Here is a 144,179-nt window from a genome sequence, read left to right on the forward strand (position 1 = left end):
TTTGTTGAAGAACCTATAGATTCTTCTTCTCTTAGTGATACATGTATTATTTGCTTATAAGGGAAAATTGATCACCATCAAAGATATAGTTATATTTTTTCATCTTTGAGAATGAATAGATGAAGATATGACATGAGTTATAAATCTCCCATTATTGAACAGTGACATATCTTGTGAAAAATATACGAAGTTATTACCAACTTGCATCCTGAAGTATGCAAGATTCGTTGTTTGGAATATATATACTTATAATGCTGGTGAATCTCACATTGAGTATTATCTCGTCCATAAAAATTGTTGAGTATTTTGTATCACATATTTATCAATTCGCATCATATAAACAAATTTTCATAATCTCTCCCCATCATAAATAAATTATTTGGTCATCACAGATTTTCCACCACGTTAGTAAGATCGATTCCTCAATTGGAAATATATTACATATGAGTGCATTTGGAATCATCAATATGTATTTGTTATGACTTGATTTAATGAGTTTGTTTTCTCAAAATCAGGGGGAGAAAATAAATATCTGGTGAAATTAGAAATATAAGAATGAATTATCATTGCCTCATCTTGATCCTCAAAATAAAGAATATGAACTAGAAGTTCATAAGATAATTCATCTTGATGACCAAAAATAGTGACTATGACACAAACACTGGCTACATATGCTCTGAAAGGATATCTTCGATATTGATTTATTTTGGTATTTATTAAATAAACGTAAAATTTAAATCACCTAGATCCTCCCAATAGGACATTTAATTTAAATGATTATTTCTAAGTGAAAGGTAAATTTTAGCAAGTGATTTGAAAAATAATTTCCGTATCAAAATGTTTTCAAAAGATTTTCTGTGCAATATACATGCTGAGGAATATCGCCATTCTACGATTTTCTCTCTCTTACTATTGCAAAATCAAATTGACATGAAGATGGGAAAAGTATTTTCACATGTTGATATTCTTTAAAAGCTTCATGTAACATTATTTTCAAAATCTAGTATTTAAAGTGATTTATTCCCTATTTTATCAATTTCTTACTTTCCGGGATAAATTAACTTTAATTACTCAAAAATAAATCTTTCTTTCCAAAAATCATTTTCTATCCAAAAGAAAGATTTACCCTCTCATCTCATTAATATTTGGCCTTACAAATATTAATATCAGTTTTTATAACCTAGCGAAATATTTTCTCCTCGGTCTCTCAAATACCCATTTTTCGGAGAAAAATATTTTAATACTTAGAGTGCTTTCCAAAATTATCAAAATCATGATTTATCATGAATTTCAATATTCTAAGTATTTTGGTTTCAAAAATTAGTCAAGGGTCGACTCGTTTTGACCAAATACTAATTTTTCCGGTTTTCACTTATTTCCTTATTTATCGAAGGAAATTAATTTAAATACTCAAATATACTTCCCAACACTCCAAACTATTTTATCTTTAATGGAATATATTTATAGTATTTATACAAGTCAAAAATTTTGTCCAAATCCTTTTACAAATTGCCAAAAGAATTTTCGTATTTTATCGTATTCCGAAAAGCGGTTTTGATCATTTTAATTCCGGATAAAATACTTCCACTTGCTAAAATGACTTGAAACTTTGGGGATGTCATTTTTATATGTATAGGCATGTTAGGTAAAAGTTTCGTAATTTTTCGAGAACTTTCATTTCGTAGCGTTTTTCTATTTGTCGTCTAGAACTCTGAGTGAGCGTTTGACCAAGTTAGGGTTGACCAAAAATCACCAAACTTCACAGAATTTCATTTTCCAATATTTGGAGATTTATCATATTTTTGGTTGAATTTATTGGAGACTTTCGGAAATTCGTCATATTTATTAAACGATACGTAATACGCATTTAATCGCTAAATCCGAAGCGTTTCTATTGTTTAATATATATTCAAATCTGATGAGAATAGTGGCACATGCTTGAATTCCCCACCAACCAACAAACTTGGCTCACAATTGGCCACATCTCTCTCAATCTCACCATACACTTACATTTAATCCCAACCCTCCATTCTACCTAACCCCTCCTATAAATAAACCCCCACCCCCACCCATTTTTCTTAAGCTAAAAGCCATAGAAGTGCTGAGATTTTTGAAGTATACACTCTCTCTTTCATCTACAAACACTCTCTACAAATACTTCTTCTCTAAAACCTCCATTCTTATATATATATATATACATATATACACAAGGTTTTAGTTATACAAGCTTTTGTTCATCCAACCAAGCTTTGTCTCACCACTTTAGCTCTTTAACCACTACCATCTTACCTCCCGAAGGGCTGCCCAAATTCGTCCGTGTGCTTATAGTCCTATCGAACCTCCGGCGAATTTTTCCGGCGAACTTTCCGATCGTTCTCGTAAGTGGTTATATTTTTAGCTTCATTTATCCGTGTCTTAACCGACCATTTTATTTATACAAGAGCTCGTTATTATCATCGATCTACTCTTTACAAAAGCTCTTCATCTCATATCTCTAACAAAAGAGATTTCTTGTTTCGAATAAATTAAATACACGAACTAAAGATTCGTGTTATTCGAAATATACCAACACGAACTAAAGTTTCGTGAAATATTCTAACGAACTAAAGATTCGTTATATTTGAGTTTTATTATATAAGAATAACCTTTATATCATACGATCTAATATTCTCAAATATATATTACACAAACGAACATCGATTCGTATTATTTTGTATACGAACTAAAAGTCGTATACATCTCGAAAAAGAGATTTATATTTGACGACGGTCAAATCAATTATATAAAGCTTGATCAAATTCCCTACTAGCACCTTGTGTTCCGTTGGGAAGGAAACGATCTAAAAGCTATTTATTTTCTTTAACGTTTATTTAGCACTTTAACTCGCCTTATCTAACTTTCCGCGATTAACTTGTTTCGTTATTTTTCTTACTTGGTTTAAGTCCCGCTAGTACCATTCGAGCTTCGTGGGATTAATAATCAAATAAGCCTACTATACGTATTTATATACTCTTTGCACTTTATAGTTGTTATCATTATAAGTGTATAAATATTGTATTGTTGGATTTGCGGAATTTATATTGGCTTGTGCTAAAGTTAAAGAAAATCTCAACTCTCTCTCTACGAACTTCATTGATTTAATTTAGTCTCCAAAGACTATATAAAAGAGAAGAGTTATATTGAAAAGAAGCAAAGACTTCTCAATTATATTACTTCGAAAATAGACGTATTTTCACATAAAGAAGTAATTATATAAGTCTTGTGCCGTAGAGCCTAAAATAGACTTAAAACTCCGAATATAATTTATTCGATCTACACGGAGTTTATAAATACAAGTATTCTTTGATTCTTTAAGATCGTATATTTATCAAAGAAAGAATACTTTTACTCCACTCATATATTATTTATTTGGAGTAAAGATATAACGTATACTTCGATTTAATATTAATCATTCGAAAAGTATACAAGTTATAAATATTCTTTATTGAATATTATTACACTCGGCCTAGACATTTCTAGTCCAAAACTCTTTTTTCATAAAACCCAAGTTATTTTTCGTAGATATTGTTTTCTAGAATTTTGTAGTGAGGAAAAGTGAAGTGAGGTGATCTTCGTTTCAAGACCCAAGTCCTAAACGGGTAACGGGGAGTTATTCGTTTTCGCACCGTGAGGAAGAGGAAAGACCCAAGACCTAAGACCTTTGTCCAAGACCCACAAAAGTTTAGAAGTTCAAAGACTACACCCGGGGTACAACGACTTTGAGGAGGTGACGGGGAGTTACGCTCCAAGACGAGTCTTGTAAGTTTACATTTATAGTGAGGAGGTAACGGGAAGTTACGCTCCAAGATATATATTTGTAAAGGCTTCTCCGCCTACTGTAAAGGAGTATCTTTATAGTAGAGAAAATCTCGAGTCCGGGGAGGAGCTCGGGGACTGGAGTAGGGGTGAGTGGACTCCATCGGTTGAGTTAGCCACCGCGAACCAGGATAAATCCTTGTGTGTGTGGTACTTTACTTTCTTTGCTCCTTGCTTCCGCACATATATACTGCTCATCTCTCGATACAAGTTTTAAAAAGGGGATAAACTTTTTATTACACCGCATAAATTTTTAAATTGGTGATTAAGCTATTCAACCCCCCCTTCTAGCTTAATTAACCTCGTATTGGACCTAATAATTGGTATCAGAGCAGTTACTTTTAAACGTGCTATTTGAAATTACAAGCACAAGAAAAAGTAGATCCGGTATGGCTTATATAAATGCCATCGGATGTAGTGAAGGTCTCTCAAATTCTAGACCTCCTCTATTTGATGGTACAAACTTTGCTACTTGGAAAACGAGATTTAGAATATATGCAAGATCTCAATGAGTCAAAGTTTGGATGGCCATAGAAGATGGTACAATTATTCCGACTAAAATTGTCGACGATGTTACTATCGAAAAGAAAGTAAGTGAGTATACTCATGAAGAAGAAGATAGAATGAATATCGCCGCTAAAGCGGAAATGGTTCTCACAAGTGCACTTGCAGAAAAAGAATATAAACGAGTACACAATTGCAAGTCGGCACAAGAAATGTGGAACAAATTAGTGGTAACCTATGAAGGTACTACGGATATAAAAGATTCTCGAATGGATACTTTGATCCAAGAATACGAGAACTTTAAACTCCAAGATGGAGAAAATATCATCGATATGAAAACAAGATTTACTCGTATAATCGATGAATTATCTCAACTCGGGAAGAACTATACTCAAAATGAAAAGAATCGTCGGGTTCTTAAATCTCTCCCTCCGAGTTGGAAAGTTAAAGTCACTACTATTAAAGAGATGCACAATCTCAATGACTATCACATCGATAATCTATTCGGAAACCTTCGTGCTTACGAGGAAGATAATGTTCCGGATATTGTCGTTCCCAAGGTGGAAGACAAGAAGAAAAATATGGCATTAAAATCCATATTAATCGATGAAGATGAAAACGACGAAGATTTAAACGAAGAAATTCAAAATCTTGATGAAAGCGAAATTGCTTTACTAACAAGACAACTTCGTCGTGTGCTTCAAAGCAAAGCTCAAAGGTACGGAAAAGGCTTCCTTAAATCAAATAATCGACAAAGAGTTTTTAACTCTAATGGAAGGCTTAATTACTCTCAAAATTATTCTCCTAACTATAAGAGTAATTTTCCTACCAACTCGGGCTATAAAGGTAAAAATAATCAAAGTCCGAATGGCTATAATAATGCCAACACGAGCAACAATAATATTTACACTCCTCCAAAACCAAAAGAACAAAATCCGGAGGAAACACAAGATGTGTGCTTTGAGTGTAAACAACCGGGTCACTATAAACGAGAATGTCCTAAACTATCTAAGGGTTGAATTCTCGTGGCCGAAAACGGTTGGGATTTAAGTGAAGATGAGGAATCTCCCGAAGCAAGTGAAGAAGTGGTTAATCTATGTTTGATGGCAATCGAGGATGCTTCTACATCAACGGATATCTCCACTACTAACCAAGAGGTAAGTTCTTCTTCACCAACTTTAGTTGATATTCCTTTTCTTAAACTCTCTAGTTTGAATTTATTAAATATGGAAAAAGGTGAGTTGATCAAGCTATTAGTGGAAGTAAATACTCGTTATGATTATCTTGATCAATTGTTCCTCACTACTTGGTCCGAGAAAGAAAAGCTTGAAGATATATATCAAACTCAACAAAAAGAGTTTTCTCGGATAAAGGAATCAAAAATTAAACTTGAAGAAGAAATGGTAAACCTTCAAGATTCCTTTATAAAATCCAAGGATGCAATTACAAAATTGGAAATTGAGAACGTTTCCTTGATATTAGAAACGGAAGAAATAAAAGATGAGAAGCTTCAATTAAATGAAAATATTCAAAAGCTTCATGTTGATCTATTAAATTTGAAAATCCAAAATGAGTCGCTAACTCAAGAAAGATCAACTACGAGTTATCTAAAAGATAGTCTCAATACTGAAATTGCTCGAATCCTTGAAGAAAAGGAAAAAGAGTTCAAAATAGAAACTCGCAAAATCAATGATGAACATTCCAACATCTTAGCACAATGCAAAGATCAAGAAAGAATTTTAAATGCTAAGATTAATGCCTTAATCAATGATAAAAATGATCTTGAACGAACGATTCAACGATTTACAAAAGGCAATGAAATGTTGGATAAGATGGTACATTCTAAAATATCCTATAATCATGAAGGATTGGGATATGATAAAAATGCTCAAAGAAAGAGCAATGTTCAACCAATGGAACGAATCTTTCAAAAGGCTTCTAGTTCACCTACACTAAAATGTTCATATTGCAATAAAAATGGACATGACATTCAAAGTTGCAAATTCAAGAATGGTGAATTTAAGGGGAAGCGTATATGGGTTCGTAAAGGAACGAAACAAAATCCTAAGGTTGAAAAATATGTACCATACAAAAATGTTCCTAATGAGCAAAGGCAACCAAGATTTAATTATCATCAAAAGCCTATACCGTTTCAATATAGAAATACAAGGAATAACATATTTACAAATGGTCAATCATCTAGGAATTATCATGTACCAAGTTATGATTTCTATTCTCAAAATACAATGCGTTATCCAAATAATAGAAATCATGTGTATCAATATGCAAATTCTCATAAATATGATTCGAGAGATACACGGTACTATGATAACTCAAGATATCAAGGTAGGAGCAATGCACCTAGAAATGAATATGCTACAAGAAATGTTCTTCCTACTTCAAACCCTTATCTTTATTATGAAGTACTAACCCCAGGACCCTCAAGACAAAAGGGTACCTATAAATTTAATTGATTTATTTTGTAGGAATGCCTTGTTGCTAAGCAAAACATGTGGTACCTCGATAGTGGTTGTTCAAGGCACATGACGGGAAATAAATCTCTTTTGAACGACATTAAAAAGGTAACCGCTGGAGTTGTCACGTTTGGAGATAGCAGCAAAGGAAATATTATTGGCATCGGGGATATTGGAAATGAACATTTTAAGATTGCCAATGTGCAATTAGTTACGGGACTCAAGTATAACCTACTTTCGATAAGTCAATTATGCAATAATGGTTATAAGGTAATTTTCTATCCATCTCATTGTTTAATTCTTAATAAGGATGGAAAATTAGTCCTTACTTGTCCTCGTAGTAAGAATGTGTATACTTGTGATATAAGCAAGCACAATAACGTATGTCTAATCACTACTCAAGATGACCCATGGTTATGGCATCGAAGATTAGGACATGCTAATATGAAGTTGATTAAGAATATATCAACAAATGATCATGTTCGAGGTATACCAAAATTGAATTATCAAAAAGATCATACTTGTGAGGCTTGTGAAATTGGCAAGCAAATAAGGGCATCTCACAAATCAAAATTCATGGTATCTACCTCTAGACCTCTCGAGCTATTACATATGGACTTGGTTGGTCCGGTACCCGTACAAAGTCTCGGAGGATGTTCTTATACTTTGGTTATTGTTGATGATTTTTCACGATATACGTGGACAGAATTTCTCAAAGCCAAAAGTGATGCTTTCGAGTCTTTCTCGTCTTTATGCAAAAAGATTCAAAATCAACAAAACAATACCATAGTCTATATAAGAACTGATCATGGTAAAGAATTTGAAAATTCCAGCTTCACTGAATTTTGTGAAGAAAATGGAATTACTCATAATTTTTCTGCTCCATATACTCCTCAATCAAATGGAGTTGTTGAAAGGAAAAATAGAACATTACAAGAAATGGCAAGTACTATGCTTAATGAATACCGTCGTCCTAAATATTTTTGGGCCGAAGCTATGTCTACTGCTTGTCATATACTAAATAGAGTTTTGTTACGCCCTATAACTCAAAAGACTCCATACGAGCTTTATTTTGGCAAAACTCCTAAACTTAGTTATTTTAGAGTTTTTGGATGTAAATGCTTTATTCTAAACTCTAAAGATTACCTTACAAAGTTTGATCCTAAATCAAGCGAAGGTATATTTCTCGGTTATTCAACTAATAGTAAAGCATACCGAGTATTTAATCTCAAAACTCTTGTGGTGGAAGAATCTATGAATGTTGCTTTCAATGAAGCAAAACCACCCTCGAAGTATATTGATCTTGTTGATAAAGAAGATGCACAACAAGATGGGATTGAAGATGTTATTCGACAATTCGAAAATTTGGACGTTGGGATTTCCCCTCCTAATAATCCATTAGAATTGTTGAATCAAGATGAAGAACTCCCTAAAGAAATTCCTATTATAAGGAGTCATCCATTAGATAATGTTTTGGGTGATTTAAGTAAAGGAGTTCAAACGCGTTCACAAGTCCAAAACGTTGTGAATCATCTTAGTTTTCTATCTCAAATAGAACCTAAGACTGCTAAAGAGGCTTTACTTGACGAGGATTGGATTTCTGCAATGCAAGATGAATTAAATCAATTTACTCGAAGTAAAGTGTGGGAACTCGTTCCAAAACCCGAAGATACTTCCATAATTGGAACAAAATGGGTTTTTAGAAATAAATTAGATTAAAATGGAACGGTAGTTCGTAATAAAGCGAGATTAGTCGCTCAAGGATATACTCAAATGGAAGGTATAGACTTCGATGAAACCTATGCCCCAGTGGCACGAATAGAATCAATTCGAATGCTCTTAGCATTTGCATGTCATAAAGGTTTCAAAGTATATCAAATGGATGTTAAATCCGCCTTCTTAAACGGGATTCTTGAAGAAGAAGTTTATGTAAAACAACCTCCCGGTTTTGAAGATTCTGTTAATCCAGAGTATGTATATAAATTATACAAGGCTCTATATGGATTAAAACAAGCTCCAAGAGCTTGGTATGAAAGGTTAAGCAAATTCCTATTAGATAATAATTTTAAGATGGGAACTGCCGATAAAACCTTATTTACGAGACAAGAAAAAGATGATATATTACTTGTCCAAATATACGTAGACGATATCATTTTTGGATCAACAAATGATAATCTCTGCAAGGAATTCTCTGAAAATATGAGTAAGGAATTCGAAATGAGTATGATGGGAGAATTAAATTTCTTTTTGGGTTTGCAAATAAAGCAATCCAATGAGGGCATTCATATTTCACAATCAAAGTATTGTAAAGAAATGCTCAAGAAATTTGAAATGGAAAATGCTAAACTCATTTCTACTCCCTATGTCTTTATTGGATAAATTAACGGAAGATCCCAAAGGAATACCCGTTGACACTAAGAAATATCGTGGAATGATCGGAAGTTTATTATATATAACTGCTAGTCGACCCGATATTCAATATAGTGTTTGTAAATGTGCAAGATTCCAAGTTGCCCCTAAGGAATCTCATTTATCCGCCGTAAAAAGAATTTTGCGATATTTAAAAGGCATTGTTGACCTTGGCCTTTGGTATCCAAAAGGTGTACCATTTAACCTAGTATGTTTTTCTGATTCGGATTATGCCGGACATTTGGTAGACAGAAAAAGTACTAGTGGTACGTGTCAGTTCCTTGGTGGATGTTTAGTTTCGTGGTTTTCAAAGAAACAAAATTCTGTATCAATATCCACTACGGAAGCTGAATATATTGCTGCTGCAAAGTGTTGTGCTCAAATATCATGGATGAAACAAACTTTGGCAGATTATAATATTAAATTTGATGTTGTGTCAATTCTATGTGACAATACAAGTGCTATTGATTTAAGTAAAAATCCTGTACTTCACTCAAGGTCAAAGCACATAGATATCCGACATCACTTTTTGCGTGATCATGTCAATAAAGGCGACATAAAAATGACTCATGTTGAAACTGAGTTTAATATCGCTGACATTTTCACTAAGCCACTTAGTTCCGAAAGATTCGCTAAACTACGATTGGATTTAGGAATGTTGGAACCGGCTAAATAATATTTTTGGCAAATTCATTATTAAATGATAAATGAGTGATACTCATTATTTCAGTTATCTCATGTACTTTAAATATGATTATTAATTCGGATCTTTCAAGTATACTCTAAAAGTTCAAATTTGTCAATAAAGAAATTTATTGATCGGATTTTTCTGAGTCAAAATTTGGGAGTTCATAATTATAATTATATTCATTGTACAAGCAAATATTAATATTTGTGAGATATCTAAATATGAGAATTATTCATTAAATATTAGGCCAAAATAATTATATAAATCTTTTGTCCATTGAAATTAAAGTAAGTATTAATATGGACAAGATCTCTTTAAAAGAGAATATAATATTATATTAATATATCTTTGTCCCTACAAAATTTCAAGAATATTTTATCAATGGACAAATTTATATTAAAACTTATATCCATATCTAATTCAAGATATTGCTATTTGAGATTATTTCTCAAGTGAATATTAATTATAGTTTGTCCAAATCAAATATTCAAGAAATCAATCTACAAGGATAAATTATAATATTTTGATCCTTTTCGAATATTAAATTCGAAAGTAAACCTTCTTAGTCACTTTGAATATTTATATTCAAGACTAAAATAGAATAAGTACAAAAAGGTGTCCAATTGAGCCATTATATTTAATATTCAATTTATTGGACAAATTAAAAAGCATTTATTCAAATAATTGTATTTATTCGAATTAAATTCGAATTATTTATATTTATGCAAATTTAGTCCAAAGTATTGTTAGAAATTTATTTTCGAATTTTGGACAAAATTATTTGCTATTTAAAATATTTTACGAATATTTTACTAACATTTTACAAATATTTTATATATTTTATACATTAAAAACCTGTTTTTATTTTAAAACTCGGGTTCAAACCCTTTTCAATTCGGGTCAAACCCGACCCAGTGCTCCAGTTTTAATCTCGTCCGTAGATCTAACTGAGTGGGAGAATCTGAGCCGTTCAAACGATTAAATATATAAGCGAAATATCAGCTGCTTACATCATTCTCACAGCCCTCTCGCCTCAGTCTCTCCTTCGTCTCTCTCGAACCCTCTCGCCACCGACCTCAAAACCCTAACCCTAAACAGCTTCTTTCACCGATCTTTCTCACCTAAAAAGCTCAGATACTACACTCTCATGGATTCTCTCTTCGTTTTTGAGGTGTATTCATGCTGCATGTCGGGTTTGATAGAAGAAATCGATTTCGATCCACATTCTTGGCATCGATTAATTGATGTCAAGGCAATGGGAGAAATCTACATCGTTTTTAAAGCTAAAATCGTTTTTAAAACTCTCGATTTCGTTCAAAAATCTCGAAGTCGATTCGATTTTTTTTAAAAACCCTAGTTTCAAATTTGCTTGTTTTGATGATGAATCGACTCTATTATGCTTGAAATGCGTTTGTTGTTGATTCGGAGTTGATTTATTTCGAAACCCCCAAATTTGATTTGAAACCCTAGTTTCGAATGGTTGTGTGTTGAATCGATCTGATGGTTTCTCGAGTGTTTATTGCAGGAAAATGGCGAAAGCAGTTCGATTGTGGTTGGTTTGAGTTGACTCGTCGTAGTCAGTCGACGATGGTGATATGGTGATTCGGTGCGTGGTTCATATATGGTGTGTTTCGAGCCCCGATCTATAAGTTATGGTAAGTCTCGAGTGTATATCGACCTCGAGCGAAGGTGATTTCTAAACCCTATTTTTGAAGTTAGTTCTCTTTCATAAACTAACATGTATTTCGAGTGTTTTTGCAGGTGCAAGGATGCTTATGGCTATTTGTGGCAAGAAAAAGATGAAGAACTTGGTGTTCGAATTAAGTTTCAGAAGCTCTGTTTTGCGAGAGTTTGTGTTTTTTTTAAGTTTTGTGTGGATTTATGGTAAGTCCCAAGAAGACTACGATGCCTTGGGCTCGGGTATTCTCTAAAATCCCTCGTTTTTCAATTCGAATTTGTGAGTTGTTGGGATTTTTGGTTGATGTTTGGCTGCACTGTTTGGATGATATATATATGTGTTTGTACTGATTTGATGATATATGTATACGCATGCTTGTATGTGTGTTTGATAGTTTGGGATTGGTTGGTTCAATATTATATTGTTATATGATTACTTGACTGAACTGGCTACTGTTTTAGTTGAGTTGTTGCTTTGTGTATGCTACATGGTGGTGACGTGGCCTTTTCTAAAGTGAATTGCATGTGATTATTATATTATTTTCACTACACACACCAGCCCCCATAGTAAGACCTGGCCCGGGAGTCATTTAAGAGCTCCTTGGTATCTGGATCACTGCTATGTCACGGCCACAGTAGAAAATTAGGAGATTGTGTGAATTTTGAACTTGATTTTGGTGTTGTGTGACTGATGTGGTGGTATTTGTCTAGGAAATAATATTTTAAGTGGTAAATTGTGTCTTATGTGCTTGACTGGATAGGTGAATAGTAACTTGTCTCCCTTATATTTAGTAATTTACTGGACTTTAGTCAGCCCCTCATTTAATGGAAAAGACTAGTACCTTGACTTTAGGTATATACTTTTAAGTAAGAGACCATATGTGTGCTGGTTGTTCCCCATCTTTTTGAGGCTTGCATCACATGTTGCTGACAGAGTGCAAATTTTTGAAAATCCCCCTCCACTTGTTTTAAAAATTGATTTTATTCTCAAGGGACTTTGTTACTTTTCCAAACTACTTGCTATAAATACATACTTTGAGTTTTAAAGGCACTGCACACACCTTCTATTCTCTGCACTGTTTCTATTTGCATGGACTTTACACCACTTTCTCCAAAATCAAACCCTAACCCTCCTGAACTCTTACCTCTTTTAGAAAACATGGAAAGAAAATATTTCCATCCTTTTCAAAACCAAAACAGCCAACCCTTAAAGGTTTATCACAAGAAACAAAAGTTCCATCACTTTAACAACACTTCTCAAAACAATAACCCTAGGCAGCCTCATGTTAGAAACCCTAACACTTCTCAAAATACACAAAATGCACCCACTGGTCCTTTTCAAAATGTTTATTATGGTGTTCCAATGGCCAAACCTTCTGTCACTGCACCTAAATGCACTCTGGTTGATGTTTCTAACATTGGCAAGCTTGATAAGATGTTGAACCAAGTGCAACCTGGTATGATGGTTTGTGTGCCTCAAAAGGGTACTATACATGGTGTGCTTATGGCTGCTAAATGGGATAACATGATTTTCTATAGGGGTCAGAACTTCTTTGTCCATCTGTTGGGTGAGTTTTATGCTAATCTAGTGATACAAAAGGGTTTGGATGATGTCTTTCTTTTACACACTGTTGTGCACGGCAAGAATATGTTGATAGACACCAACACCTTCACTAGGGCACTAAAACTAGGTATTAAAACCCCTTATCAACCTTGTGTCAACATTTATGAGAAATTTGTTTTTAACACAAAAGAAATGGAGTTGTTTTTAGGCTTCTTTTGTGACTGTGATGTGCCAAAAGGTTTATGTGATCAGAACATTGGGATTGACTATAGGCATTTTACTACCCTTTACCAACAACTGGCCATTATCATTAGGGCCAATATAATGCCTAAATCCAAAGATGTTCACATATTTGATTTTGTTGATTTGAAGGTGATGTTTCAAGTGGTTACAAATCAGATTGAGTTTAATGTGAACTATGTGATTATTTTGAATATGATCATTGCTTTTCAAGAAAACTACATGCCATATGGGTTGCTTCTTACTTCTGTGTTTGAGCTTTACCACATTCCTATGCCTAGAATCCTCTCTGATAAGGTTGATTACTGCAATCTTATGAATATAGTTAGGCCCCAGATTCCCTTAAAAGATTGTACTGCTATGCTTGTTAAGCCTGTTGTGATTGCTGCCCCTGCTGTGGTTCTAATTGATAAACCCTCTAATAATATGGATGTTAAAACTGAGATAGAGGAGTTAAAAAGTGAGCTTAAAGACTTAAAGGATTCACATGAAAAGTTGCTTGCTAGAATAGAACTTTTAGAGGCTAAGGGCAACAATGATTCAACTGCTGGGAATTTAGAAGGGGAAGATGATAGGATTGCTAGTTTGTTTGAGGATGGTATGGTTCATGAGATGGTGGTTGTTGAAGCCAGTGGTAAGGATGTGGATTCTCTTCCTGATATAAATGTTTTATCTGATGATCTTGGTTTTGTTGCTGTTGAGGGACCAACTGAGAAGTGATGACTCAGTTTGTCTATTGATCATGCTGGTTTGATGCTTCTGTGAAGGTTCTGTGCTGGTTTGATGGTTTGTTTGTTGGCTGCATTGCTGGTTTGCTGGTCTGGTAGTTTGTTTGTTGTTTTTTTCTTGTATGGTACTGCTGCTGTTGGTCTATTTCGAACTTGGAAGAAGCTTGTTAGCTTCTGTTGTATAAAAATAATTTGCAGGATTTGCCCAGTTCATATCAATCATTGAACCACATTGATTGAAATGAACTCATTTTGCTTGTAATATACTAAATCCTGTTATGAATGCAGTTCGAATTATCTATGTTTTTGTTTTAAAACTTGGTGTTTGCAGGTTTATGATTGCAGCTTGAATATGAATATGTTGAAAAGTTTGAAAGAAAACTCTCTTCTATTTACTAAAGTTTCTTTGTGTGTTTATTAGTTTGCAGGACATAAACTTAGTTCGAGTTAGTGCTTGTACTGCTGAGACAAAAAAAATTCCAGTTCGGCATATAATTTGTACTAATGAGTTGTTTTGCATGATTCCAAGTTATATAATCTTCTAGTTAGAAAATTTGCATTCATATTATATCACAGGTTTATTAAAACTTTTATTCGGTTTGTCATAAGTCTTATTTTGCGTTTGTATAAATTATTGTGACTTTGCAAGAAAATTTTCAATTTATAAGTTATGAAAATTTTCGTTAATAGCAAAGATTTGTATTTTTTTTGCAAAGAGCCAATGAATGCCAAGCAAAAACCTATTCTAGCACCTATAAGGGCTATGAATCTATATTCTACTTTTCGAAATTAAAGAAAAGTACAAGAAAATCTAAAATTCTCACTTCGATTACTAAAGAAATGAAAAATCAAATGAAGTGAGTTATTGGAAACAACAAGAAAATCTATTAATGTTTCCTTAAATCATTTTGACTCAAAAAGTCATAAAATTGACAAGCTTTGAGAAATAAAAGAAAAACTACTCAAGTTTTCATATTAAAATCGATTAAAGCAAACAAGAAGCTGAAAACGAAATTCCAAAGCTTCGAATCGTTTAGTTCAAAATGAACCAAGTACAAGAATTTGCAAGGCAGTTATGTGTACTAACTAGCCAACTTAAAAAAAAAAGTCTTATATAAATCAAAACCACTCAATATATAATTGAGTTGGATCATCAAAAGACAATAACCCCTTATAATAAAATTATACTCCTTTCTCCTATAAAAAGGATGCACTGTTACTATGACAATATATAAAGTCTCTCAAAGAGAATATTAGTGCAAAATCAAGGGGAAGCCAACCTCCTTTAAATTATTTTTGGTTTTTATCAACCAAAAGGGGAAGAAGACGTGCAAGTACCAAATTTAAAATTCTTTTTGCACGATCCAAAATTAAAATTTTCCTATATAAAAGGGAAAGAGATGTGCATATCAAAAATTAAAAATTTCGATGCACAATCCAAATCGAATATTAAATTCTACTAATCATTTTGTTTCAGGAAATAATCAAAGGACTTCTTGATACGCTTATTGCGAGGATTACAAGTATACTTCCTAAACTCTTTATGTGCTATGTGAAAATTATTTTTTTCAAAAATTCATGCATACATCAAGGGGAAGCACACACGTGAAAAATTTAAATTTTAGGTTTGTTTGATAAATACCAAAAAGGGGAAGATTGAAAGGATATCTTCGATATTGATTTATTTTGATATTTATTAAATAAACGTAAAATTTAAATCACCTAGATCCTCCCAATAGGACATTTAATTTAAATGATTATTTCTAAGTGAAAGGTAAATTTTAGCAAGTGATTTCAAAAATAATTTCCGTATCAAAATGTTTTCAAAAGATTTTCTGTGCAATATACATGCTGAGGAATATCGCCATTCTACGATTTTCTCTCTCTTACTATTGCAAAATCAAATTGACATGAAGATGGGAAAAGGATTTTCACATGTTGATATTCTTTAAAAGCTTCATGTAACATTATTTTCAAAATCTAGTATTTAAAGTGATTTATTCCCTATTTTATCAATTTCTTACTTTCCGGGATAAATTAACTTTAATTACTCAAAAATAAATCTTTCTTTCCAAAAATCATTTTCTATCCAAAAGAAAGATTTACCCTCTCATCTCATTAATATTTGGCCTTACAAATATTAATATCAGTTTTTATAACCTTGCGAAATATTTTCTCCTCGGTCTCTCAAATTACCCATTTTTCGGAGAAAAATATTTTAATACTTAGAGTGCTTTCCAAAATTATCAAAATCATGATTTATCATGAATTTCAATATTCTAAGTATTTTGGTTTCAAAAATTAGTCAAGGGTCTACTCGTTTTGACCAAATACTAATTTTTCCGGTTTTCACTTATTTCCTTATTTATCGAAGGAAATTAATTTAAATACTCAAATATACTTCCCAACACTCCAAACTATTTTATCTTTAAGGGAATATATTTATAGTATTTATACAAGTCAAAAATTTTGTCCAAATCCTTTTACAAATTGCCAAAAGAATTTTCGTATTTTATCGTATTCCGAAAAGCGGTTTTGATCATTTTAATTCCGGATAAAATACTTCCACTTGCTAAAATGACTTGAAACTTTGGGGATGTCATTTTTATATGTATAGGCATGTTAGGTAAAAGTTTCGTAATTTTTCGAGAACTTTCATTTCGTAGCGTTTTTCTGTCTGTCGTCTAGAACTCTGAGTGAGCGTTTGGCCAAGTTAGGGTTGACCAAAAATCACCAAACTTCACAGAATTTCATTTTCCAATATTTGGAGATTTATCATATTTTTGGTTGAATTTATTGGAGACTTTCGGAAATTCGTCATATTTATTAAACGATACGTGATACGCATTTAATCGCTAAATCCGAAGCGTTTCTATTGTTTAATATATATTCAAATCTGATGAGAATAGTGGCACATGCTTGAATTCCCCACCAACCAACAAACTTGGCTCACAATTGGCCACATCTCTCTCAATCTCACCATACACTTACATTTAATCCTAACCCTCCATTCTACCTAACCCCTCCTATAAATAAACCCCCACCCCCACCCATTTTTCTTAAGCTAAAAGCCATAGAAGTGCTGAGATTTTTGAAGTATACACTCTCTCTTTCATCTACAAACACTCTCTACAAATACTTCTTCTCTAAAACCTCCATTCTTATATATATATATATATATATATATATATATATATATATATATATATATACATATATACACAAGGTTTTAGTTATACAAGCTTTTGTTCATCCAACCAAGCTTTGTCTCACCACTTTAGCTCTTTAACCACTACCATCTTACCTCCCGAAGGGCTGTCCAAATTCGTCCGTGTGCTTATAGTCCTATCGAACCTCCGGCGAATTTTTCCGGCGAACTTTCCGATCGTTCTCGTAAGTGGTTATATTTTTAGCTTCATTTATCCGTGTCTTAACCGACCATTTTATTTATACAAGAGCTCGTTATTATCATCGATCTACTCTCTACAAAAGCTCTTCATCTCATATCTCTAACAAAAGAGATTTCTTGTTTCGAATAAATTAAATACACGAACTAAAGATTCGTGTTATTCGAAATATACCAACACGAACTAAAGTTTCGTGAAATATTCTAACGAACTAAAGATTCGTTATATTTGAGTTTTATTATATAAGAATAACCTTTATATCATACGATCTAATATTCTCAAATATATATTACACAAACGAACATCGATTCGTATTATTTTGTATACGAACTAAAAGTCGTATACATCTCGAAAAAGAGATTTATATTTGACGACGGTCAAATCAATTATATAAAGCTTGATCAAATTCCCTACTAGCACCTTGTGTTCCGTTGGGAAGGAAACGATCTAAAAGCTATTTATTTTATTTAACGTTTATTTAGCACTTTAACTCGCCTTATCTAACTTTCCGCGATTAACTTGTTTCGTTATTTTTCTTACTTGGTTTAAGTCCCGCTAGTACCATTCGAGCTTCGTAGGATTAATAATCAAATAAGCCTACTATACGTATTTATATACTCTCTGCACTTTATAGTTGTTATCATTATAAGTGTATAAATATTGTATTGTTGGATTTGCGGAATTTATATTGGCTTGTGCTAAAGTTAAAGAAAATCTCAACTCTCTCTCTACGAACTTCATTGATTTAATTTAGTCTCCAAAGACTATATAAAAGAGAAGAGTTATATTGAAAAGAAGCAAAGACTTCTCAATTATATTATTTCGAAAATAGACGTATTTTCACATAAAGAAGTAATTATATAAGTCTTGTGCCGTAGAGCCTAAAATAGACTTAAAACTCCGAATATAATTTATTCGATCGACACGGAGTTTATAAATACAAGTATTCTTTGATTCTTTAAGATCGTATATTTATCAAAGAAAGAATACTTTTACTCCACTCATATATTATTTATTTGGAGTAAAGATATAACGTATACTTCGATTTAATATTAATCATTCGAAAAGTATACAAGTTATAAATATTCTTTATTGAATATTATTACACTCGGCCTAGACATTTCTAGTCCAAAACTCTTTTTTCATAAAACCCAAGTTATTTGTCGTAGATATTGTTTTCTGAATTTTGTAGTGAGGAAAAGTGAAGTGAGGTGATCTTCGTTTCAAGACCCAAGTCCTAAACGGGTAACGGGGAGTTATTCGTTTTCGCACCATGAGGAAGAGGAAAGACCCAAGACCTAAGACCTTTGTCCAAGACCCACAAAAGTTTAGAAGTTCAAAGACTACACCCGGGGTACAACGACTTTGAGGAGGTGACGGGGAGTTACGCTCCAAGACGAGTCTTGTAAGTTTACATTTATAGTGAGGAGGTAACGGGAAGTTACGCTCCAAGATATATATTTGTAAAGGCTTCTCCGCCTACTGTAAAGGAGTATCTTTATAGTAGAGAAAATCTCGAGTCCGGGGAGGAGCTCGGGGACTGGAGTAGGGGTGAGTGGACTCCATCGGTTGAGTTAGCCACCGCGAACCAGGATAAATCCTTGTGTGTGTGGTACTTTACTTTCTTTGCTCCTTGCTTCCGCACATATATACTGCTCATCTCTCGATACAAGTTTTAAAAAGGGGATAAACTTTTTATTACACCGCATAAATTTTTAAATTGGTGATTAAGCTATTCAACCCCCCCCCCCTTCTAGCTTAATTAACCTCGTATCGGACCTAACATGCTCCTATGATATTAATGTCGCAGAAGGACAACCTCAAGATATTACTATGTCTAAAGAACGCCTGAAGCGTGATAGGCAAATTGGTTTCATATATACCAAAAAAAGTGAAAAGGAGCAATAATTGATGATGGCTAGATTGAGAAATCAATAATTTCTTAAGGATCTCTGGAAGAGATTATAGACATGACATTGAAAGATCTCCGGAAGAGATTATAGACATGACAGATTAGAGAAAATAAAAATAATGAAAACTATTGAGATCTCGATATATTATGTCTTGTCCAGAATAAAGTGGAACCATAAATCGAATCGACGTCAATGATATTTATTGTACTTGAGGTTATTGATAACAATGAGGATCATGAAGCAGAATCTGTTAGAAAATATTGATAAAATTGACCAAAGAATAAAGGATATAATTGAGGCAAATATAAAGAAAAATTATTTGGATCAGTAGTCCTCTCAGACCTGAAGTTGTGAAAGTAGTGCACCCTACGAATCATTATCTCTTAAAAATAGAAAAATATTTGAAACTGTAGTTAACACACCTGAAGGTGTCAAGTCAGTGGGATATGAATAACTTTTGTGCGAAAACAAAAAAGTTTCAAAAAAAATTATGAATGTGAAACTCAGATAATTGTATGATGACCTTGTACTGGTCATGAAGAGTAATAGTATTTGTGGTGGAAATGATTATTTGATTGCGAAATAGTCCCCAATATGTGAAGGTTCAGTTTTAGTTTTATACGACCCACTTGACAATAATCATCCTAGACGGATCTTAACTGTCAGAAGCAGTATAGCAAACTCTCGAGAACTACACCCTCTCAAATGGAACAGGGATTCGGACCAGCAGTCTAACACAAAATTATTTTGACAAATACAATAATACATGTTATCATTATATATCCAATTATAAGTGACAACTCAAAAAGTCTCTGGCCAGAGCAGATGGAAACTAGAATGTGTTTCTAGTTAACATTGAATTGAGTTGCACTTGATTAAAATACTATATGTTATATTATGTAATAAAGTGTTTTTTTGGTGTATATATTGAAAGAAGAATTGCTCTTGGATGAATGATATATTGTCATATGTGAATCCCAGAAGGATTATAAATACACGATAGTACACTAACTTTTGTGAACACTTGAAAGAAATTCTCGGTCCTAAAGTACCATATCTAAGTAAACTACAACATGTTTTATCATACACGTTTTGACATAATTATAAATTTATCAAAGCAGGTTTCCCTCTTTTTGATTAGTGTTCATTGCTAAGTAATTGTTCGCTCCAAAGGCGTGTGAATCCTGAAATCTTATTCATACTCCACTAATCTATCTCATAAGGGTTTTAAGTTAATTTTGCAGGAGCAAAGTCCTCATTTCAATTAAGATAATGGTGGATCAAAATTGGATAAATTATATTAGAGTTTTTCTTTTGGTATAGAATGAGTTGTTGCAGGAACTTCTTCCACAATATTTTGACTTGGGCAATCTAAGATGGCTAAAGCTAGGGGTGTAAACGAGCCGAGCCGAGTCGAACACTGCCAGGCTCGGCTCGAGCTCGACTGAAAAGTTCGGGGCTCGGGTTCGAGTTCGAGTTCGAGTTCGACCGAGCCTTTAATTTCAAGTTCGAAACTCGGCTCGTATATAGTTCGATAAGCTCGAGTTCGGCTCGTAAGCTCGAATCGAGTTACCAAATATTTACAAAAACTCGAAATATGATCGGTTCGACTCGAGTTCGATTCGATTAAATATATAAATTATAAATAAAATATTGAATATATTTGTAAAAATATATCTATAATAAAAAAATTAAAAAATAATAGAGGCTCGATAAGGCTCGCGAACCTTACGAGCCAAGTAATTTGATGCTCGAGCTCGGCTCGGTAAAACATTCGAATAGCTCGAGCTCGAGCTCGAGCTCGGCTCGATTATTACCGAATCAAATTCAAATATTTTCCGAGCCGAACTCGAGTAGCTCACGAATAGTTTGGTTTGTTTACGCCCCTAGCTAAAGCTGGAGAAACAGTGTAGCATGACAAGGATGAGAACCCCATCAACTATATATATGAAAGATCCACTGATTGCTTATGATAGCTACACAACTCAATGAGGGTACTTTTAACATATATTTGAGAAGTTTTGGAACAAAGGAGCTCATCAACTCAAAGATATTATTTGATATAATCATGAGGGGGAGCAAATGCACGCTGCACTCTTTTTTCCTTATCCATGGTTTTTCCCACTGGGTTTTCCTGGAAAGATTTTTAACGAGGCAGCATCACGTGCACATTATGAAATAAATATTTTTGTTCATTCGCTTGGTTTTTCGCCCACAGGGTTTTTCCAGGAAGGCTATAACGAGACATTATTTCGTTTGACGGACATCCAAGGAGGAGTGTTATAAATAATATATTTATGTGGATGTCCTTTGGCTTTTCACTAGCCAGACCTTTGACTTTTCACTGGCTAGTCCTTTGGTTACTTGTAACTTATATTTTTAATCTTATATAAAGGACATTGTGTAACCGTATGAAGGACAATGAAATCTACTCCCTTCTCTCTTGTCTAGCTCTCTCAATTATTTTCTCTCTTGTCTAACTCTCTCAATTATCTTTCTACATATCTTATTTCATAACACTCTCTTATTTTTTGTCTGGATAGAAGATTTATTAATTACCGTCAATAGACATAAATGTTTTAGAAAAAAATGTCCTATACGAGTAAAGAGAAGTATGGGAAAATATCATAAAATTAAAGTGAATAACTCTAAATATTACATTCTGAAAGAATATTCCAAATATTATATTAAAACACTACTTCATTTATCACAATTCAAGTTACTTCCGTGTATCGTTTTCGTAAAACAAAACTAATATATAAAAGTAAATCAAAATTATGTTTGGTGAAAACCCACTAATAAAGCCCAACAAAACTAAGTTTTGAGAGTTATGGTTGAAAATGCTAGAAGAACTAGTTTTTTAAGCAACATAATGATAGATATGGACTGTTTTTCCAAAACACACATATAACTGAACAGTACTCTTTATCAGGGAACACTCTGAAATGAAGAAATTTTGCATTTTCATCTTTGTTATGTGATCGCTTGTGCTTTGTGCTACATATATACCAGTTGTCTTACATCATGGCTCTATATAACAATTAAAGCTGTATTAGTGCGAGACCTTTCCTGGTTATTAGATGGCTTGATGTCGATCAACTTAGATGGTTGTTCTTCTGGTCAATGAAAGAATGGTGGATACCATCAACTTACGATCGATTGGCTTGGTTAGATATGCATCCATGCCAACTTCTAGGCACTTGGCTTCATCTGATGACATTGCGTGGGCAGTCAGTGCCACAATAGGAATGTGCCAAGTGGTTCCTATTTCTGATCTTCGTATAGCTTTTGTTGCTTCATATCCATCCATCTTTGGCATCTGCTTTCAAATGGAGGTTGCGGATATACAAGTTATTTAAAAATCACATCCTTGAGAAAGATAATATGCACCAATAACCTAAGATGCTCATGAAATTGAAAATAATGCAAGTGTTCTCAACTTAGAACCTATCAGTCTCTGAGTATATCTTGCATTACTAGACTTTATGATTTATAGCTATTAAAAAGAAAAAACTTCAACTCCAGGAGAAAAAGTAAATGTTGGCATGTAATTCAAATCTTACCTGGCAATCCATAAGGATTAAATCATACGTCGAGAAACAAGATTCTTCCGTTTGACTACCTGGGTTTTCATCTGCCTGGGGAGAGTCCTCTTGATATTTGTCTGGCTTAGGCACAAAGTGTAGTGCATTGACTACCTGCAGACCATCTCCCACAGCGACAACTTCTGCACCCAACTTTTCAAGCATTATGGTTGCAACTCTCTGGAGTACTGGTGTATCTTCTGCCAGAAGTATACGTAGACCTTGTAGAGAAGTCTGGCTTCCCCTTGTATTTGAACTTGTAAGGCATTGAATGTCATTTGAAGTGCCTCTTTGATCTTGCTCACGTCTTCTCAAATCGTTTTTGTCTGAGTGAACCTCTGTTAACTCCACAAAGCAATTATTAACTGCTGCATATGGTGACAAAAAGGGTTTACTTGAGTTTTTTTCAAATCCATCGCTAGTATTGTGATTTCCCTCCAACTTGCCTTCAGACTGAATAGGACCCATTTCAAGACATTCATGCATCTCCCTATCAACAACCGTAGATATCAGAGGATTTATTTTTGTTTGCAGTTCACTGTCTCTTATAGCAGATTCTATTATTTGGATCATCTTTGTTTTGTACAGTGGTCGGTTTACCATCAATAGATGCCCTTTCTTTGAAAGCTCCTTCTTGATATTACTGGAGGTGTCGTGATTCAATATCCAGGCAAACTTGGCCCTACCACGATATCTATCCAAGAAACTAATTTGTTCCTTCCATATGCCAGTACTCAGGTTAAGTAGTACTATATCAATAACTATGATGAATGTTGAGGTCCTCGTGTCCCCAGTATTATGTTTTTCAGCTATTGAAGAATGATTGGGTAAATTTTGTATGTAGCTCCCATCTTGAAAGAGTTCCTGGAGAATTGATGTTAGTTCATTCCAGTCACATGCTTCGTAAGTGGATATACCATGTTGCTGTAGCCAACTGGACATAATTAATCTACCCATCTTTCCCCCAAGTGCAAGCAAAACCTGCATTCAAATCTCACAAGATTATCACTGAACATTCAAAAGCTTGTACCAATACCAGATAAACTAGATGAATAAACTGATACAAACTGAATATCTAGATATATAGATTGGTCTTCAGTTCATTCTTGTTTTATGCTTCTGTGTGTATACAAATGCGAGGTCAAGGAGAAAAAAGTTTTAAACATAATTAGTTAGCTGAATCAACATAGTTAAGTAGACTTTATTGCATTGTGCACCCTGACTGGTTGATGCCATAGCTCATATTTGTTTTTTTTTCTTCAGAGGGGTCAATATAGGATACACAGAAAAGTTCCCTCAAATTTATAATTAGTTGCACTTACTGTCAGGTTATGTTCTGGGAAGTTCAATTTGTAGTGCTCTGTTGTCCCATCTATAGGAGCCCTGAGAAGCAGATAAAGTTGCATGAGACTCCCTGGTCCACTTTTGTTGACAAATTTAATTTCTCCACCCATCTGATTCACCTGTAAACTCGCTGCAGTGAGAGTATGACAAATTGCAAATTTTTTTTGAAAAGATGATTGTTACACAGAATACGAAGATATTTCTCTCGCCCCTCTTGTTCAAGAATGTGACTAACTAATGTCATAATTATAGGAAACAGCTTATAGTGTATCTGTATTTTCTACAAAGCATATACAATATCTCAAAAATTTATGATCAACCAAAGCTGATCAATAGTTATGATGATTGACGTAATCCCCTCTAAAGAACTTAGTATGCTGTTTTTGTTGTCATCTGATGGAAGCACTGTCTTATATCTTGCTGTTTTTTGTTGCGACAAAAGCATTTATAGTTTGTCAGGGAGCTTGGATTTCATTTCAAATTCTATGTTTGAACAAACAGCATGTTTGGATAATCAATACTTCAATAGATAGATTTGGATTTGATCACATTACAATTCATTAAAATTCAAGTATAAAATTGTGAATTTGAAATGACAACCTATTCAATGTCATCCGAAATCCATCATTTTGAAAAAATTTCATGTTTACAAACACTCTTACAGAAAAATCTATGTTAGTTTCTCACCAAGGTACGGACAATGCATAGACCAAGCCCAGTTCCACCATGCCTGAAAATTATGAAATTCCAAAACCATTTGGAACCTTCAGCAAGATAATAACAAAAATTGACAACTAGTACATGTTACACCATCTTTTACTAGATGCTCCTATAAGTAGTTGAGACTGTAAGAAAGCTTACAATCGAGTTGTTGAAGGATCGGCTTGCTCAAAGCTTTCAAACACAGATTCCCATTTGCTTGGATCAATTCCTGGGGAAAGAAGCAAGTAAATTACAATTACATAAACACCTATGTGGGTAATAAAGGTGACCTCCAGTACTAACAAGATAAAGTTTAAAAGGTTATGTTAACAAATTTGTTTCCAAGAGAGTAAGATTCACACCACAGCCAGTGTCATCAACTTCAAAACAGAGAATCAATCGGTTGTCTTTCTTGTAGAAATTTTCGTCATGTGTTTTATTAGGTGATATTGAGTTCGTCTGAGCAAAGGAAGACTGTCTGGCATTTCTGGAGGTATTTGGATTCTGACACCATCCTCTTAGAACAATATAGCCCGCTGCAAGCCAGAAAACCTTGAACATTTAAAGCTACATAAAATTTCTGAAGAGCACTGATAATACTAAACTTGAACCTCTTCAATATTGATAACTGTTTACATTACTGATAATACTAAACTTTATATTTTGTGTCCTCCATTCTTAATTGATGTAGTGTCTTGTATGCTGTTATTGTACTTCTATTGGTACTCAGGGAAAGGAGAATGGGAACATACATGTCGTGAACTTGATAGAATTGCTGATGAGGTTTGCAAAAATCTGCACAACTCTGCCAGAATCGCCTTGAATTAACTTTGGGATATCATCTGTATCAGTGAACAGCCCATTGATACCATGAAAAGGGATTAAACATCAAAGAGAAGAAAGTTGGTTTTTTTGGTTCTTTTGCAGTAAAATGAAGAATAACATATAATTTGGTGATACCTGAAAGATCTAGAAAAATTTCAACTTTATGGTTAATGCACTGCACGGAGAACATATCCACAAGTCCTTCAAGTTCTTGTTCCAAGTTAAATTCTGCTAATTCCAGTACCAGCTTTCCAGATTCAACCTGTATAAAATTTCATTTAATGCTGAAACTTGATATATATTACACTAAAAGCTAATATATGATATAATAAAGAACACCAATTAATGCAGTATGGAAATTAACTTAAAGCTAATATATGATATAAGAACACCAATTAAGGCAGCTATACTACAAGAAAGTCATCCATGAAACCGATATTGAAAGCTTAAAGGCACCTGCACTGATATTTCAAATTTGTATGCTTGCTGTGCTTGGGCTTTTACAAAACGTTCGTAGGCAAGTAAATTTTTTGACATTGATAACTGTACTGTGGACTAATAAACGAAACACTTTTAAGTGTCAATTAGCACCTTACTCAGATCCAGAATATTGTTAAGAAGCCTTAGTAGAGCAGTTGAACATCTACGGATCTGGGTAATTGTCGAGTATTGCTCATTAGTGAGACAATCATCACACATCAGGATGTCCAGTAATCCAATCACTGCAGCCATAGGTGTTCGCAATTCATGACTGTTACACATTAAAAGAAAACACTTAGCACTATTCAAACGCGCTGACAACATATCTGCCAACATGTATAAAGTTTCTTACTATGAGGGCTCATGTATATATCACTAGAACAAAAGACAAGTTGTACTCTTAAGACACCAACTAAAAACTACACATAAATACAGATAGGCCAAGGTAAAGCACAATCATGGGAAGCAACTCACACTTTATTTGTGAAAAGCTAGGAAATATTTTAAAATTCTGGAGGTATGCTATTAATAAAGAATCATAAATTACAATAGACACAATATAAGAAGCTTTACAACTCTCTGATATGTTTTCGCATGACAATAATAGCTACAGCATGATTTACAAGCGTCCTATCTAGATAAAAATCTTCAATAATGTGTACAATAAGGCAATGGGAGCTATATTATATTCCAATTGCCTAAACTTTAGTCCTGTTTCATTTATCCAGTTCCAGAGTCTGAGTAGATATAAACCTTGTATAATAAAATAGACAAAGGTTTTGAATCTCAAATTGAAGGGGACTTTAATTTTGTTTTCACTTTTGATGAGGGTGGAAAAAATAGACTTGTCTCCCCATGTCTGTTCTATTAAGAATTAAGATAAGTAGTCACCTCATGTTTGCTAAAAACTGGCTTTTGTAATTACTCGAGGCCTCTGCCTTCCTTCTTGCATCTAAATGGCTTATTAATTCTGCTCTTAGTTTCATCTCCTTTGACACTCCATTTGTCAATATGAATATGAAAACACATCCAGTGACCAGTACACTCAGGGAAGCAGATATGAGTATCACCAATGTTTTCTTGGCTTTCCTGTCCACCTTCCCCATAATGTACTTTCTTGGAATGATAATAACCCCCACCTGAGAAAATACAGATTGCAGCACCAGACGTTTAATTTGAATATCGAATTTAATCAAAATTTAAAGTTTCAAGAAATCTTGCTTTCAAAGATAAAGGCAAGTGAAATTTTATATAAGCAGCCTCAACAAATAAAAAAGCAGCTCTCAATATTGTACGATATGGATTCCTGCACAAGAGTGCTAAAACACAAACCTACCATGGGAAGCCTTCTTAAGTTCAGAATAAATGAATCAATGTAATAGAGCTGATTGCCAAGCTTTGCATCCTTTATGTGGACCGTGTGATTAGCAGGAGTGTCACTACCATAACTTTTCTGTAATAACTTAGCTCCTGAACGTATTACCACATCTTCAGAATCAGCAGCCATCATAAGTTTTGGCCCAGTTGTTGAGTTCATCAAAAGAGGAGTGTCTGTGGAAGTAGAGAGCAACCAACCCTCTCTAGATGTTAAGTATATGTGACCAGTGTGGAACTCGACAAGCTCTTTCATCAGCTGACCTACACTATATAATGCAGTGGTTACACCCACAACAGCCACTATACTTTTTTGCTTGGAGGAGTCCAAAACTGGCAATGCAGCCGAAAGCAAGGGTGAATCTGAATACTTGCTTACTGCTACATGCCATGAAGCTACACCGTCTGGTACCTGTGAAATCCCAGCAATGTTAATTAGATCATCAGGTGGAATTGGCATTGCTTTCCCAGTCTTTTCACCGGTGAGAGGATCTAGTGGTTCCCGGAACCAAATTGCAGATATATTATTGTGTACAGATTGATCATTCCACCCGCGATGAGCAGAAAGCATGTTCATATCATAAGAACCACTGATGGAGTAGTTGACTAGGTCGGAGTATATATAAAATGTATTATTACTCCTGTGATCTCTATGAAAAGCTTGGACAAACCCATTTTTGTAATTCATGGTTATGGATTTAAGAGCTTTGTGACTGGCAAACAGAGCCCATGTTACATCCTTCATTGCTTGATATAGCTGGGATTTAAAACACTAAATGTTATTAAGTAGGAAATAATGTAGCTAGGAGTAAAAATCCTGAATTTTAGTAGCAATATTGCACAACAAAATATAATAACCTTTCCATGTCAAATAGTTTATGAAAATATGGGAGAAGATAACCTCTACTTGCTCTGCTTGATTCACAGGCTTGCCATACTTTTTTATCAAAAACTCTGATAGCTTTACTTGAGCAGTTGTTATTTCAACAGTTGAGTTGAAGATATTCCACATTCGTAAAATGGGACGCTGTAAGAGTTCATAGCGAAGTCCATAGGCTAAAGTCTCCAGTGATTTATTGGTGTATACCTTTGTAAAATGCCAAGTCAGTAAGGTCAGAAGCCCTATCAGAATTGCAAGCATGGCCTGCAGAATGTCGTTTACATATGAAACCAACAAGTGTCAACCATTGTCAAATTGCAATACCATGCTCTATATGATTTTTAGCAGGAATGACTCTTATGTTTCGCAGATATGAAATAAAGTTTAACATATTGTTCATATACTTAAATAGAAGTTTTCTAAATAATTGTTGATGTTATTTTTCTGGCTGTAAACTAATATTTTTCATCTCTAGAATGGGTGGATACAGTTAAATGTCTTGGTTATGAATTTTATTTAAGTGCTTCATTCAGCTTCTTGTGTCATCCATCTTTAGTTTAAATATCAAAAGCATGCAAAGAGATTATTATGATTAGATACATACCATGATGGCAAGGCGAGCAACAAAAACACTATAGTATGAAGAAAGACACTCGGCATTTGCACAATGAAAATCTCCATGTTCAGCATCTCTACAAAAGATTCTTCTGTTTTGAGGAGATCGTCTGTTTGTTCTCCAGTATTCGGCAAAACTAGGATATTTTATAGAGATCTTTCTTAACAAAGACCCCATCAGCTCTGTTGCTGCTGCTAGATGTTCAATACTGGAACCGAAGAGCGATTCTATTTGCTTTGGCAATAATATTACTCTTCTGACCGATGGGTTTGTCAGAAAGCATTAGGCAACTAAATAAACGCCAGAGAGAGGCTAAACTGTTCCCATTATCACGTTCTGAGACATTTAATACTAGATATTTTGCGACAAAAAAAATACTATATATTTGAAAAGTGGAGGGAATTCTGCGTATTATACAAGTCTTCGCATACGTGATAGTGACCCTTTTGGTAAAATTGCCAAATTCTCCTCATCCAAAGACAATAACTCCAATGAGTCATGTTTACCGTATGCCCAAGGACTAGGATAAACAGGAAAGGTAATGCATTGCTGAGTTAAAAACCACCTTGGGACAAATGTGACATTCGACGATAGAAGAAACCTTAAAATACAGAGTCCCGGTGAATCTATTCAGAAAAGTGATACGATCTTAAAGTAAGATTTCTATGATCTATTTTAGGATCCCTCTCATCTATTCAACAACCACAAGCATGTATTACAAGATCGTGATCATTAAGTGGGCTCATACAAAGGAAAGCAAAAGAATAAAGCTACTGCAGGGCTTCTAGTAGTCAAAAAACACAGCTCTTAAATCTATCAAGATTTTGCTGGTTTCATATTTCTTCCTAATCACATACAGATGATGCCTCTTTTACAGGTTATAGAGCTTTAAGCAGAAAATTGGAAATTTACATATAAATTGTTAGTGTAAAGCCTAAAAAGCATTGTGATCTTAACATTATCTAGCTTCACATCAGCACCCCTTACCTTTACTTTTACAATCTAGGGCAGGCAGTCAGTCATTTAGCACACCCGAAATATTACTATATCTTAATATTTATTAATATGCTGCTCGTCTTTGTTATGTGATAGGGTCTTACAATGAAACTTACAATAGTCTGTTGGTTTAATGAGTAGGTTTCTTCAAGATGGTTCAAATGTTATATGATTCTGAACTAGAAAGGCCAGTTCATAGGACTGTTAAATGATTGTGGAGATTAAAAACAGGCCTGGGATGCAAAAGTAGGTATGAAATGAATAAAAGTTTGTAGAAAATATTAATTTTGGAGATACTGTGATAGTGGGGTAGCTAAAATATATGATCTCCTAAAATTAGGTTCAAGGACAAAAGTGCAGCAAGTGGCTAGAATATTAAAGCCAATCCAAAGTAAGGGTCCACAGGAGTGCACTAATGGATATTGACTTGGGATGATGCTTTGTGCTTCATTCTCTAATCTCTGATAAGAGACTGAACTAGTGACACCACCTCAGCCTTCCATCATACATATTTTAGGTAGCTTGTGGATTGTTATATTACTGAAATCTTGTTTGATAAACTACCAAGTACCAAATTTATAGTTGAGAGGCAGTGTACTTTGTTATTATTTGAATAGTTGACATACAATTGTGAATTAAAAAAAGAGCCTGCGTTTTTTAATAGCAGTGGAAGAGTAAGATAGGATGAAGATAATGTAATATAGCTAGTAGCAAAGTCTATACAGGGAGAGATGTTTCCATGGAGTCTGATCGAAGTAAAATCTCTAGTTTTATAGCTTGATTCGCAGTTCATCACTTAGATACGAATATATCTCCACTTTCTGTTTCTAGAAGCTAATCATCAAATATAGAAACAGCATTAGTATCATATCCATGTCTTCTTAGTTTATTCTCCCTCGTGATATTCTCATCCTTCTGGAGCGCAAATTCATCACAAAATTACAGATTAAACACGCTACAAGACACCCATGGATAAGCATTCTATCATGCTAAACCAACTTATAAGTTGTATAAAGTTACAAGATTCTCTAAGATAAAGAAGATTTTCTAATAAATCCAGAAAGTTTTGATGGTTTGAATTTTCGACTGTGCTAAAGGTCTAATAGACCAGCATTACTTTTGGATGAACTAGAAAACAACTTCAAGGCTATACAGATGAAGGAAAGCAATAAGGAAATGAAACAAACCAAATTGTAATTACTTATTACTTACTTCGATGGCTTAAAGAATTTAAAAAAAAGCACCATGGAATGTATTGTTATGTACAGATTTAAAAAAAAGCACCATGGAATGTATTGTTATGTACAGATAAATAAGGACACAGAACAACATGGAGGTGCTGGAACATAGGAAATCAACTACAGCAAAAAATTGACATAAACCTAATAAATGTCTATATTTATAAGAAGAAGAATGCTAGTGACTAAAATGAAATCAATTATGAACAAGACTCGAATTTTAGGTATTAAACAAATGCAGAAATCATGTATTTGATGCTTAGAGGTGTTGGAGGACAAGAACTAAAAGCCAAATATATCAGTATATTGCTTCCTGTACGAATCGAATAAAGCGCCACGGGCTGTACAATACCATTTCAACTGGTAACTAAATAATTAATAGGGAGTGCATGGATCAGCAAAAACTTGGAATTTCATGCTCATACATCAATAGACCTGCCTTATATACACCACTGGGTCGGTTTTGTGGAATTAAAATTTATATTATGCAAACATAAAAGGGAGTCCAAAGATTTGTAAAGGGGTTGCAGTGACCATTGATAGCAACAAGTGTTGCTAATCAAAGTAAAATATAATAAGGGGGCTGGTAAAACAGACTAGGATTCTATATTCATAGTCATATAATTTTACTGGTAGAATCTTTTTGAAAATCACGTCAGAATAATCCAAGGCTCCGTCTACCTTGTGTCATTTGATTGAAAAAATGTCCAATTAACTTGTAAACCTTGATGAGGACTTGCATACTGATACAGGGGGAGTAGAAAACGTCGGTGGCATATTCACTAATTACCTCAAAGAAACGGCTGGACATGAGAAAAAGAATGTGACAATACTGTGAACAGCTGCCATTATCAACACATCACTGGTAATCATTTATGTCGATGATCGTATTGGCTGCCTTAAATGACACAGTACTTCCGTTCTCTCTCAAGTTAGCCATAGACAAGTGCTACGTTAACCTACGAAGAAGGAACCATCACCACCATCAAAGTTTACAATTGCCATTATCACATGTTAAGCACTCCCAGAAAACAAAACTACACAGTATTCTAAGACTATTGACACTAACTTAATTGCTACGTGAACAGCAAAATTCAGCCCGACACCAACTGAAAATGGCTGATGTAAATAATCTCATTTTAAACTCCACTTCTATAATAATTAAAAAACATCAACGCTAACAATAAAACAAACTACTTACTTGGGAAGCTTCTTAAACAGATGCAAGCTAAAATAGATCCACCACCAAAATTAGCAATCTGCAAAGTGATCCCACCCCTCCACCCCTAACTGTGAAAGCACGAAAGTGAGCTTCGCATTTGCTTCACCACTTAGAAACCGAACCAGCTCACTTTCAGCCTTGCTTCCATGTTACAAGCTCCATCAAGAGGTAGTAATTGGCTGTCTTTTATCTAAATGAATAGTCATTTACAAGCATTCTCAATAGAGATAATCAACTCCTGCTTTTATAGTCAAGGACACCAATGTTGCAAACTCACGTGGGAATTGAGATGAACACCATATCACACATCAACATATTGAACAAAATGATATCTAAAAACACAGACTGTGGGTGATTAATTACAAATGATATAATGTAAACAGCTGTCTCTGGAACAGGTTTATAATGTGTAATCAATATCCAGTCACCTACAGTACATCTGATAAGTATATCACTATCATGGAGGGGTATATTCTGCAGCCACTTCATCCTTGGGCAAAAGCATACACAACCCATTTTTCTTAAATGATACGGGAGAGTGACAAAATATATCAACATGAATACTTAGAAATTGTTCTTCTAATTGTCCTATGCACATTATCTGTCACTTGGAACTCTTGGCCTTCATTTCTGCGGCAGTTTTAGCAGCAGACTTGGCCAGGGCAGAAGGTTTTATGACACTTTTTGGATTGAGTGCCTTTCTAACTTTGAAGACAGCCCATGCAGTTCCGATTGCATGTCCTGCAGCATCAAGCCCCTCATTAGTTGCCTTTCTTGCTTCTTCCCCGTACCTGAAGAAACACAAAACAAATCCTGTAAGTTTGGTTCCGAAGCTGAACTGATATACAAGTTGTGCATTTGCTGACCAACAGCAACATCACGGATAAGTAATATGAGCATATTCTGAGGAATAAATTGACACTAAGAGACAGTTAAAAGCTTTGAGTAGGTGATTTCTGTTATCCAAAGTAAGCAGAAGCAAGTCATCGGCCAGGACATAAATATTTCACCAGTTTCTACAAAATGTAAATCTCCTAAATTTTAAACACGCTTGAAAAATTCTTACCTCCTACCCGTTACCCCCCCATGTCCTTCCACGGGAAAAAGGCAAAAAATAACAGAGCAAAGAAACAAAAGAAGTAACAGATGAGAGTTACTAAGGTGCACAATTTGCTTTACCAAGTACATTACAATATCAGTAAAATAATGACAGACAGAAAGCAACCATCCTATCTGCATTTAGTTCAGGAGATCAATGGCCTTATAGTTGAACCAAAAAAAAAAAAAAAAATCATGTTTAACCATGCAACTGGATATTCTAATAAGTTGCCTTGTATACTTGTATTAGTGTAATATAGTTTTTTACTCGTCGTCTTGTTGATTGGTCACTTAAGTAAGCAAATTTAAATACCATAGGGATGAACTTACTTTTGGGACACAAGTCCAGTGGTAACGGTTGATGAAGTTGACATTACATTCTTCCCAGCTACTTCAACCGCATCGCAGACCTTGTCTATACACAAAAAAGACTTCCGATATTAGATTTATTCGTATGAAACCGCAGATAACTCAGAAAATATACTGCAGATATAGAGAACAGGTAACTAAATCTAGCTTAACAGGAGAGCCATGTGTCTATTAGGAGTTAAGTCTACAGGATGAGATATGCAATACATATCACTTTCATTTTATCACATTATCAAAAGGTAGAGTGCTGTTGACTTACTAAATCCATCTAATGAAGCAAGAACAATTTGTCCCGGCAAGAGACCAAATAACTTCTTCCCCAATTTAGAGTTTGCAACGGAACTTGTGAAGAATCCAGAAACCTTGACAGTCCCAGAGAGGACTCCAAGTGCTACTTTTTCGGTCATTTTTGTCACCCTTTTCACCCTACAAAAATTACAAAAAATATACATTATACATGTAAAATTTCATAACAACAAGCTAGTACTAAATGCAAGATGTATGGCGAGTGTTCTACAGATCACTGCTTAATAGCTAAAAAGTTCTCTACCAATTTATTTAAAAAGAAAGAAGCCTAGATTCGATCCTGTCCTACAATATTAAGGTAAACAATATAAATAAATAATTCAAGTTCATATGCACATATACATACACACATACATACATATAGATATACATATACACACACTCACACACACACACATAGGGGAGGGTTCTGGTAAAAACTTTTACGGTTAAAAACTTACAAACTTTTAAAAAATAAAAAAATCCACATGCTTTAGTTGTATACGCATGATAACTAATGTTCAACACATGATTCTGAACTCTAATTATAAATGTGTTGAATGCACAATTTATTTATGCATTATTTTGAAAAAAGGTGAAGTTTTTTAAATCATTTTCAACATGGATACTTTATATAACTAAGGATTAACATATAGAGAAAATTCAAAAAATAAAAAATAAAATTTTTATAAGTTTTGTAACTTAAAAAGTTTTCATTTCATCTCATTCTTACACACACACACACACACATACACACACATATCAATAATATTACACTTTAATACACCGCGGCATAGTTCTAAAAATCGCCGATTTGACTGATTAATCGCTCGATTAATCTCTACAAACTACAAAGTACTCTGATTCGATTTTTTAAATCTGATTTATGACAAATATTTTTTGAAAAAAAAAACAATATAATAGGTTTAGTAAATTAAAAATTATCATATTATTCTAACATATCTGATTATTACACCGATTTCCACTTTTTACAACACCGCAAAAAGGTTAATAAAATAAATATTAAACAAAGTAATTATATAAGAAGTCATTACTTTAGCATATATTTAAGGAAAACATTAATCACACACACACATATATATGTATGACTAGTGCTCAGATTTTTCGCTTAATTAGTATAATGTTTTTAACTACCTAGACTAGTGCAGTGACTTTTACAACATTGGTATGACACGATAGGGCCGCGCTCAAGAGAGAACCAATCCTTAAAATAGAACCGTAGAACCACTAAGGTGAACCCTAAATTTTAAATAAATTTTCAGGATCTAAATCTAAATACATATTTTTTGCATCTTGTGTGTGTTCAAAAATAATTTCAAAATATAATACATAAACACGACAGTTTTTGCATGTGCAATTCTGCTGCAGAACCCTATTAATACTAGAAGTAAAGAACGCTAATTAATACTAGGAGTAAAGTTAAGGGTTCTAAGAGTTCTTAGGCTAAGGGTTCTAAGAGGAACATGACCCTGACACCGATATCTTAATTGTGATCACAAATTTGTGTAGGGAAGATGCTTATCTTCTAATTGCACATAAGAAAAACAGCATAATGAAGTTGACATTTAAAAACTATAAGAAAGCTCAGACCCTGATGTACTGTACTATACAGTTTCCTGACAATGGCTATTGTCATAGCCATTGAGGACCATATTGAAACTAATGACTTTGACATGATTCTATCATGACCTTAATCTACGAGTCCTCATCTAAATTGGGTAAAGGTACACTTCAGTTTTGTCATTAATACTACTAATCTAACTGAAAGCACCAAAAACAGTTCGACACAAAGAAATCCAAAACACAACAACCCAACAACAATAAATGCAAAATTTACCTTTTAATTCTCTTCAAAGTTTCAGGACTAATCTCCGCCTCAGTACCAGGACCCATCCTCTTACTCAAAACCTCATTCCCCCACTTCAACCTGTCGACAGTAACATCACCACACCACAAAATCCCCTTAATCAAATGCCCCGACCCCGCAGCAATCAACTTGGCCGCACTACTACTATAATCCTCCACATTGGGCGCCAGTGTAGTCCAATACGCCTGACAATTCTTCTCCATAACCTTCTTCTTCTTCTCCGACTTGAAATCCGAAGGCGCCATCTCTTTGGCCACTTTACCATCCAAAACCTCCCTCTTCTCCACCTTCTGCACCGAAAAGCTACTATACCTCTCCAAAACCCCATCCAACTCCCTCAACAACCCCTCCTGCCCTCTCGCCGCAAACGTCAACCCATAATTCAACAAATCACTCGGCCCCTCCCCCTCATTCTCACTCGGAGGCCGGAACGAAAAAAAGTAATGAGCCTCATCAAGCTTAACCGCCGCCTCATCTTTAATCAAAGGCCACTGAATCTCATCACTCACTCTCGCAATCACCGCGACAACATGCTCTCCCTGAGTAAGCTTGACAATCGAAAAATATCCCGAAGCCAGTTCGACGCTGTATTGCTGGTCGATCAAGTGGAGAATGGCGCCGGGAATGGAGATGAGAGTGTCCTCATGAGAAACCGGTGGGGCCGAGGGCGAATTGAGATCGTCGGGAAAGAGATTCTCGACGAGATCTTTCATATCAAGAGAAGGATACAACGAAGACGATGAGGAGGGGGATGTTTTGGAGTTAGGGTTAGGGTTGGGGTCGATTTGGGGGTACATTGGGGTGCGTGAAGAGGGATTGTAATTAGGGTTTTGAGAAGCCATTGATTATGATGACGACGAAGATACGGAAGTTAAATTATGGGTGAAATGAAAAGGGAATCTGACTCACCGTGTGGAGGCCGCGTTAAGTAATATAGTATCGTTGTCTTGGGACGTTCCCGCGCGACTACCGCTCAACTTTTATATTCCCGTTTTTTATCTATCTAATTATATTTTAATTTATTCTTTCGTCGACCTCTTATTTTTGCCGTTGCTTTTTTGCTGTACACGAGAGTAACGTCCGTGATGAATATTGGTGGGTGATGAACTCTGTTCTAAAAGTCCGTGATTAATTCATGTTTCGCAGCTCACCGAACTGATTAAATATTTGATTATTTTATTTATCATCAGATTAATTCTTGTTCCATGATTATATCGATTAAGTGCGATTCCCTCTTACGACAAAATAAAGTGCGATTCTCGCTTTTTACAACATTAGTGATGATTTATAGATAGGACATCCATTTTGAGTTTTCTATTTTTCTTGCTTGGAATAATATTTTTGTCAATTATTATATTAATATATAATATATAATGGCATTATTTTGGAATATGTTCAATTTATATATGGTAAGAGCATTTCCAAGGGCTCTCTAAATACGTTCTTAACTTCAAATTTAGAGAGTTGAGAGTTTAAATGAGCTCTCACAAGCTCTTTAAAAATTTAAGAGTTCATTATCTCTCTTCTCTTATAAAGAACACCTAGTAGTTCTTAACTTTTTTTAGGAATACAATATTAGTTCTCCTCCAACATTTCTCTTTTTTTACTTTTCCCCTTCATTTATATGAATAAAATACAAGGAGAAGTGTAAAAAGGAGCATTGGAGTTGTTATCTTTTTTAATGTCTTTCACTGGAAGCCACATATAACATTATATTTTAAAAAATGATTTAAGAGTCTCATTGGAAATGTTCTGACAATTTCATTTGTATTAACTAGTTATCAGCATGATATGAATTTTTGGAGAATCAGTCACGGATCCGATAAGAGGTATGTGAACATATGTCCTCTCTAAATTATTTTAAAATATTTTTTCACTATTTAGACGTTACATTATTATTTTTATTTTAGTTTTTAATAAAATACATTTGTAAAAAAGTCTTGAATATCATAAATTGAAGCTCAAATATCCTCAATATTATATTCTGAAAAAATGGTCATGATCACCACTCAAACACATTGCATCATATATAAGGATATAACTCTACACGATATAGTTTTCTACTTAAATTTTTTCGGATTTATAGTTATTTTGCTAAAAGAAGACGCAACAGGTTTTAAAAAATATCATAAACATTAAACGATATATCATTATAAAGTGAGATTTGGAATCATACTTTTCAGATCATGATATTTGAGACATTATTGCTTGAAATTATGATACTTAAAAATAAATGTTTTTCAATTTTTGAAATATAGATTTTTTTTAAAAAAAATACTCCCTCTGCTCCTTATTATAAGGAACCAAGACTTTTTGCACACAATTCTAGGTGCTTTGACCACCTACTTAAAATTATTTTTTTAAATTTTTTTTTTCTGAATTAAAATATGTGATATATATTTTAATTTAGACAAAGAAAATTTTTTAAAAAATAATTTTAAGTAGGTGGTCAAAGCACCTAGAATCGTGTGCAAAAAGTCTTGGTGCCTTATAATAAGGAGCATAGGGAGTATTTTGATATTTTCACAACATATTCGGTGAAAACGGTAGTAAAGGTTGCACTAAAAATTGTCAAACTCAGAGGAAGACTTAATTGAAATTACATTTCAGGTTGTTGAATCAAAACATCCCAGATTGGGGACTATATGAGACCTAGTGCCTAAGGGCTTTTTATCAGCTGCCACCTTCTCAGTTCTCCCTCTAATTTGCACCTGCTCACTCTTCTTGCTTTCCTTTCCAATGAACACATTCTTGCTTTGCTGCATAACCAATAAGCAGGGCCGTCTGGAAGAATTTTGGGGCCCTGTGCTATAATATGAATTAGGCCTCAAATAATAATAAAAAATATGTATATTATAAAAATAAATAAATAATAAAAATATTATTTTTTATAAAATTAAAACATATCACTTAAAATAAGATAAATAATGTTATTAAATAATAATAATTTTAATATTTTAAACAAAATTAATATGAATTTATATGAGATATATCTATATGTCATTGAAAAGAATGAAATTTATAGTACATATGAAAAAATATCATATGTAAAAAACATTATGAAAACATTTAATAAAAGAGAAATTATTATATAAAAAGTAAAGATACAACATAAAAGATTTAAAATGCAAATAGACATAATAAACTAATCTATTAGATTATGTAATTATTTATCTATAAATAAACATAATTAAAATAAATATATAATTTTTAATTTTCAATTTCATTTTCGAAATTTAATTTTATTAAATAAAACATTGATTTCTAAATTTTGAGGCCCCTATAGTTTTGGGGCCCTGTGCCGTCGCCCACCTTGCACGCCTCAAAAACCGGCCCTGCCAATAAGCTTCCTATTACTGCAGATTCTACTAATCTAATCACCCGTGGCCCAATAATCTTATCCAGGAAACTATTTAGCATTTTGCCAAGTTTACCTGTTAATTACATAATTCAAAGAGTTTATAATTTGCTCTTTTTTATAATTCTAGACGGTTTCATGACACTTTTTGGATTGAGTGAGTTTTTGATTTTAAAGACAGCCCATGCAGTTCGGATTGCATGTCCAGCAGCATCAAGCACCTCACTGCTCACCTTGCTTGCTTCTTCCCCATACCTTCAGCAGCACAGAAACAAATTCCCATAAGTTTCATTTCAAAGCTAAACTAATGTATCAGTTTTACATGCATTCACCAACACCAGTATCAAAGTTACTATGAGCGTCTTTTGCAAAACGAATCAATGCTTATTATCCAAAACAGAAAAAGAAAATCAACACTAAAAAACAGTTGAAAGCACGAGCAATTGTTCTAGGTTATCTAACTTAACCAAAGGCAAAAGCAGCTAACCAGAACATACATGTTTCTCAATTACATAACAGGTTAGCCCCCCAACTGATCTCCTGGGGAGTGGAAACAAGGAAGAAGGAAACAACTGAGAGCGTCTAAGGTTGTCAGATGCACCTATCAGCTAACCGGCATTACAAATTTGTAAAATGATGACTAGGAAGCAAATTATTCCATCGCACTGGTACAGTAGTGAACTGAATACTCATCCATAAAAGTACAGTAGACTGCTAAAAAAAGTTGCCAGTATTAATTACAGTTACTGCATAGTTTTTCAGTTGTCTTTATGCTGCTTCTTCAATTAAGAACTCAAGTTTAACTATCATAGAGATGAACTTACTTTTGGGAGACAAGTCCAGTGGTAACTGTTGAGGAGGTAGACATCACATTACTCCCAGCGACTTCAATGGCATCACAGATCTTGTCTAAACACATGTTAACTTCCGATGTCAGATTCTATACATATGAACTGCACTACTGCACATACATCTCAGACAGTTACTGCAGACATAGAACTGGAGAACTGAAATCTAGCTTAAAGAGAGAATAACACATATTTGATAGCAGTAGCTCACTTCCAATTTCTCACATTAAAAGCAGAGTAGCGTTGACTTACTAAATCCATCCAAGGAAGCGAGAACAATTTGTCCTGGCAAAAGACCAAATAACCTCCTTCCCAATTTAGAGCTTGCAATCGAACTTGTGAAGATTCCAGAGACCGTGACAGTCCCAGATAGGATTCCAAATGCTACTTTTTCCGTCATTTCTGTCACTCTTTTCACCCTACAAAACCAAAACACACATCGCGTATATGTGAGGCTTCAAAACTACATTCATATCTGTAATACTGGAATCTCATTGGTAATAGCAGATTTTACTTTGTAAAGGAAACTCATGTTGTGTGAGAACAAAAGCCATCGACTCTAAACCAAAGAGCTATAACACAAACCCCCCGTTGTATGCAGCAACATAGCCCAAAAACCGATCTCACGCAAAATTTCATATCTATCTTAACTAATAGCAACAAACACAATTTGATAACAACAAAGTAATATACTAAAGCAAGAAAAGTAGACAAACTGACTTTTGAATTCTCTCCAGAGTTTCAAGACTAATCTCAGCTTCCACACGCTGACCGATCCTTTTACTCAAAACCTCATTCCCCCAATTCAACCTATCCACAGCAACATCGCCACACCACAAAATCCCTTTAATCAAGTGCCCTGACCCCTCCGTTATCAATTTCGCAGCACTACTACTATAATCCTCGACGTTTGGAGCCAACACAGTCCAATACCCTGCCTTACCATCAGCCACTTCCTCCGTCACTGTCTGCACCGAAAAACTAGTGTACTTCTCTAAAACCTGGTCCAATTGACTCAAACTCTCCTGTCCTCCCGATGTAAATGTCAATCCATAACTCAGAAACAAATCGTTGGTCTCACCCTCATTTTCACCCGGGGCACGAAACGAAAAGAAGTAATGTAGCTCATCAAGCTTAACAGAAGCTTCATCTTTCATCAAAGGCCACTGGATTTTATCCGAGACTTTGGCAATGACTGCGACAACATGATTTCCCTGACAGAGACACACGATGGAGAAATCTCCAGAAGCGAGCTGGACGCTGTAGTTGTTGTCGATCAAGTGGAGAATAGCACAAGGAACAGAGATTAGAATCTCTTCTCTTGATTGGGAAGCCATCTACGCCGATGAACTGCTCCTAATCTGAGGTCAAAGCTCAAAGCACGAAGAGATGTAAAAAGTAAAGTAGTTCAGTTTCATATTTTCTATTTTTCTTTTGGCCTCACTCTTCTCTTTTCAAACTATTAGGTATAGTGTTAAGTAAAATAAACAGCTCAAACAATAAACTTAAATAGAAATGTTACATTTTATTACACAAACTTGCAGACGCATAAAAAGGGGTAAATTCTAGCCCCGTTGAACAACTTTATCACAAGTACAAAACAGATTCACATCACTGCATTAGAGAAGATTCACCAACAAAAACAGGCTCAGACTATCTACTCTTGATCCATCTCATCATCGTCTTCTATTTCCTCGATTCTCATCTTCTTTACTGCCTGTGCAGCTTCATTCCGAGGTCCATTGGGAATTTGGATTAGTATGTCGGACTTCTGTCCGGTGACGGCATTCACAAGCCCGCCATTCTTCTCCACTCTATAGCTCAGCTCTTTTCCGGTTAGATCAGCATCGATGTACACGGTGGAGTTCTCATCTATCTCCGCCTTCACAAGCATTTTTGATAACTCGGTCACCACTTTCTTCTCTAGCCATCTCCTAATCGGCCTAGCTCCATAAACCTGTTCAATACACAATAGTTGTTTAGAAACCATAAAACCACATAAATGAAACTAAATAGTTGAATGAGCTGGAGGGAAAGAGAGATGGATGCAATTAACGTCGGATTAAATACTTACCGGATCATAACTCTCTGCGAGTATGACATCTAGTGCTGATTCAGAAACACCTAAAGCAACACCCATCTCCGCCAGGCGACTAGCAACATCCTTTAACTGAAGCCTAGCAACCTTTCTTAGTTGATCATGAGAAAGTGGATCAAAAACCACAATCTCATCAAGCCTATTTAGTAGCTCCGGCTTAAAGTTTCTTTTCACCTGTACGTTACATAATCCACGGGTTAGTATACATAGAACAGCCAAATACAGGTAAACAAAATGACAGGCATGAGAAAGAATTAGACAGTGGTAGGAACGGGACTTACTTCTTGCATGACCATATTACGAGCATCAGCCATTGTACACTTGCCCATCAATCCAGACAAGAGATATTCAGCACCAAGATTCGAAGTCAATATGATCACAGTGTTGGTGAAGTCCACAGTGCGGCCCTGGCCATCCGTTAACCTCCCATCATCCAATACTTGAAGTAATGTATTAAAAACACTACCATGAGCTTTCTCTATTTCATCAAAGAGTACAACACTATAAGGCCGCCTCCTCACAGCTTCAGTAAGTTGCCCACCTTCCTCATGCCCAACATAGCTAGAGAGAAAGATATAAGGGGAAAAAAAATCAGTATACGAGTACGATTAGGAACTAACAAAACCTAACAAAACTAAAAAAATATAATATACATGTAGTCTAAAAAATATACATTTGATGATAATATAATTTTCGGTTTGCAACTTACCCTGGTGGAGCTCCAATTAATCGAGCAACCGAGTGCTGCTCCATATACTCTGACATATCAATCCTGATCAAAAGTTTATCATCGTCAAAGAGTTGTTCTGCGAGAGCCTTAGCAAGCTCCGTCTTCCCAACACCAGTCGGACCCAAGAAGAGGAATGAACCGGTTGGCTGCTGTGCCCTTGCCAGTCCTGCCCTGGACCTAAGAACAGCTTCTGCAACAGCACTAACAGCTTGATCTTGGCCCACCACCCTTCCGTGGAGCCTATCAGCAAGACCAATCAACCTGTCTTTCTCATTCTGTCCTAGCCTTGTAACAGGAATACCAGTCCACCGACTCACAACTTCTGCAATTTGCTCTGGACCAACAGTTTCTGTGAGCATTACGTTTTCATCTGTATTCCCTTCAAGCCTTGCTAATGCACTCTCCACTTCCATAAGTGCTCCGTATCTCAGATCTGCAACCCTAGCCAAATCACTCCTCCTTTCAGCTTCTTGAGCTGCAAAATTTAGCTCCTCTCTCTTTTGCTTGAGTCTGCGAATCTCATCAATCCTCTCTTTCTCCTTTTTGTATTTCATCATTAGTGGCTGAAGCTTATCACGTAGATCATCAAGCTCCTTTTTCACTTCTCCAACCCGAGCTTTGCTAACTTTGTCCTTCTCTTTCTCAAGGGCATGAAGCTCAATTTCTAACTGCATTCTCTTCCTCTCCAGATTATCTATTTCTTCGGGCTGACTATCAAGCTGCACCCTTACATTTGCACAAGCTTCATCAATTAGATCAATTGCCTTGTCAGGCAAATGTCTCCCTGAATCAATATAAACAGCACAAATTTCAGTCACCATGACATACCAACAGAAAGTTATTTTGAAAAACGAATACTTGGGGCGACTTAATTAATATAGGCCAAACAAATAGATAAAAAGCATTGTTGCCACAAAACTTACCAGTTATGTATCGGCTTGACAACTGTGCTGCATTAACAAGAGCTCTGTCCTGAATTCGAACACCATGATGTCCTTCATACCTCTCCTTCAGGCCCCGGAGGATGTTAATCGTGTCAAGTACACTAGGTTCTGCTACATAGACTTGTTGGAAACGCCTCTCAAAGGCAGCATCTTTTTCCACATATTTCCTGTATTCCTCCAAAGTTGTAGCCCCAATGCATCGCAGCTGCCCTCTCGCAAGCATTGGCTTGAACAAATTCGCTGCATCCATCGACCCTTCTGCCCGACCAGCACCTAGAACAAGGTGAATCTCATCAATGAATAGGATCACTTTCCCATCAGCATCTTCAACTTCTTTCAACACAGATTTCAGCCTTTCTTCAAACTCTCCTCTATATTTGGCCCCAGCAACTAAAGCCCCCATGTCCAACGCAATTAGCCTCACATCAGAAAGATTACTCGGAACATCTCCCCTAACAATCCTCTGAGCTAAACCCTCAACAACAGCAGTTTTGCCCACTCCGGGCTCCCCAATTAGGACAGGATTATTCTTAGTCCTCCTCGAAAGAATCCTTACAACTCTCCGAATCTCCTCATCCCTTCCAATAACCGGATCAAGCTTCCCTGCTTGCTCCACAAGGTCTCGTCCATACGTCTTCAGCGCCTGAAAATTAGTATCCCCAGTAGCACTCTCCACCTTCTTCCCTTCCTTTCCGCGAAGCTTCTCAACCTCTGCCTTAATTTTCGCCGCACTAACCCCAGCTTCTTTAAAAAGATCAGCCACCTGAGAATCCTCCAAAAGGCCCAAAATCAACTGATCAACCGCCAAATGAGTATCCCCTCGCGACTTCTGAGCTGATTGTGCTCGCCTAATAACCTTGATCAAAGAAGTACTTGCAGGAATTTGGTCCGGTGCAGGTGACTGAGAGGGAATCTTTTTCAGAGCCTGATTGAGAACCCTTTCAACAGAATTCGCTGCCTCCTCACTACCACCAGCATTAGCTACAGCTTGTCGAAAAATGCCATTAGGATCAGAGATCAGAGACACTGCAATATGAAGCGGAGTGAATTGCACATGGCCCGCATTCATCGCAAGCTCGTGAGCCCCAGACAGAGCTTCATTTGTTTTGTGTGTAAATTTTCCAGGATCCATTGCCAACAAACCACTACTTCAACCAAAACTGTTGAAAACAAAAAAACACAGCAGAGTTAAAAACACCCTTCATACATAATAAAGGTAAGATTTCAAGATTTTCACATATCAAAATCACACTAATTTCTCATCAACTGAGTTCTTTCATCATATTTCATCAATACAGCAACAAGAAAAAGAGTAGAAACACTCAACCCACACTCCCAAATCGCCAAAATGATGAATTTTTGCGTAAAAACACAAACCCGCATAATCAATCAGCAATACAGAACCAAACACAATCCAAAGGGTGTGTGTATACATACATATATTAACGCAAATGTTTGAAGAAAAACATACAAATTGACGTACCTTTGATCAGATGAAAATTGGTTGATTGTTTGTTTGAGAGCGTGTGAGTGTGAAAATGTGTGTGTGTCAATTGCAGAATACAGAAGGTGTTTGTTCGTATGATGGAGATGAGAAACGAAGAGACTATGCTTTTGTACAGGGGAATAGATAAATCTGGAAAGCTTCCGAGTATGGGCCTAGAACCTGCTAGATTTCCTATTCATATCTCTTAGATATATCCGGAAACTTCCCGTACCTAGAATAATTTTGATGTTTTTAATATTCATTAATTTTGATTTTTTTTTAAATTGACACTGATAAATCAATATATCAATCATCAATCATCAATATACTTGTATAAATGAGAAGTGAGGGGCGTCTAGGTGGCGCCTCTCACATCGCTATGTTCTATTTTTCTAATTTTTTGAAATTTTCATACTTGTATAAAGGAGAAGTGAGGGGCGTCTAGGTGGCGCCTCTCACATCGCTATGTTCTATTTTTCTAATTTTTTGAAATTCTCGGATGAAAAATATCAAAAATTAGAACTATCTTTTTTATTTTCGGGTATATTAGAGGCAAGTTTCAGAATCTGATTTTGTTTTCAGATTATTTATGGAATATAATATCTTGAAAGTTTCTGAAATTTTCCGATGAAAAATATCAAAAATTAGAATTACCTTTTTTAGTTTCGAGTATATTAGAAGTAAGTTTCAGAATCTGATTTTGTTTCAAATTATTTATGGAATATAATAGCTTGAAAGTTTTAATCTGATTTTGTTTCAGATTATTTAATTATGGGAAAGACAGATTATTTATGGAATATGGTAGCTTGAAAATTTAAATCTGATTTTGTTCAAATTATTTAATTATGAGAAAGAGTAGCAAACAAGTCTGCACCTATATATACCCGTATAGAACGTAGGGTTTTAGATCATCTAAACACAACCTTCTCTCACAATACCACAAACATACCTCTTTCTAGTGATAGTTCTCTTACGATTTTTAAAGGAGAAGCGAGGGGCGTGTAGGTGGCGCCTCTCACATCGCTCCGTTCTATTTTTCTAATTTTCTAAAAATTTTGGATGAAAAAATCAAAAATTAGAACTATCTTTCTCTTGCTCGATTTCTAACTCGGGGATGTCGTTCTTCTTCAACGATAAGTAAAGGCTGTTTATACAGTATTAAAAAAACAAAAGTTGTTGCAAGCAAAGGTAGTTATAGATCGTTATATTGGAGTCGACAAATCCAAACACGGCAAAAGAATATAATTTTGACATGATATTGATGATTGATATCAACAAAATAAACTATTAGTGATGTATGTTTGTTGGTTATTCTTTTATAATATTTGTTTTATTCATCGGACATGTTTGATGTTGTTAATTTTTATATGATTTACTTTGTATACGGGAAAAAATTATTCATGCATTATCTGTTTGTTCCGTTCAAGTAATTTCTAAGAGGGTAGTTATAGACCGCTATCTCACAGATTTAAATTAGATGTTTTTGTGCACAATCAATCCAAAAAAATTGGAGGAAGGTGACGATGTAAGAACATGATTACTTTTCAAAAAAGAAAATTAAGATTCATCATACTTTAAATTATTAATTACGTGTATAAATTTATTTTCATTTTTTCACCTTGAATTATAGTCCAATTTTGCAATTTTATATATTAGTATTGGTTTTACAACTAGATTTTTATAATATAAATTTATTTCATCCTACAAATATTAACTTTGAAACATTAATATATTTTTTATAGACAGCTACAAAATTATTTTATTCTACAAATATTAATTTTAAATTATTAATATAATTTTGATAGGGCGCCGCAACGCGCGGTTTCTTAACTAGTTTTAATGAAAAATAAAAAAAATATTTTATAATTCACTGATTTTTCGCTGGTTTGTCGGCTTTTGGCCGATTTTACCGATTTCCATCGATTTTTTTAAAATACAATTTATTATCTGATTAACGATTAATTACAACATTTTCCGGCCAATTAACGATTTATCGCTGATTTTTAAAACAATGATTATATATAATAACTTTAGAAGGAATATATAAATTAAAGAGTATCTACACAACTATATTTATTATTAGTTAATTAGATTTAAACCTGTATGAAACATCGAGATTTTATCAATTCAATTCATATTTCTTTTGTTATTTGTTTTATAGAAAATTTTTATAACCCTTTTTATTTAAGAAAATTTTACTTATTCATATTAGAGGTATGAAAAAAAAACTATGATAATATTATAAAATTTATATCGAATATGTGTGTGTTATTAATGTGTTCTTTCAGTTTTTATGAATTTTTATGTGAATTTTTAAAAATAATAATTTTTTAATTTTGAAACGATATGACAACCTAGGTAATTATGAGATCACATATTTTTTTAATAGATTTTGTCATATTATTTTATAACCTAATTTATATTTTAATCATTTTGAAATATTCTAAATATTACTTTAGAATTATATCATGATATAACATAAATATATATATATATATATATATATATATATATATATATATATATATACATTTGATTTTTTAGTTTTAAATACAAATATATTCGAAAATTATTAGAATTTTATTTAGCTTATAATTTATCTTTAGGACATTCATATTATATAGTTTAAAATACTATTATTTATTCAAATCATATGATTTTCGATATTTATTTGGTTCGATCCTCAAAAATGATAATTTTAAACTTTGGAATTGACATATTTATTTGGTTGAATTTTTAAAATATATCATTAACACTTAAAATATATCAATTAATAACTATTTTAAATAAAGAATTACATACATCTCATAAGATGATTGAATATTTGAATGTTTATTGTTTTCTCACTTATTTTTTCGAGAAACGAGTTAGGTTCCTTGGAGACTAATTATTTTCGAGTACTTGATGACCACTTCCGCCACAGTGGATCAAAAATCAATACATAAAGATATAAATCAGTTATTTTTTTTAGAAAAACTGACCATATACCAAAAAAAAAGAGACCATATGTTACAATTTATAATCATAGCAGCTTAAAATTATCATCTCGTTTTATCCCTTCAATTTTCACCCTAAATCAAATTGAAGATCCGGTGAGAGAAAGCATGACACTATGCTGCAAGTGCAGAACTACGTATTTGTTCAATCGAGCATTTGTTTCTCACTATGAGGTAGTAGCAGCTTTGCAGGATATCGACGATGAGTTTTATTCTTTTGTTGTACTTTTAGTTTAAGTATAATGTTATGTAAGTGTGTGATATGTTCCGCACTTTTCTGAAACAAACAATATAGCCTGTTCATCTTAGTATTCTGTTCATCTTACTATTCTTCCTCTCGATTAACCATTTGCAGAACTTAGGCTATCAAAAACACATAAAGAGAAGAAACTGCATTAGATAATTGAAAGAGCAGTAATACAAGCCTGAATGAAACAAGATGATAGACATAAAGATGAAAGCTGAACTGATAAACATAGAGATGAACTTATACTTTGGTAGATTAACCTCTAATATGTAACTTCCAATCTAAAGACGTAGAATAGTGAAAAAAAACTTTAAACTTGTAAATTGAAATCATATCAGTCGTTGGATTGTAAATAAATTAAGGGTCAAGATGCAGGACTTCAAGTCTCTAAAGATTTGGGGTCCCCTCAGAATTTAGGCCATATAGATTATAATATATATTATAATATAATGTGTAATAAATAAAATATTATATATATATATATATGTAGGTTTTTTCCAGATTTCGGATCAGATTTGGGAAATCAAATGTGTATCTATTATTCAAATCCAAAAAAATCAGTTTTGTTATATCATTCAGATAATATAAGTGTTAAATGGACTGAACGAAACAAGACATACATGATGATCTTTTTGAATGTACCTTTGTCTTCAGAGATATTAAATTGGACACCAAGAAATTCTGTTATTAGATAAAACAGATGTCTAAAACTTGGGGTGACAATATTAAACCTGACTCAACAACCCGACACGAATTTGACTGTAAAATATGAATTCGGATTGGAGTTTTTCGGATTCGGGTCGAATTTGGGTTGAACAGAAATCAACCTGAAAAAAACGGGTTATTTTCTTTTAATTTTTTAGTTTAATCATAGATAATATATTTGATTATTCAAATTTATGTATAATTTATCATTTTTATGTAGTCTTAATCATAATTATAAATTAATCATTTAACTCTAACAAACGTTAATATTATTGTTCCGTTTATGAGTTATATTGTAAAATATAGTGTTCCGCGATTTATAAAAGTAATTATTTTATCTTTTGATTACAATATTTATGTTGCAAAACATAATGGGCAGGTTGTTGGATATTTACAAATTACAATTTGCATGACTTGATTATATTTTATCTAATTTTATACTTTAATATTATTGTGTATTTTATTGAATTTAACCCGAGAAATGCATAGGGTGCAAATTATCTATTTGCAATATTATCAAAAATATATGTTACAGATGCTAAACCGTCAAAAAAATTTATTTCAAAAATTGCTGTCAAAACAGAAATGACAGATATATTGTAAAAAAATATTTTTTTTAAAGAAAAGGAAATAATTCAATAAATAATAGCCATACGACATCTACAAGAATGATCGAGTCGAACAAACATAGAAAAAATTAACATACCTGTCTTCATACTCAAAATAGACAAATAAGCGACGTTGAAATTGACGATGGTAGATCTTTGCTACGTGTTCACCAATCTTTTTCAATCCAAAATCTCGTGTCGCACATATTTGTATTTGACTAGACATTTGCCCGTGCTTCGCACACGGGATATTCTGGCATTTGAATTTTTTGCTAAATTTTTTTTATTGTGTTTGACGACATTAAGTTCGATAATTATTTAGTTCGATAATTATGATTAGTAAACTTTCAAACAATCACTGCAATTGCCTTATAAACTTTATAAAGAAGCCATTAGCATGTAAGTCTATGAAAATAAAATAATCCAAACTGGTTCCAAACACAATAACACAAGAAATAAAATCCAACAGTTTAATGTTGTAGAAGCAAAATAATTATGGAAGCAAAGTAAGAGCTACAAAAGCAGATAGAACTGAAACTCCTCAAACAACTTCAACATATTCCTGATCAGTGCAACATTTCTACATAGCCTTCTTCATGTTTCCTGACTGGACAGATGAGCAACATTTGTAAGTATGTTTTAAATCGCCAGGTAGCAAATTATTTCAGCAATCTGAAATTAAAAACATAAAAGCAACCATTTTGATTTTCTTGCTTGTTGATTTCGCTGAACCTGGTGTGTTTTCATTTCCTACTAAAGCTTCAGCATTAATCTGAGAAGGAGAGAACCATTTTAAGAAAGAGAAGTTATTGATCTTTCCTGCCGAATATACTACATGCAAAAATGTGAATAGGTTACTGGTATTCAAACCTCGACATTTTCTGAACTGCTACCACTTGCCGTGACCGAGACAGATTCTGACGTTAATGAAGCACCACAGTCGTATGCGTCTGTAGCATTGTAAATTGAGCTCTTTAACATAATGTTATCGTCACTAAGCTCAATCTTGAGAATGATATCTTTCCCCTTCAATTGCTTGATATCAGCTGGGTATGATTTAGTTGTTTCAAACTGCAGAATATTCATACAGAATTGTTAGTAGCTCCCATGGATTTTGCAATGTTATACATACAAATATTAAACGTAGCGTTGTCATTCTATACATCTATTGTTTCTGCAATCAATTTGGTAGCAGTTTTGCCAATTATCCGTTTTGCAGCACGATCAAAAAGGACACAGTTAAAAGCTTCCGTCTCATCTTCAGCCAAGACTACAATCTTATACCTAAAATAAGCCCATTCACGTCATTGCAAAATAATGTATAAGCTATATAATAATATTGAAACATCTGTGCGTGCTTACCTTTTCTGTGCTATAGGATAATTCCGATTACACTTGAAGCACTTATATTTTCCCTCAATCTTTGAGACTTCCTCGTGACAATTGTTTTTATTACAACAGAAATACCACCAGTTATCATTTTCCTTAACATTCTTGACTCTTACTTTGCACAGAAAATTACTCTAAAGGAGAGAGAATATGGTTATTCATGGAAGTGAGATGATATAAACATATGGAGCTATCGACAGTAAAAGGTACATATACCTTAAGGTATTTAGTGTCTGTTTTCTCACTAAGTTGTTTTAGTGTCAAAGTTTCAATAACCATTTCTGCAGATGATTCCGTCTGTGTCGATGATGTCATGCCCTTTGCAGTGGTACATATCCTTCCTCAAGTAATCTGTCATATAGCAAATATGAGATAGAAACTTCTGAACATGGAATGTATAAGGAGAAGAGATAGTTCCATTACCTCTGTCTCATTGCACTTACAGCCTCGTTATCGAGGTTGAAGTAAATCTTCAAAGATGGTATTGTGTTCAACTGGACATAAGCTGTTAAGAACAATATAAGTGTTTATTTACTATTTTTGGCGCGAATGAAACAACAATATAACTGGTCTACTACTTACTATTACGGAAGGTCTTCAACTTAGTACTTGCCAGAATAGCTATTATTGGACGTTCCACAATCCTCACGTACTGTGCATGTGTAGATACAGCAAGAGCTCCCCAAACTGTAACCTGATGTGAATGCCTGAGAATCATTTTAAAACATGTATATATAATGAATGAAGGACTATAATGCGATAAACAATAATATTGCAAATATTAAAGAATGTATTGATTATCAACCTTCCATCAGCAATGTTAAACTTGAGAATTTGTGTATCACCGTATTTGGTGTCGATAGTTTTGAGTGGTTGATAATCCTCAAGCACTCCGATCACATCTATGCAAATACATTCTCGTGTAAGTAGTAGATACACATGTTTTTTTAAATATGGATCATTAAATTTAGTATGACAACTTTTTGCACAATAATAAAACATAAGGAAAAATAATAAGACACAAATTCTAAGCATGAAAGCAGGATAATTGATTTCAAATTTACCAGCAGAATAGTACGGAAACTCAGCATTCCTATATGAGCTTGCAACACTGAATAGATCGCCTAAATCAATGAATTCGAACTTATGCATGGGTACCATGAAGTCGTCCTGATCAACTTTCTCAACAGTTGTAGATTGGGAGAAATTTATCAAGATGTCTAAAACTTGGGGTGACAATATTATACCTGACTCAACAACCCGACATGAATTCGACTGTAAAATATGAATTCGGATTAGAGTTTTTCGGATTCGGGTCGAATTTGGGTTGAACAGAAATCAACCTGAAAAAAACGGGTTATTTTCTTTTAATTTTTTAGTTTAATCATAGAATATATATTTGATTATTCAAATTTATGTATAATTTATCATTTTTATGTAGTCTTAATCATAATTATAAATTAATCATTTAACTCTAACAAACATTAATATTATTGTTCTGTTTATGAGTTATATTGTAAAATATAGTGTTCCGCGATTTATAAAAGTAATTATTTTATCTTTTGATTACAATATTTATGTTGCAAAACATAATGGGCAGGTTGTTGGATATTTACAAATTACAATTTGCATGACTTGATTATATTTATCTAATTTTATACTTTAATATTATTGTGTATTTTATTGAATTTAACCCGAGAAATGCATAGGGTGCAAATTATCTATTTGCAATATTATCAAAAATATATGTTACAGATGCTAAACCGTCAAAAAAATTTATTTCAAAAAATGCTGTCAAAACAGAAATGACAGATATATTGTAAAAAAGTATTTTTTTTTAAAAAAAGAAAATAATTCAATAAATAATAGTCATACAGAATCTACAAGAATGATCGAGTCGAACAAACATAAAAAAATTAACATATCTGTCTTCATACCCAAAATAGACAAATAAGCGACGTTGAAATTGACGATGGTAGATCCTTCCTACGTGTTCACCAATCTTTTTCAATCCAAAATCTCGTGTCGCACATATTTGTATTTGATAAAACCCACCCGTTACCATATCCGTAGCGGCCGCATTAGTAACCCGACCCGAAACTCATTCTACAGTTCGTTGAAAACTTTGCTCTATTCGATCACTTTATCTTTCTTGCAGCACTTGAAATATTTTTATTTCTCTACCTCTTATACACACACACATCTATATCTATTCCTCTGTATATCTCGTGTGGATTCGTATTGCACAAGCTGCTATACAGAACGCAGATCGATTTAGCGCTTCAATGTTGGTTGTATCAGCATCTCAGTAAGTCAATACATCTCTCTCACTGTAAATGAGCCCTAATTTGCTGTTTTACTGATGATTTTATGTGTGATTGATTGCTCTGTGTGTTTTGTTTGTGTGTATGGCTTTGATCTTGTTGTGTTTGCAAGTTTTTTGTGTCTATGTGTGTTTTGATTTGTGCTGTTTGGTCATTTCTGTGAGATGCGGTAAAATGATTTTAGCGGATTTATAGTGTTGGCGTAGGAGTTGATTTGTGTGTGTTTCAATAAGTGTTTTGGCGCGGGTGTGTTCTTATGTACATTGTGGTAGGAAATAAAGCTTGGAGTTTAAAATTAGGTAATTGATTGCGGTTTGTGTGCTGAAGTTTCTAAATTGGACTGGAGGATTGATGGGATAAGTGAATGTGCTTTTTAGTTTTACTGTATGTATGGTTGATTAAAAAAGTGTAGAAGTTGTTTAGTAGTGCTAAAGCTGTGAACTTGATAATGGTTGTTGATTAGGAGATGCTTCAGGGATATAGAATGATTTACTGGCATTGAATATATGGTAGTAGCTTAATATGGAAAAAGGATTTATGATTACAGTGAAGTTGATGCGGCCGCTCTATTTTGTTGTAACTTGAAGTGAACTTTGTTGGCTTCTCACACGTCAAGTGAAGGGGCAAGCAGCCAAGCATTGTCTTTTTCAGGGTGGGGGCGAAGAGATACTAGAAGAATGATTCTTTTATGGCCAATATTATTCGGAGCGAAAACTAAGAATCAATCAAATATTGTTTCAATCAATGAACATTTATTTTACACACACACACACACATTTATAAGATCTCTCTTTAAATAGAAATATTTTTAATGGCATTATGATTGCCTAGCCGGAGCCGCAGACCTGCATTTGATATGCATTGCGGGAATCTTGTGATTAATATATTAGGATGATAACGAATATCGAAAATATCATTTTTTATGAAAGTATATACTGATGAGGATGAAAAGCAGTGTTGTTAAAGCCCTATTTGTTTCAACTTTACCCAGGTGAGGCAAGGCAAGGCCTCACTCATTGAGGCCCCTTTGGACATAAGGCGCATTGCGCTATAGGGAGACTATAATTTACCCCAGATGAAGTAGCCTAGAAAAGGGAAATCTATAAAAGATGACTACAGTTTACCTTGTTTTGCCCCAGATTTGAAGCCAAATCGTGTCTTCATCTTCTCAGCGTAAGGAATTCCGAGCCACAGATTTAGAACAATGTGAGCCGTAGCAAACTAGCAGTACCAGTTCATAGATTAAATGAGCTGTAATAGATATATTTTGTTAACAAAATGAGTCTTCCGAATTAGATGGGAGTTGAATGTTAAATGAATGCTTTATTATAACCAAGACAAAAACTAGGAGACACCTAAGAAAGTACTCAACTAGAAGATTTGCTTAATGGCTTGTAAGGGAAAAACTCAGTTGAGAAACAAGTAAAACAATCTGTTATGTTAATCCTTATAAAGCCTTTCAGGTTCCAGCCAGGATTATACCAATCTCAGCAGTAAAAGTATAAAGCTTTATTCCCAATAGAATTGACATGTAAGAAGAATATAGTAGCTCCTTCATTTATTGTACTTCCCATTTTTTTTGGCAATATCTTATAATTGTAAAAAATGTACCTATGCAGTAATGAAAAACAATGTTTTTTTTGAGAAAACCACCTGCTAGGAGGTTAGGAGGAAGGGACCTTCATCACCCCCGGCATCTTTTAAAATATACGACCATGCCTTAAAAAAGGCTAATGTACTGATAAGGAGCAGTTTGGAAGTAAATATTTGGAATTAGTATTTACTATTTAGTTCTTTACTTTTGTTCCCAGTTTCAAATTGTGCGAAGAAGTTATCTAGACATATAATAAGTATCTCACCCTGTGCAGTTTATACGTCCTTATATACTTATACTCTTTTGGTGCCTCCTTTTCCAGAATGAGGCTTTGAAATACAGATTTTGAGTTATAGGGCTGGACTGCTGGAGTACTACTTGTATTGAAGTCTCTTCTCTCAACAGGTTTTAATTTTTCGCTGGTTGGATCCGTAAATTAGGTTTTCATAATTTTATAGTTTGACTGATTACTTTAATTTTTTTTAGGATTTGGAATAGTTTCAGCTGCTCAGTTCAGTAATCATATTCTTAATGCCTGGCAATGAAGTTGGAGACAGGGTTCATAATTTTTTTGAACAAGAGCATGTGTCTCAGGGACAGTATCACCCACAGATCGCAGATGGAAACTGGGCGGCTGCTAATAACAATTTCCGGGTTGGTAACCAGAGGCAGTTTGATGCATTGAGTTCCAAGACAATAGACTACAGTCTACAGCAATCTGGTATCAATGACCTTGCTACCTAGTATTAATAACACATAATTCTTCCATCTACTTTGGTCACGACTATATTTCAATACATGGGATATCTTGAATTACCTTAAAGAAATTCTCATGTTTATGTACCTAAAAATCTTATGACTGTTCAAGTAGTCCCAAGAAATATGATCTTCAGTAATGCTCTATTTCTTCTCTGGCAGGATTTGTATACCTTATTTTGATCAGATTGTATTTGTTATACATTAGTTACTAGATTAAAAATGTTATGAATTAATATATAGTTTATGGTTTGAACCACTAATGAAGTAAGATCTTCAGCACTTAGATTTGATCAGAATGTAAATGTTATACATTTATTACGAGAATAAAATGTGATGAATACATGTAGTTTATGATTTGAACCACTAGCTTGTGAATTCTAAATCTTGTGTTATTGTCTTGGGGGTATACAGATCTTGAGAGGGCCCGCAACAACCAATTTCAACAGGTCCGCCATAATTACAACCCACCATCTTCATCAAGGGCTGATTCGGTTAACAACCAATCTCATAACCTACACCAAGATTTTAATGGCTATATGTATGGGCATCAAGCTTCCCAGATAAGGCCGGAAGATGCAAATTATGTGGGAATGGGTATAGAATCTAATCTGAACAATTCAGGAAGAGGTGTCCCATTAAATAGACAATTGCAAGGGAGTAGTACCGAGCATCCTGCAATAATGAGGATGGATTCTTTTGAATCTCCTGTTAGTTATGATTTTTTTGGTGGCCAGCCAAAAGTGAGTGAACATCCAAGTATGCGTCAATCCTTACCAGAGCAACAATCTGAATCAAGTGACATGCAACAACTGCAGCAACAACTGATGTTTAGAAAGATTAAAGAACTCCAAAGGCAGAAGGATTTTCAACAACTACATGCAAGGCAACAACACTCGGTAAAACAGGTTTCCTCTTTTACTGGACAGGGGTCTGGCAACCGTTCTTATGACTTCATTAATGGCACACCCGTTTCTGATGCATCTCCCTGGGCAAAGCTGCCAACAGGAAATACAAATTGGCTTCACAATGCCTCTTCTGCTATGCAAGGATCACCTGGTGGACTTGTGTTTACTCCAGGGCAAGGTCAGGCATCACAATCAGGAAATTTGATTCGTCAGCAGGTTGATCAATCTCTACCAGGAGTTCCTATTTCTAGATTGAGGGACAGCTCAGACCAGTATCAATATGCAAATAACAAGTCTCTGCAGCAACAAGCAACTTATAATAATTCTTACCAAGGTAATAATTATGCTGCATTCCCTGAACAGGTTAACATGCAGGATGAGCATATTAATAATAGCCTGGGTTTCCAAGGTCATAAATTGTTCGGACAAACTTCTCATCAAGGTCCAAGTGGTAGAATGAATATGGAAAACCCTGACGAAGTGAATTCCCTGGAAAAAAATGTTGCCATGCAGGATTTCCAGAGGAAGCAGATGGTTGGTCCGTCAGGAACGTCACATGATACGGTTGGGGAAGCACGCTCTTCACAGAATTCAGTTGGCCTAGATCCTGCTGAAGAGAAAATTCTATTTGGTTCTGATGATATTAGTATCTGGGATGCATTTGGTGAGAAGACCGTCATGAATGGAGAAGCGTCAAATTGTTTAGACAGTTCAGAAATAAATGGATTGCCTTCTATTCAAAGCGGCAGTTGGAGTGCTCTGATGCAGTCTGCTGTTGCAGAGATCTCTAGTAGTGACGTAGGGATTCAGGAAAACTGGACTAATTTGAGCATCCAGCATCCTAATCCTCCTACTCGTAGTCACCAGTCTTCGACTTATGACACAGGTAAGCACCATACTTCAATGGTTGCTAACAGTGTGCAAGTCTCGGCAGCTGCTTTTGAACCAGTTCCTCTTTCTGAAGATACTAATCTGAAGAATAACTATCATAATAGTTCCCAAGTATTCCAGCAACCTGGACAGAAAACGTCACGAGAACAAATTGAGGGCCAGGGACCCAATCAACAGTCCTCGGCAGGAGAAAGTAATTGGCTCAATAGTGGGAATCAGAATTATGGAAGTGCTAGTCATTCTGTCAATGCAGATAGTGATGGAAGAAGATATTCAAATCATTGGGCTGCTCTGCAGAATGGACCTAGCCAACTTTCTAAACCAAATAGCTGGACTTTTACCAATGATGTGACACACAGTGGGGATATGCCTTCTGATGTCCATGGAAAGGGAAATCATGTGCAAAACTCTCAGAATGGTCAGAAACAACTTATGCACGAGTCATTGAATTTGAAAGGTGGCATATGGAAAGTCAATCCTATGAGCAATTCATCTGCTGAAATGGAGCGGCTAAGGTCTACTACTGGAAGTTTTCAAGAGGGATCTAGCTTGAATACTGCTGCGGTACTAAATTCTACCAAATCAAGGGCAGGTGATGAAACTAATTTCCTTGGTAGGTGGAAACCAATGGAAGCCTTTGTGAAGACTAAAGAGAGCGAGGACTCTCGAAAACCAGAGCATCTTCTTAAGAATGGCCCTCTATTCATGGGCTCAGCATTTCCTAGTTCTGAGAAGGAGGTTAAAACCCAAAATATGGACACCTTTACAGAAAAGGAGAATCAAAATGCCGGCTATCGATCTAATGTGTCCAACAACAATTTTACTGATGGTTCAAAGGAAACTGAATTGTCGGATGCTAGTGATTCTCAGAGTTTGGCTGGTGGGAAGCAGAAATCTTCTAACCCAGGCCGCCCTAAATCTGCTGGCCCCCGTAAATTTCAGTATCATCCTATGGGCAACTTGGGCGAGGATGTTGAGCCTTCTTATCAAACGAGGCATGCTAGTCATTCAAAGATGATGCATTTGCACAACTCTGAAGGGTTTAGAAGTCAAGATAAGGGGTTCTTTGGCAACTCTAAGCTTATTGCTCAGTTACCTAGAGGTTTTATTGAAAAGGGGAAGGTAAATCGTAGATTCTAATTAATACAATAGCTATTTGTCTACCTGTTTTTCAGACATTTGGTTTGTTACATGATGTAAATGCTATCTGTATACAGGGGCAATTGCCTGATCACCAAGAAGATACAAATAGATTAGATGAGGTGTCATTCAGAGGCAGTCTTCCTAATTATGGGCCTGAAATGTCTTCTGCCATTAGCAACTCTGTTGGTATGAGTGCATTGGACAAGGCATCGCATTCAAGGTTTGCAGAAATATCATAAAAGTCTGTGCTTTTATAAAATAGAAGAGAAAATGTAAAATTATCAGTATTCTGCCAGTCTACCAGCCTTTACAATCTAATGATTTGTTGAGATGCATGCTATATTTTTCGTACTGAATATGTTTCAAGCATCTCGCTAAACAATTTCCATATTGGTAGAAATTTTTTTCAATAGGTCATCTATTTTTTTTTTTAATTTAACAATGTTGCCTCACTTTAATAAGCTTCTCCTTTTTCCATTTCTACTAGAAATATGTTTGACGAGCAACATGCCTCTATTATTCTTGTTTACTGCAGTGAAAATATGCTGGAGCTTCTTCACAAGGTGGATCAGTTGAAGGAGCATAGCGCAATGCACAGTACCTCTACTGGATATATTCCTAGATCCCAAACTCCCGAAGCTGAAAGCTCAGATGGAATTGGTGGTTGCCTCCAGCAAAATCAGTCCTCTTCTGCTCAAGGCTTTGGCTTACAGCTGGCTCCTCCAGCACAGATTAGACCAGGTTTGAAGCATTTTACTTCAAACCCCTCTCGGACAGATAATTATTCTTCGAATCAGGCTACTGGAGTTGGCGGAGACCAGGGTAGGATGATGTTGAATTCCACTGCTTTGGGTCAATCTCTGCCTTCTCATGAAGTAGGTAGAGGAGAATATAAGAATACTAAAACCGTTCCTGGACAAACAGCTATTGAATCATGGCACACGATGCAAGAAAGTTTCTCTTCTGATTCTAGTTTCCCCTGTACAAGCAGCCAACTTCAAGATCAACTCATGGCTAAAGCAAGTGGACATGCATTTTCAAAAGAGTGCATTTCTCAAACAATCACTACAACTGGAATCTCACAAAAGGGTGCATTTTCAAACAGGTTATCTAATATCTGGCCCAATGTTCCACCACCACAACAACTTTCAGGCGCTCAGGATCGTCCTACCCAGCCAAACCCTGTTCAGCATCATCAATCTGATATCGTTGAATCAACTTTGCCTGTTCTGCACAATTTGGAGGAACAAGGCCCGGCACTGGTTAATGATTCTCCATCTGAGTTAGGTGTGGACTCCTCGCATCCTCAAGGTTTGGTTTGTGAAAAAGAGGTGTCAAGGAAGAATGTCTGTGTGCAGGTATCATCCGGTAACACAGACTCGACACATAAAGTAAAAAAATCATTCAGGGAAGAGTGTGGTATCCAGCAACTCCATCATGCACCTTCTATGAATCCACCTTCAACTCGGAGAGATATTGAGGCCTTTGGTCGCACTTTGAAACCAAATAACCTTGTCCAACAAGATTTCTCTTTAACAAATCAAATTCGAGCAATGAAGGATGTAGAGACTGATCCAAGTTATAGGGGATCAAAGAGACAGAAAGGAACCAGAAATATTCTTCTGGGGGAACAAGTTGCTTTGAGGTCAGGGCAGCCATATGAAGCTGATGCTACTGTGGAAGATGGCCCTCTTTCATCTACTTGTATTCCATGTGAAGATCCTAAAGTGCATCACTTCTCAAAGCAAGAGGATTATGGGGCAAGAAATGAATCTGAAAATTTGCGGCATGGTACTAGTGCTGCTTTTAATAGAATTGAACATCCAAACATCAGTCCACAGATGGATCCATCTTGGTCTAATCAGTATGGAAGCATTAAAGATGGGCAGATGTTGCCAATTCATGATGCACATAAAGCTGTTACTTTAAAGGTCATGGAACAATCAAATAAGCTGTCGTATGCGGAGTCACTTGATCACATGAATGTTTCTGGTGATGCAAGAGAAATCAATGATAAGCACCCAATCGAAAATTCTGCGTTCTTAGCAACTGAGAATCTGCCGTCCCTCCATTTATTGCCTCCAAACAATGCATGGGAACATACAGCGGTTTCAAGGCCAAAAAAGCGTAAATTTGCTGCGCCTGAGATTCAATCTTGGGAAAAGGAAGTGTCTTATAGTTGCCAAGATCTTCCTTCTCTAAGGTAATTTACTGCAATTGCTTCCCTGTTTTCCTTTATACCCCTGTATCTCTTAAAATGCATATATATATATATATATATATATATATATATATATATATATATATATATATATATGTTGCTTAATAAAACACCCTTATATTAAAATTGTAAAGAACACTATAGAATTTAACTAAAAGTTCATTTAGAATACTTGTTTACCTTAAATGAATTAAGTGTTTATTTTGAATAATAATAGAATCTAACATGGAATTAACTACAAATTTGAACTAAACGTAATATGATTTTGTGTAAATTTCAATATTCAAAAATGTGTATAAGATTCTATGTTCGATTCAATTCAATGCATGATTCCTTGACATTTGATTTTTTGAATTTAGATAGGATTGGATGTTAGATTCGATAAATGCTTAATTGTTGTTAAATTTGGTGATTCTAATCTTAACAAACTATCATTTATAAAATGGAGTGTTATGATAGCGTTTTTTTTTTAATATTATTATTCTTTACATAAAGGTGTTCTTTATGGAGTGCAATCGTCTTACTCTGGAAACTAGAATTGATAATTTATATAGTTGAATTTAGTGATTTCTCAATTTTTTATTCTTATAAATGCATTTATATTTATTAAGTCATCACCATCATTATTAACTTTTCTCTTTCGACTACCACCATCTCCACATCCTCCTTCATTTCACACGAAGACCACCTACCACTCCCATTACTTCCAATAAAAATAATAAAATCTGAAATTTAGACCTGATACATGACTTAAATTACCACATCTAGAATCACATGTTTGGGTACATGTGTTTGTATATCTTAATTTTGATTTTTTTCAAATCTATTTTCTAGTTGTTATATCAATACCAGCCTTAAACCTGTGCGAAGCACATATGAGTATATAATTCAAAATTTATTATTTGTAATTTAATTTTTAACATCATTTTGTTAGTGGTTTAGTATTGTTAGATTCCCATAATGTTTTGCACGATGAATTTTATGATCATGAAGAAGTTTGATTAAATAATGTTAACCGATTGATTATGTTTTCTTTTAGAAATTTAGCTTTTATAATATTTATTATACTCTGTGATTGGTAGTATAAACGATAAACATTTTTATCATCTATTTGTTTTCTCAATATTAATATGTGTAAATGTGTTTTTTGATTAATTTTAAATCATATTTTTCATATTTCTTTATTCGTAAGAAAAAGTATATTATTTATCTTGTATTGACTTAACGTTAGAGTCAACAAGAGTTACGTGATGGTTGGTGTTTGTCGTGGAGTATAACACTTAGATTTAAGAAGAGTTTCATGGTGGTTCGTGTTTGTCTTTTGAGTAGAACACGTTGTAATTAAGAAGAGATATATCGGTTTGTCTCTTATTGTTTATATAATTTTTTCTATTTGTTTTTTAAAGAGATAGGAAAAAGGGTAATTTAGAATTGAACTAATATCAAACTAAACCACAAATTATCTCTATGTTCGCTTATTATAGTTTATTATAGATTACTTTCTATTTGAGCAAAAGTATAACATCTCAAGCCCACAACTAAATGAACCAACAACCCATCACAGGTTGGGTAAAAATGCTTGCAAATTGGTATATATTAGTTGTTTGCTTGCCTTTGCACTTCAGGCCGGGTCGGTCCCAAAGTGATAGCAAATTTGTATATATTAGTTGTTTGCTTGTGCTTATAAAGGCCCCAACTACTTTGTATCTAACCGATGTGGGATGTTATAAAAAGCCTATATATGTATATTTATATGCAAGATAGTATCATACGAGGAGCAAATCCATTAAAATATGCTTATCTTAAATTTCAGCATAAATTATATTTTCAATATATTGTATCCGCCTTTGGTAACTTGGGTCCAATTGATAGATATATTAGGTAATGCATATACTGTACAACCCTAACCATGCTAAAATGCTTTGAGAATTTGGTATTTTATATCAAAAATTATGTTAATTCTAACCTTTCAAAGTTTAATGTACATAAATCGTAGTCATGCTTTAAATCTTTAAATTCATGTAGCAAAATTGAAAGAGAAAGGGTATGTTAAATATTTTTTCATGTAGATTGTTGTATGCTTCCCTGTTCCTTCTTAACACAGTTGCTTCTATTGTTCATAGAGTGGCTGAAGCAAACTGGGCCAAAGCAGCAAATCGATTGAGTGAGAAGGTGTGATGGTGTTACCATTTGTTCTCTTATTCAAGCCTTTTTAAATTCTTGTAGCAACTATTTGTACTTATAGTTGAATTTTTTTTATAATCCCGAAGGTTGAAGAGGATGTTGACACAAATAACGATGGGTTGCTATTGCCTAGAGCAAGAAAGCGCCTGAGTTTAACCAGGCAACTTATGCAACTATTGTTTCCTGCTCCTCCGGCGAAGATTCTCTCTGCAGAGGCCAGTTCAAACTACGAGACTGTGGTTTATTCTGTTGCTAGACGAGCATTAGGTGATACGTGCAGTTTAATGTCTTGCCTAGAAAGTAACGACTCTCCCTCCGTTCAAGCAAACTTGTAAGTAAAGCAGATCTCTATAAAACCTGATGCCATTGTCATGAATGACCATGTCTTCCTATATTATTATATCATGAAATTTATCTTATGTATTTTTTTAGGTGCAGTCGTAAAACATCAGATAATCGTGAGAAGCACACATCACAAGTCATGCAAAACTTCACTGGTAGAGTGAGGAAGCTGGAGACAGAACTATTAAGGTAACACGTCTCTCATTTATATTACGTTTCTAAATGTCGCAGTATTTTTTGGCTGTGATGTGTTTTGCATAATTTACCATCATCATTAGAAGTGTAACTGTAATGATGCAGATTGGACAAGAAGGCATCAGTGTCAGACTTAAAAATGGAAGTTCAAGATGTGGAGAAAATTTCTATTATCAATCGGTTTGCCATGTATCATAGCCGCTTGCAAGCAGATGGGGCTGATACCTCGTCTTTGCAGAATTCACAGAAACCCTTTCCCCAAAGATATGTCACTGCTGTTCCGTTGCCTAGGAATCTCCCTGACAGTGCACAATGTCTTTCATTATGACTTAATATCGTTCGTTAAGTTGTATTAGTATCTTTGTGTTTCATAATTTGCTAATTCTATATTGGCAATTGCTACACACAAAAGAACCACACAAATATTTAATTGCATGGGGATTGAAAATTAGACTATTAGAATTTCCTGTTTAAAGATATAGGTGGTACATGATCTTGTGCAATATACACAAGTGACATCATTCTTGAGATATTTAATTGTCATTTCTGTAGCTTCTATTTCTTAAAAAAGTTGGGCTGACACTCTTTTTGGCTCCTTTGCTGGCATTTCTTTTTCTTAATAATCTGAAGAGTCATTCCATCCGGTCACACGGTTTTTCAATTGTTTTTTTTTGGAGAATATGATCGGAGGCGGACTCTATCTGATTCAGCGGGCATTTAAAATATTTGAAGACTTAAAGTGCCTGCAGTCTTAGAGCGATCCAACGGGATAAAACCCTAACCTTAGCTAAAAGTGTACCAAAGAAATAAAGACCAGGGGTCATGTCTTTAAAATATTTATCAAACTTCAAAATTATCGGGTATTATCCGATCTGTACCGTTATTCAGGCAACTCATATTTTTATATCGGTTATTATCCGCTCCGCACAATTATACAATCAACTCGGTTTATTATCCATGTTAACAGGTGTAAATATAGTTTAATATCGTATAAATATAGTTCAATATCCATAGAGTGGAAGTAGATCGTCTTAAAATTAATATCCGGTGAACAAATCACATGATCACTACATTTCTCACATATCAATTGAGTTTACTCAGAGATCAACAAATATGATGATGAATGGAAAAGACAAATGATATCGAAAATAATGTGATCAAAATTGCAAAATTTCCAAATCACGAAAGAAACAAAACTGCGATGCGATTTTCTATTTAACTTGTTTAGGTGATTTTATAACAAATATGCAGGGTAGTCTATAAAGTCATCACATCTATCTTTTATTTTATAACTGCTTACATAAAAAAAATTCAACAATTTTCTCTTTATAAATTTCAAGAAAAGTAGTTGGGATCTTTACCAAGAAAATGAACTTTTTAAACGAGCACTAGAATTATCATTTCTTTTGTCAAAAATATAAAAATAAAAAAAATCATTATTTCTAATTTCTAATAATATAAAAGAATGATCAAGATTCGTTTATAATTTTCATGTCAACTTGATATTAAATCTAAAATATTTATAGTTAAACTTTTTTATTAGATTTATTAAAATCCAAATGAGTGCATACAAGTATGTTGAAAAAAAATATTAAAATAAAAAATATATTAAGATAATAATACTTCAATATTTAAGATCAATATTTGTAATATATTTTATTAATTTATTACTTATATTTCGGTATAACTAAAAGTTTCCAATAAATTGTGATATGTTATTTTTAGTTCCAATGATAAATATACTCAATATATTACTATGGGTTAAAAGGTTAGTCTCAGTCCTAATTAATTTTGGCGATTTTCCAGTCCCAAATTGTATTGTATAAATATTCCAAATAAATAAACGAATAGAGGGTATAGTCTATAAAATATCAGTCTATTTAGCGAGAGAGAAAGGGGAGAGAGAAATGTCGACGACGGGCAACGATCCACGACAACCATCGACGGCGAGGCGCTACGTTGCTCCGGTCGTAGCGCCGGAAAATCTGCCCATCGATTACGCCGGTTTCATCGCCATCGTCTTTGGCGTTGTTGGCGTTATGTTCAGAGTTCGTATTCTCTTGAATTAGATTACTTATTTAATTATGTAATTGCTCCTTGATTATGATTATTAAATCTTATTTATCGCAGTACAAGTTTGGATCGTGGCTAGCTTTGATCTGCTGTGCTCACTCCCTTGCAAACATGAAAAATCTCGAAACTGATTTGAAACAGATCTCTACTGCTGTTATGTAAGTCTTTGATTATCAGGCTTTTTTATTTTGGGCATTTTTGTATTTGTGTTGCTATTATTTACTTGTGTTTCATGGACTCTGTTGATTAATGTTGACTGTTCTTGCGTAATCTCCTTGGTTAAACAGTATGAAACTGTGTTTTTTAATTTTTAGAGTGAGCCGTAACCAGTTCTACACGGACTTTATAAAGTAGGATAGTTTAATGGTTCTGCATTGGGGTGGCAATATCAGACATGACCCGAAACCCGACTCGAACCCGACCCAACCCGAGACCCGATTTACTGAGACAGAAACCCGAAAGTGACCCGAAAATCACCCGAGTGACCCGAAATGAACCCGAAATGACCTGAAATTAGAATTACATTTCTAATAACTTCAATTTGCTGTTTTATTCAATTTTAAGTGATTTTAACTTGACCCGAAATCGACCCGATTGCTGACACGAACACGACCTGTTACCCGAAATTGCCACCCCTTTATGTGATTTAGTTTAGTAATTCTATTGATTGTATGAAGAAAATGAGATATTTGATTATGGTATATTAGTCGATTTTAGACAAGTCAGAAAGGGTTTGATTTTTTTGGCAAACTAACCTGAAGCTCAAAACGAAACCTACATATATGTAGTGACGTACCAATACAACAGTTTGTATACGTATTAATACTATGTTAGGTTTTTTCAGACTTGAATAGCATATACTATTGAGCAAATCACTACATATATGTAGTGACGCACCAATACAATAATTTGTGTACATATTAATTTTATGTTAGGGTTTTTTTCAGACTTGAATAGCATATACTATTGAGCAAAAAAATAGCAGAATACCTTGATAGCCCATCTAACACGTCTAAGTACTCTCCTGCAATAAAGCACACGATAGAGAAGTTTTCTGTTAGTACGGCTTAAGAATAATAGATTTATCAAAATTCCAACCTCACGGATGTTAAAATCATATAAAAATACGTGGACGTACAAATTGTGATGTATTATATTTACCTGGAACTATAAATTTATAAGTATAAGACTATGATAAATCTGTGTCGCTGGATATGTAAAGGAAAGATTATTTATTATGAAAGTGATGCTTGACTACTTTAAATATGAATAGAAGTTTTTATACAATTTTATTTCGACCTAAAATTTTCCTCGTATGGTTGGATTATATAAGAAAACAAATAAAACACATGATTTGAGGTTCACTAATAGAGAAGTTCTTACAAACTCCAACCCCATAATTTCTAGATACATTAATATTATGCTAGGCTGATTTTTAGCCTTAAATAGCAGTACACTATTTAGCAAAATAATAGCAGAATATCTCAATAAATATCTATCATGTTCTAGGTACTATTCCTGCGATTGGTGATTTGCATTCAGAAGGCAAACGAATATTATACCATGGTTTCCATTCATCCCAAGACTTGTAAACATAAATCAAATGTTTGCCCATCTGGTTCAGTTTGAAGACAACAATTTTAATAACTGTTTAAAACTTATTTAATAAGTGTCCCACTGTTGAATTTAACCACCAAATTAAACCATTAAGGAAGAAAACTACTGTCTAGTGATTATAAGTCCCATTTCTTCTGTAGTACAACAAATTAAGCATATGTGGATGTGCATCACAACAGATTAATTAGAATTTTTAGGCACTTTGTTTGGTTCTCAACCCATTTTCTTTGCATTTTTAATTATATGCAGGGTATTTTTTCAAGCATTTCCAATTTTTATGTTTATAATTTTAACTTATTGTACTGTGTTTTGGATAATCACTGCCATATTGTTCTTCCTTGTATATTCATCATCTTGTATTACAAACAGGTTTGCCATCATGGGAATCATGACAAACTACTTTGGGCCTCCTCGACCTGGTTCTCAAAGTTAAACTTTTGATCATGCACTTGGTGGAGCACCTCGGAGTACTGTTTATGATCCTTATTATTGTTACATTAGTACGAATTCCATGGATTTTGCAGTCTGTAATGAACTTCTTGGATTATCTTGTGTTACAGCTTTAGAACGTACTGTGTTTATCTTCTATATGTATTCCGATCCGTGTCAGAATTGTATTGTTACAACTTCTCCGGTATGCAATCAATGTCGGAGCAATTTAGGCTCTCTAATTCAGAACAATTTATGGCAACACCTTTATGTGTATGTGTTTGTGTATGTGCTTGGGCCTAGTAATTGAAACACCTTAGTTGCTGGATGAGTTTCACGCAATAAACTAAAGTTGTCTGGGACAGAACTAGGAGGATACTCTTCCTTTGCTTCTGGGAAAATATTTTAAGTTTTATTTCTTCCTTTTCATTTTAACTATTTAAATTAGAATTTTAATTGGAATGATGTTCCATTCTCCTTTTTTGTTGTACAATTTTTGTTATAAAAAGAATTAAACTTCCTTTATTAACTAGTGAAAAAAGCCGCGCTTCGCGGCAGCATTATAAATGTTTTATGAATTTTGACAAAAAATTGTTTAGCCACTTTCCTGTCAAACATAATACTAATTAGAAAATTTATTATTATTTAGATAAAAATTAATTTGGGTCGCCCTCCACTCAAACACAATACTAATAAAGAATCTTTTTTATAAATTTTGATACGAAAAAATATTATAATTGCATAAAAGTTATTTCGAGTCGTGTTCCCATTAAACATATCATTAATAAAAAATACCATAATTAATATAAAAATTTGTTTAAGTGACCCTCCTGTCTAACACAATACTAATAAAAAAATTGTTTGACCCGCACTCTCATCAAAGACAATATTAATCAATAATTATTATAATTATGATAAAATTAAATATAATATATATAGATAAAAAATAGTTTGAGCCACTATAATGTCAAACACAATGCTAATAACAAACCATTATAATATAGATATTAGTTTGAATCGCCCTAGCGTCAAACACAATACTAATAAAAATTATTATAATTATGATAAAGTTAAAGATTATAACTGGATAAAAATTATTTTAGTTGTGCTACCGTTTTGATAAAAAAAATATTATAAGTTTGATAAAAAAAAAATTATTTTAGCCGCTTTCCCGTCAAACATAATACTAATAGAAAATTTATTATTATTTAGATAAAAATTAATTTGGGTCGCGTCCCCTCAAACACAATACTAATCAAGAATCATTTACATTATGATAAAATTATAATTATAATTGGATAAATATATCCAATTTCATAGATTTTAGCTATTATATTTTTCTTTAAGATTCCTATTTCTTAACTGTTTAGAATTATCTCTTTTCTTTGAAGATTCCTATTTATTCACTGCTTAGAATTTCATAGATTTTATCTATTATATTTTTGTTAAAATTCCTATTTCTTAACTACTTAGAATTGTATCTTTTTTATGATTTTATTTTTTAGCTACTTTACCTATTTTTTCTCAAAAAATTAGAAATTTAAACGGAAAGCTTCTAGAGACTTCACGTAACCTCCCGCGTATACTCTCAGGAATCATTTGCATTGTAACATCTAATTCTTTTTGTTTTACAATAAAGAATTTGTTAATGGCATGTGAGTCCGGTGAAATTAACCGTGGCCTTAGGCCATCTCCAGCAGTTGTGATCCAAAAATCCAAATTTAGATCACCAACTGATCCAATTTTTGACCAACAATTTCTGACCAACTCCAGCAGCGTGATCCAAATTCTGATCCAAATTACTTTTTGTATATTATATTACATAAATTTTATATTAAACTATATAATCTTAAATTTCATTTTAATCGTTATTAACTACTTATAGTATATTTAATTAATTTTTTAACATCGATGAAAGTATCTCAAAATCAAGGAAATAATCTGTTTGACTAAATCAAAATTTATATGTATCGTACTGTTTTCTAATCATTTCCCGGTATTGTAATTTTATTTTATGCATATTATGTATTTTTTATTTTATGCATATAATGTACTTTTTTTTTCAAAAATTCTATATCTATACTATACTATTAAAGCCGAAACATTAAAAATTTGGTCGGTCGGTACACGGAATTTTATACGGACTTTTATAATTAATGGGATTCAAACAAAATTAGTGGGCTTCAAAAAAATATAGACAAATCAAAATATAAAACAAATATACGATCAAAACATAAAACAAATATAAAACCTATTTGACTATACCACAACTAAAGTCAAACCTTAAAAAATATTATACTATTAAAGCTGAAACATTAAAAACTGTGTTGAACCTCGGTTACAAATGTGTTGAATGCACGATTTATTTACACGTTATTTTTAAAAACTGTGATGTTTTTACAATAATTTTCAATATGGGCCTATCTATATGCCAATTATTCTTTTTAACTAAAATATGTTTTTTTTTATATTTTCTAACTAAAAAAACTCCATTATTTAAATTAACATCGAAAAACATAGTTCTGACCAAAAAACGGATCTATTACAATTAACACGGGCTACATATATCATAATTTTATTCTCACAATAATAATAGTTTACTATACTATTAAAGCCGAAACATTAAATATTTGATCGATCGGTACTTGGGCCAAATTATGGCCTACTTATATAATTCATTATCTTTTTAACTAAATCAATTATCTTTTTTTGTATGTTCTAACTAAAAAACTCAATTTTCTAAAAATAATATTGGACAACATAGCAACTACCTCTTTTTAACTAAAACACGTTATCTTTTTCAGAATCCTAACTTAAAAATCGATTTTCCAAAAATAACACATGAAACATTCATATAAAAACGATATTATATATCTAGAGGAGGGTTCTGATACAAACTTACAAACTTTTTTTGTTCAACACATATATATAATTCAAGTTCAACATTTTTTTAAGATATTCTGTTCAACATCGATTTAAATTGTGTTGGAGTAGTACATAAACTAATTTCTCAATGTAAGAACTAAGCTAAACGTATTATATAACCAATATTTATTTTTCTAGACCCTACCCAAACCCATCTATTAATATATTCAACCCAATCATAATTAATGTTCTTACACCCATTGTTGAACCTCGGTTACAAATTTGTTGAATACGCGATTTATTTACACGTTATTTTTAAAAACTGTGATGTTTTTTCAATAATTTTCAATATGGATACTTTCTATAACCAAATATTAACACGTTGGGAGAATAAAAAAAATTCAAAAAAAAAGTTTGTAAGTTTGTAACTTAAAAAAGTTTTTATTTGATTCTATCCCTATATATCTATATTATTATACTTTTTTGACAGAATATTATTATACTATTAAATCCGAAACATTGAAAGTTTGGTCAGTCAGTACTTGGTCAAAATACGGGTCTATCTATATACCAATTATTCTTTTTAATTAAAATATGTTATCTTTTTTAATATTTTCTAACTAAAAAAACTCCATCATTTAAAATAATATCGAGAAACATAGTAATTACCTTTTTAACTAAAACACATTATCTTTTTTATATTTTCTAACTAAAAAACAGATCTTCTACAATTAACACGAGCTACATATATAAAAATATAATATCATTATATATAATTATTAATAACCTGTGATATTTTTCAACCAAAATACATTAACATTATTTTTAGATACACTAATAGACTCACTTTAAAAGTAATATTATAAATCTGTAATATACTATTATACTATTAAATTCGAAACATGAAAAGTTCAGTTAGTGAGTAGGTGTCGAGTTTGGTGAGCCAGTTGGTATTCGACCCACGAATGTCTTTATTTATAACATTTTGTAATATTTTTTTTATTATCTATTAAATCAAAACATTTAGGTTAGTATGATGGGTCGGAATTTGGTTTTACGCGTCTTTTTTAACTTAATATGTTCCATACTATTTTATTAATTATCAATAACGAAATATTAAAATATTGATTGGTTGATTTATATATGATTTTATAGATCTCCTTAAATTATAACATGAAAAACAAACGTATTTTAACATTCTCAGTAAAATATATATGTTCGACCTAATTTTTAATTAGCCATTTGACGAAATTAACTATTAAGAATTTATCATCTGTTAAATAAAAAATTTATTTAATCATATTATTTTATCATAATTTTAATCTCATAATAATATTAGTTTAAGTTAAAATATATACGATAAAATAACAAATATTATAACCGTCCGTGCATTGCACGGGTTATAAGCTAGTAATAATATATATATATACTCTTTTTTAAATTTCAATGAAATTTGCTTTCCTATTATTCCAAGTTTTGACCAAAACATTAATTTTATTATTTATTAATTATAAAGTATTTTTAATTAAATATTAATAATCACAAATTATTTTTAAGTACGATAAACGAAAGATATAGAAGTAACAAAATCATTGGATCAGTACTATTCACTGATCCAAATTTGGATCACTTTTTGGATCACTGCTGGAGGAGAATTTGGGGTAATCTGTCCCAAATTTGGATCTTTGGATCTGGGTTTGCCGTTATAGAATGATGGTGCAGTAGATGCGGAGCTATCGTGGTTAACTACGTTAGTAAGCTTGTAATCAAAAATAAGAATTATATTACTTTTGTGATTCCTAAATAAGAGTAAAAATTGCATTACTTCTACAATTCCTTTTTTAGATTTTTGAGTATTAGCTTTAGAATCCGCTAAGAAAAGAATTATATTATCTTTAAAATTCTTAAAGCTGATTTTTTAATTATAATTATATATTCTTTCCGAAATTTGAGAAAATTATAAGACTGAATCGAACAATTCTAGAGACGTCCTGCATTTACCTATTTTCTCTTAAAAAAATTAAAAAAAATAAACGGAAACCTTGGTTCACGTAGTTTGCAGGCTATTGTGGGAGCTCGTGGGTTTACCAAGTGCGCATCCGAAGGGTAGCGGCTGCGGGTTCCTACGTAAAAAAAAAAAAAAAAAAGTTCATAACCTCCCGCGTAGCCTCTCAAAAATCATTTACATTATGATAAATAAAAGTGGTAAGTGGTACCGTGAGCCACTTGGTTCCTTCACTACTGGTCCACCGTACATTCAGCAGTGGAATGAGGATATGGAGGTAATTCTAGTTGCTGTAATGTGCTTATATTCAGAACTATTATACTGGAAATTATTGCGGACATGCATTATTTGGAGCTCAAATATTTGTTTTTCCCTTAAACTGGTGAATGCAGGAACTTTTTGAATGTTTTATAAACCTCAATGATGAAGTAGAAACTCGAAGCCGATTATTTTGAAAGGCTTGAGAGACGCAAAAAATACGGGAAGAAAAGATTAAGAATAAACCGTGAGTCAAAAAGATAGGGACCAAAGAAAGAATTGTATTAATGTATTATCTTTAGATACCAATAACAAAAGAATTCTATTAGATTTAAAATCCTCTAAACTGAATTTTTGAATTATAATTATATTTTCTCTCCAAAATTTAAGAAAAATCAGAAGACTGAATGGAACAATTCTAGAGACACCCGCATCCTCCTTTATATATATATATTGACCGTTCTTTTTCTCTGTTCTCCATACTATTTAATTTTAAATTTATATTACCATCATTCTTCATATTATCCCAATCAAGTGAATACATCTTAAAGAAACATCAGAAAATGATATAGATATCTTAAAGAAACATAAAGCGATAGATAGGTTACCTAGGTTACCTGTCTCCTAAATACTGGATCATACTTTTGACATGATTTTAGATTGCGGTATTTAGAATCCAGATCCAAATCAAATATAATTTTAATCGATAAATGAATTTTTGGACTTATCAGAATTTTTGGAAAAATAGAGAATTCAATCAAATCATAAATTAATAAAATATTCTTTTAATTAATCAGAAATTAGTCAAAAAAGTTTAATAAATCAAAAATTTTAGAAGAGTGTTCTACAATTAACATTTGTCATTCCAAAATAAATTAACCAGCCCCTAAAGGTAAAAAATAAAAAAAAAAAATCCACCAAACTGTATGTCCATGAGCATACTTGAGATTTACTCAATTCAACGACTCTCTTTATTATCACAAGGACAGACAAACCACCGAATGAATCTCCCTCCGATCACCACCCCTCTATCTCTACACACATATCATCTCTCTCCGGCCACTCAGATATGAACGGAGACAGTTCTTTAGAATTTTTAGGCACTTTGTTTGGTTCTCAACCCATGTTCTTCGCATTTTTAATTATATGCAGGGTGTTTTTTCAAGCATTTCCAATTTTTATTTTTATATTTTCAACTTATTGTACTGTGTTTTGGATAATCACTGCCATATTGTTCTTCCTTGTATATTAATCATCTTGTATTACAAACAGGTTTGCCATCATGGGAATCATGACAAACTACTTTGGGCCTCCTCGACCTGGTTCTCAAAGTTAAACTTTTGATCATGCACTTGGTGGAGCACCTCGGAGTACTGTTTATGATCCTTATTATTGTTACATTAGTGCGGATTCCATGGATTTTGCAGTCTGTAATGAACTTCTTGGATTATCTTGTGTTGCAGCTTTAGAACGTACTGTGTTTATCTTCTATATGTATACCGATCTGTGTCAGAATTGTATTGTTACAACTTCTCCGGTATGCAATCAATGTCGGAGCAATTTAGGCTCTCTAATTCAGAACAATTTATGGCAACACCTTTATGTGTACGTGTTTGTGTATGTGCTTGGGCCTAGTAATTGAAACACCTTAGTTGCTGGATGAGTTTCACGCAATAAACTAAAAGTTGTCTGGGACAGAACTAGGAGGATACTCTTCCTTTGCTTCTGGGAAAATATTTTAAGTTTTATTTCTTCCTTTTCATTTTAACTATTTAAATTAGAATCTTAATTGGAATGATGTTCCATTCTCCTTTTTTGTTGTACAATTTTTGTTATAAAAAGAATTAAACTTCCTTTATTAACTGTTCTTTCTCTCTGTTCTCCATACTATTTAATTTTAAATTTATATTACCATCATTCTTCATATTATCCCAATCAAGTGAATACATCTTAAAGAAACATGAGAAAGTGATAGATATCTTAAAGAAACATAGGCATTCTTGCTAGTCAGAAAGCATAGATAGGTTACCTAAATACTGGATCATACTTTTGACATGATTTTAGATTGCAGTATATAGAATCCGGATCCAAATCAAATATAATTTTAATCGATAAATGAATTTTTGGAAAAATAGAGAATTCAATCAAATAATTTAGAAGAGTGTTTACAATTAACATTTGTCATTCCAAAATAAATTAAAACCAGCTCCTAAAGGTAAAAAAAAAAAAAAAAAAAATCCACCAAACTGTATGTCCATGTGCATACTTGAGATTTACTCAATTCAACGACTCTCTTTATTATCACAAGGACAGACAAACCACCGAATGAATCTCCCTCCGATCATCACCTCTCTATCTCTACATACATATCATCTCTCTCCGGCCACTCAGATATGAACGGAGATAGTTCCGATGGTCAAACAAACAAGCAAGTCTCGTTCAGCATAGAGAATTCTAGTCAACATTCTGTGAATGATGCAGCAGATCTCAATTCATATAATCATGCTGCTAATTCAATTCATTCACATAACTTATCCGTTGCAACAAAGCCTGTTGTATCAGCTGCTCATATACTCAAAACTTTGTTTTTTATACTTGTTTGGTACACTTTCAGTCTTCTCTTGACTCTGTAAGTCATCTCTTCGTACAGCTCCCTGTGTTCCTAAATAAGTGTCGTTTTGAGTTAATATCGGTAGTTTTACTTATAATTCTTTTTTTTTATTAGTTAATTAAGTGAAATATTGGAAAATAGTGTTGGAATTTAAGTGTAATTTATCGATATGTTGAGTGATAATGTACATTCGGAATGGAGAGAGTTATGTGTGATTAATTGGTGAAGTGAATTTGAATGTCGGTTGTGTTTGGTTAAGGTACAATAAGAGTTTGTTAGGTAATGATATGGGGAAATTTCCGGCTCCTTTGTTGATGAACACATTTCATTTCGGGATGCAAGCTGTTTTCGCTAGGGCTATTACATGGATTTGGTCTAGTAGGTTTCAAACTACTGTCAAAATGTCGTGGAAGGATTACTTCATGCGAGGTGAACTGTCCACTTTTGATTTCTTTTTTGTTTAATTTTGTGTACAACCAGTTGCGTATATATGTTTGACTTCTTTAATTCAGTTTAATGGTTTTATGATTTTTTACATGAATGAGTTTTTAGTATATATAACCTTTTATCTTGTGAATAGTAGTGATCGGAGCAAATTACATATGAATTGAGGGTAGTCTAGTTCCCCAGATATCTGTAAGACTTGGCTACACTTCGCTTCACCGTAGAGTGATTAAATAAGATTTCATAATTGATAAAATTAAATTATACTACCTATTTAGAATACCATAATATATCATATAAGCTATGTCATTTTAAAGAGTTTGCTTCAAATTAATTTGCTCTTAACACTGTATGGCTTCAAAGCAAAAGGTATGGGGTGGAAAAGATTACAACATCAATTTGGTCTGTAAAAAGCTAAAACAAGTATCACCGTGAGAGTAGAAGGAGAGATTGATATTTAAATCCCAACCATATGTAGTAAAAGCGTAGTGCTTACGGTAAAGGCTTTTGTCCTTCTCATGATATGCTTAAAACTCACGGCTGCTTCAAATCTTCAAGCATTACCATATTATATACTACCCATGATGTAAATTGGTATTTTGTCTCAAACTCAACCTCTCAATAGCCATCATATGTATATACTCTTGAATTCAAGCTAGTAACCTACTTTATGTAACCTTACGGACTGTGTAATTACGTAACGCTAGTATCCTAGCATTACGTAATTTCATCTTTTTCATTACCTTGAACAAACTATGGCACTAATGAGTTAATTTCCAGCCTGAAACGAAATTAAAATAAGTTGATGAAGAGGATAAATAGAAAAGACTGAAACAACGAAGAAAATATCATGTAGATTTAATAGTTTTGTACTTCAAACAGGAGCTGTTTGATAACTTAAATGCAGATTTTTGCTTTGCCATGTGTATAAATGTCTTCACCAATTGCAGTGCATAATCCTTGTATTAGCATGCACTGTTAGTTTTGTGGAGCTGGGTGCCTACACTGCTCACATTTTAATGATCTCTGAATATTGTAACTTCTTTTATTGACTTTTCTAACAACTAATGCTACAGATGGACTTTCCTAATACAGTTGTACCAACAGCTCTTGGAACTGCACTGGATATTAACTTGAGCAATGCATCTCTTGTTTTTGTCACTGTTACATTTGCCACTATGGTTAGTCATTTTTATAAAACAAATTTTTTTTCATGTATTGTGTTAAGACTGCTCATTTGTGTCATACCAGAGGAAATATATTCTTCCAATTTTGCTCCTCAGTTTTTTTATAGTATAACTATAATATCTCTTACAGTATTATTTTGGACTGCTTGTTGTGTACTTGATTTGAATTGTAGAAATTAACTTTCCGTTATATCGTTTTTACTGCTAGAAAATTTTCTCCTTATTATACTATCTCCTTTGTTTTTGCAGTGCAAATCTGCGTCTCCAATATTTCTTCTTCTGTTTGCTTTTGCATTCAGGTACAAGAATTTACTATAATTTTGGTTTTGGTACTTCTACATTCCTAATATATGCTGTTTATTATGTATATAATGGAGTGATACAATCCAAATGATCACTTCACTGTCTCATTGAAATTCAATTTCTTAGAAACTTTTGTTTGGAGTTGTAACTGAATAGATAGGTTAAGAAACATATATAATATTCTTTATTTTGTTAGTTTCTGAATTATTACATTATCTTCAAACATTCTGTAGAGTGTGGTTTATTAATAGACTCAGCTTTAATCGTCCTTGTGTACAGCATATATTTGCTGTCTATTAACTTCAAATTTCTTGTGGAAGGTTGGAGTCTCCAAGCGCAAAGCTCTTTGGCATTATCTTGGTTATATCAGTTGGAATATTATTTACAGGTTGGCTGCTTAATCAGTTCATTTGGTATCTTTTGTTTCTTAAATATTATTAATAAATAAACATTGTACTTAATGTGTAAGGCTCCCACATTAGCAAGGTCTGGAAAAAGGTACTGTCATAGCAGCCTTAATCTGATTTTCCAGTGAAGAGGTTGTTTCTGGGTGCGAATCAGTGTCCTAGCAGACATGTTAATGCTTAGCCTTTTATTCAGTTTCATTTTTTTGTCAGTAGATAAATCAGGCTCCTATTCGTTATGATTACAGGTATATTACTAGTGTCCTATGTTATTGAACAACAAAGAGATCTACTCTCTTCTATTAATGAATATGGAATCTTTAATATTTGTCATGTTATTCTTCTACTATACAGGAAGCAATTGTGGTATAATATTAAAATTGAGAAATATAGATGACATTCATCGTGAAATGTAGATTGCTACAACTAGTCAATTATCCTAATGTTCAATTATCTGGTATATCAAGTAAATTGATTAAATGGGAATGATTGTCAACTCAACTTGGACTTTAATCGATTTCATAATCTTATGAATGATGATAGGTCCCAAAATTCTAAGAGAAGACGTAGACAATTACAAATAGCAGATATCTATTTATGCATGTGTATTCTTGAATTCTCTTTAGCACGATTATTTCAATGTCATTCATATCTATTCCAACTTTTTTCATGCTGTTCTTACTTCTATTCGTTATCTTTGTTAAGTTGCAAAGGAAACAGAATTCCAATTACTGGGATTCATTTTTGTCATGATTGCTGCTGTTATGTCTGGCTTTCGTTGGACAATGACTCAAATACTGCTTCAGGTATACTTCATGACCATATCACTCTTCATTTTCAATCTTCCAGATTGTCTTTTCTCTGTGTATCTGTAAATAATGTACATGTAACTTACTTTCTCTACATGGTTTTTGGGTTGGATTGTATGTACCTGCTGTTTCCAATATCCATGTTCGTTATAAAGAAAGAAGTATATGGTACGTCCAAAACTTGCTATCCTTGCATTTTGTTGTTTGATATGTGATTTTTTATTTATTTATATATACAGGTGCTTTAATGTTTGAATTTGCAAGAAATTAAATATTCTCAAATTTTAGGTAACCTGATTGAAACAACTACAATAATAAATCCTGACCTCTCTGTCTTTGTATCTCTGATTTCTTTGCATGGCTCTGAATTTTATCTCTAATTTTATAAGTATCTCTATTAAAGGTTTTAAAGCAATCAAGAGACCTAGTCCTGACCAAAACTCAATGACGTCAACCAAAATAGATTGGGTCTATGCAAAATGGACATTTGGCCCACTGAATTTACTTTCAAAGTTTGTTTGGTCAGCCTCTATAACTGAAGAACATTCTACTGTTGATTTAACTGGTGAGAGCAGGGCGGGAGAGGGGGGGGGGGGGGGGGGGGGGGGATTGTTTTGGCCCATAAGCTTCTACTAGGGACATTGTTTTGAATAAATAACAGTGTTGTCTTGTATTATATCAAACTAAACCTATTCAGCAATATCAATATATATATTTTCCTTTTGTTAGGCATCAGACTTTGACATATCTGCATTGGTTATGTTCAGGTCTGCAAAATCCACTGATGCTAATGAGCTTCATAGCTCCAGTTATGGCAGTCTCAACTGGTATACTGTCTCTTATTTTTGAACCATGGAGTGAATTCGGAACCAATGTTTACTTCAACAGCTCATGGCATATTACTCGTAGTTGCTTGCTGTTGCTTCTTGGTGGAACTCTGGCCTTTTTCATGGTTATAATCCAGCTCTGTTTCTTTTACTTTTGTGGCTATTTTTGTCGTTGCCTTCGAGAAATGTTCATATTATTTTTTTCCCAGCATGTTCTCTAGAAAGGTTATTTCTTCCTAGTTTCCTCTAATGTCACGAACGTTGATAGAGAGATAGATAGATAGATAGATAGATAGATAGATAGATAGATAGAAAGGTTATTTCTTCCGAGTTTCCTCTAATGTCACGAACGTTGACTTCTATTATTGTGTGTCACTCTCTCCCTCTTTGTATATATTTATATATATAGGGTCCTCCTCCAATACAAACTACTAAAATACAAACTAAATACAAACCAATGCGATTAAGTAGAATGGTAAGGGTTTTGGGACCGGGGATGGACCCCAAGATGGGCCTAGACGGGTCCAAGTCGGGCGTAGTAGGGTCGGGGTGGGGCCTAGTGGGACCATGGTGGGGCCAAGTTTTGGCTCTTAAGGCTGTCTGGAGCCTGTCCAGGGCCTGTGCGGAGCCTTGGTGAGGCCCTAGCGGGCCCGGGGTGGATTGAGCGGGGGCGAGGGTGGGTCCTAGGTGGGTGATGACATATAGGGGGTGGGTGATGACTTATAGGGGGTGGGTGATGTCGTTTAGGTATAGTTTCTCTTAGTTTGTATTTTAGTTTTTATTTTAGTGGTTTGTATTTGAAAATTTGCTTATATATATATATCGAGAGGGAGTGGGGGGCAGACACAAGTCACACTACAGTCTGTGCTATTCTATTTTTTTGATGGAGTTTCTTGTTCCTTTTCTTGCAGGTTTTAACAGAATACATTCTTGTTTCCGTAACTAGTGCAGTTACAGTGACTATAGCAGGAGTTGTCAAGGAAGTAGTCACTATATTGGTATGAATTGTACTAGTTGGTTCAGCATTTTTAAGAACTCATGAATAAATGCTGTTGGGAAATTATTTTTAGCACATAAATATTAAGAAACGTATCCATGATGCAAATAGCATTGAAGACCTGCATCAGGAATTAAAATACCAACGGCTGCAAATAATTTTAATCTTATTTAACTTTTTATATAATGTCAGAGTAGAAGTTAAAACATTTTAACATGCTAAAAAGTAAATTGCATAAAGAAATTGGGAGCTTTATTTGTGCTGTCTTTTAAAATTGTAAATTGGGTCTGGATGGTACTTCAACCTTCAATTGCCTTCTCAAGAAGTGTTTTTGTCAGTTCAATTTAAAGTTACATGTTCCTTGGCTAGGTTAGAACAATGCTTCTATTCTGATCTAGATAGGAAAAAATGTAAAAATATATCCCCATTCTGAAGTAACATACCTACTGAGCTTCTGGAAATTGTTGCATTACTTTCCTTGTCATTCAAAATATATATTATAAAAAAAATATATTATTATGCCGATGGGTGATTAGTGCAAGGCATCTATTCTGTAAAGCATTTATATTCTTTATCATGAAAGATTCTTTCCATCAGCAACATTCCACTAATTACTTAATATCGATTCTGACCAAATTTTGAATTGCTCATCAGGTTGCTGTAATATACTTCCACGATGAGTTTACATGGATGAAAGGGTGTGGTCTCATCATCATTATAATTGGTGTCAGTTTATTTAATTGGTACAAGTAAGTTATCAGACATTCTATATTATTCAGAAAGTTTGTACTTTATGTGCCTCTTAAATTTAGGCCTTATTTTTAATGTGTTCAAATATATGGAATTCTCAGTTTTCATTTAGTAAAACATGTTTAGCTTTTCTGGTAAAACCATGTTTTGTGTGTTAAGATACGTGCTTGACAAGATTAAGAAACAAAATGCTGTTGGTTGATGTATTATTAAGCATTAAGCGTTATTGTGGAGAAAACAGAACAAAAATAAAAACCTCTTTCTGCTTCCTACAAAGTCTCAACTTGCTGTTATGATACCTCAAATTACTCTTACTCCTTATTAGGCTCCCTGCTGATACCAACTACTTACGAAGCCTTGATAAAGTTTGGAGTGAACACAGCTTTTATCTCATTGCGAGCAATATATAGTGTGGCATACTAGTTACGCTCAAAAGAATCTATTTGTCTAATCGTGGCTAAGCCTGTTGTGAACTTCCTCTCAGGGATCTGTGATAGACAATCAAAGCTAAAATCAGTGTAGTATATTAAATCTTTATATAGAATTAAATCTTTATATATAATTTTAATTGATATACAATCATATAACTTGCATGAGCAACAACTTCTATACACCTGCCATAATTTTGTGCTATTTGTTAAGTTTGAACGATAATTTAGTCCTGTTCCTGTTGGACTTGAAAATCTGTCACCCAGTTCTTATAGATAGAGTAGCAATGGACCTGTAATGTCATGTGACATGGTTCTGAAGCAAAAGTCTAAGATGTTGAAGTAATGTATAGACCAGCACCTCCAATTTTATTCAAAACTTGCAACTAGAGTGATTCATTTTTTTTGACTGAAACCATCATACCCGTTTAAAATCAATTGATCCTACTCCATTCTTATGGAACATGGAGCCTAGTTCATCTGAGTGTGATGCTGAATCAAGTTGTTGTATTCCATGTTGTTTCAGCTAGTCTACTGACTACTATTATTTCATTCTAGTAGGTGTTGATTTTATTATAAACTAGTGGTGCATCTTTGAAACTTTTAAGTTGCAAGCAATAAATAATGTGTTTCTGTGCTTTTCTGATTATGCAGATACCAAAAGCTACAAAAGGGAGAATCAAGTGAGGATGACATGTCAGGGTCTTTGAGGACTAATGTACCTGCAAAATATGTTATTCTTGAGGAGAATGATGATCAAGATGCTGGGATTTGAATACTTGAATTGCTTGTCTTGAGTTTATTAAACTTGTAAGTTGCTTTGTCCTTAATTGTAGATACACAAGTGTTCCTTTGTCACAGGCACATTCACAGCCACATATGTTGTCAAAATCACTACCACACACCTGATCTTTTACATAGATCACAATCTTAATCCCCATGTCCATCATGTTGTATATTATTATGACCTTTTGATGTGATCACCTTTGACTACTGTGACAGCACTGTCACTAGAACTAATAGACAGAATTATTGATGTACTTGATAAATTTTGGAGATATGAAAGCAACCAATTTAAAATTTTGAAATGAAATGAATATACTACTTTAATATTAGTAATGGATCAATATAATTTTTAAATTTCTTTAATATTTATTCTCTAATTGCAAAACACTACTCGTTTATTATGCTCATGGAATCATTACTGAAGTTGATATTTCTTTGTGGATATCTTGCATTTGATTCTGGAAGTGGAGATGAAGAGGTAAACAATATTTATTATAATCAATTATCAAACAACATATTTTGTAATTTAATTTGATGAGACAATTTGAGAAGTACTGTCAGGCGACTCTCAAGCCTAGAAGTCCAAACCGAAGATTAGTATTTGCTTAAGGATCAATGCTATTGCATGTATACTATGGAACTCGCGAGGAGATTACATGTTAGATCTTCATTGTCTACCACACTACTTCAAAATTACTCATGTAGATAAATATAATGTGTGTGCATTAGATCAGTCTAGACCAAATTATTTTGAAGCAGTGCTAAACATTAAAGTTGTGTTGTGGACTCGAGTACCACTGATTACACGTTGTATCTGGTTGCACTGATTTAGTGAAAACTGTTTTAGAGCATCTCCAAGGGTGATCCCTATTTTAAATCCCTAAAATATAGTAAAATAATGGTTACCTAAAATATAGGTGATGAAAAAGTTAGTTTATTCCAATGGTATCCCATAAATTAGTTCCCTATATATTAAAAATAATATTTAACTAGTAAATATAGAAAATGATTGGCATAACATATAATATTTAATTAGTAAATAAGAAGGTTGAAGGTAGTGGAAGTCTGGAAGATGATGCGGCATAAATAGGGAAGCATTTTTGGTTCCCTACACATAGGGATTTCAATTTGTCTCACCTAAAAGATACAGGTAAGGAGGGAATGGTCGGAGATGAGTTTTTGGAGCAAAATCCCTAAATCTTGCCACCTAGATGAGATATAGGTAAGGAGTGACACCCTTGGGAGATGCTCTTACATTGCAATGCTGGTCCTGAGAAGATAAATCAAAGAATTTTTGACTGTGGGAAGACTGTTTGTAATCCATGGTTTATTTTTTTTGTTTTGGTAATTGTTTATATCTTTTTATCTCTCATTTTAATTATTATGCTTTTTGCTTACAGAATCCCGCAGTTCCGAATTTTCCAAAAGATACTTCCAAGAATTTCCTGCCCGAAGGGCTATATATCAGGATACCGGTATTAGTGGTGCCTCAAAAAAAATTTGTTGTCAACTGTCATTTGGGCATGGTCCGATTTCGTCGTCTCATCCCATAAGAGAGAAAACGAATTCCAGTTACCGAAGAATCAGATGTCATCAGGTGAAATCGGCTGCATGTTGTAGAATTGTAGTGGACTGATTGAGTTGTAGTGTATATTACTTTAACTGGTTGAATTGATTTTTTATTTTCTTTTGTCAAAGTATAATCATAGTTTTGCTATCAGTTTGTTAAACCAGTGAGCACCAAGGCATAACATGGCTTAATTGAAGTATATATTAGTTCATTCTAAAAAGTGAAATGTTCTATTAAAATATTTCACTAATAATGTTGTGTATGCTGTATATTCACCTGACATATACTTGGAAATTGTTAGGCATCCTATGTTACAAGTATATGTAATAAAATGTTGATATATTATGATATACACCCTCACCCGATTCTTTATGTTGGAATTAAGCATGAATGTTAAGAAAAATATAGAAATCACGAAAGAGTAAGAAAAATGTGTAAAATAATAGATCAGTTAATATTTAATATACAGATTTTGAAAGTTAATATTTAATTTATAGATTTTGAAGGTGGAGAAAAATTATGGGTGATATTAGTTTTTACATAAGAATTTACTGTATTTTGTAAGGTTTGAGATGCAAAATGTAGAGGTGGAAGTAACAGTCCTCTCTGAACAAATCAAGTTAAAACTATGAAAATGCAAAATGCGATGCATTCAAAATTTTAAATTATATGTTTTGTTTTGTTATGCCTCGTGCTCAGCTGTGAAAATAACGGCTATTTCTGAGCGAAGGCTCCACACTCTTGGTGAATGGGTGGGCCGTAGCATATGATCCAAATATGTGGCCTGATCCATTATAGATTCTACCATTACCATACTCATTTCTTTTTTTTTTTCCTTTTAAAAAACGATTATTCAGCAAAAGAATAAAGAACAGGTCTCGCCTTATTTTGCAGACTCCAATTTTACTCCCATCGAGAATTAAATAATTTCTATAATAATCTAATAATCTTGAAATTCATGAAAGAACTCCGATTTATATACCCCTATCTCCTTCTCATTTATTTACACTTTTATTAAAGAACTCCAATTTATATACTTCCTATATATCTCTTATTTTTTTATATTTTTTTTACATTATTCGATACGTATTTTAAGAATCATATAAAATATAGTTTTATAATCTTTTTTTGAAATTTTTCCGTTTTGTATAAAAGTTTGGATAATAAATTTTTATTCAAAAGAAAAAAAGTTCAAAATAATTTATTAAATTATATTTTATAAAAGTATTAGCATGCGTGTGTCGAGTGCCCAATGTAAACAATTGAGGGGACGGTGGAAATATATATTATACTTCTGCTTGAGCTGGAATGCATAAATTAAATAAAAAGTAGAAAAGGATAAAATCTAATTTAAAAACTAAATAATAATAAAAAAAGAAAACAGGCAGAGGCGCCGACCGGGCCAGAACCACTTACCATCCATCTCCTCTCACCACACCAGTAGTAGTATTTTGTACTGCCAACTCCATTTTTCAATATATAACATTACTCACAATACCCCTCTCTCCCTCTCCCTCTCCCTCTCCCTCTCTCCCAGAGCCAAAAATTAAGCCAAAGCTAGTTCTCAAATCCAAGTGGTTCAATGGCTCAAAAGTTAGCTACTTTAATGGTGCTTCTCTTTGCCATGGCTGTTGGACATTCAAGTAACATCCTCTCTCTCTCTCTCCCTCCCTCCTCTCTCTCTCTCTCTCTCTCTCCCCCTCTCCCCCTCTCCCCCTCTCCCTCTCTCCCTCCTCTCTCTCTCTCTCTCTCTCTCTCTCTCTCTCTCTCTCCCTCTCCTCCCTCTCTCGCACACACAGACATCTTACCACGTGCTATAGCATTTCATTAATGTTTTTTTGTGCTAAGAACTGTGTCGTGTGTGTTAAACAGACGCAGCCGCGTGGTGTGTGTGCAAGCAAGGGCTCAGCGAGGCGGTGCTCCAAAAATCAATAGACTACGCGTGCGGAAACGGAGCAGACTGCACCCCGACTCACCAAGGTGGCGGGTGTTACAACCCAAACACGGTGCTCGCCCACTGCAACTACGCCGTCAACAGTTACTTCCAGAAAAAAGGCCCAGCCCCTACTGCTTGTGACTTTGCTGGTGCTGCTATCATTTCCACTACTGACCCAAGTCAGTTAAACCTACCCCCACTCCTTTCCTCTTTTACCCTTTTTTAATCCTATCTTTTCTTCTGTTTTTATTACTCAAATCATTTCTACTTATCTTTTTCAGGTGTTTCTGGCTGTGTTTTTCCCTCTAGTGCAAGGTAACTTTTGCCATTCTACTTCAACTCATTAGCTTTCTCTTTATCATATTGCAAAAACAAATATCCAGAAAAATTATTAGCTGATGAGATTTAGTTTAAATATTATTTCTGTTCCAACCAAATCTTTACATTTGGGTTGAGTTCGGGGCTTAAGGAAATAAGTACAATAAAAGTAAAAAAATAAGAAAAATGAGGATAGTGGTGAGATCAGTTAATTAATGTATAAAATAAGTATAATCGAAAAAGGTAGCAACAGTCATTGATTTTATATGAGAAAATTTTACTATATTTAATAAGTTTGAAGTCTAAAGAATAAAGTAAGAAAACTGAGAATAGTGGTGAGACGAGTTAATATTTAATTCTTAAAATAAGTATAGTGTAGAAAAATAACGGTAATGGTTGATTTTTATATTATAAAATTTTATTATATTTGGTAAGTTTTGAAATTAAAAAAATTAAATAGGACATTTGAAAATAAAAATGTAAAAGCTGCTGATATAAACCTATGCTTTTCACATATTCATAAGTGTGGCTTTATTATGATTTTGTGACTATTCTTATGTGTAGCTTTATTATGATTTTGTGACTTTCCAGCTTTACTTTAGTCTCAGTCACACACATTAAAAGCTGAGTCTTTTTGGAGTTACTTACATTACTGTCTTTATATTGTTAATTTGTTGCACTCCTTGTTTTAGAACTGTTAAAAATTGGCACTCACTTCAAATCTCAGAGATGAATATAGTCAATATACTACTAGTAAATACACTACTATATACTCAATATTCACTTGGTACTTGGTTGATACTATTAAAAAAGTTGGATACATGTACAATCGCTTACATAATTTCAAGATTTAAATAGGTAAACATTGTCCTTGAGGGGCTCCAGCATGAGTCAAAAGTTGTACTACATTTAGGCAATGGACAGGTCCTTGTCTACTTGTAGCAGAAAAATTGTGGTGGTTTTTGAGCCTCATTTATATCCGTTGGATTCGATATCATTTTCTCGAGATTTGTTTTGATTTCGTGTCTGGTTTTTGATCGTCTGAATCCACTATTTTATATTCTTGCATCGATTGGTGTGCACGTGCATACCCTAGCGCTTCAGCCTTTAGGGTTGGTTCCTTGAAACAGTTACTTGTGCCTGTCACTGTTGTTGAGATATTTAAGAATGTTCATTTAACCCTCACCTACCATTTACAACTCTATTTAATTTAGATGACTTGAATATGATCTTAGGTTGCTTTTAGTATGTTTTCATGTACTGATAATCTGATGGTGCAGTTAGGTTTATCCGGATTTTTACTCCCTCCGTCCTCCGAGTTGTATAAAATGAGGGACGGGAACACGGGATACTTTAAAGTGGGTGAAAAAACCCGTATAGAATTGAATGAGACAGAAAGCGTATATGTTAATATGCATTTTACACTTGTGATGAAGTCCAATTTAGCCTCCAAACTACAAACTCGTTACTAAGATTGTTGACATTTGCGATAGTATTATTTTCTCAGAACTTAATTTGCATTGTTTGTAGGCTAAAATTTTGTTAGAGAAAGATGAGTACTATGTTATGCTTCGGTCGATTATTGTCTGTTTCGTTAAATTCTTTAGGCCTGGGGACGGGGTTAAACTTACCCGACTCAAATCTGAACATATGTCAAGTTTGGTATAATTATTAATAAAATGTTATTATTTTGCCATTGACAACAGTGCTGCAACCGGGACGAACACACCCAAATCATCGTCCACAACAACAGGCACCACCACACCAGTAGGAGGTTCCCCTTACATGACCACTCCATCCAACGGTGTACTCGGTGGCGTTAATTCGTTAGGGCCATCCGGAGTTGGAATAAACACCGACGACAGTGCGGCTGGGCTTCTACTCACACAAGGCAGCGCTACAAGAATTCTCACAGCCATTGTGTTTATCGGGAATCTTGTCTTATGGGCATAATAGAGTGGCCATGACTGAAGATTGATTAGTAGCAGTTTGGATGATGATGAGCAAGAAATGGGTGGCTATTCATGTGATTGTAGCTAGTAACTATTAAGCATGTGAAGGACAATATATATGTAAAAAGCAACTTAAACCTTGCTTTTGTTTTTTGTTCCTTGTAATCTTGTCTCATTCCTCTAGTTAGATTCTTTTTTTGCTTGGTTTAATGTAGCTAGTGGAGACTGTTTTTCTCTTCCTTGAGAGTGTAATTTATTTTATTCACCCATCTTCTTTTAGTTTAGTACTGGAGCACTTAACACTGCACTTCATGTTTTTTATGAGTTGCTTCTCCTTGGTCACTGCGATTTTGGTAATTGCACAGGTGATAGGCTGAATATTACTTCCTCCGTCACCCTCAATTGTTTACATTGAAGGGGGACACGTAGATCAAGAAAACGTATGAAAATTAGTGGGGAAAGTGGTGGGACCCATCAATATTTAATAATAGATTTGAGATAGTAGAGGAAATTAGTAGGTGTAATAGTAGTTTTTATTGTTAAATATGAGATAGTGTGGGATGATAGTGGGTGTAATGATAAAAAAACTTACTATTTATAAAGAAATGAGAGGGACATCCCAAAATAGTAACCGTAAAGAAATGAGAGGGACAGAGGATCTATACTTTAACACTGCTTCCTATTATTATTAACATTTTTTTTAGGGTCAGGCCTGCTCAAATCAAGTCAGAAGCGAATCTTATTACTCCCTCCGTTTCTATTTATTTTGCTCGTTTGATATGTCGGAACTGTTCATAACATGAGACAAATTATTAATTTACGTTTAATCTATAACACTAAATATAATCATGATCTTGTTGGATTCGTATTCATGAGTATTAATCTATAACACTAAATATAATCATGATCTTGTTGGATTCGTATTCATGAGTACTTTAATACGGTGAAAATTTTATATTTAATATTAATACGAAATTAAAGATATTAACAATCAAAAATGTGCATTGTCAAACGTAATAAAGGCAAACAGAAAAAGTATTAAGAGACGGATTCAGTACTTTTTTTTCTTCAGACGGTTGGCAAAATGAATAGCAATGCTTGAGAGTCTTAAATCACCAACGTCATAAATGATACTCACTCCGGCTCTCTCGGATGTATACATTTGGAATGGAAGTGTATAAAGTAGTGTAATGTAATGGAAAAAAGAAAAAAAAGTATGAATATCAATGCTTGAGAGTCTTAAATCACCAACGTCATACATGATACTCCCTCCGGCGCTCTCGGATGTATACATTTGGAATGGAAGTGTATAAAGTAGTGTAATGTAATGAAAAAAAGAAAGAAAAGTAGATAAAGTGGTGGTACTCATAAATATTTAATTGATAGATTTGAAAAAGTAGATGGAAGTAGTGGCCAGTGGGTGGGTGTGATTTTTATATTAAAAAAAATTACTATTTTGGGAAAGTTTTGAAGTGTACAGAATTGAATGGGACATCCAAAAAGAAAGTGTATAGAAATCAGAGGTACGGAGGGAGTAATCCTTTGCGCTGTTAGGCTCAAAATCTCTTATTTTTAATAATTTTTTTTATATGTTATGTCAGAAGCAAATATTGAGAAAGTAGTTAATATTCGTTATTTAGTAAAAATTAAGTATTGTTTCAAAAAACATTTTTATTAATGGTTTGAGAAAAAATAATAATTGATTTTTTGAAAAAAAATAAGTCAAACCCCTACTTGTTACCCTAAGTGAAAATTTATTTAAATAATTATATTACAATATCTATATAAAGTTAATAAATAAGATTCGAATCTCATAAACAATATTTTAAATATATATTAATTTTGTTTAATATAAATTTGAACTTATCTTCTTTTTTTTTTCCTTTTTAAACATAGAAAGTGAAATATTAAAAATAAACTATTACCATATTCAAAATAAACTATTATATTAAAAAATAAAAGAAGAAATGAGAAAATACTGATTGCCTTAATTTAATAAATTTTGATGGGGATAAATATCAAGTTGGTGACTCGTTTCGTCCAAATGTATTAATTGATCAATTACGCTCTTAAACTCTCTCCACTTCTAGCACGCATACTTCATCACAATCCGCCTTGCTGTTAATGTTATATCGAATACCATTTACATACATAAAAGCGTATTCAATAAATTAGTAGGTATTCATGAATCAATAACAATTAGAAACATTCGGTAGATAAAGTGATGCAACTAATTTTACCAGCACACAGTCCCATATTTTGTTTTTTTTCTTTCGGAACACGTTTCCAAAGTTCATACTAGATCGGGGCCTTAGTTCTCGCAAGAACCCCAATATAGGACTACATCTTTGTGGCAACTTTACCATATGGCTCTCCCTTTGTATTAAAAGAAACTGTTAACTTGATTCCCATCATCTTACGCCTAACAATCCTATGCATCGAAACAGGCCCTCGTTTTAAATGCTTAACTCCTCCTTCTTCTGCAGGTACCGGTTCTTCCACTTTTTTTCGCTTATTACTGAGTTGACGTTGTAGATAATATTTTTAGATTTTTAAAAATTTATCTCCTATTCATTTTTATTTAAATCAAATAAAACAATCAAAAAATTAAAAATAAATAGTTGATAAAATTTTAAAAATCTAAAAATATTAGAAAAAATAGTAGGACTCGGAATCTTTCATTTCGATGTAATATCATTCATAAAAAATGTGTGAAACTTAATATATAATATTTTCAAAATTTTGACTAACGATAGAGTAATATTTTTGATACAAATTTTTCTAATGAGTGTCTAATTTGAGTCAATTTGGAAATCAGTCACTCAATTGATACATTTGGACGAAACGAGTCACCAACTTGATATTTATCCCGATTTTGATGTATATACAATAATCGGTATTCTAAAAATTGTCTATTAATCCGATTAATACAATGACAAAAATGAGCAAAAATTGTTAATATAATATAAATCAAACATTGTCAAATCGGTCAATACTCGGATGATTAATGGGTCAAAAATTGGTCAAAATGGGTGAAAACATTAAAAGCTTATAAATTTTTTATAATTTTTTTAATAATTTGCATATATATATATATATATATTATACAAATAAATGGAACTATTATGATTAATGATTCAATTAATCATTTTCATTTAACTTGAAATCATCTAATTATCAATAGGTGTTAGTTCAGGGGTATATTGGTAATTACATGATATAATTTTTGAATTTTACCAAACACATATATAATAATGCGATTTTATATTTAAAAAATATTAATTTTTTTTAAAATAAAATACAATGTTCTAGTTAAATAAAGCATTATTTAATTTTTTTTTAATATCATATTATGCAAACGAAATATGAGATTAGATTTTTTATAATTTAAGAAATTATTATTCGAGAAAAAATATCTTAGATGATTTTAAGGGGTTTATATCAAACAGGCCACTCGTTGGGTCAAAATATCTCACTTGACTCACACATCTCAACGGAGGCTCATTTAAGCCACTATAAACCAAATACATATCATTTTACCCACATATTATTCATACCTTTTTACTTAATCATTTATAAAAAATTAACCGTTTATTTTTTTTACTACAAAAACACTTCGAGTACTTTCATAATTATCTCTAGTATTTATCAAAATAATTTGGGAAATTATAAAGCAACATAACAAGGGTGATCAAATAAATATATATTTATAGCTACATATATTTTTAATTACATAGTTATGTTGTTTTAAAAATTCTCAAATTATTTTAATAAATACTAGAGACAATTATGAAAGTACTCGAAGTGGTTTCGTTGTAAAAAAACAAACGGTTAATTTTTGACAAATGATTAAGTAAAGAGGTATGAATAGTGATGTGGGTAAAATGATATGTATTTGGTTTATAGTGGCTTAAATGAGTCACCGTTGAGATGTGTGGGTCAAGTGAGATATTTTGACGCAACGAGTATTCAGTTTGATATAAAACCCATGATTTTAATGAGATTGAAATTCTTATATTTTATATCATATAAGTATGAAAATATTTGGGAACTAACACTTCTCATATTTAACTTTAACGGGATGGTTACAAATTTCTAACATGAAATTTAGAATGTCAACGGTCATATTTCAATATACGTGGACTCATTTGCCAATGAACCAACTGCCATCTTTCAATGTATGTGTACTCATTTTCAAATGAACCAAGTTAAGGGTTGCAAACTGTAATAATTTTATAATAAAAACACAAAAGAAATAGATGAAGGATCTAATTGTAATCTTAAGTTACTGCACCAAGTAAAAAGGGGAGAAATTAGCAGTGGAATGTTTGCAAGTTACCATCTCATTCTTCTCAGTTTCTCACCTTCTTCACCTTAAAAAAATACAAGTGGAGGAGACGTTGCTCTGTGGAGACCCACATGGTAAAATCTTTTGATTGCCTCTAAACTTTACAACTTATGCTTGGTTTTCATTCACGTGGGTTTTTTGTGCTAATTTTTTTTACATGGTTTTACTTGATTTTGTGTGTTTTTACTGGTACTTGTTAGTAAATCTTTGTTCTTGCTTAGGGTTTTTGCTGAGCCATCTTTATGAGTCTGTATGAGTTGATAGGCTTGTGCAGATTTTTTCATTTTGAGCAAAATTTATATAAAGCAATGGACACTTTATTATGCTCAGTGCATATCAAAACCCCTTCTCCCCTTGCCTTTTTTGGAGTTGATATAGTTGTGTGTTGGTGAATTTTGCTCAGACACAACTATGATTCTGACGTTTTCTTGACCAGAGGGGTGGAGATGGTGTCAGTTTTGACAAAATGGGAGAGGTGAACTCTAATTTCTATATACGGTTTATATGTTTTGGTTGGAAACTTCGAGCAATTTGAAATTTTGTTTCTAAAATCCCAATTATTAAATTTGGATAGGCTTCATTACTATTTGAATCGGAATTTAAAATATTTGAAGAGTGGTATGTTGTCATTCCATACCTTAATTGGAGAGGGTTTTGGTCTTTTTATTGTTGTTGGGTTAATTCAGCAAACTACTATGCTTTGTTAGGCTGCTACATGCTACTGTACTCTATAAGATCCGTATGATCAATCTTCCATTTCGTGACCTGCTAAGTGATGTTTACTTTTGTAATTTTGGCTTTTGCTTTGTAAGAGTTGTTGCGGTTGTCATTGATATTGCTTTGTTACTGTGTTTGATGGTTGTTTGCTAAGCCTTCAGAATGAGTTTGGAACCAACCAAAAGACCAAACCGAACAGCTATTAAGCAGTTGGTTTGGTTAGGTGAAACCTCTGTTGGTCTGTCAACTCTGTTCGCATAGGTTTAGTAATACCCAAATTGACCAATTTGGTTCGGTTCAGCTTGGATTTCTCAATCTTTCGCAACAGACCAATGCTCGTATCACACATTAGCTACAATTATGTTATATTTGGCAAACTTCGACAGACTACAAATGATATATGTGTAGCTCAAACACCATGTCTTTATAACTGTTGATCTACTGCCAAACTTTCAGGACAAAGTATGCGACACATGTGGGGATATTGGTTATGAGACAGCACTGGTCATTTGCAAAAAATGCAAAGTTGGTTGTGAACATCTGTACGACCTCTCTCTTGTATTTTATTTCATCCATTATATATTTTTAATGTTTCCCTTATGAAAGAAAAGAATATGCACTTTATTTTAAAAAATAAAAAAGACTTGGTTTTTCGAGTAACTAGGCATTGGAGGTGAAAGTTGCTGTCTCTTTTTACAACATCTACATAAAGTTCATAAGATAATGCAGTGAAATTATACTAGGTAAAATTAAGTCAATTGTATTATGTATTAATGTATACCTTCATGAAAACGGGGATACTTTCTGATTATACATCGAACTAAATTACAAGGCTCATATGATTGTAGTTGTTGCAGCATGTGTTCTGAAGTGCTTATTGTAACTTTATATATCTTTAATTTGTCGAATTGTAGGTAGAATCTATGATATAAGATGTGCTTACCCTTTTAAGAATGAGATTCGCAGATTAACCTCCTATCCTGAATCTAAGAGATCTAATGTCTTAGCCTGATTTGTTAATATGTATGATGTATCGATCTGTACCGTAGGGACCACTTTCGCAGCGAGGCCTGTGATTATTGGCCATTGTTTGTGCTATTTATTCTCTGCATTTAGATATTTCTGAGTTTTCGTGTACAAGCTTATCTTGTTCAGACTGCTGTACAATTTTCTGGGTTTCTGCATTCTTCATTCAGACATGTGACAATAGATTTTTTAGACAAGCTTATGTTGTCTAGCCTGCGGTAAAGTGTAAACTATATTATCTTCCCCATGTGCTGAAAACGAGACTTCATTGCACAGAAATAGTGTAATTGTACCTCCAAAGTATCAATATTTTCTGGTCTAAAAATGCAAGATATTCTAGATACTGGTTACAATACCTCCTGTGACTGGTGTACTTGGTAATTTTTTGGTTCCAACTATCGCCTTTTAATTCTTATGTCAACAAGATTAAGTGCTATGAATTATTCATCATAATGTGTGCATGACTGTTAGATGAAGAGTCCTACTAATAAGCTCCTTTAATTAATAGTATTTTGTTTTCATTTTATTGTTATCATAAATCTTTAAAAGTGTTCCTGGTTTTCAGCTATTGCATGAGGAAGTTTTATATGGCTGCACCTGCTGATTGGTGCTGTGAGATGTGTAAAAGTATCAGCATGGATTCATCAGACTGTGGTTTGAAGAAAGAGTCATTTAAAGCTGTTACGTGTGATCTTTCTACTAAGCTGCATCATGGTCCTAAAGATTTTACAGACCGGAAAAGTTTTTGTAAGGGTGCGCGAGGTAATTGGCATGAAAAAGCGGTAGGAACAGGGAAAACTAAATATTTATGGACCAGTGAAGTTAAGAACATGCCATCAGGAGAGAAGAAAGGAGAATCCACATGCGTAGGTCCTGTCTCAAGAAAGCCATCTAAATCCATAGCATCTGAACATAATATCGCTAGTATGAAGCCTAAAAGTATCATTTATGCTGACTCTTCTTTTATGGTGAAAAGCAATCCAAAGTTTGGGCCATCCAGAAATTCCTCTGTTAGGTCTGGTAATATCCAGAATAACACATCGGTGAAAAAAGTCAAAGGTTTGTCTATCACTTTCACAAAAATATTACTTTAATGTCTTAAGGTTGCCATAGCCTATAAACGACATTACTTTTTGCTTTCTTTTCTCTTCACGTGTAAGGTAAAGAATCATCTTATATTTGTGTCTTTACCCCGCCTCTTCAATAGTTGTTTTAATCCTAATTGGCCTATATGATATGCAAATAGACTTTGGCCAACTGCTGACTAGATTTACATTAATAGATGGTTGAAGTCTCAACATGCAATGTTATGCTCAATTTTAAATTTTTTTTTTCTTTTTTTATCATCTAATAATCATTTATAACCACAAATGTATGTCCGATTACTCTAAAATATTAAATTTGTCCAGGATTTCTAATATTCTTAGTCCAGACAATGACTTGAGTTCTAGACTATATGGCTTTTGTTCAAAAAACTGAAATGAACTACCAAGATTGTCGTTTTCCTGCAGTTTTCTAGTGCACCAGGGCTAGTTCATACTTTCCTACATATAGAAAGTTCATAATTAAAATATTCCTTTGTGATGGCGTATAACTCTGATCATTTAATTTTTAAAAGTTTTTAAGAAAATTGGTTTATGGAAATTAGTGCAGTTTATTGACGCTAAGTTTTACTTGTCATATTCACCATAGTGGTGTAGAAGGATAGGTTAATGTGTTTTGGTTTGTATTTCAGAATTGAAATCCATTATTTCTCCGGTAAAGGAAGATCGTCAAATGAGGCAGACTTCATGTGTCAAAGATACTGAAACTTCCCATGCTAAGAAGCAAAAGAAAATGAAAGAAACAGCAAGTACATCTCATATGTCAAGGCATAACCAAACTTGTGATATTCCACGTAAACTCATATTCTCTTAACTTCTGTATTTTGCTCTGCTGCTTTTGTATTTCGTAATCATTTCTCTTTCTGATTTACATCTTTCTAAATAAATTTACTGGTCTGATTGGTTTGCTACTTCTGGTTTTACATCTTACTTCAGAAACAAATGCCAGTTTATCCCCTGCAATTCCACTTGTATCCACTGAGGTTATTAAAAGAACAGATGGCCACTGGCAAAAGAAAATAAGCAAGGAATCATGTGCAGATTGTCAGTCTCCCATGTCAGGCAAGAGCACATGTACCTGAAGGATTTACCTTTTTTCTCCTTATTTTTCTAATAGTTTATCTTTGCAAAAGATATTTCAGTTGGATATATAGATCCTGTTCAAATTAGCTACTTTTCAGTTGGTATCCACAAAGATACTTTCAGAGATGAGCACCCTCTGAATGAAATTAATAAAAACAAACCGAAGCATAGAGTATATAGGGATTTTCTTCTTCAATTATTGTTATGTTTAATTTTTGAACACATATTGTTGATTAGGAAAAGGCGAAAATTCAAATTTGTGAATTGAAGACGTTGGTTGTTTCAGTTTAGACAGGACAAAAGTGTCACCAGACCATAAATTTGAGAACATAAATTGCTTTTATTGAAGTCAACTGAAAAGAGTAATTGAAAGGCAATGTCTATGATGCAGGTGTTGAGCTTACTGAAGATGCTAAACCAAAGAATTCGGATGCTGATAATGTTGTTTTTTCAGTTAAGGAGTTTTACATAAAAGCTGCCGCTGAGGAACCTCTTCCAACTGATCCTGCTACAATTGCATCCTGGACGTAAGTAGTTTTATCATTTTAACCAATAAAATTAGCTAAATACTTCTATAACAGCTTAATTATTAAGCTAGACAGCTAGAATTCAGTTATGGTTGAGAACATGGAGCTGTCGTCATGTAGACTATAAATGATAAATCACGAAGTAATCACTTTGGATAATTCTGTTAGGAGTTCCTTTTTGTGATGTGTTTCCTATTCCAAGTTATCAGTTGTTGGAATTAATCACTCTGTTGTTTATCGATGTTTGCGCAGCTCGTCACTAAGTATCTTTATGTTTAATCTTCCTAGGTAATCTCTTCAATAAATCAGTAAAAGTAATTTGAAGGATTCAAAATATACTCTATGTTACTTCCTGAAATATCTAGCATATTGTTAATAATATCTGAAGTTGTTAATTGTTCATACCTCAAGTATATTTAATGCCTTGTCATCTTACTTCTAATCAAACTATTATCTATTTATATTCAGAGGAAGCTTCATATTGAAAGATGAGAAGACCAGTATCAGTTTTCAGGCTCATCCAAGATCACAAGGTCTCTCAAAGGTGAAAGAGTTCTGTAGAAAAATGCCCGAAGTTCTTGAGTTTGAGCTCTGTTTGTACGAGGATTTCTTAAGAACTGTTTTTAAGGGATGTGATCCTGATGACCAAGACATTGGACTGTATTTTTTTCCTGACGACAGGATTAGGTTTGTTTTGGCACCACCTAATTCTGTTTTCTAGAATTTTCCCTTTAAAATAGATTTTTAGTAATTTCTTTCATTTGAAGGCCGAATGCGTACATTTCCCACTTAGAGCAGTTATCGGGAAATTTCTTTTTGAGAAGCTGCATTGATGGAGTCGAGTTGCTCGTCTTTACTTCTAAAGTTCTGCACAAAGATTATCGTAGTGAGTTTTTAATCTCTCTGCTGCCTTGTCTATTAAAACACCCTGTAATTTTTTGTATCATGCTCCTATATGTTAAGAGGTTTCTTTCTTTCATTTTATTATATTATTTGGGGGGGGGGGGGGACATTGTTTAATCCTGTGTTTAAGTAATTTTAGTGTTCAACTTGTTCGAGCGGGCCACTTCATGTTGATCTAGTATAGCCAGTAATCATGCACTCTGGTCATTAAAAGTACCGTGCCAACTAGGACATGGCTTTATAATGCTTTCAGAGTAGTACTTAACTGTGGCAATATTAGTCCCTGAAAATGCCTTGTGATAGAATGTTGAATCATGTTTATTTCTCCTTCACTTGTTCATAACGCGCGCTTAATTATTTTGAATTTTCCCTTCTGATATATTTTAATTTATTTCTGGCAACTTTGTTTTTCCAGAGCGGAATAAGTGTGACTTTTTGTGGGGAATATATCGACATCGTCATAGGAAGCTCAAAGTTGCAGTAGAGGAAACAATGGTTGTCGACATGGATATTGATTCAGAGGAAGTCGACATGGAAGTCGACATGATAGGTGGAGAAACTGTAGGCACGGTTGATGTTGTAGTTCCAAAGCAGTTGACTGAGAGCGATATTGACATTCCACCAGGATTTAGCCCATCAATGAGGGGACAATGGAAGACGAAGATAAAACAGGAAGTTTGGAAGTTTTAATGGAACAACCAGAGTTGACCTAGATGTTTATACAACCGTCCTGATTAATGACTGCAATCTCCTCTTCATAGGAGGTAATAAATGTTTAGGATATAATGTGATGGCAAACAAACCTCATGTGTAAGAATGTTGTTTTCTTCTTTACAAATGGTCTGGAAGGTTTGTAGGGCCTGAATTGAAATTATTTCGACATTGAGCATGTTTTGAAATGTTTTTGCTGAGGAACCTTGATGACCTCAGAGATGTAAAGAAATTGCTGCCTTGAAAATAAAAGCTTCCTAACTGTTTGTAGTGTAAATTTCAAAGCTAGAGTTTACTATGCGTTCATGTTCAACTTATCAAACAGATTTATCATTTATTAAAAGAAGTAACATAAATAGAAATTTCCAACTGTATATAATATTGCGCATATTTATCAGAGGAAGAATCATCTGTGGCATACAAATCGATAATTTGCTCAGATGATTAAATTTCAGACAGGATAATTGCTCCCTGGCATATATGGTGTAGCTGGGAGCTGGTTTTCTAAATTTCTTAAAAATAGGAATCATATTTATGATTTTTCAAAAATAATAATTAACTTATTACAATCATTCAAAAATTAGTCATAGGAATATTTAGAAAATTGAACTTACAATAATAACTAAATTATTACATAGCTTAAAATATTTACATGTTTTTCAAATATATATATAGCAGTACCTTTTTTGATGTTGGAAAGTACAAAATTTAAAAACATATAATATATATCTCATGTGTAAATTTTATTAGAGATATTTAACCATCTACTTAATTAATTAATTTTAATCTATTATAATAACTTTTACATAAATATATATAATACAATATTAAATTCTCGTATAATCTTTCCGGCGATTCTTCTTTTCCCGGAATACGTTTTTTCTCAATATAGGTCTATTGGTCTTTATTTTAAAAATGTCTTGTATTTCTTTCGAAAAGACTACTTTTTAAATATTTTTGAGGGATCTTCTCGTTATATATGTTTATGTTTAACTCACCTTCTCATTATTTCTCATTTTTTTACAATGGATAACTTACGACGATCTGGTGGGTGCCTAGACTTACGACGGAAAACAAATCCGTCTTATATTCGTTTATTTAAATATTTTCTTCAATTAAAAAATAATCAAAAATCAATAAAAAAGATTCATAAATCGTTTGTAAGTGAGATATATACAAGATATTCTGCACATTATACAAGATATATTATGTTCTTTTTGTCCCTAAATAAGTTATAAGTATTTTAATTTACTTGATGTTAGCATTTATATGTAACAAATTGCGGTGCACATATTTCAACATTCCATCATTTTCCTTGATGTTTAAGTGTCTAACCTGCAGAGGCGGCAGTACTTGGCTCCTGTATCTTAGCTGATCCATGCCTAGGAATATAGTCAGCAAGAGTTCCTTGTACTCGCCACCTAGTACCACACGCGTTGCATAAAATTGGCTTCTCAGCTGGGCCAGTTCTCCGAGTCCTGTTTCTGTTCCATTGAACACAATAAATATAGCTTTATGCCAACACATTGCAATATATATTAAGAAACGAAAGGCACAAAATAGAGAAAGCTAATTGAAAACAAGGACCATTCAATGACTGATTCCTAAACATACTCCACTACTTAACTTCTTAAGCTAAACTTTCTAAAATATCAGACAACTGGAATAGCTCAAACAAATATCAGACATTATTTATTGGGTGTTGGCCCTCTAGTCTCGCAATTTGGGAGGAAAAGGCCCCAAACATTAGTATCAGAAAAGATGGCCATGATCTATCATTTTTTCATTCCAAACGTTAGATCGTGTAGCGTCTATTCTGTGTTTCATTTTAACGCTACACGATCTAACGTTTACAAACCCTAAACGCTGCACTATCTAGCGTTAGAAGCCCTATACGCTAATATATGTATTGTGTTTTAATACTAAAACCCTAGATCATTTAGCGTTTTGCAGTGATTTTCAATCCTTGAAATCCTAGATTATCAAACGTTACTAAATGAAATTTGGGGCCATTTTTTTGAACTCTGATATTTTGGGCATTAGCTATAAGTTTTATTATATACGGGCCCTTTTTCTTGTTTCTCATCCCAAGTTTGAGATTAATAATCCAACAATTCCCCCCTAATCTCGAACTCCGTTGGTTAATTCTCTGACTCCTAGAAGATTCCACATTCTTTCAAACTTAACAGTCATGACCAGACCCTTTGTCAAGCAGTACTCTGCTCATTGCTTGTCACTACTCACATGTTCACCAATAATTTTTCCATGTTCCAGACACTCTCTAATGAAGTGATAACGAACATCTATATGCTTACTCGATCTCCTTCCATGGAACACCATATTCTTCGCCAAATCAATGGCTGATCATTTATTGTCAGGTACCTGGACCAACAAAATCAGCCAAAATTTGACTCAAAACATTACTCAGCCAGATACCTGACAGTCTGCTGCAGCCGCCGCCATGAATAGAGCTTCACATAAAGACAATGCCACGCATCTCTATTTTTGAGACACAGGAAGATTAGACTTTCATTCAAATCACTGTCAGAAAACCTAGTAATGATACTATTTTCACCATGCTTTGTATAAACCAATCCAAATGAATAAACCACTACTTGACTTATTAAGCTAAACTTCCTAAAATATGGAATAGTTTGAACAGATATCAAACATTATTTCTCATACTAATTTTGAGATAAATAATTCATTAGGCTCATGCCAAAAAAGAAGTGACATATGAGGATACAATAATATTGTATAAGGAGTGGGAGAATAATTTTAGAATTAATGTAAAAAATATTATACTTAATTTTGTTATCATATAGATTTTAACTTAGTTTTTTAATATTATGACTTTCCATACTAAATATCATATACTTTTGGGAAAGAATTAAATTAATATAATAAGATATAAACAATAGAAAATTTTGAATTTCAAAACAGAATTCATTTAACGATGTAGTTGAAAAGAATGGATTTCAAAATAAAATTAATATATATATGCAACAAGTATAAGTTATAAGAAAATGATTTTATGATATGATTACTCAATAAAAATTTATTTGAATCTTTTACAAAATTAATCAAAATAGAATTCAGAGTACCGGCGAAAGTAAAACTAATAAAAATATAAATTTACGAGTAAAAGTAAATTTTGTAGAATTGATTCACCTAAAATGTTAAACAATTTCCTATTGAAAAAGAACTTGATAAATAAGAAAATAAAATAGTGTCACTAAGAAACAGATTTTCGATTCAAATATATCATATTTCACTCTTTACCAACATATGTCATAGAAATCCATCATACATAAAAGTTTTTATGTCAAGAAATGCAAGTTTTGAGACTAGAAAGACTTACCATAGCTTTTCTGACCATGATGATAACAAATATCTGTGTATTAAATCCTCTGGAGAGAGAAAAGTAGTGCGACAACAATTCAAATATTAGAAATTTGTACATAAACAAAACCCGTGTATATATTTCTTAATTAAGTTCTCGGGAGAGAGAAAAGTAGTATCACTCTATGACAGCAATTCAAATATTAAAAATACCTACATAAACAAGAACCAGATCTGATTATTTCAAACACATAATCGTGTGATTATACAAGAAAAAGGGGTTGGAACAAAATTACCCGACAAGAAATAATTGAGAAATGAAATTATTTAACAATCTTTGGATCAATTGAAATGAAAAAGTAAACAATACCTCAACTATATGAGAAATGCACTCCAATATACAAGACCACAACAGATACACAAGGTTGAAGGACCTGTCTTGTATTTATAAGTGTAAAAGAAACTTATGATTATCAAGAATCTTGCAAAAAGTAAAAAATTTAGTCAAAATAAAAGTATAAAATTTGAAAAGTACAGCAAAAAAAATCCAGGATACAACTTTCAACTTTCCGTTTCTTATCTTGCTATGGTGTATTTCAATTTTCTATCTATAACTTAGTATTTTTTTCTATTTCTAGTTTTAACGCCGGGGAATATAAAGATAATAGTCTGACGTGTAGGTGATTTGAAGATATGATGAAATCAATAATTTGAATAAAAAATTCAAAAATAATATCAATAAGATTCTTCACACATTATCTTTCTTAATTATTATCTTATAATTTCTTATTTCTAATTATGGGTTCATTATCTATATTTTTTAATATAAAGCCCAAGAGTGTATAATAAATAGTACTGAAAGAAATAAATGAGTGATTCTATACTTAAATAATATCAAACAAGTCAAACTCAAAAATAAGAAAGGTTCCAATATTTAAATTAATTAATATATGAACTCTTCTGTTTTCTTTCCTTGGGATAGTATGTTAATTCATAATTTATTTTTTGGTGCTAACACTTTCTCTGATGAATGTAATAGCAAAAGATATATGTACAATTTATTTTTAACTAATTTTATTAATATTTAATATTATCAAATATTGAGTACCTTTGTTTTGACTACAAATTAAAATGCTAGCACTTGTTTACGTATAATATGAGTAAGAATATGGGTCTCGTTAGATACCTATATGTGTATGTTTAATGATTAGTGGTGTATTACTTTTTATTTCAAAGAATATTCTTATATGAATAATATTAAAAAATAATTTATAATGCAACAAAAAATATAAGTTTTATTAGTCTTAGAATATTAATGCCCCCATATATTATTTATGACTTTAATCCCATAATGTATTAGACTGTCTATTTTTTAAAAAAATAAATGAAAGATATATGTTACAAGGAAAGGCATATCCTCTTGTTTGAATGAAATTTAAATATATAATTCTTTTAAATGGGGTGGAATACCATATTACTTATTACTGCATGTATAGGCCATTTTAATTATCTTTTTATGTGTTCGTTCTTTTATTATATCTCAATCTTAAATTCTTTTCATAATAGTAGTTGAGTGGTGTAACGATTAAATAATTTTGAATGTAATCTTGATATAATATTCAAAGAATTGTTATTTATTTGCATAATATGTTATATTCTCTTATAAATATTGTGATATATTAAATTTTATAGCAATAATAATTGATATTCTTGTGAATTATAAGATTGGTTATTTATTTTAAAATCTTAAATTTTATTTAAGAATATGAATTTCTGATTTTCACTAGAAGTGGTGAAAATATTTTATAAACCAGGGCTTGGGGAATAATCAGGAGTTTTCAATTATAAAACCCAACCAATCCATAATTTTATTTTCACAACCAATATATAGACACAAAATTCTATACATACCGATCTCTACACTCTCTAACACTCTCTAAAAGTCTCCATTGGTCACTTTTTCCCGTCTACTCCTTTATTCTCCTCCCTCCATGTGTCTTCTCTCTCCTGTACCACCACCTCTCTAACTCTGGAAACCCTATCGAATATAGGTATGAAGTTTCTTAGGTGAAGGATATATATTTATTTAAGATTTGTTTGGAAATCCTTGAAGAAGAATTACCTTTGACCAAGCTTATGAGGAAGAATCATAAGTGTGAAGGAAATATTATATATGAGGAAAGCTTTCAAGAATTAGATCATATGTCAGTATCCGCTCCAATTCTAGCATTCCCAGCAATCAAGGAGATTTTGTAATTTAGAGCGGTGCTTAGGATTTTTGTATTGATGCAACATGGTAAACTGATCATGTATGATTTAACGAAACCCAAACCTCACTAGTAGAATTACCCTAATTATGATTTAGAGCTAGTCTTTATGGTCTCGTTGTTGCAGATTTGGAGATGTTACTTAAACTGAGTAAATTGTGAAATATTCGCGGATCATACGAGTCTGAAGTATATTTACACTCATAAAGAGCTGAATATGAGAAAAAGAATGTGGTTGAAGTTAATTAAAGTTTATGATTACACCATCAACTATATATCATCCTAGAAAGGCTACTGTACACTACAAGGAAAACAGCATCAGACAAGCGTCTTTGTGCGTTGTCTGACACCTCGAAAAACCGTGGTCTATCGAGGCGCCGTCTGATACGCATATCAGACAACGGGTCGAACGTTGTCTGAGTGTGGGCAACACGATGGTTTACTTTAACTAAAACATTGTGCAACACCCAGAAACAACAACGCCACAATTCTAAGAACTGTTGTTACAAAGGGTTTTTAACAATACTCGTTTATGAAAACGGTGTTGTTAGAGAAGCTAGCAACAACAATTTTAGTATTTAAAATACTTGTTCACAAGAGTATCATACAATGGTTTTTAATGTTTGGATGCTCGTTATTTATGGTTTACTACAACTGTTTTAGTAATTAGCAGACTTGTTTACAAGAGGATCAGACAATGATTTTTAAAAGTGCGGATGCTCGTTCTTTATTATTTACTACAACAGTTTTTGAGATATAAGGTCTTGTTTAAGAGCTGTTTTTACAATATGTTTTCTTTTGAGCTGTTGTGAGAAAGCCTTTGTACATCAGTTTATTGTCCAGAAACGTATTGACGAATAGGTCTTTAGACAACGATTTTGTTTAAAAAAAACCACTTGTGTAAGTACCCTTCTCACAATGTTGAAAGTTTGTAGCTGTTGTGTGAGATCTCTTGTACAATAGTTTTTGAGACAAGGAATTCTTTCTTTATTTTCATTTGTGTTTACTTATATTAGACAATGGCTTTTGGAAACATTACTCTTGTAAATCATTTGTCTAGACAATGATTTTGTAAGCGAGGGGTGATTTTAAGGTTTATGAGAAAATGTTTTTTTATCACAATGACCATTGTATCATATTATTTATAACAATGATCATCTATGTGTCCCATTAGCTGAAAGTATAAAAGACAATGGTTTTAATCACAATGGCCATTGTATTTTGTAACTTGTAACAATGGCCATATACATGTTCCCATTAGCTAAAAAAGCAACACACAATATTTTTGCATTACACAAATAAACTAGGCTAGCTAGAGAATGTAATCAATACCACCAAAAAATAGTATATAAAAGTATTCATTCTATCATAATCAACCACATACTAACTAATATTTGCAATTAATCCAACAATATTTCCAACCAACAAAAACGCCCAACCGATTCAAAAAACCAACTAATATCCACCAACTAATATTCACGATCCATCCAACAATATTTCTAACCAACACAAACGCCCAACCAACAAAATGCTTTACGTTCGAGAAACACATATCTACCATTCTATATGCGACAATGTTAATGTATTTTCGGATGCACATATCCAAAAAAGAGAGACATGGATATAACTTAAGTCTAAATTCAGGCAAAATAAACCATGTAATAAGTCTCCAACTAGAACTCCCAATATATATATATATATATATATATATATATATATATATATATATATATATATATATATATATATATATATATATAGAGTTGGGCTCCTTGGAAACCCATAATTCTTAGAGTCCTTGGAGTCCCCTCTTAACAACGTTGGATCATCTCTCCATCTTACAGCCTGCAGGACACAATCAGTTATATGTTTTAAATTTTTAAAACTCTCTAATATCCCTAATCTTAAGCTCCAAAACAATCGTGAATAGCCCTCTATCCAACCATGGAATCTTGATAAGCTTAATTCCCTTTCTCTTTTGTCCTGCATTCAGACACTAGAAATATTATTCAAATAAATTATATAGTTACAGGTATTGCAGTACAATAAATACGCACATTAAAATTTTATCATGCAGGACAACATAGACATTACATAAATCATGCCAAATAGCATGCAGGACACAAATCAAATGTAACACAGAACACAATGCTAATCATAGAACATTAAATTATGCAGGACATAACTATGGTCTATGTTCTGCAGTTTACAAATAAGATATACACAACTTGGCTTTTCAATAAAAAAAAAACTCATAATTTATAATACATTGAATGCGGAATCTTTTCAGGATATGCTGCAAGTCATATATCATACGGAATATCTACAAATCACCAACCCGTGTAAAATTTTGTACACGTATTCTACAAATATTAACAAGTGAGGAAAAAACAAAATTAAGAACATGAAACTATGCAGGACACAGTTATGTTCTGCAGTTTACAAAAAAGATGTACACAACTGGGTATCCGATGGAGAATGTCGTTGCAGAACAAATGGAGAAAGAAATAACGCAACAAAATAACTGACGCTACAATCGTGGAGGACATAAGTGAGCGCTTAAGTTGGAAAGATAAAGTAGTTAATTATTTAAATTTTATATAATTTTAATTAAACTACAGCCTTTAGATGAGAATGAAATGGAGGGTCAAGATTGGGACTCCGGGAACTCCAAAAAAAGTGGGACTCCAAATAACTTTTGTCTATATATATATATATATATATATATATATATATATATATATATATATATATCTGTGTGTGTGTGCATCCGAAAATAATACGTCTTCTAGGCAGCCTAATTAGCGTGCTGCCTCATGAAGTACTTTGCCCAGGCACTCCAGATCTCATTGAGATCATCATTATCAAACACAAGGTTGGTCCTCCGCGCCCACTGAAATGAGGAAAATTGTTAGTGCAAGCGAGTTTTTTAGCAGAAAACACAGGAATACAAAAACATAAGTGTTATACCTTGGAAGCAAACTTGAGTTCCTCGTCTACACAGATTTCTCTCATATAAAGCATCACAAAAAGACCACAATCAGTGGTCCCAGTCTGGGCAGGAACACCCTGAAAAGTAAAATAATCACATGTCTACCTTACACTTGTGGAGATCAATGAATCTAATAAGACTTAAATTATAAAAATAATTATACCGCTAAATTCTCCCAATTTATTTTCTTCTTCAGAAACTTCTTCGCATCCTCCTTGTAAATTTTTATGCCACTACAACAAAATTTAATAAATGAGCATAAAGACATTTCTTCTTAATTATTAATTAATTAAGAATTAACATGCACAGATCTTCGCACTAACTTGTTAACCACTTCCGTCCATTCTCCATTTGTAATTCGCCGCTTTAAGGGGCCCATATGATGAACCATCTGTGCCTCGGGATTTACGACGGTAAGTGCCCAGTGGTTCCTAGACAATAAAACCAAGCAACTTTTAGACTTAAACATGTCCAAAAATAAGACAATTCTGTTTATGACAAATGTAGTACTCTACTCAAACACAATGAACATGAGTAAAATCCAAACTAAATAACATACATGGTAAAAAGTAGATAAAAATATGCACTTACATGTGGTGATATGGCAAAAGAAAAATTTGAGCTGGCTTAGCATTTTTGAACCTGAGGGAAATGGCGCATGACCTCTCTACTGGAGTACCGCAGTTAATAGCGCTAATCTTGGCTGGATCAACAAAAGATATCATGTTTGTCATTTTGTGCTTTCTCAAATTTTCCTGGAGTATACTGCATAAAAGAAGTAGATCACAATCATAACCAGAAAATCAAAATTTCATTCAAGAACTAAAAGAAAAGTCAACGAAAAATTAGAATAGTAGAACTTACTTGATAAACATGGAAATGACGGATCCTGATATTTCACCTCCAAAGCACAAAGCACTTATGTCAGATTTAAACAAACACCTTTTATCAGTTGATCCAAAAGCTTCTTGGGATAACTGAAAAGGTTGTGAACGACCATCCTTCAAAGCATCGCTTGCCCAAAGCCACAATCTTTTCAAAGCAGGAGGGAAGTCAGGGCCTATATTAACCACTAGCTCTGCTGGTTCCGAGACCAATTCATTCATTTTTTTCATTTTTCTTGCCCCATTCTTCTTGCTTCCCTGTAAGGAAAAATTATAAAACAGTTAGAACAAAAAACATAGATACTATATGAGGTTTTATTTTAGTAAATAAGTAGTATTTTTTTATTTAGTTTTCATGCTATTACATTGTAATTTATTCAGTTAATTAATGTAGAATATATATATATATATATATATATATATATATATATATATATATATATATATATATATATATATAGAGAGAGAGAGAGAGAGAAAAGTTATTTGGAGTCCCACTTTTTTGGAGTTCCCGGAGTCCCAATCCTGACCCTCCATTTCATTCTCATCTGACGGCTGTAGTTTAATTAGAATTATATAAAATATTAATAATTAAGTACTTTATCTTTCCAAATTAAGCGCTCACTCATCTCTTCCACGATTGTAGCGTTAGTTATTTTGTTGCTGAGTTTGTGGGAAGATATTATCCTGCCATTTGTTCTGCAACCTTTTCAGTGGTGCGTTATTTCTTTTTCTCTTTGTTCTGCGCATTCTCTATCGAACACCCAGTTGTGTACATCTTTTTTGTAAACCGCAGAACATAGTTGTGTCCTGCATAGTTTCATGTTCTTAATTTTGTTTTTTCTCTGTTGTTAATATTTGTAGAATACGTGTACAAACTGGCTTGGTGATTTGCAGATATTCTGTATGATATATGAGTTGCAGCATACCCTGAAAAGATTCTGCATTGAATGTATAAATTATGAGTTTTTTTAGTAATGCAAAGCCAAGTTGTGTATATCTTATTTGTAAACTGCAGAACATTGACCATAGTTATGTCCTGCATAGTTTAATGTTCTATGCTTAGCATTGTGTTCTGTGTTACATCTCTGATCTGTGTCCTGCATGCTATTTGGCATGATTTATGTAATGTCTATGTTGTGCTGCATGATAAAATTCTAATGTGCGTATGTATGATACTGCAATACCTGTAGCTATATAAATTATTTGAATAATATTTCTAGTGTCTGAATGCAGGACAAAAGTTAGATAGAGGGCTATGCACGATTGTTTCAGAGCTTAAGATTAGGGATATTAGAGAGTTTTAAAAATTTAAAATATGTAACTGCGTGTATCCTGCAGACCGTAGGATGGAAAGATGATCCAACGGTGTTAAGAGGGGACTCTAAGGACTCCAAGAGTTATGGGTTTCCAAGGAGCCCATCTCTCTCTCTCTCTCTCTCTCTCTCTCTATATATATATATATATATATATATATAAGTACCTTCACAGCTCCAGACTTCACTCGATCACCGTTTGCCTTAATTTCCCGTAACAAGTTTCTCGGTCATGCAATAAAAGTTCCAACAGCTTGTTCTACTGTCATGACATCATCGTCAACTGGGAATGGGATCTCAGCAGCTCCCTGGATAACACGAGTAATTGAGACTCGTACGTTATCTTTTCCAAGTGGCTTCCCATGAAGAACATCACCAACCAAGTCAACTGTTGCATGAGCAACAATGTTGGTTGGGGTTCCAATTGCCAACTCCCATTGAGAACCTTCATTTTCCAATGGCACTTCACCACCATTGTCCTCAACTACAATAGTCTCAACTCCCTTCTCTTCACCACTGCTCTTGAATTGAGCATCATCATTTTCTTTAACCTCATTCTTCCCTCCAACATTATTTTCCTCGCCAACCTCCTTATTCTCAACATCTTCCTCCTTAGCAAACTCATTGAGATCCAATTTCTTTTTCACAGTTAGTAATTCCAACTCCCCATTTTCATGTACGCCTTTTGAACAACTTTCTTGTTGTGATCCAATGTTTGGACTCCCATCAATCTTTACACCTAAAGCTTCTTTCAGCTTCGCCATCTCTGTAGCCCAAAATGCATCTCTTTCTTTAATAATCCTATTAGTCTCATCAGCCATAAATTTTTGAATACCTTTTGGATCTTTTCTTCAATCGATCGACCTTTTCTCTTCTGTCTTTGAAGATTAAAATACATGGATTGGTTAACATAGCTCCCCTGGCCACGCACCCGTCCTCGGTGCTCAGAGTTACCAAGAACCTTGGTCAAGACATCATCACTGCCTTCCTCTACCACTTCCCCATCTTGAACTTTCTTCTTCATCTTCTCCTACAATAAAATAAAAAGTAATAAGCCATCATTTATAAGCCATATTTGAACAGAAAAAGTAACACTATAAGATAAACAAAAACTTAACAAATTTATCATAAATGGAACATAAAAATAGACAACATCCAATTATTTGGTAAACAAGCACTTACAATTTCTTCAGCTATGGTTTCAATTTTGTCTGACTTGTAGTTCCCATCTTTATCACACCGTGCACGGAGCCATGTAGTTGATCAGTCTATCTCCATTTCAAGGTCACCACCGGACTGCATGTATGAACATGTTTAAAAAATTAAAAACAGAACATAATTAAACAATTTAATTGGAATTAAAATCAATTATTCATGCTCCTTATAATTGATCACTAACCATTTCTTGTTCCAGGTTGGCATAACCCTTGCGAGACATGTAGTGACCATATTTATTCATGCTCCTTATCATTTTTTGTTTATTGTGTAATACCTTCATAAAAACATTAAAAATATTAGCAACACAGATATCTCCCAATAAGTATGCAACAATTTGTAAATGAAATAAATTAAAAACTCACAAGGAAATCAGGAGATAAACGATCGGCAACAAAGATATCCCAGTGTGCCTTCTCAATGAATGAATAGTCAGCTGGAGGAGATGCAAGCAACTCCGGTTGATCACGAAATGGAAGATTATAAGTAGTTGTCAAACGGCTCTTAAACTCTCTCCACTTCTAGCACGCATACTTCATCACAATCCGCCTTGCTGTTAATGTTATATCGAATACCATTTACATACATAAAAGCGTATTCAATAAATTAGTAGGTATTCATGAATCAATAACAATTAGAAACATTCGGTAGATAAAGTGATGCAACTAATTTTACCAGCACACAGTCCCATATTTTGTTTTTTTTCTTTCGGAACACGTTTCCAAAGTTCATACCAGATCGGGGCCTTAGTTCTCGCAAGAACCCCAATATAGGACTACATCTTTGTGGCAACTTTACCATATGGCTCTCCCTTTGTATTAAAAGAAACTGTTAACTTGATTCCCATCATCTTACGCCTAACAATCCTATGCATCGAAACAGGCCCTCGTTTTAAATGCTTAACTCCTCCTTCTTCTGCAGGTACCGGTTCTTCCACTTTTTTTCGCTTATTACTGAGTTGACGTTGTAGATTTGTAGAAATGGCCTTCTTCTTTTCAGATTGAGGACAAGAACTCTAGGGGGAAGGCTGCACATATTTGCTTCTTTTTAATGCCTTCTTAGATGTCCCACTTGTCTCCCCAGAATGGTTTCTTTTTAATGCCTTCATAAGATTGATTGTAGTTGTATTCGGAGCAGATTTTGTTTTCTTTGAAGCCATAATGCTCTGCGCAACATCACAAATAATAATAAACCTCAAATCCACAAAATAGAGACTCAAAAAAACTTCACATAACCCACTGCAATCAAGACATAAACAAATACTAAATCTTAAACACTCGTGTTTATTAACACAAAAAATTAAATTATAAACCTTAAACACAAAAATAAACACAAAAACTCATAAACCTTAAACCCACAAAACAGAGAGACCCACAAAACAGAGACACCCACAAAATAGAGACCCCCACAAACTCTTAAACCCACTGCAATCACATCAACAAATACTAAATCTTACCCCACTGGAAAAACTAAACTAAATACACCATAACCCACACCATAGAGACCCACAATACATAACCCACACCATAGAGACCCACAATACATAACCCACACCATGGAGACCCACAAAACAGAGACCCCCACAAACACTTAAACCCACTACAATCAAATCAACAAATACTAAATCTTACCCCACTAGAAAAACTAAACTAAATACACTATAACCCACACCATAGAGACCCACAATACATAACCCACACCATAGAGACCCATAATACATAACCCACACCATAGAGACCCACACCATAGACACCATACACCATAACCCACATGAATTATGCATCACAAATTTTAGAACTAATTAAACATAAACCACTGTAATCGAGCATCACAAATCCCAAAACTAAAACTAAAATCTAAAACTAACATAAATCTTAAACATAAATGGAAAACAAAAGATGAGAGAGAGGTAAAAGAAAGAGTCTGAGTGAGAGAGAGGAACTTACTAAGAGGTGAAATCGAAGTGAGAGCGAGAGCGAAGTGAGCGAAGTGAGTCTGAGTGATAGTGAGAGGGAAGTGAGAGTGAAAACGAGAGGGAAGTGAGAGTGAAAGCGAGCGAGGTGAGAGTGAAATTGGGGAAATAAGGGTTTGAAATCAGTGAAAAAAAAGGGAGAGAATTGGGGGAAGAAAATTGGGGGAGAATAGGACAAGAAAATTGGGTCTAAGGGCTTTAAACCTTTTTGTTTTGAAAGCAAGGCTTTACATATATATTATTAATTAATAATTAATAATTATATTTTATATATTTTTTTTAAATTTAAAATTAAAAAAAGAGTAAAATCTAAAATATCAAAAAATAAGATAAAAAAATGTACCGAATGCGTGGGACGCTTAAAAATTAACTATATATTAACGAGACAAGACACAACTTGAAAAAACGACAAAATTGAGTGTAAAAAAGAATAAATCAGCAGACAACAGTTTGTCTGAAAAAGTACTGTCCTAGTCTGTTACAGATAACGGTTTCCGTGTAATGGACCGTTGTCTAATTAATACAACGGTTTACGAAAAGGAAATCTTTGTCTGAACCGTTTTCCTACAACGTTCGGTTCAGAAAAGGTTGTCCAAAGTTCACCTAGACAATGGTTTTTTATTTAAAAACGCTTGTCTTTATTTCTGTTGGAAGTTTGTCATTTTGAGCACCAATTTGAGTGAGGCTCGGCTACGTGCTCGTGGCGGGTTATGCTTGGATTATGTTCTCCTCCGAGAGAGCTTTCCAATGCATGTTTATTCACTAAAAACGACTAAGGAATGGATGAGTTGTGATGATCCAAAGTTGCTTCCTTGGTAGTGGAAAATTGGAAAAGAGAGCTAGTATCCCACATAGAAAAGAATATGGGCCTTTAATGGGTTTATATAGTAGAACACTCTTGTAGTGTTTAACTTGTGTTAGTGTGTTATGCTCCACCACCTACGTGCGCGCAGGGGGGGGTGCAAATTGCGGGATTTCGAGGCAAATCTCGTGGCTTCGCAAGCCTCGGGCTTTTCCGCATGTGCGACCTGCGGACACGAATGCAGCAAAATCTGGGCCCGAAGAATTACGGACTAGTTTTGCTGAATTTCATTTTCCACTGGGCTTGGGCTCAATTAAATTGACAGAAATTAATTCCGATTTGATTTCGGATTAATTGTTTGGTTTTAAATTAATTCGATTTGATTTCGGATTTAATTTATAACCGTGTGAATTAATTAACGCGTTTTAATTAATTACAAAGCGTAGCGCACAAGTCTTGCATTGCCTATATATATACATTATAGTTTAGGGTTTGCATTGACGAAAAATACACAGCCTCTCACGTCCAAAAACCCTAGCCGCGTCGGTGATAGTTCTCAGCCTTGTTCTAGTTCGTCGAAGGTGCTTACTGCATCGATCAATCCGTTTTATCCTGGGAGCCGATCGTTCATCACATACGGTGAGGGCGAAATACGCTTTAAGGAGACAGTTGCGCACTGGACTCGGATTCTCTTACATATATCCTTCGTTTCTATTCTGTCTCCTACGTTTTGCACACACAAACACTGTTTGATTTTTGCACAGATTGTACAACAATCTTAAAGCGTATTTTATTCTGTTTTACATCTGTGTTTGGTTTGGTTTGATTGAGTGGTTGATTTGGTTTGTTTGCGTGTTGTGATACAGATTTAATGGAGATTGTTAATAATGATATACCCACGAGTGGTACGGCTGTTGATCCCAACGCACTGGTTAATCCAGATGGGGGTCAGACGCAGCAGTCGCAGGCTAACCCCAACGCACTGGTTAATCCAGATGGGGGTGTGCCATCTGGTTCTGGACCTACGCCTGTTGCGCCCTTTGCGCCAGCTATGCCTCATGTGCCTACTGCTCACGCTGAAAGGCCAGAAAAGTTCAACGGAACGAACTTCAAACAGTGGCAGCAGAAGATGTTGTTCTACCTGACTACACTGAATTTGTCTCGCTATCTGAGAGAAGAGACACCTATGCTCGATCACTGCTGAGAGCGATACGCAGGCGGTATTTGCCGTTGATGCATGGAAGCACTCCGACTATATCTGTCGGAACTATGTGCTTAATGGTTTGACTGGCCCGCTGTATGATGTGTACAGTTCGAAGGTCACATCTAAGGACTTATGGGAATCACTTGACCGTAAGTATAAAACCGAAGATGCCGGGGCCAAGAAGTGGATTGTTGGACGCTTTCTTGACTACAAGATGGTGGATTCCAAGACTGTTGACAGTCAGGTGCAAGAGTTGCAGCTGATTATTCATGAGATGCATGCCGAGCGGATGGGTCTCACGGAATCTTTCCAAGTTGCTGCTATGATAGAGAAGCTGCCTCCTGGATGGAAAGATTTTCAGAACTACCTTAAGCATAAGCGAAAGGAGATGACTATGGAGGATCTGATTGTTAGACTTCGCATTGAAGAAAATAACAGGGGATCCGGAAAGAAGCCTATTGTCGGTGAAAAGGCAAATGTGGTGGAGCATGCACAAAGCTCCAAGTCCAAGAAGACCAGTTCCGGGAAAGGGGCTAAACTGGCACCTAAAGGAGGAGTTTCGAAGCCTTCGAAGTTCCAAGGAAAGTGCTTCAATTGTGATAAAGTTGGTCATAGGTCTGCTGACTGCAGGAAGCCTAAGAAGACAAACAAGAAGAAGGAAGCAAACATGGTTGATGATATCTCCAAGGAGATAGGTGATATAGACCTCTGTGCTACGGTCTCTGAGGTGAACCTGGTTGGATCTAATCCGCGAGAATGGTGGATTGATACTGGAGCATCTAGGCATATTTGCTCCGACAAGGCGACTTTCTCTAGCCTTGTAGCTTCTGATGCTGGTGAGAAGCTCTACATGGGAAACTCTGCGACTTCTACCATTGAAGGGGAAGGCACGGTGATTCTGAAGATGACCTCTGGGAAGAATCTGACTCTGAAGAATGTACTTTATGTTCCTGATATTCGCAAGAACCTTGTGTCCGGTTCTTTGTTGAGTAAACATGGCTTTCGCATTGTAATAGAGTCAGATAAAGTTGTTTTGTCTAAGAGTGGTATGTTTGTAGGCAAGGGCTATGCTAGTGATGGGCTGTTTAAGCTCAATGTAATGTCCGTTAAGGAAAATAATGAAATGAAGAATTCTTCTGCTTACTTGCTTGAGTCTCCTAATTTATGGCATGCTAGATTAGGACATGTGAATTATGACACTTTACGAAGATTAAGTGCAAAAGAATACATACCAAAACTAACTATTGATTCAAAACATAAGTGTGGAACTTGTGTTGAGGCAAAATTAACGAGATCATCTTTTAAACGTGTGGAAAGAAACACCAAGGTGCTGGACCTAATACATAGCGATATATGTGATTTGAAATTCGCTCCAACAAGAGGAGGAAACAAGTATTTTATTACATTCATAGATGACTGTACAAAATACTGTTATATATATTTGCTGAAAAGCAAAGATGAAGCTATAGATAAATTTAAAATCTATAAGGAAGAAGTCGAGAGACAACAAAATGAGAAAATCAAAAGGATTCGTAGTGATCGTGGAGGTGAATATGTTGAACCTTTTGGGGAATTCTGTTCACAACATGGTATAATCCATGAGGTCACTGCACCATACTCCCCTCAGTCAAATGGAGTGGCTGAGAGGAAGAATCGCACTCTCAAGGAGATGATGAATGCGATGTTGCTAAGCTCTGGACTTCCGCAATCAATGTGGGGGGAAGCCATCTTAAGCGCAAATAATATTTTAAATATTACGATGCGCAAGAATAAGGATGTGAGTCCTTATGAAATGTGGGAGAAAAAGAAACCGAGTTACAAACACCTGAAAGTGTGGGGGTGCCTTGCTAAGGTACTGATCCCTACACCTAAGAAGGTGAAGATTGGTCCGAAAACCGTGGATTGTATCTTCATCGGATATCCTCCGCGTAGTACAGCATATCGTTTTCTTGTGTATGATTCTAAGATTCCTGAGATTCAAAAGAATACGATCATGGAATCAAGAAATGCCTCATTCTTTGAGACTACGTTTCCTTGTAATCCAAGAAACGAGCACCCTACGACATCTAAACGAACTCATGAATCTGTAGATGATGAAAATGAGAATGATGAAAGTGAAGATGAAAATGTGGGGGTTGTGAGGAGGAGCAAAAGACAACGAACGGAGAAATCTTTTGGGTCAGACTTCATGACCTATTTGCTCGAAGAAGGTGATCCGAAAACCTATAAGGAAGCGGTCACCTCACCTGATGGACCTATGTGGAAAGAGGCCATCAAAAGTGAAATTGTGATTCTATATTACAGAATCACACTTGGGAATTAGTGGACCTGCCACCTGGTTGTAAAGCACTAGGCAGCAAATGGGTTTTCAAAAAGAAATTGAAACCTGACGGAACCATTGATAAGTATAAGGCCAGACTTGTAATCAAAGGATACAAGCAACAGAAAGGCCTTGATTATTTTGATACGTATTCTCCTGTGATGAGAATCACGTCTATAAGGATGATGTTTGCAATCGCTGCGATGCGAAACTTGACAGTGCATCAGATGGATGTGAAAACAGCTTTTCTAAATGGGGATATAGATGAGGAAATCTATATGGAACAACCTGAAGGGTTTGCTGTCCCTGGGCAAGAAAGGAAAGTCTGTAAATTAGTGAAATCACTATATGGCTTGAAGCAAGCGCCTATGAAATGGCATGAGAAATTTGATGAAGTCGTGTTAGCACACAACTTCAAGATCAACGAATGTGATAGCTGTGCCTATTATAAGGATGACGAGAGCGGTTATGTCATGATGACATTGTATGTGGATGATCTACTCATTGCCGGAAGCAATGAAAAAGTGATCAAATCCACAAAGGACATGTTAAAATCAAGATTTGACATGAAAGACATGGGACTCGCAAATGTAATTTTAGGAATCCAAATTTCTAGAACATCAGAGGGTCTCGCACTAAGTCAACCTCATTACGTTGACAAGATCCTTGAGAGGTTTCTTAAGGATGATACTGAGAAAGCTAGGACACCTGTGGATATGACTTTACATCTATCCAAGAATAAAGGTGAGGGGGTCTCTCAGTTGGAGTACTCTAGGATAATTGGAAGTCTGATGTACTTAATGAGTTGTACAAGACCAGACATTGCATACTCAATTAGCAAGTTGAGTAGGTTCACGAGTAATCCTGGAAATGATCACTGGAAAGCGATCATAAGGGTACTAAGGTACCTAAGGGGAACTCGAGACTATGGATTGCACTATGGCAGATACCCAGCAGTATTAGAAGGATATACTGACGCAAACTGGATATCTAGCAAGAAGGCGCTAAAGTCTACGAGTGGCTATGTGTTTACACTAGCTGGAGCAGCAGTATCATGGAAATCCTCCAAGCAAACGGTTATAACTCACTCCACAATGGAAGCTGAGTTTGTGGCTTTAGATAAATGTGCTGAAGAGGCTGAATATCTACGCCAATTTCTGGAGGATATTCCAAGATGGCCGAGGCCTGTGACTGCAATAGGGATACACTGTGATAGTCAATCCGCTATTGGCAGAGCACAGAGCACAATGTATAATGGAAAGTCCCGTCATATACGACGACGACATAGTTCCATTAGACAATTAATCTCAACCGGAATTATCACTATTGACTATATACCGTCAAAGGATAATATTGCGGATCCGCTAACCAAAGGGTTACCAAGAGAAGTGGTTGAGAAATCATCGAGAGGAATGGGTCTTAAGCCTATAGCTTAACGGCATCATGGTGGACACCCAACCATTGCTGACTGGAGATCCCAAGAACTTGGTTCAATGGGACAACTAAATCATGATGACCTAATCACTGTGGGGGTAACCCCTGGCCTGTTCCTGTGATGAAGAAACAGTGAGACCCGTAAGGTACGAGGTTAAGCCTTGAGCTTTTAATGATCTTTGGTGAATACATGGAGTGGTACACGCATGGAATTCAGTTGAGTAAACGCGGGTTACTCTATAAGATAAAGATCACCTATGTAGGAGAGAAGTGGGGCCGCTTCAAAGGAGAATTGCAAGGCACAATTCTTTAGAAACTCCCGCAGAACCAGGACGATGTTCCATGGCCAAAATGGACATACTCATGAGAACTGAACAAGTCAGAAAGGATATAGTGATAAGTATATCATCGTTTACACAAACGGTCGAACAGTTCAAGGACAAGCACGTCCACTGTCTACCAGTAAAGTCGATGTGCTTATTCGAGCGAAGGTTCAAGGAGCATTCTCTACCTATCGTATGCTATATCTGATCGCAGAAACTATCACCAAAAGTCAAACCCCGTGTCTGTCTGTCTGGTGTGTGCTACTGGAAATCATCAATCTCACCCATGTGGGGGATTGTTGGAAGTTTGTCATTTTGAGCACCAATTTGAGTGAGGCTCGGCTACGTGCTCGTGGCGGGTTATGCTTGGATTATGTTCTCCTCCGAGAGAGCTTTCCAATGCATGTTTATTCACTCAAAACGACTAAGGAATGGATGAGTTGTGATGATCCAAAGTTGCTTCCTTGGTAGTGGAAAATTGGAAAAGAGAGCTAGTATCCCACATAGAAAAGAATATGGGCCTTTAATGGGTTTATATAGTAGAACACTCTTGTAGTGTTTAACTTGTGTTAGTGTGTTATGCTCCACCACCTACGTGCGCGCAGGGGGGGGTGCAAATTGCGGGATTTCGAGGCAAATCTCGTGGCTTCGCAAGCCTCGGGCTTTTCCGCGTGTGCGACCTGCGGACACGAATGCAGCAAAACCTGTGAATTAATTAACGCGTTTTAATTAATTACAAAGCGTAGCGCACAAGTCTTGCATTGCCTATATATATACATTATAGTTTAGGGTTTGCATTGACGAAAAATACACAGCCTCTCACGTCCAAAAACCCTAGCCGCGTCGGTGATAGTTCTCAGCCTTGTTCTAGTTCGTCGAAGGTGCTTACTGCATCGATCAATCCGTTTTATCCTGGGAGCCGATCGTTCATCACATACGGTGAGGGCGAAATACGCTTTAAGGAGACAGTTGCGCACTAGACTCGGATTCTCTTACATATATCCTTCGTTTCTATTCTGTCTCCTACGTTTTGCACACACAAACACTGTTTGATTTTTGCACAGATTGTACAACAATTTCTCCTTCACTTGTTCATAACGCGCGCTTAATTATTTTGAATTTTCCCTTCTGATATATTTTAATTTATTTCTGGCAACTTTGTTTTTCCAGAGCGGAATAAGTGTGACTTTTTGTGGGGAATATATCGACATCGTCATAGGAAGCTCAAAGTTGCAGTAGAGGAAACAATGGTTGTCGACATGGATATTGATTCAGAGGAAGTCGACATGGAAGTCGACATGATAGGTGGAGAAACTGTAGGCACGGTTGATGTTGTAGTTCCAAAGCAGTTGACTGAGTGCGATATTGACATTTCACCAGGATTTAGCCCATCAATGAGGGGACAATGGAAGACGAAGATAAAACAGAAAGTTTGGAAGTTTTAATGGAACAACCAGAGTTGACCTAGATGTTTATACAACCGTCCTGATTAATGACTGCAATCTCCTCTTCATAGGAGGTAATAAATGTTTAGGATATAATGTGATGGCAAACAAACCTCATGTGTAAGAATGTTGTTTTCTTCTTTACAAATGGTCTGGAAGGTTTGTAGGGCCTGAATTGAAATTATTTCGACATTGAGCATGTTTTGAAATGTTTTTGCTGAGGAACCTTGATGACCTCAGAGATGTAAAGAAATTGCTGCCTTGAAAATAAAAGCTTCCTAACTGTTTGTAGTGTAAATTTCAAAGCTAGAGTTTACTATGCGTTCATGTTCAACTTATCAAACAGATTTATCATTTATTAAAAGAAGTAACATAAATAGAAATTTCCAACTGTATATAATATTGCGCATATTTATCAGAGGAAGAATCATCTGTGGCATACAAATCGATAATTTGCTCAGATGATTAAATTTCAGACAGGATAATTGCTCCCTGGCATATATGGTGTAGCTGGGAGCTGGTTTTCTAAATTTCTTAAAAATAGGAATCATATTTATGATTTTTCAAAAATAATAATTAACTTATTACAATCATTCAAAAATTAGTCATAGGAATATTTAGAAAATTGAACTTACAATAATAACTAAATTATTACATAGCTTAAAATATTTACATGTTTTTCAATATATATAGCAGTACCTTTTTTGATGTTGGAAAGTACAAAATTTAAAAACATATAATATATATCTCATGTGTAAGTTTTATTAGAGATATTTAACCATCTACTTAATTAATTTATTTTAATCTATTATAATAACTTTTACATAAAAATATATAATACAATATTAAATTCTCGTATAATCTTTCCGGTGATTCTTCTTTTCCCGGAATACGTTTTTTCTCAATAGAGGTCTATTGGTCTTTATTTTAAAGATGTCTTGTATTTCTTTCGAAAAGACTACTTTTTAAATATTTTTGAAGGATCTTCTCGTTATATATGTTTATGTTTAGCTCACCTTCTCATTATTTCTCATTTTTTTAGGACGGATAACTTACGATGATCTAGTAGGTGTCTAGACTTACGACGAAAAACAAATCCGTCTTATATTCGTTTATTTAAATATTTTCTTCAATTAAAAAATAATCAAAAATGTTTGGTCCTCGGATGATGACGTTTTGATATTAGAACTTACGACGGCAACACCTTCCGTCGTAAATTCACTTATATAAATTTTATTTTATTTTTGAATAAAAATTAATCCAAAATATTCCATTCAGACGAACGACGTTGTTTAGTACTGAAACTTACGATGGCTCTCACATTCTGTCGCAAGAATGAAACAAAAAATATGAAACTGTGGGTCCATAATGTATATACGATGAAAGTTTCTGTCATAAATGTCCAACTGACAACAAACTATACGTCTTAATTTTAACTATGATTATAATGGAATTGTGGGCCCTATCGGATCAACTTAAACTATGATTATAATAGAATTGTGGGCCCTACCAGATCAACTTACGACGCTGTTTTATATTTACGATATTTGACCAAATTTACGACGCACATAGAAAATTATGACGGTTTTTCGAACTTACTAGTTGAGCAAAAATGACACAATTTTCAGTCATAATTAAATTTGTAACTTACGACGGATTTAAGGTTTAATTTCCGTCGTAAATAGCTAGTGTCATATCAAAATTTAAGTTTATTTCCAAAAGCATCTAACCACTTTCATGTGATAGGTTTAAAATAAAAAGAACAAGGTGTGTGAGCTTTCTATACTTTGGTATATATCTTAAGTATAAGATAAGTTTAAAATAAAAGGCAAAAACATTTTGTGCACTAATAAACATCCGCATTATAAAAACATTGATCAAATAATGATCATAAAGTAGCAATATAGGCACACAATAAGAAAACCAAATATTTCCGGTTATAAATGAATGTATATTCAATTATTCATGGCTTTTGTGCCACATAGAAGGGAGAACATTCTAATAGAAAGACATCACATTCTTATTATCAATGAGACAATCATCTCCATCATCTTCCTTCGGTTCTGCACCCTCTTGTTCATGTTGGATCTGCAGTAGTTGTCGGTGTAGTCTTCCTACGCTTGTTAGACAATACTGTGGGAGCACGGATCTCTTTCTTCTTGGAACTTCGAAGCTGAGTAGATTAGGTTTTTCTGATATTACCAAATCAGTAAAAAAGATTCATAAATCGTTTGTAAGTGAGATATATACAAGATATTCTGCACATTATACAAGATATATTATGTTCTTTTTGTCCCTAAATAAGTTATAAGTATTTTAATTTACTTGATGTTAGCATTTATATGTAACAAATTGCGGTGCACATATTTCAACATTCCATCATTTTCCTTGATGTTTAAGTGTCTAACCTGCAGTACTTGGCTCATGTATCTTAGCTGATCCATGCCTAGGAATATAGTCAGCAAGAGTTCCTTGTACTCGCCACCTAGTACCACACGCGTTGCATAAAATTGGCTTCTCAGCTGGGCCAGTTCTCCAGAGTCCTGTTTCTGTTCCATTGAACACAATAAATATAGCTTTATGCCAACACATTGCAATATATATTAAGAAACGAAAGGCACAAAATAGAGAAAGCTAATTAAAAACAAGGACCACTCAATGACTGATTCCTAAACATACTCCACTACTTAACTTCTTAAGCTAAACTTCCTAAAATATCAGACAACTGGAATAGCTCAAACAAATATCAGACATTATTTATTGGGTGTTGGCCCTCTAGTCTCGCAATTTGGGAGGAAAAGGCCCCAAACATTAGTATCAGAAAAGATGGCCATGATCTATCACATGGTTACATGGGACGGGGTTCGATACGAAACGTGGTACGAAATCGAAAACGTGGAAGGCTACCTTCAACGTTTCCGGTACGAGGGAACGTATGGGTACGAGGGAACGCAGGGGTACGAGGGAACGTACTGGTACGATATATTCTTAAATTAAATTTAATTATACTATTATATCATTGCAAGTACTTGAGATATGGACTATGGAGCTTTTTACTTCAGCCAAAAAACTTAAAATCTAAACTAAGCATGTAAGCTAAAAGGAAGTACACACAAATATAAGAAATAAGACTTTAGATTTAAGAATCACATACACTGTTCATATTAGAATTCAAAATCAGAGTCATCAGGCAATTCTTATATTAAAAATTTGAATCATGAAACATACATAAGCTTGAACTCAGAGACTTAAACTCTAAAAGACTTAAACTTATCTTCACTTCTTCAGTACTTCTTTCTTTTAGATGCTTGTGTTGTGTTTTCCTCTTCAGGCCTTTCCCCCCACCTCAATTCCTCTAGTCTTGTCGCTGAATCATCTAGATAAGTCACCTCTGGATTAATATCCCACTTCCAATATGGCCCATCATTATAGTTCTTCGTGAAACGCGAAATGAGCCTGATGTTGCTATGAATATAGACCAATTTATCAGCACGCACAGAATTGAGTCGGTTTCTTTTTACATTGTGAATATAAGAGTACGTACTCCATATTCTTTCTGCTGATGAGCTACTTATCGGCTGTGACAGTACTTTCTTAGCAATTTCAGCTAGCTCCGGTGTTTCAGCCCCATAAGTCGACCACCAAGAAATAGGACTCATTGTAACAGCGTCAATTCGTTGCAGCGAGTGTCCCAAATATGCCTTCTTTAGCCTGAAATTTAGCCAACTGCATACGGAAAACTCGCCTTTCCTCTTCATCTTCTCCAACCTTGTCAAAAGCCCTAAGAACTCCATTAACAACTTCCCTATCACAATTTGGAGATCGCCTGGGCTCCCCACCCGGAGCAGGAGAATTCAGGTAATTGACATCATAAAAAAACGGATTAAGAGCAAATCCTAAGCAATGCATAGGAATGTTCATTTTTTCCCATCTAGAAACCATTATTTCTTTCATTTTCTCATAATTTGCATGATGTTTATTGTGAGCCATTATATCACTAACCTCTCCGATCATGCAATCCATCTTTTCATACACCTCTCCCATTTTTTGTCCCTCGCCGTCAGCAAATTTTATCATGTAATATATTGGCTTAGTGATAGCCAAAATATTTTCAACTTCGTCCCAAAAATCTTCATCAGCTATCGTGGCTGCTACTTCCTTTCCAAGTTCTTTTGCATGTTCATCACCAGAAGCCAACCATTCTTTCCATAGTCTTACTACTGTACATGTAGCTAATGCTTCTCTACAATCTAACAACCTCCTTAATAACAAGTAATGGGACCCAAATCTAGTTTTTGCAACTTTTAACAACTCAAGACCAGAATGATTCCTAAATATATCATGAGCACGATCGTGATTTAAAAAATATTTGACAATATTTTTTGCTCTGATGTAGGTACCACTCATCCACAAAAAGTTAGAAGCAAAATCCTTGAATATTAAATTTAAAGTGTGAACGACACATGGAGACCAGAATATATGTTTATGTACCTTCTCAATTTCTCTCCCTGCTGCTTTACAGTTTGCTGCATTATCTGTTACAACTTGAAGAACATTGGAAGGGCCTATCTCGTCAATTGATTTAAGGAGGAATTCCGCTATTGCTTTTCCTGTTTTTTCTATTCACGCAAAATCTTCTGCATATAAAAACATTGATCCTCGGCTGTTTGATGCAATTACATTGATCAGCGGCTTGTCTTTGATATTAGTCCAGCCATCGGAGACTATAGAAGTCCCCTGTGTTGTCCACGTCTCAGTGATAGGAATGCATTGTCTTTCGACTTCTCTCTTGCAATCATCAAGTAGAGAAGTTCTGGCTCTATCAGCAGATGGAGGTTTGTAATCTTTCGGAGCATTTTTGATTGCTTGAGTCATAGAAACCATTTCTGGACTTCTCAAAACGTTGAATGGAATCCCATTAGCACATAAAAATCTCATAATAGCTATATCAACCTCATGTCTCTCTAGATTACCAAAAGCTTTTTCAATGGGACTTATGTTGGCTGCAACAGGAACTTTGCTATTGATAGTAGATCTTGTTAATGATGATGAAATACCAACTTGTTCAGCATCCTGCACTTTCTTCTTTATTTGTTGAAGCAGCGTGCGATTAGACAACATGGCAGAACATCGACCAATTTCAGCCTTAACTCCCGCGGGTGCACCGAAAAAATGATGATGGATTCTTGTATATGAGCTGCTAGCAGTCTTGTTACAGTGTTTACACCTCCATCTCTTAGTTCCTCCAGCATTCTTACCCTTTGCTGCATCAATCAATACAACTTCATCAAACAGAGGCTTTCCTGAATTAGAGTTAAAAGACCCCTGATTTGAACCCATCTGCTGACTTGCATCCTCACCATCTTCTAAATTTACAAAAGTTGTGTTGGGTGTTTGACTTGATCACTACAACAAAACTGGCATCAGACAACACTGATCAGACAACGCACGGTGAAAAAAACGTTGTTTGGAAAAAAGACACAACACTTTCTTTTCATCCTCGAAAAACTATTGTCTAACACCTACGACCTACAACGGTTAAAAAACTGTTGTCTAGTAAATTCAATCAGACAACGGTATCTTAACTGTGGTATTGTGTAATGATGCATGTTAGACAACTGTTTTCAGAGCCGATGTGTGAAGAGACTTCAGACAATATTTCAAGAAACCGTTGTTAAAATTAGACAAGTGTTTTATTTTTTGTGTTTTTTACCAGCAGTTCAAACAAGGGTTTTATATAGTGTTGTGTGACTGGAAAGCTAACATACAAGTGTTTTTGTTAGCATCGTAACATGGCCTTATAGACAAGCCTCTACTAATAATAAAATGTTGTCTAACTGAATGAATTTTAAGAAAATAAATGTACATAAGAGAGTGCAAAGATTCAAAAGTCCTAACCAAAGTTATAACAAAATAATCAATTTCTTGATAGTCATAGGTTTTTCTTGCATTAGATCAAGAATTGATCAAGGAAATGCGAATTTTTAACTCATTAAAATGAAAATTTATTATACAACGGATTCCTTCCCACAAACCGTTGTCTACACTACTTTTATACAACGGATTTTTTGTGAAGCGTTTTTTGAGCCTAATTTAGACAATGGATTCTCTAACAACGGTATAACTTTCATAACAGTTGTTTCATTTTCAATGATACAACATATGTGCTTATAAAAACCATTATTTGTTAGACACTACAAGACAAAAAATACCTTTTCACAAGAAGACAAAATTTAAAATTAACTAGTATTATTAAAAAAACATACAAAATAAACATAAAAAAATTTAATTTTTTTATACATGACTAATATTGTTGGTTCTCGACATCCATACGGTTAGATCATCAAAATAAATATTTATAAATTAATACAGAGCTAATCATATACATAACATAGATTCTATCCAGTACTTTCTAAATTGTAAACATAAAACACATACATATACTTACGTTCGAAGTACAAAATTGTCTAGGTATTACAAATAATCAATACATATTTGCATATATGCATAATATAAAAATATATTTAAATACAAAGAGTAGAAAAACAATAATTGATCAAGGAAATGCGAATTTTTAACTCATAAAAATGAAAGTATATTATATAACGGTTTTCATCCCATAAACCGTTGTCTACACTACTTTTATACAACGGGTTTTCCCTGAAACGTTGTTTGAGCCTAATTTAGACAATGGATTCTCTTACAACGGTATAACTTGCGTAACAGTTGTGTCATTTTTAATGATACAACAAAGTTACGTATTAAAACCATTGTCTGTTAAACACTACAGGACAAAATATATCTTTTTACAATAATACAAAATTTACGTTTGACTAATATTGTTAAAAAACATACAAAATAAACATAAAAAATTTTAAATTTTTTTATACATGACTAATATTGTTAGTTCTCGACATCGGTACGGTCAGATCATCGAAACAAATATTTATAAATTAATACAGAGCTAATCATATACATAACAAGGATTCTATTGAGTACTTTCTAAATTGTAAACATAAAACACATACTAATACTCACGTCCGAACTACAAAATTATCTTTATAGTACAAATAAATGATAGATATTGCCATATATGCATAATACAAATATATCTGTTAAGACATAGAGTACAAAAACAAGAATTGATCAAGGAAATGCGAATTTTTAACTCTTTAAAAATGAAAGTTTATTATACAACGGTTTCCCTCCCAAAAACCATTGTCTACACTGCTAATTACATACAACAGGTTTTTCCCGAAACGTTGTTTGAGCTTATGCTAGACAACAGATTTTGTTACAACGGTATAATATCCATAACAATTGTGTTTTTTTAACTCATACAACACACGTGCGTATAGAACCGTTGTCTGTTAGACACTAAAAGACAAAAATTACCTTTTTACAATAAGACAAAATTTACGATTGACTAGTTTTGTTAAAAAAAGCATACAAAATAAACATAAAAAAATATAATTTTCTTTATACATGACTAATATTGTTAGTTATTAACATCTGTACGGCCAGATCATCTAAAAAAATATTTATAAACTAATACAGAGCAAATGTTATAGATAACAAAATTTCTATCCAGTGCTCCCCAAATTGTAAACATAAAACACATACTTATACTCAACGTCCGAACTACAAACTTATCTTCTTATTACAAATGAACAATACAAATTTGGACATATACAAATATAAATATATTATTTAGATAATAAGTACAAAAATAAGAATTGATCAAGGATACCAGAATATTTATCTCCTAAAAAAATATATTATACAACGATTTCCTTTCAATACAAACTGAAAAAGAAATTAATACAGAGTTAACCTTATAAAAAATAAAACTTCTATTTAGTACATCCTATATTGTAAATATAAAATATATACTAATACTCACGTTTGAACAATAAAAATGTCTTTTTATTACAAATGAACAATGCATTTTTGTGTATATGCATAATATAAATATATTTTATTTAGACAAAGAGTAAAAAAACAAAATACATCAAGAAAATGTGAATTTTTAAATTTTAAAAAATTATTATTATTTATTAAATAATTTTATTTAATTCTTAAGTTTAGGAAGATTTTCACAAATAACGAAAATAATTAAATATTAACATCTACATGGATTAAAATAGTTTTCAAATTTTATTTATTATGAAAATTTTGTAATCAACTATAAAAATATAATTTAAAAAATTCATTTATTCATAATTCAACTCCATGAATATTACAATACATTGATTTTGTTATCTATATCATAATTATTTTTATCTCACAGGATCAACTGATTGCATTTCCCTCTACCAAAAAATTTCAGTTCCCCCTTTACTTTTTCATCCAAATTTTCGTTCCCCCCATTTTTTCAACCTAAACTTTGTAAGTGAGAGATTTAGTTGAATCTCTCTTCTTGTACATCTGTCTTTTTCTCTTTCTCTCGCTACTGTTAATTTGGTATATACATATCCTTCCCTCTCTTCCCTCGTCTCTCCTTCTCCTCCCTTTCCGTCTCCTGTCCTCTCCATCTGATTATCAACCGAGCTTACTCAGATGTGTTGCCATCTACGGTGACCCACCAGCTGTTTGATGCCGATGTTGACCATTCTTTTAAGTTTAACAACAACCCACCTGATGATGAGGTAAAAGAATGATTTTTAGGTGTGATTATATTTGATTTTGCGGATAAATTTTGCATCTCTGTGAGATTTCGGTGTGTTTGTGTGTGATTTGAGCTATAGTTGTATAGTTTAGAGTAAATATAGTGATGGCTGTTGGTTGGATTTTGATTTTTGGGGTTAAGGTTTGTATCATATTTAAGTTTGTATGTGTGATGTGTGTTTATGTGCCTTTAATCACCTTTTTTTTAAATGTTCACTTACTTATTTAAACTTACACAGATTTTTCTATTGAGAAAATACAAGGTTTTATGAGTGACCCTAAGCTGCTGTTGAAAATGAAATCTTATAAATTGATCAATATCACCAGGTTCATTGGTTCAAATACTTTGAAGAACCAATATATATTAGATTTGGTGTTTTACATTAGTGGTAAGAATAACATCTAATGTTATGTTGTTTAATTTGTCTTATAGGCTGAACGAAAATCTCATGGCGAACTTACTATCTCACCAACACTATATAGATGATGTTTAGTGCAGAGGTTTGTTGATCAGAGAGTTTAATCCATTGTCACATGGTGAGACAGGAGAAAATTCATTGACTCATATTCTCTTTCAGGTCTTCCATTATACCACTGTTCTCTAATTTCCTTTGTAACTGGTATATGTGCCGAATTGGTTTTTTTAAAGGCCCATATGTGTTTTTGGAATCATATCTAAGGAGTTGCCAACTGCAACTCTGTGATACTTGTAGCCAAATCTCTGTTGTCAATAGCTTCTTAAATTCACATATGTACACTTACTCTCTTAGGGAATAAATTGTGACCACAGTCTGGGATTAAGTTATAGATTTTGTTCCTTTGTACCTTACTTGGTAGTTTATTATCCTTAAGAAAAGTAAAAGCCTCTGCCTTGCATGTTTCTTCTAAGAACGGAACTCGTTTTAAGACTAACAGTGTCTGTCTCCATTATTGTACTACAACAGAAGCTAGCAGTAAAGATGGAGGCGAGGTAACTTTTTAAGCTATATATCATATATGGTCATTAACTCTTTTATAAGTAGAAAGATTTTTGGGAGGGGGACTGAAAATGCCAACTTTATCATTGATTCACATATTATTTGTTAGTATCCTATTAATGATTAATAGGCCAGAAAGGATATGGATAACCTATTTATTGTATGTTTTTATGTTGCTTCCAAGACTTCTTGTGTGGCAAATTTATTGTTTTTCATGTGATTTCTACTGACATAATTCTATATATGAAGTAGGTAATTTCATCATAGTTTGGATTCTTTATGTTTTAGGTTCATGCTCGTTCTCTTTTGAACATTTTTGCTTGTGGCAAATATGTTAACTACATATTTAAGCAACATGCTTTAGTGCACAGAGTGCTGCTTGCTTTAGTGCACAGAGTGCTGCTGTCATGCTACCATCCGAACGAAGAATCCTGCCAGCAATCTGCCAAGTCACAGATGAACTCTAGATTCCATTACTGCACCACCAAGGCAGCCAATGATGGACCTCACAACTATAGAAACACATATTGACTCATATACAAGGCCAAGTTGATTAATTTTCGGTGACGTTGCAATTAAGGATAGATTAATTTATGTTTTGTTTATTATATATCTTTAGGTTTTAGATATTTGGGATTTGTCATCCTCACGGGACATATTGGTGGATATTTGATGATATATTTGGTTGGTTGTAATGGTGTTTATTAGTTCGGAATGATAACTTTTGTTTACAAATTTTTGAATTGTTAATTACATTTTCTTGCCTAGCTTGTTAATTTCTTATTACAAAACTATTGTCCAAACAAATGATTTACAAGAGTAATGAAATAGAAACAATTGTCCAAATAATTAAAAGACAACAAATTGGCAGGAAGAAAACCATTGTATGAAATAACCAAACACAAAAGAAAAAGAAAAGAAAACCGTTGTGTGAAAGTCTACAAACAATGTAATTTGAAAAACAAAATTGTTTTATAAGAGACATACAAACAACTTAATAATAGAGCTAAAACCATTGTCTAAATGGATATTCTTCAAGCATTTGTAGAACAAAAAACATTGTACAAGAGCTTTCGCACAACTGCCACAAAAGTTAAAATATTGTTAGAAGGGTCCTTATACAAGTGTTCTTGTGCTCTAAACCCGTTGTGATAGAGAGTAAAACACGAGCATCTCTACTTCAAATTTCGTTGTATAATCCTCTTACCAACAAGTTTAGCTAACTCTTAAAACTGTTGTGGATAGTCTTACTAACAACACAAATTTGTAAAACGACTATTGTTAAGAAGCGTTTATAACAACACTCCTTTTAAGAGTAACGTTGTTGTTTCTAGGTGTTGCACAACATTTTATTTAGCGTAAACCATCGTGTTGCGCACTATCACACAACGGTACGCCCGTTGTCTGATATGCATATCAGACAGCGTCTCGATAGACCACGGTTTTCTGAGGTCTCAGACAACGGGCAAAAACCGTTGTCTGATGCTGTTTTCCTTGTAGTGGATATTTGATTTTGTGTTTGTTCTGTGGGCTGTGTGGGTTGTGTGGGTTCTCTCTGGACTGATGCTTTCTTTCCGAATGCCATAGTACTGTGAATCTGTGATTAGAAAGGTTTAGGGGATTAATATGATATACTGATGTTTATATATAAGTCAAGTCTGGGACTCTGGGACTCTGGGTAATAGACTAACAGGTTGGCTGGCTTTTCAATTTACCAAGCACTGACGTTTCAATTTTTAACATTTTATCACGGAGGAAATTGCATAGCCTACTAAAATTACTAGTTCAACATGCATATAAAATTTAAAAGCATAAAATATATTATCGTATTAAAATAATATATTTTATTTAACAATATATGAATAATTATAATTTCTTATTTTTAAAATATAACCAATCATCGGAACATAGTGTCTTACAATTTTCAAATAAATTTAATATACTAATTATATTCATCGAAAAACGTCCGCTAAACATGATTATAGACCGCATTAAAAGAAAATTTTGGAAATTGGGATATTGATTGTCATTATAAACTCCTCATATCAAAAATACATGATTGGGAATATATAATATGCAAATTGATCAACAAATAAAATGATTATAAATATTTGTAAAGATGTATATTGTCGAATATATATAGCATATTGATGTATTGTCATATAATTAATATATGATATAAAAATGATATATATAATTTGACTTATTTGGGCACCAAAATTTTTTTGTCAAGAGCTTGATCAAGTAGAAATTTATTTTCATCAATATACTTATATTAAGGATAAGCGAGGGACGTGTAGGTGGCGCCTGTCAGATAGCTCGATTTCATTTTTCTAATTTTTTGGGATAAAAAATATCAATAATAAAAATTATCTTTTTTAATTCCAGATATATTGGAAGCAGGTTTCAGAATTATCCTTTTAAAATATTAAAAATAAGATCCACCTACCTTTTTAGTATCCAAATTGCGGGAAGAAAGTTCCAAATTATGATTATAATTTTAAAAATATTAAAAATAAAAATTACCTTTTTGAGTTTCAAATATATTATAAGAACGTTTCAAAACTATAAAAGTTACATTTTTTAGTTTCTGATATATTGGAGGAAAGTTTCAAAATTATCTTTTTCAATATATCAAAGTTAAAAACTACATATCCTAATAAATATCATTAAGATTCGTCGTGCTTTAAATCGTTAATTACATGTGGAAATTTATTTTCATTTTTCACTCGTGCATCGAGATATTTATAATATAAAATATATTTTATTCTACGAATTTTAGTTTGAATCATTGATATAATTTTTATAGACCGCCGCAAATTTATTTTATTCTAAAAATATTAAATATAAATCATTAATATATATGTTTAAAAAAGAACATATGCTTTAACTAAAATACAAATGTCATAACTAAAATACAATTATAAAATACAGTTCAAATATACTATGTTTAAATGTTATTAGTGAAACCAATCAAGATTCATATTTAAAGCTAAATAATAAATATTTTGGGTGAAAATGATACGATTACGTGAGCTGGCAGCCAAGTTACACAGCCTGGGATGACACAATTAAAGGAAATACAATACTTTAAAAATTCAATTCCTTGAGATTTGTGTCACAGCATCTTCTATTCGTCTGCATCTTCTCCATCTTCTCCATTGCTTCTCCATCTTCTTTGTCGCTTCTCTTTTTCCGTGCTCTATCCTTTTTACAAACTGAAACGCTTGATTATGAACGGAACCACGGAACTCAGATAGTCGCCGGAGCATCCTAGGTTTGGAATCGCTGCTGCCGGCGTTTCCGATCGCGACCGGCGACGTCTCCGGTCGCGTTTGTTCCGGGATCGGGGACGAACGAACCGGGTCGCAGATCGTGGTCACGTCCCCCGTTCCTTGTTTCCATGACCTATCATTTTTTCATTCCAAACGTTAGATTGTGTAGCGTCTATTCTGTGTTTCGTTTTAACGCTACACGATCTAACGTTTACAAACCCTAAACGCTGCACTATCTAGCGTTAGAAGCCCTAGACGCTAATATATGTATTGTGTTTTACTACTAAAACCCTAGATCATTTAGGGTTTTGCAGTGATTTTCAATCCTTGAAACCCTAGATTATCAAACGTTACTAAATGAAATTTGAGATTAATAATCCAACAATTCCCCCCTAATCTCGAACTCCGTTGGTTAATTCTCTGACTCCTAGAAGATTCCACATTCTTTCAAACTTAACAGTCATGACCAGACCCTTTGTCAAGCAGTACTCTGCTCATTGCTTGTCACTACTCACATGTTCACCAATGATTTTTCCATGTTCGAGACACTCTCTAATGAAGTGATAACGAACATCTATATGCTTACTCAATCTCCTTCCATGGAACAACATATTCTTCGCCAAATCAATGGCTGATCATTTATTGTCAATATATATATAGAGTAACTGGACCAAAACAAAATCAGCCGAAATTTGACTCAAAACATTACTCAGCCAGATACCTGACAGGCTGCTGCAGCAGCCGCCATGAATAGGGCTTCACATAAAGACAATGCCACACATCTCTATTTTTGAGACACAGGAAGATTAGACTTTCATTCAAATCACTGTCAGAAAACCTAGTAATGATACTATTTTCACCATGCTTTGTATAAACCAATCCAAATGAATAAACCACTACTTGACTTATTAAGCTAAACTTCCTAAAATATGGAATAGCTTGAACATATATCAAACATTATTTCTCATACTAATTTTGAGATAAATAATTCAATAGGCTCATGCCACAAAAGAAGTGACATATGAGGATACAATAATATTGTATAAGGAGTGGGAGAATAATTTTAGAATTAATGTAAAAAATATTATACTTAATTTTGTTATCATATAGATTTTAACTTAGTTTATTAATATTATGACTTTCCATACTAAATATCATATACTTTTGGGAAAGAATTAAATTAATATAATAAGATATAAACAATAGAAAATTTGAAATTCAAAACAGAATTCATTTAACGATGTAGTTGAAAAGAATGGATTTCAAAATAAAATTAATATATATATATGCAACAAGTATAAGTTATAAGAAAATGATTTTATGATATGATTACTCAATAAAAATTTATTTGAATCTTTTACAAAATTAATCAAAATAGAATTCAGAGTACCGGCGAAAGTAAAACTAATAAAAATATAAATTTACGAGTAAAAGTAAATTTTGTAGAATTGATTCACCTAAAATGTTAAACAATTTCCTATTGAAAAAGAATTTGATAAATAAGAAAATAAAATAGTGTCACTAAGAAACAGATTTTCGATTCAAATATATCATATTTCACTCTTTACCAACATATGTCATAGAAATCCATCATACATAAAAGTTTTTATGTCAAGAAATGCAAGTTTTGAGACTAGAAAGACTTACCATCAATCCCATAATGAAAGCAAGCTTTTCTGACCATGATGATAACAAATATCTGTGTATTAAATCCTCTGGAGAGAGAAAAGTAGTGTTCTTAATTAAGTTCTCGGGAGAGAGAAAAGTAGTGTCACTATAACAGCAATTCAAATATTAAAAATACCTACATAAACAAGAACCAGATCTGATTATTTCAAACACATAATCGTGTGATTATACAAGAAAAAGGGGTTGGAACAAAATTACCCGACAAGAAATAATTGAGAAATGAAATTATTTAACAATCTTTAGATCAATTGAAATGAAAAAGTAAACAATACCTCAACTATATGAGAAATGCACTTCAATATACATGACCACAACAGATACACAAGGTTGAAGGACCTGTCTTGTATTTATAAGTGTAAAAGAAACTTAAGATTATCAAGAATCTTGCAAAAGGTCAAAAATTTAGTCAAAATAAAAGTATAAAATTTGAAAAGTACAGCAAAAAAAATCCAGGATACAACTTTCAACTTTTCGTTTCTTATTTTGCGATGGTGTATTTCAATTTTCTATCTATAACTTAGTATTTTTTTCTATTTCTAGTTTTAACGCCGGGGAATATAAAGATAATAGTCTGACGTGTAGGTGATTTGAAGATATGATAAAATCAATAATTTGAATAAAAAATTCAAAAATAATATCAATAAGATTCTTCACACATTATCTTTCTTAATTATTATCTTATAATTTCTTATTTCTAATTATGGGTTCATTATCTATATTTTTTAATATAAAGCCCAAGAGTGTATAATAAATAGTACTGAAAGAAATAAATAAGTGATTCTATACTTAAATAATATCAAACAAGTCAAACTCAAAAATAAGAAAGATTCCAATATTTAAATTAATTAATATATGAACTCTTCTGTTTTCTTTCCTTGGGATAGTATGTTAATTCATAATTTAATTTTTGGTGCTAACACTTTCTTTGATGAATGTAATAGCAAAAGATATATGTACAATTTATTTTTAACTAATTTTATTAATATTTAATATTATCAAATATTGAGTACCTTTGTTTTGACTACAAATTAAAATGCTAGCACTTGTTTACGTATAATATGAGTAAGAATATGGGTCTCGTTAGATACCTATATGTGTATGTTTAATGATTAGTGGTGTATTACTTTTTATTTCAAAGAATATTCTTATATAAATAATATTAAAAAATAATTTATAATGCAACAAAAAATATAAGTTTTATTAGTCTTAGAATATTAATGCCCCCATATATTATTTATGACTTTAATCCCATAATGTATTAGACTGTCTATTTTTTAAAAAAATAAATGAAAGATATATGTTACAAGGAAAGGCATATCCTCTTGTTTGAATGAAATTTAAATATATAATTCTTTTAAATGGGGTGGAATACCATATTACTTATTACTGCATGTATAGGCCATTTTAATTATCTTTTTATGTGTTCGTTCTTTTATTATATCTCAATCTTAAATTCTTTTCATAATAGTAGTTGAGTGGTGTAACGATTAAATAATTTTGAATGTAATCTTGATATAATATTCAAAGAATTGTTATTTATTTGCATAATATGTTATATTCTCTTATAAATATTGTGATATATTAAATTTTATAGCAATAATAATTGATATTCTTGTGAATTATAAGATTGGTTATTTATTTTAAAATCTTAAATTTTATTTAAGAATATGAATTTCTGATTTTCACTAGAAGTGGTGAAAATATTTTATAAACCAGGGCTTGGGGAATAATCAGGAGTTTTCAATTATAAAACCCAACCAATCCATAATTTTATTTTCACAACCAATATATAGACACAAAATTCTATACATACCGATCTCTACACTCTCTAAAAGTCTCCATTGGTCACTTTTTCCCGTCTACTCCTTTATTCTCCTCCCTCCATGTGTCTTCTCTCTCCTGTACCACCGCCTCTCTAACTCTGGAAACCCTATCGAATATAGGTATGAAGTTTCTTAGGTGTTGAAGGATATATATTTATTTAAGATTTGTTTGGAAATCCTTGAAGAAGAATTACCTTTGACCAAGCTTATGAGGAAGAATCATAAGTGTGAAGGAAATATTATATATGAGGAAAGCTTTCAAGAATTAGATCATATGTCAGTATCCGCTCCAATTCTAGCATTCCCAGCAATCAAGGAGATTTTGTAATTTAGAGCGGTGCTTAGGATTTTTGTATTGATGCAACATGGTAAACTGATCATGTATGATTTAACGAAACCCAAACCTCACTAGTAGAATTACCCTAATTTTGATTTAGAGCTAGTCTTTATGGTCTCGTTGTTGCAGATTTGGAGATGTTACTTAAACTGAGTAAATTGTGAAATATTCGCGGATCATACGAGTCTGAAGTATATTTACACTCATAAAGAGCTGAATATGAGAAAAAGAATGTGGTTGAAGTTAATTAAGGTTTATGATTACACCATCAACTATATATCATCCTAGAAAGGCTACTGTACACTACAAGGAAAGCAGCATCAGACAAGCGTCTTTGCCCGTTGTCTGACACCTCGAAAAACCGTGGTCTATCGAGGCGCCGTCTGATACGCATATCAGACAACGGGTCGAACGTTGTCTGAGTGTGGGCAACACGATGGTTTACTTTAACTAAAACGTTGTGCAACACCCAGAAACAACAACGCCACAATTCTAAGAACTGTTGTTACAAAGGGTTTTTAACAATACTCGTTTATGAAAACGGTGTTGTTAGAGAAGCTAGCAACAACAATTTTAGTATTTAAAATACTTGTTCACAAGAGTATCATACAATGGTTTTTAAAGTTTGGATGCTCGTTATTTATGGTTTACTACAACTGTTTTAGTAATTAGCAGACTTGTTTACAAGAGGATCAGACAATGATTTTTAAAAGTGCGGATGCTCGTTGTTTATTATTTACTACAACAGTTTTTGAGATATAAGGTCTTGTTTAAGAGCTGTTTTTACAATATGTTTTCTTTTGAGCTGTTGTGAGAAAGCCTTTGTACATCAGTTTATTGTCCAGAAACGTATTGACGAATAGGTCTTTAGACAACGATTTTGTTTAAAAAAAACCACTTGTGTAAGTACCCTTCTCACAATGTTGAAAATTTGTAGCTGTTGTGTGAGATCTCTTGTACAATAGTTTTTGAGACAACGAATTCTTTCTTTATTTTCATTTGTGTTTACTTATATTAGACAATGGCTTTTGGAAACAATACTCTTGTAAATCATTTGTCTAGACAATGATTTTGTAAGCGAGGGGTGATTTTAAGGTTTATGAGACAATGTTTTTTTTATCACAATGACCATTGTATCATATTATTTATAACAATGGTCATCTATGTGTCCCATTAGCTGAAAGTATAAAAGACAATGGTTTTAATCACAATGGCCATTGTATTTTGTAACTTGTAACAATGGCCATATACATGTTCCCATTAGCTAAAAAAGCAACACACAATATTTTTGCATTACACAAATAAACTAGGCTAGCTAGAGAATGTAATCAATACCACCAAAAAATAGTATATAAAAGTATTCATTCTATCATAATCAACCACATACCAACTAATATTTGCAGTTAATCCAACAATATTTCCAACCAACAAAAACGCCCAACCGATTCAAAAAACCAACTAATATCCACCAACTAATATTCACGATCCATCCAACAATATTTCTAACCAACACAAACGCCCAACCAACAAAATGCTTTACGTTCGAGAAACACATATCTACCATTCTATATGCGACAATGTTAATGTATTTTCGGATGCACATATCCAAAAAAGAGAGACATGGATATAACTTAAGTCTAAATTCAGGCAAAATAAACCATGTAATAAGTCTCCAACTAGAACTCCCAATATATATATATATATATATATATATATATATATATATATATATATATATATATATATATATATATATATATATATATGAGTTAGGTTCTAGGGAGACCGAGCTTATCAAGAGACCCGGGAGACCCTACATCTGCACCATTCATTACTAATGATTTAAATAAATCAGATTATACACAAATTAATGGCATAATAGTAATTATAAAGAACATAAAAGACAAACATTTAGTATTAAGATTCTAAATACGCTGTATTTTCTAATTGTATGGAAACAAGCTTACGTTAAGGGATTAGTAAATCTTTTTAAATCTGGAAACAATATATTTACGGGTTAATAGGCAAAAAGATCACTGAACTGATGACCGATTTGCAATTGGGTCATTGAACTCAAAAAGTTTGCGAATGGGTCACAGAACTAGATTTAACTTGCAGTCAACTCACTGAACTAATAAAAAGTTGCATTTAGGTCACAGCGTCGTTAAGTAAGAGTTGAGTTTAACGGAATCCGTTAAAAAAAAATATAAAAAAAATCATTTTTCTAAAACACTATGAACAAACTTAAAAAAAATCTGAAAATTTTGAAAAAAACTTTAAAAATATATGTAAATTTTTAAAAATATGAAAAAAGTAAAAAACTTTGAAAAAAATCTAAAAATTTTGAAAAATCTTTAAAAAAATCAAAAAAATCTCGAAACTCAAAAAATATACCTAAATATTTGAAATTAAAAAAATTCAGAATTTTTACCAAATTTTCAGATTTTTTTTAAGTTTAATTTTTTTTGAAGTTTTAACATTGTTTTCATATTTTGTAAAAACTTATATATTTCTTAAAATTTTCAGATTTTTTTTATGTTTTTAAAAAAAATGAAATTTCATATTTTTTTCAAATTTTTTTATTGTTTTTTAAATTTTTTAACGGATTCCGTTAAAGTCAACTCATACTTAACGGCGTTGTGACCTAAATGCAACCTTTTATTAGTTCAGTGAGTTGACTGCAAGTTAAATCTAGTTCTGTGATCCATTTGCAAACTTTTTGAGTTCAATAACCCAATTGCAAGTTGGGCATGAGTTTAGTGATGTTTTTGCCTATTAACCCGTTTTTAATTATTACAGCTATAATCATAAATACACACACCATCTTGTTCTATTCAATCTCTGCCTATATAATTCACAGTTTATTCTACTGTGAATGCAGATGAAAGAAGGAGATTTCAAGATTGATTTTTGTTGTTCGTTGTTAATTTTGTATGCATACTAAACAATACTAATACCGAACCATTTGAAGAACACTCAAGTGAATACTTAAGCGACTTGAATAATTGTGCCAGTAGGGGAGATTGTATCATAGGCTGGGGATGATTATGTTGCTGGTGTTTTTCTCTGGGGATTTGGGCTGCTGATTTAAACTCAACACGTGAAATTCACTTTTATGTTGTTGTTTTGCTGCTATTATTACAGGGGTTGCATATTCTGGTTGCAGAATTTGAATAGGAGTGAGTTTTTTGCGTGGTCAGTTGGTGGGGAATGATCCCAGTATAAAATTATGTTGTTGTAGTCCTGGTGCTAATAACAATTATAGGGCTTTGGTCCTAGTCCTAGATCTGGAGTTTGTTAAAGATTCTAGTACATATGGATTTTGTTTTAATTTTTGTTGTAGTGCTGTTAATTTTAGTCGCTGTAGATCGGAGGTTTAGTAGTGAAGGATAAACTTTGGCTGGGTTATTTATTACAAGCACGGGTTGTCAGTTCTAAATTAGCAGGGATCTTTTCTTGTGCTGCGTCTTGGATTTCCTGGAGGCGCATGAGTTTATAATACTGTATGTTCTTGACCTGGGGTAATTGGTTGGCAGATGTTATTCATTTTGCATGAATTTGGTTGTGCTTTATTTATCCTTGGTGGCATGCTCTCCACCTAGGGGTCATTGCGGTTATGTCGTATGCTTATCTGCATCCCTGTTTGTTTTGGAGTTCATTTTTTCCTTGTGTTGGATGTTGTTGTGCAAGGGGTGCAATCTTTAGAAGAGTTGTTGTTTTGTATTATGGGGCCAGGAGATTAAGTATGGCTGGATGGTGGTGTTTGTTTGAGATGTACGTGTTGGATTCATGTGTTAGACTTCTATTACAACGTGGGATTCGAGATTTTGCAAGGCCTGGGATAGGTATTGTTTTTCTGGGATTGACAGTTTTGAATGATTTTCTGGTGTTGTGGCTCACTAACTTACACGCTCTACCTGAATAAACATTGTGATCTATACACATACATCGTGAATTTGAAGGGAAACAATCAGGGATCCCGGTGATTGCTTTTCTCCCGTGGAGATTTTGTATTTTTATTTACTAATAGGTTCTTTTTGATGTTCGGAAATATATTCCTCTTTTTTCTGATATGGTATGACATTTCAATATCTCATACGAATTTAAAGAAATTTAATTATATTCCTCAAATACTAGATTAAAATTTAAAAACTTATTAGAAAAGTTAAACGAATCTTAAAGATAAATATAAGTTGAAACATATTTCAATATCTAACATAAATAGATACATAGTTTATATCTTTAAAAAATCACCTACTTGAATCTAATCACAAATATAATTAAATAGTATTTCTATTCTTACAATAAAAATCTATACAAATTTAAAATAATATCATATTTATTAAATTTTATTATTAAATAAAAATTTAATAATTCTAGAACACTAGGTGGTCTAAAACTGTAGTGAGAACTAGTAATATTAAGATAAGATTCTGTTAAGTGTTTTATAAATAATATTAATAATGATATTTGTAACTGAATCTGAATATTATCATAAATATTTTTAATTGAATCATAATAGTAATAAATACAAGAGATTTTGCGGATATTACAAGAATAACTTTATTAACATTATTGTAATTTAATTTTTTTATATTAAAATTAGAATATAATAATTCTTATCACTTTCACGTGTACGTTATAAATTGTATTTGAAAATTATTATAAAACTAGATATTGAACTTAAATTAAACAAAAATTTCTAATTCTTAACACTCCGTTCACGAACATCTTAAAGAATCTCCCCATAATATCTTCCCACCTTTCAACCATTTTCATATTTTATTAATAATAACATAAGAGATTTAGTCGTGAACTTTATTTCACGTGTATAAAGAACACCGTAAAGAATCTCGTAAAAATAAGTTAATAATTTAATATATAAAACGTATAAAATAGTGAGTAATATATAATAATAAATATAATCGATTTTGCGGATATTACAAGTAAAACCTCATTAATTTCATAGTAATTTTAAATTTTTAATACTAAAATTTATTTATTCTCGTCACTGTCATGAACATGTTATGGAATCTCCATAAATTAAAACATTAAATTATTAATAGCAACTTTTTCAATTCTCTACATGAAAAAATCCTTCTTTAAACGGTAACAAAAAAACAAGATGTTTCTTCTTTAAACCATAATAGTAATATACACAAGAGATTTTGCACATATTACTAGTAGAACTTTGTTGATATTATCGTAATTTTAGTTTCTTTTTAAATATTAATTTTGTAATTATTCTCATGTATGAACACTTTATGGAATCTTCCGTATAATTATTTAGCAGCAGAAAAAATGTTGTTAGATCTCTCATGAGAACTTTAGTATTTAAGAACACCTTAATGAATCTACATATTTAGCGATGCATAAATTAAGATTCCACTAATTGATTCTCTAACTATTCCATATAATGACATTTAAAAAAATATTTAACTTAGATTAATAAATACTCAATAGAATTTTATGTATAATATTATAATATATAATAATAATAATGTTGTACGAAGTTTTTCACTAATAATAATAATTTTTCTTACTTACATTAAGATTCTATTTAGTGTTTCACTAACAATATTAAAATTTTATGATACTAATATTAAATATTTTTTTGTATTAAGATTTTTATTATTTGTTTCACAAATTGTAGAATCCTTGTTGGATCCAAATAATTATATAATAATATTTCTAGAAAAAAAATTTCGAGCAATATTTTTAAGAAAATTAAAAAATTGTATGCATTCATTATAATAGCACTTAAAAGAACTATGTATTGTGTTTCCTAGAATACATTACAGAATTAAATACGAAATTGTAGACAATTTTATTAAGTGTTCGATCTAGTATTCTTCAAACTAGTAGCAGATCCAAACGAGGATAAAGGTGGTGGATGTGCATCATATCCAAATAAGAAGAAAATCTAGAGTTTGGAGTATGATAAAGCAAATTATTTATGGGAATTTGAAAAGTGAAAATAAGAGCGTGAGTCATATATTATGAAGGTAAGATTTCACAACTTGTTATGCATGGTAATATAATAATCGAATATTATACAATCTTTTAATAATGGTAATAAATACTAATTGAATGCATATTAAATGTGTATATGAATGGTATTTTAAGTTAGACAAATACTATCCTTATAATTTTTATACGTATACAATCCAAACCCCAAGATTAAAAACAAAATCAACGGTCAGATGCATGGTCTCTTAGTATATATATATATATGTGCATCCGAAAATAATACGTCTTCTAGGCAGCCTAATTAGCGTGCTGCCTCATGAAGTACTTTGCCCAGGCACTCCTCATCTCATTGAGATCATCATTATCAAACACAAGGTTGGTCCTCCGCGCCCACTGAAATGTAGAAAATTGTTAGTGCAAGCGAGTTTTTTAGCAGAAAACACAGGAATACAAAAACATAAGTTTTATACCTTGGAAGCAAACTTGAGTTCCTCGTCTACACAGATTTCTCTCATATAAAGCATCACAAAAAGACCACAATCAGTGGTCCCAGTCTGGGCAGGAACACCCTGAAAAGTAAAATAATCACATGTCTACCCTACACTTGTGGA

The 144,179-nt window shown here is 33.4% G+C and overlaps 10 protein-coding genes and 1 long non-coding RNA gene across 22 annotated transcripts; 6 read left to right on the top strand and 5 right to left on the bottom strand.

The window, feature by feature from the left end:
- Positions 1-22,301: 22,301 nt before the first annotated feature.
- Positions 22,302-29,590, bottom strand: LOC108214825 (histidine kinase 1). Of its 3 annotated transcripts, none has more exons than XM_017387034.2 (13): positions 29,253-29,590; positions 28,670-28,855; positions 27,731-28,525; positions 27,286-27,533; positions 26,506-26,665; positions 26,050-26,176; positions 25,842-25,931; positions 25,452-25,625; positions 25,249-25,318; positions 25,075-25,117; positions 24,366-24,506; positions 23,023-24,024; positions 22,302-22,778 (listed from the first exon to the last, which is right to left on the bottom strand). In XM_017387034.2, the coding sequence occupies exons 1-13, from the start codon at positions 29,439-29,441 to the stop codon at positions 22,560-22,562; spliced, it is 3,444 nt and encodes a 1,147-aa protein (XP_017242523.1). In that variant the 5' UTR covers positions 29,442-29,590; the 3' UTR covers positions 22,302-22,559. The 3 variants fall into 3 exon arrangements, with proteins under 3 accessions (XP_017242523.1, XP_017242522.1, XP_063946486.1); XM_017387033.2 differs by having other exon boundaries at positions 28,670-28,912; XM_064090416.1 differs by lacking the exon at positions 29,253-29,590 and having other exon boundaries at positions 28,627-28,758.
- A 3,461-nt stretch (positions 29,591-33,051) lies between these two features.
- Positions 33,052-37,330, bottom strand: LOC108214826 (protein EARLY-RESPONSIVE TO DEHYDRATION 7, chloroplastic). Its single transcript, XM_017387035.2, has 4 exons — positions 36,331-37,330; positions 34,447-34,613; positions 34,149-34,233; positions 33,052-33,511 (listed from the first exon to the last, which is right to left on the bottom strand). Exons 1-4 carry the CDS (start codon positions 37,200-37,202, stop codon positions 33,325-33,327), a joined length of 1,311 nt encoding a protein of 436 aa, XP_017242524.1. The 5' UTR covers positions 37,203-37,330; the 3' UTR covers positions 33,052-33,324.
- A 1,563-nt stretch (positions 37,331-38,893) lies between these two features.
- Positions 38,894-41,925, bottom strand: LOC108214360 (protein EARLY-RESPONSIVE TO DEHYDRATION 7, chloroplastic-like). Of its 5 annotated transcripts, XM_064090419.1 has the most exons (5): positions 41,287-41,925; positions 40,819-40,985; positions 40,543-40,627; positions 39,795-39,973; positions 38,894-39,119 (listed from the first exon to the last, which is right to left on the bottom strand). In XM_064090419.1, the coding sequence occupies exons 1-4, from the start codon at positions 41,901-41,903 to the stop codon at positions 39,820-39,822; spliced, it is 1,023 nt and encodes a 340-aa protein (XP_063946489.1). In that variant the 5' UTR covers positions 41,904-41,925; the 3' UTR covers positions 38,894-39,119; positions 39,795-39,819. The 5 variants fall into 5 exon arrangements, with proteins under 5 accessions (XP_063946489.1, XP_017241804.1, XP_017241805.1 ...); XM_017386315.2 differs by having other exon boundaries at positions 38,894-39,973; XM_017386316.2 differs by lacking the exons at positions 38,894-39,119; positions 39,795-39,973 and adding an exon at positions 40,082-40,429.
- Positions 41,926-42,071: 146 nt separating this feature from the next.
- LOC108214359 (chaperone protein ClpB1) lies at positions 42,072-46,003 on the bottom strand. The gene is made up of 6 exons (XM_017386314.2): positions 45,822-46,003; positions 44,318-45,498; positions 43,374-44,178; positions 42,946-43,225; positions 42,641-42,838; positions 42,072-42,523 (listed from the first exon to the last, which is right to left on the bottom strand). The coding sequence occupies exons 2-6, from the start codon at positions 45,468-45,470 to the stop codon at positions 42,224-42,226; spliced, it is 2,736 nt and encodes a 911-aa protein (XP_017241803.1). The 5' UTR covers positions 45,471-45,498; positions 45,822-46,003; the 3' UTR covers positions 42,072-42,223.
- A 5,241-nt stretch (positions 46,004-51,244) lies between these two features.
- LOC108212304 (uncharacterized) lies at positions 51,245-52,921 on the bottom strand. Its single transcript, XM_017384032.1, has 8 exons — positions 52,834-52,921; positions 52,575-52,671; positions 52,383-52,476; positions 52,193-52,263; positions 51,986-52,106; positions 51,743-51,903; positions 51,544-51,664; positions 51,245-51,451 (listed from the first exon to the last, which is right to left on the bottom strand). The coding sequence occupies exons 1-8, from the start codon at positions 52,919-52,921 to the stop codon at positions 51,245-51,247; spliced, it is 960 nt and encodes a 319-aa protein (XP_017239521.1).
- A 981-nt stretch (positions 52,922-53,902) lies between these two features.
- On the top strand, positions 53,903-64,878 carry LOC108214231 (uncharacterized). 2 transcript variants are annotated; one of them, XM_017386104.2, is made up of 10 exons: positions 53,903-54,077; positions 56,010-56,092; positions 56,174-56,408; positions 56,858-59,364; positions 59,460-59,605; positions 59,921-61,588; positions 63,730-63,778; positions 63,877-64,121; positions 64,229-64,321; positions 64,433-64,878. In XM_017386104.2, the coding sequence occupies exons 3-10, from the start codon at positions 56,219-56,221 to the stop codon at positions 64,653-64,655; spliced, it is 5,121 nt and encodes a 1,706-aa protein (XP_017241593.1). In that variant the 5' UTR covers positions 53,903-54,077; positions 56,010-56,092; positions 56,174-56,218; the 3' UTR covers positions 64,656-64,878. The 2 variants fall into 2 exon arrangements, with proteins under 2 accessions (XP_017241593.1, XP_017241592.1); XM_017386103.2 differs by having other exon boundaries at positions 53,904-54,077; positions 64,223-64,321.
- A 1,305-nt stretch (positions 64,879-66,183) lies between these two features.
- Positions 66,184-68,722, top strand: LOC108211551 (protein Asterix). Its single transcript, XM_017383184.2, has 3 exons — positions 66,184-66,375; positions 66,458-66,558; positions 68,387-68,722. The coding sequence occupies exons 1-3, from the start codon at positions 66,235-66,237 to the stop codon at positions 68,448-68,450; spliced, it is 306 nt and encodes a 101-aa protein (XP_017238673.1). The 5' UTR covers positions 66,184-66,234; the 3' UTR covers positions 68,451-68,722.
- Positions 68,723-75,817: 7,095 nt separating this feature from the next.
- On the top strand, positions 75,818-84,850 carry LOC108215158 (probable sugar phosphate/phosphate translocator At1g06470). Of its 2 annotated transcripts, XM_017387524.2 has the most exons (12): positions 75,818-76,203; positions 76,445-76,614; positions 77,725-77,810; positions 78,066-78,115; positions 78,440-78,507; positions 79,229-79,329; positions 79,488-79,500; positions 80,100-80,284; positions 81,071-81,157; positions 81,811-81,905; positions 82,989-83,144; positions 84,521-84,850. In XM_017387524.2, exons 1-11 carry the CDS (start codon positions 75,968-75,970, stop codon positions 83,107-83,109), a joined length of 1,212 nt encoding a protein of 403 aa, XP_017243013.1. In that variant the 5' UTR covers positions 75,818-75,967; the 3' UTR covers positions 83,110-83,144; positions 84,521-84,850. The 2 variants fall into 2 exon arrangements, with proteins under 2 accessions (XP_017243013.1, XP_063946492.1); XM_064090422.1 differs by lacking the exon at positions 75,818-76,203 and having other exon boundaries at positions 76,474-76,614; positions 77,706-77,810.
- Positions 84,851-86,088: 1,238 nt separating this feature from the next.
- LOC108210511 (PLASMODESMATA CALLOSE-BINDING PROTEIN 2-like) lies at positions 86,089-89,180 on the top strand. The gene is made up of 4 exons (XM_017381834.2): positions 86,089-86,333; positions 86,563-86,805; positions 86,908-86,941; positions 88,651-89,180. The coding sequence occupies exons 1-4, from the start codon at positions 86,273-86,275 to the stop codon at positions 88,895-88,897; spliced, it is 585 nt and encodes a 194-aa protein (XP_017237323.1). The 5' UTR covers positions 86,089-86,272; the 3' UTR covers positions 88,898-89,180.
- Positions 89,181-93,080: 3,900 nt separating this feature from the next.
- LOC108210965 (PHD finger-containing protein 1) lies at positions 93,081-99,591 on the top strand. 4 transcript variants are annotated; one of them, XM_064090703.1, is made up of 9 exons: positions 93,081-93,318; positions 94,418-94,503; positions 95,553-96,046; positions 96,723-96,884; positions 97,027-97,164; positions 97,565-97,700; positions 98,169-98,387; positions 98,468-98,586; positions 99,019-99,591. In XM_064090703.1, exons 1-9 carry the CDS (start codon positions 93,316-93,318, stop codon positions 99,291-99,293), a joined length of 1,632 nt encoding a protein of 543 aa, XP_063946773.1. In that variant the 5' UTR covers positions 93,081-93,315; the 3' UTR covers positions 99,294-99,591. The 4 variants fall into 4 exon arrangements, with proteins under 4 accessions (XP_063946773.1, XP_063946772.1, XP_017237919.2 ...); XM_064090702.1 differs by lacking the exon at positions 93,081-93,318 and adding an exon at positions 93,369-93,719; XM_017382430.2 differs by lacking the exon at positions 93,081-93,318 and adding an exon at positions 93,369-93,719 and having other exon boundaries at positions 97,027-97,152; positions 97,628-97,700.
- A 29,524-nt stretch (positions 99,592-129,115) lies between these two features.
- Positions 129,116-131,421, top strand: LOC108213525 (uncharacterized). Its single transcript, XR_001805303.2, has 3 exons — positions 129,116-129,478; positions 129,931-130,075; positions 130,763-131,421. It is a non-coding gene; the product is annotated as an uncharacterized LOC108213525 (long non-coding RNA).
- The last annotated feature ends 12,758 nt before the right edge of the window (positions 131,422-144,179 follow it).

Source organism: Daucus carota, chromosome 3 (assembly GCF_001625215.2).
Source record: "Daucus carota subsp. sativus chromosome 3, DH1 v3.0, whole genome shotgun sequence".
Lineage (NCBI taxonomy): Eukaryota > Viridiplantae > Streptophyta > Magnoliopsida > Apiales > Apiaceae > Daucus > Daucus carota.

What these genes read in the sequence shown, in the direction of transcription:
- LOC108214825 (XM_017387033.2), bottom strand. Translation starts at nt 29,441, where the DNA reads ATGGGGTCTTTGTTAAGAAAGATCTCTATAAAATATCCTAGTTTTGCC. An exon ending in CAGTTTTTAGCAAACATGAG is followed by an intron (nt 26,666 to 27,285) that starts GTGACTACTTAT and finishes AATGTGTAACAG; the next exon opens with TCATGAATTGCGAACACCTA. An exon ending in ATATTCTGGATCTGAGTAAG is followed by an intron (nt 26,177 to 26,505) that starts GTGCTAATTGAC and finishes AATTTTATACAG; the next exon opens with GTTGAATCTGGAAAGCTGGT.
- LOC108214826 (XM_017387035.2), bottom strand. Translation starts at nt 37,202, where the DNA reads ATGGCTTCTCAAAACCCTAATTACAATCCCTCTTCACGCACCCCAATG. An exon ending in ACTTTGAAGAGAATTAAAAG is followed by an intron (nt 34,614 to 36,330) that starts GTAAATTTTGCA and finishes TAATTTTTGTAG; the next exon opens with GGTGAAAAGGGTGACAAAAA. An exon ending in ACTGGACTTGTGTCCCAAAA is followed by an intron (nt 33,512 to 34,148) that starts GTAAGTTCATCC and finishes GTGTTTCTTCAG; the next exon opens with GTACGGGGAAGAAGCAAGAA.
- LOC108214360 (XM_064090419.1), bottom strand. Translation starts at nt 41,903, where the DNA reads ATGGCTTCCCAATCAAGAGAAGAGATTCTAATCTCTGTTCCTTGTGCT. An exon ending in ACTCTGGAGAGAATTCAAAA is followed by an intron (nt 40,986 to 41,286) that starts GTCAGTTTGTCT and finishes TTGGTTTTGTAG; the next exon opens with GGTGAAAAGAGTGACAGAAA. An exon ending in ACTGGACTTGTCTCCCAAAA is followed by an intron (nt 39,974 to 40,542) that starts GTAAGTTCATCT and finishes GTGCTGCTGAAG; the next exon opens with GTATGGGGAAGAAGCAAGCA.
- LOC108214359 (XM_017386314.2), bottom strand. Translation starts at nt 45,470, where the DNA reads ATGGATCCTGGAAAATTTACACACAAAACAAATGAAGCTCTGTCTGGG. An exon ending in TTAATTGGAGCTCCACCAGG is followed by an intron (nt 43,226 to 43,373) that starts GTAAGTTGCAAA and finishes CTTTCTCTCTAG; the next exon opens with CTATGTTGGGCATGAGGAAG. An exon ending in GTAATATGGTCATGCAAGAA is followed by an intron (nt 42,839 to 42,945) that starts GTAAGTCCCGTT and finishes TGTAACGTACAG; the next exon opens with GTGAAAAGAAACTTTAAGCC.
- LOC108212304 (XM_017384032.1), bottom strand. Translation starts at nt 52,921, where the DNA reads ATGCATAAGTTCGAATTCATTGATTTAGGCGATCTATTCAGTGTTGCA. An exon ending in GTAAGTGCAATGAGACAGAG is followed by an intron (nt 52,107 to 52,192) that starts GTAATGGAACTA and finishes TACTTGAGGAAG; the next exon opens with GATATGTACCACTGCAAAGG. An exon ending in CAGACACTAAATACCTTAAG is followed by an intron (nt 51,904 to 51,985) that starts GTATATGTACCT and finishes TCTCTCCTTTAG; the next exon opens with AGTAATTTTCTGTGCAAAGT.
- LOC108214231 (XM_017386103.2), top strand. Translation starts at nt 56,219, where the DNA reads ATGCCTGGCAATGAAGTTGGAGACAGGGTTCATAATTTTTTTGAACAA. An exon ending in GACAAGGCATCGCATTCAAG is followed by an intron (nt 59,606 to 59,920) that starts GTTTGCAGAAAT and finishes TGTTTACTGCAG; the next exon opens with TGAAAATATGCTGGAGCTTC. An exon ending in CAAATCGATTGAGTGAGAAG is followed by an intron (nt 63,779 to 63,876) that starts GTGTGATGGTGT and finishes ATAATCCCGAAG; the next exon opens with GTTGAAGAGGATGTTGACAC.
- LOC108211551 (XM_017383184.2), top strand. Translation starts at nt 66,235, where the DNA reads ATGTCGACGACGGGCAACGATCCACGACAACCATCGACGGCGAGGCGC. An exon ending in TTGTTGGCGTTATGTTCAGA is followed by an intron (nt 66,376 to 66,457) that starts GTTCGTATTCTC and finishes TATTTATCGCAG; the next exon opens with TACAAGTTTGGATCGTGGCT. An exon ending in CAGATCTCTACTGCTGTTAT is followed by an intron (nt 66,559 to 68,386) that starts GTAAGTCTTTGA and finishes TATTACAAACAG; the next exon opens with GTTTGCCATCATGGGAATCA.
- LOC108215158 (XM_017387524.2), top strand. Translation starts at nt 75,968, where the DNA reads ATGAACGGAGATAGTTCCGATGGTCAAACAAACAAGCAAGTCTCGTTC. An exon ending in GAAGGATTACTTCATGCGAG is followed by an intron (nt 76,615 to 77,724) that starts GTGAACTGTCCA and finishes TTCCTAATACAG; the next exon opens with TTGTACCAACAGCTCTTGGA. An exon ending in AGGAAGTAGTCACTATATTG is followed by an intron (nt 81,158 to 81,810) that starts GTATGAATTGTA and finishes ATTGCTCATCAG; the next exon opens with GTTGCTGTAATATACTTCCA.
- LOC108210511 (XM_017381834.2), top strand. Translation starts at nt 86,273, where the DNA reads ATGGCTCAAAAGTTAGCTACTTTAATGGTGCTTCTCTTTGCCATGGCT. An exon ending in CATGGCTGTTGGACATTCAA is followed by an intron (nt 86,334 to 86,562) that starts GTAACATCCTCT and finishes TGTGTTAAACAG; the next exon opens with ACGCAGCCGCGTGGTGTGTG. An exon ending in CATTTCCACTACTGACCCAA is followed by an intron (nt 86,806 to 86,907) that starts GTCAGTTAAACC and finishes TATCTTTTTCAG; the next exon opens with GTGTTTCTGGCTGTGTTTTT.
- LOC108210965 (XM_064090702.1), top strand. An exon ending in AAAGTTGGTTGTGAACATCT is followed by an intron (nt 94,504 to 95,552) that starts GTACGACCTCTC and finishes CCTGGTTTTCAG; the next exon opens with CTATTGCATGAGGAAGTTTT. An exon ending in GCTACAATTGCATCCTGGAC is followed by an intron (nt 97,701 to 98,168) that starts GTAAGTAGTTTT and finishes ATTTATATTCAG; the next exon opens with AGGAAGCTTCATATTGAAAG.